The sequence below is a fragment of the Pseudonaja textilis genome, chromosome 8 (assembly GCF_049901715.1).
Source record: "Pseudonaja textilis isolate UNSWEBS1 chromosome 8, rPseTex1.2, whole genome shotgun sequence".
In the NCBI taxonomy this organism is placed as follows: domain Eukaryota; kingdom Metazoa; phylum Chordata; class Lepidosauria; order Squamata; family Elapidae; genus Pseudonaja; species Pseudonaja textilis.
Window position 1 is genome coordinate 46,380,277 of NC_141997.1, and position 144,179 is coordinate 46,524,455.

A 144,179-nucleotide genomic window follows, 5' to 3' on the forward strand; every position below is an offset into this window, starting at 1 on the left:
AGAGAATAGAAATAATAGCAGAAAACTTACAGAAGATATTCTGTCATGCATCTCTTCAAGTATGAAGCCGGCCCAACCTTTAAGTAGATTCTACCTCTCTGTTCAAGTTTCCTCATGCACATAATTATCTATTTCTTTGGACAATCTGCATTTTGGAACCTCTTAGATTTAAGATTTAGATGTTAAATTAAGTTAAGATTTAATTTAGGTCTTAAATTAGATTTAGGTTTTAAAAAAACCAATTGCAATGTTAACTATCTCCATTGTGCAAATGTATAGATTAGTTACACTAATTTTCTTGATCTTGGCAACTTTAAGATACATGGACTTCAACTCCCAGAATTTGGGGAATAGAAGTCCACACATGTCAAATTTGCTAAGGTTAAGAAACACTGGTATAGACGATTGCCTGATTTTTCACTTCAAGTATGTATTGGAATAAAGGACTCTATGAATTTTCTCATATACCAATCCTCCTTCTTAAGGAATCCATGTTCAGTTCCATTCTAATTTTAGAAACATGAAAGATCTTGTTTAGGAAGAAAAGCATTCTTAGTGATATTTAAGAATGGGCTATAAATAAATAAAATATAAATATATATTTATATTATAAATAAAATAAAAATGTTTGGTTTTTATTTTTATTTATTTGATTTGTCAATCCCTTACAAGCAGGGGTGGGTTTCTACTGGTTCTGTCCACCTCTGTAGAACCGATAGCTCTGAAGAGCAGCAGACATAGAACCGGTTCTATGTCTGCTGATGTTTTTGTCCACCCACCCACCCGGGCTCTTACCTGATTTTTATTTCCTGATTTTTCAACTTCAGCTGCCGGAACGATCCACAGCTGCAGTTAAAAAAAAAAACAAGAAAAGAGGGCTCTTTCAAAGGCTGCTTCTCGGCAGGCAGTGTGCTAGTAATGTGCTAATGATGATTTATGACAATTTACAGGCCATGTGGCTCACAGCAGGCAGGGAAGCTTCTAAATCCCAAACCGATAGTTAACCCTTTCGTATCCTACCCCTGCTTACAAGATAATAGGTATAAGTAAAAACATACTTATGAATACATATAAGAAAAATTAAAAAAAAAAAATAGGACAGGGACGGTAGGCATGTTGGTGCACTTATGCACCTGAAAAACAGAAGGAACAAAATGATTGTTTTAAAAAAACCAAAGACTTCCTTGTTAGGGTTAATACCAGAATGTGTTTTAAATTAATATAAAAAAATAAAAAAATGTATTTGTTCAATTATAGTAGCTGGGCCCCAAAATCCAAAGTTTGACCTGGTTATAAGCGAAGCTACTTTTTGTCACAGGAACCTTGCCATAATTTCAAATATAATTTCAGAAAACAATCTTCTGGTAAGCAGCGTAATAACTGGAGTAGCATAGCTGAAATGGATTCTTTCTTTCTGGCTTCTGAAAGCCATCAAAACCTGGCCACAAACTCATCAGTCATTAAAAAAGAAATTATCCAGGTCCATGAGAAATTTAGACTGAAATCTGAAGTCCTGCTAAATGCCAAAGACTTGATTCTAAATAAACAGAATCAGTGCTATGAAACAAAGAAGTAGGTGAAGAATAAAAGTAGATGAGGAATAAAAAAAATAAATTCAGATCACTTGCCATTTAGCTTTTGTTGTGATTTGTTTTATCATGATTTTTCAATGATTTCGTTTTGATTTTTCATGTAATGAATCATTTAGACAGTAGCAAGTCATCTAAAATTCACAGTAAACATGCAGACATATGTAGCTATAAAAAATAATAACTTGTTTGAGTGAGTGAGTGAATGAATAAATGAATGCATGCATTCATGAATTATACTACTTGGACCTCATATTCATTAGATCAAGAGTTTATCTATTTAATCAAGGTATCACTGCAAATTGTGTATACCATACATAGCTAGAGTAACTAGTAATAGAGTAGTAATAGAGATCTGTAGAGATTCTCAGTCATCCAGATCATGGTTATTCCAAAGGTGCTTTTTTCAAGAGGCAATTGGACTTTCTGGTTTTCCTTTGAAGATGTTTTGCTTCTTATCCAAGAAGATTCTTCAGCTCTGACTGCATGGCCCAGAATGGAAGGATTTACACTCATTGCAGACAGCTGGTCATTTGCATTCTTTTAGAGAGTCATTCAGGCCACCTGGAGGTTGATCTGTGTCATCAGGGTCACCTGAGTGGGGCAAATGGGTGTGGAGCCTTCTTGGAACTGTATTGAACTTGAATTAAACAGCCTTCTCTCATCAGAGAGGGAAGGATACAACACCATCTATTTCCAGTTTACAACACAGCCCTTTCAACAGTTCCAAGAAGTTGATGGGATTAAAATTTACATCCCCGACACGAATTCTAAGAACAGGACAGTTGGAAAAAAAACAAGGAAGTCCAGTTGCCTCCTGAAAAAGCACCTTTGGGACTAACATAGAGATATTAAATCGTATAAAACCAGACACATCACTAGAAGCTAGAATCATAAGGCTACATCTGATTTCCTTTGGCCAAATCATGTGTGCAAATTCACTGCAGAAGTCAACGGTGCTAGGGATCGTTTATGGAACAAGAAGAGGCAAGCAAAGAACCTGCAGGCTTGATATCATCAAAATGAACATCCAACAATTGAAAGAAGCTATGCTTGACAGGGTAGCATGGAGACCACTTGGCCTATAAAATCGCCAAGAGTCAGACATGACTGAAACAATGACAATTACTGCACATTAGACCATTTGCCATTTAGTTATGCTAATGAAATAAATTGATGGTTTTTGTTCTGCAATATAATTGAAGCGTTCTGTGTGTGTGTGTGTGTGTGTGTGTGTGTGTGTGTGTGTGCGCGTGCAGGGGTGGGCTGCTAACGATATGGCTGCTTCAGCAAACCACTAAATCCCACCCCACCCCGCCCCTCCTACCTCACCCTCCCCTCCCCCCTTCCAGGAGTTTCTACATTGCCAATTTTGGATGCAAGGTAAGGTGGTTTGGGGAGGAGGGAGAGGAGGCTCCGGAAGTCCAGAAACTGACTCATTTCTGGCCTCCAGGGAGCCTCCAGTGTCCAGGGAGGCCATTTTCACCCTCCCAGAGGCTTGAGGAAAACCTCTGCAGCCTGGGGAGGATGAAAAATGGGCCTCCCGGAAGTTCCATACGTCCCCAAATGGGCCCATTTACGGCCTCCAGAGCCCAGGGGAGGCCGTTTTCGCCCTCCCAGAGGCTCAAGGAAAGGACCCTCTGGAGCCTGGGGAAGGCAAAAATGCCCCCTTCCTGTGGTGTGGGAGGCTGACTAGGCCATGCCCACCATGGGTACGGCCATCCAGCAACTGGGCAGAGAACCCATTGCTGAAACTTTTGAAGCACACGTGTGTGTGTGTGTGTGTGTGTGTGTGTGTGTGTGAGAGAGAGAGAGAGAGAGAGAGAGGTGCAACAGGCAAAGAAGGACCAGGTTTTGATTGCACTGTCACTGTTGCCGCCTTGACTTGTTAATACACCCCTGACAGCATTCCATATATCTGTCTAGGTAAATTGTAATCCACCAAACTAAAATCCATCGCAGAACAGCCAAATTTAATCCATGGCAAGATCAAGTCATCCTCAAAAGCAGGGGGGAGGGAAAAAACAATTTTATTACCCTCTTTGAAGGCCGATAATAGGACTCACTACTATTGTTACTTACTCGAACCTCCAGGTTTTCTTCAAATTGCATTTAAGAAGATCCAACTTCAGCTCCCTTCACCTAGCAAGGTTTCCAGATGCAATCCTAGTTCAGCTAATCAAATGGTTCACCTGATTCATTTTCTGCCTGAAGGAGACTGACTGCCTTGAAGAAATATAGGCAATAAGCTTGCACTTATCTTTTGAAATAGGACTTTTAGAACAGGCAGGATTAAGTGCTTCGGTAGAGAAAACAACTGTATCTTTGTTCAGTCTTTCCATAGCTGCATTCTAAGCTGTTCTCATCTGTCCTATTTTAAAACCACATAGTCTATCAAAAAAAATATATAACATTTTTTAAAAAAATGCAAACATTACAGAATGCAAACAACGCATTCTCGTTTTATTAGCTACACTAAAATGAAGAGTTAGTGAATCAGTGCAAATGGTTTTTGGAAAGTCTCTTGGAAAGTCAGAAGATTATCAGGGGTTGAAAAAGGATGGGATGCTTCAGGACTATACATTTGGGCATATTTTTCTAAGTGCTATTTATACTAAATTTATAAATAGCGTTATAAATAGAAATTTTATCACAGATGATAACACACAAGATTATTCAGAAACTACATGAGTAGAATTTTACTTATGTTGGTGTCTCTTATGAAGGTGTGTGTTGACATTGTGTTCTGCATATTAACATTTTTATGTGGCAATGGCTTTCTCGGGCAATCTGTCCACAATCTCTGCCCAAGCATGAAATACTATTAGATAAATAATTAGATTACTAAGTCCTTATTTCACCAGAGAAAGCTAAGTGTTTTAGTATACTGGTGCAGAATTGTATACTGATACAATTCCTTCAGTGCTATATTACACTAATTCATTAATCTGAACCTTTGATATTGGTAGCAATAGCATTTAGACTTATATACCGCTTCACAGTGCTTTTACAGCCCTCTCTAAGTGGTTTATAGAGTCAGTATATTGCTTCCAATAATCTGGATCCTCATTTTACTGACCTTGGAAGGATGGAAGGCTGAGTCAACCTTGATTCGGTCAGGATCAAACTACTGAATTGGTGGCAGCCGGCAGTCAGCAGAAGTAGCCTGCAGTACTGCATTCTAACCATTGTGCCACCAAGGTAATTGATGGTGGATATTTGATTCTATAACAAAGGTGTGTAATAATAAAGAGATTCTCTGTTTGATGATTAAAATACTGTTTCTGAAAATCTCAGGGGATGACAATTTTCTGGGATAGTAAGAGAGGCAATGGGTGTTGTGTTCATCGTGATCTAATTGTTGGACACAAATAACTTTATAAGGTGGAAATAATGTGTAGGAAGAGAAACACTAAAATTAGGAGTATCACTTTTCTAACAAAAGAATATTGGGCATTGTGCAAAAGAAGGATAAAGTTCAGCTTTATTTAGAAAAAACATGTGATAGGATATCTGATTTACTTGTCTATCTGCAGCTAACAGTATAATGTGCTCTCCTCTATGAGAGAGAGAGAGAGAGAGAGAGAGAGAGAGAGAGAGAGAGAGAGAGTCAAAAAGCTACTTAAATTGTACAAATCGGAGTCAGAAAAGAGAAAAGAAGACAATTGAGAGAGGAAGGAAGTGAGGAAAGGAATAACCAATAGGAGGCATGCTACATAAAGATATACAAAGTCAACTTCATTCATTCATTCATTCATTCATTCATTGTTTCTACAGCCACTCATCTTTCCATTGAAGACTTATTTTATCTGTATGGAGTTAGCTAAGAAAAGCTAGCTAAGAAAAATAATGAGCCCCATACAAATAAAATAACAACAACCTATCAATTAAAGCCATAAAACATCATCAGACATTGACCTCAATCCCCTCCATTTACACACACACACACACACACACACACACACTCAATCGATTGTTCCTTTCAGGAGAAGCTTCCTTTGTGCTGACAGCTGAGCCGTAACATCATAGGCAAGGTAATTTATCTAGATTAAATGGGCACTAACTGCTGCATTAGAAAAACTATTCACCTCTTATGCTGCCAACTAATTTAGACCAAATGCAAATAAACTCAGATTAGCCACGGCCACTGGCACAATCAAGATGCAAAACAGGAATATTAACTGGAACGTGACATGATATACCTCCCAGTGAGAGTGGCTGGTACTCTTTGGTTTCACACATATAAAAAGAAACTGAAATAGAATATCATGATCCAATCATTATCTGAAAACTTGTGAACTCCCATTGGGGGACACAGCTAACAGCTACCAGGAACTCACAGACCTGCTTCATAGGTTGCATTTATATGTTATATATACATACGCCATATGTATATTCTATGTGTGCATTAATATTAGTTGTATGTTTTAGCTGGAGCAGCCAGTCCAGACATCTGCAAAACTAAGCAGGGAACGACTGAATGGCTTGTGAGGTTGTGTGAATGGTCAGATTCCAACTCACCAATCAATCAATCAGAAAGGTCTGGAAGGGAACTTGGAGGTCTTCTAGTCCAACCCCCTGCTCAGGAAAGCCTATACTATCTGCAAGAGACCCTATACTATTTCAGACACGTGTCTGTCCAGTTTCTTCTTAAAAACCTCCAGTGATGAAGCATCCACAAAAGGCAAGCTATTCCACTGGTTAATTGTCCTCACATGTAGAAAGTTTCTCTTTAATTTCAAGGTAGTTCTCTCCTTGATTAGCTTCCATCTATAGTTTCTTGTCCTGCCCTTGGTGCTTTAAAAAATAAGTTGATCCCCTCCTCTTTGTGGCAACCTCTCAAATACTAGAAGACTGCTATCATGTTCCCCCTAGTCCTTCTTTTCTCTAAACTAGACAAACCCAATTCCTACCCAATTTATTAAATATAAACATTAAAAGCTGTGAACGTGGTGTCTCTTCTTTGACATACATTTTTGTCCAATCTCAATTACAATTAGAAAAGAAAAAAAAGAAGATAGTACATTTATACATTTTTGTATATTATTTTTTCCAATTTTCTCTTATTCCTTTTTATCACTTTTCTACAAATTTTTAAATCTATGAACACCCTTTCATATCCCTCCATTTATAAAATTTGTTCCATATTTTATAATATTCTAGTTCATCTCACTCTTTCAATTCAAGTGTTAGCCTGTCCATTTTGGCACAATGTAATATTTTCCCAATCAAGGCATCTGCACTTGAAATCTCTCTTGTTTTCCAGTTTTGGCTGAATGTTATTATTGCTGTAGTAATTATGTGCATAATTAAATAAGTGTAAACTTTGTTTACATTCCCATCCATTATTCCTAATAAAAAGATCTCTGGTGTGTACTGAATTTCAAGCCCTGTCATTTCCTTTAGCCATGACCAAATTTTACGCCAAAAATCCTGCACTTTTTTGCAGGCCCACCATGTGTGATAGTAAGTACTCTGTGCTTTCATACATTTCCAGCAATTGGGAGATTAGTTACCCTACATCCTAGCTAATCCGGCAGCTGGGAAGTGCCACCTGTAAAACATCTTATAGAAGTTTTCTTTGTATGATGCCGCTAATGTGATCTTTTTATTCCATTCCCAAATTTGTTTCCTACAACTGTTTTTCATATGTTTTTGTCTCCAGGCCTTTAACCATCCTAGTTGTTCTTCTTTGCACTTTTTCCAAAGTCTCAACATCTTTAGCATAACAACATATTGCAGCAACTTGCCAATCACCCTTCCTCCCCACATCTAGGAGAATTGACCACGGCCAACTTGCAGCCAATTTACCTTGGCCAACTTACTAAGGGACAACTCAGCATGTGACAGTTCAACCCCGCGTTAATCATTTCATTCAGTTACATTTATTATTGGTGACCGCGTTTTCATCAAAACTGTTATGATTCTTCTGTTTCTGGATTGACTTTATTTTATTGCCATTGGTCATCTCAATTAATTTAATTTTTGTATTTGTTGAATTGCCCTGCGGCAAGTTGACCATGGAGAGTTGGTTGTGGTGAATTGTCCCATTCCACCCTCTACATGAAGATTCCATAGTCAAATCAATAAGAGTTTTCTTTTAAATTGGTGGGGAGAGAAGAAGGATGCATACTGAAACAATATATATGCAACATAGGCAAAACATAAGCATTCTATATTACAGAGAGCAAAAGTAACAGTCTTGAGAAAACAAGCTTGACAGAAAGACAAAGAAGCAGCTATGGACCAGCTACACCAATCTGAACCTTAGGAAGCCAAATGCAAAATAATATTCTCAGCTGTCCCAATTTTGTGCACCTCTCTTTTCCTTGGAATATAGGAAGAAATACTAGTATACTGTCTGCTGTGCTCTACCTCTTCCATTTCAAAGAGGCAGCAAGAAGCAATACTATACCTAAATATAATTTGATCATATTTTATTTATTTATCTATATATTAAATTATTATATTTTATCCCAATTTTATTTTAAATAGTACTTTATTCAATTCCATGTTAAATTGTTTTTATCTGATTTTAGTAATAATTTGTGTCTGGAACTCGGCACTTTGATATGGCCCAAGAGCTAATCAAAAAACTAAACTACAGAGATACTATTCTTACTAATGACACAAAATAAGTTGCTTTTGGACGTTGTCTCAACTTTTGACCGATTGGTGGCAGATGCCTCTTCTCCTTCTCTTTCTCCTTCTCCTTCTCCTTCTCCTTCTCCTTCTCCTCCTCCTCCTCCTCCTCCTCCTTCTTCTTCTTCTTCTTCTTCTTCTGCCCCTCAGATAACCAGATCACATTCATAATCCCTTCTGCCCACACCTCGTCTCTATTCCCCTTAGTAACAAACGATATATTCTCAGAAAAACCACTGACATTCCTTTATAAATGTCAAAGGTGAGAAAAGGTGAGAACTCCTCCTCTGCTTAATTTCCATTTTCTTGTTTTTTTTTTTTAAAAAGAACCGTTTTGCTCTAGGAATTTGATATGCTCTGTTCTATTTTTGAAGTTGTCCAACCTCCGCACCCCCATTTCTACCTGGGTTCCTTATCTATTTATATGCAGAAGGAGAATCTACCTTGAGGCAATTCTTATGCGCTTTCAAACAGATAGAAGACTTCAAAGTAAAAAAAAAAAAAAGCAGTATGAAAATGCAACCGCAGCTTTTATTTCCCAGAGATTCCCATTGGAGGATGATTCTAAGCAGTAGAAAAACAAATATAGCCTGATGAATTAATTAAACGGAAACTGATGTCCACACCTCAATTCATCAACTCAATGGGAGCTGCTCTGTAGCGGACAAAAAAGCTCTACAGAGAATGATTAAAACTGCCCAGAATATCATTGGGCTCCAGCTACCAGCTCTGGATGATATCTTCGCATCTCACTGTTTGAGGAAGTTGCACGACATTCTCAGAGACTTTTCCCATCCCGCTTACAATCTTTAGGAACTGTTGCCTTCTGGCTGAAGATACAGAACAATTAAAACTCGGACCACACATTTTCTGAATAGTTTTTATCCCGGAGCTATAATTGCATTTAGCAATGAATTTAAGTACCACCCTCAGTGAGCTGTTGGACAGTATTACTTGGTCTGTTGTGTGGATGCTTGTGTGTTTTTAGGAGGTGGGGAATTTTTGGCATGTGGGGAGGTGTTTGGGGATTGTCATGTGTGTGTGCAAGTTGAGTCTGGTCTCTGGGTGTTATGTGAAGTTTGTTGTATATATACTGTGTATATGCGTACAATGACAATAAAGAATTCAATTCAATTCAACAATGCATTGAATCAACACCTCCAACATCTGAAGGGCCCAATGAAGCATGGATGCTATCATTCTCCACCCTTGTTCCGTCTCTCAGAAACGGCAGGCACCAAATGGCAGCATGACAGACATATTAAGGGGAAGATGAAACATTCTGCATGGAAGATAAAACCTTATCTGTAAAAGAACTTGAAATCTATTGTCGGTTTAATTGAAGATCATTCCGGAGACCCTCTAATGAATACAAAGTCAAATCATTTCTCTCTGACAAGTGATAGATATTTCGTGCTGCAGACCAATCTGGGCCAGTTTTTTTTTTCCTCCCCCTCACTCTCTTCTTTTTTTCAAGGACATGGAGACATTTGTAAGTCTCCATTTTTTTGTTATAATTTCATGCTACGGAGTGTCTGAGTCAATAAAAAGCCACTCCGGGGAACAGACAAGAACTCTTAATGAGATCATAGAGATGTTTCTGATTTGAAGAGACACATTGGTATGGTTGCAATGTGATAAGCATTTTTGCATATCTTATGAACATGATTTTCCGCATGAAAAAAGGGAAATTGCTTTCCCTAGCTTTTCTCACCAGTCTAGGAAATCCAGATTAATTAATATGGCTACACAACATCCAAATACATTTTTTGGGAAGGGGCAAGAATCTACAAAGGGTGTTGTGGCCTACCAGCGGAGCTGGTGGCAGACTCAGACAGTGAGGAGGTTGGGGAGGAACATGGGCCAGTCCTGGAGTCTGCAGAAGGTTCTGACGAGGGCTCTGTGTCGGAGGCAGAGATGGGGCCAGGGCCATCTGACAATTGTCAGCTGCCTTCGGAGTCGGAGATCAGTGGGGCAGAAGAACAGCTGGAGCTTGTTCCCAGTTTGTGCATTCACAGAGCTGCCAGGAGAAGAGGACAGTTAAGGAACAAGGGTCTACTCGTGAGTAAACGCACAGGTGGATGGTAAATGGCCCCTCCCATAGGAAATAAAGAGAAGCAAAAGGGGAATGGTGTTTGCAGAAGACAATTAGTTCAATTCATTAGAGTGAAGATCTGTTCTTGACTTCTTGCCATGTCAATTCTGCTACATCGTAGTGTTTGGAAGATATTGGTCTGGCAACTCTCCCAGCCTGATAAAGGTCTATAGTTGTGGAATATCTTGAAAGACTGTTTGCCAGGACTTTACTGGAGATAAATTCACTTTAATCTAAATAAAAGGGATTTTATTGGGACGAGGAGTCTGCTTCATGATTTTGGGGAAGCCTAGATCAGAACAAAGGGGAAACTGGAGCTTATGGCTGTGACATCATGCATGGAGACCGCTTCACTGTAACTCAACCTTTGACAAAGAATTCAGAAGGAGCACTTAAAGGATTTATTTAGTGTATGGCAAATACATGGACTTATCAGACATTGGGCCAGCGTAAGCTCTTGATGGACATCCAGACACAATGTATTTTGTCAAGGAGCACCACTCTCACACTGAGGTGTATCTTATGCTGCAGTAAAGTTGATGAACACAGCTGGGATTTTTAAGCCTTGCTGGAAACCAGCCTCGACATGTCCTGTTAGTGTCAGCCCCAGATCCATCTTGATTCAGATTTAGGGCTTCCACAGCGAGGGATAGGAATGCTGTGGCAATGGGAGAGAAGTGAAAAGGGAGAAGAGCCACAACAACATTATTTCACCATAGATCAAGGCCGAGTCGCTGGAGTTTAGAGGGGAATGACTGGACTTGGCAGGAGTCAGAATTGAGGTGGATTGGAAAGTGTGACTTGAGGGTCATCAATAGGGGATGGGTGTGAGTTTTAGTGTAAGGGGGACGTGGGAATTCAGATTCAGGTTTTCACCAGATGTGCCACATGACTGTCAAGCCCGAAATCGATCTATGTGTAGCCATTTTAGTTAGGCTTAGCATATCTTCTTTTCCTTACTTTCTCTTTAACAGTCATAGGGAAAGGGTTTCGGGCTTGCCATATTCCTAAGGGGGGAGGAGTGGCGATAGAGAGAGTTGTTTAGGCTAGGTGATTCTTCTTCCCATGGGAAAATGAGCTGTCTGTGTTCAGGCCCCTTGAGGTGGAGATTTATGACATCAAGCAATGTTGAATTACTTCTATTGGAGAATGTGACTTTGGGGGGTTCTTTCTAACTTTTAATATTGTGGGGTAATTCCTGGTTGTGTCAGATCTGGAATTACCACAAACTTTGCCAATTTGATGCTTTCCTAAATAAAAGAAATTGTCTTAGAAGATTAGATTTGTTTTTTTCTTTTTAAATGGATTTCATTACTTGGAAACCTGACAATGACTCCTCTAATAAATTCTTACTTGATTGGACTTTGTCACTGAATGCTGAATTTGGGATGGGGAGTTTGGTTGGACTGCTGACAGTTAGGCCCAATCTGTCTTGTATCCATTGCCATGTTCCACAAAGATGCCTGGCTGTCAACTCTTCAAAGGAACTTTCAAGCTAAAGAATTGGTTGAGGTCACTGAAAGAATGGAGTACTTCAAATATTTTTGAACTAGGTTTCTCTCTCCCCATCCTATCTCCTTTGGTCTACTAAAAAGGAGATAGTCATTATCATTAGAATTAGAATTCTTAATTGGCCAAGTGTGATTGGACACACAAGGAATTTGTTGTGGTGCAAAGGCTGTCAGTATACACAAAAGAAAAGATACATTCATCAAGAGTCAAGAATCATAAGGTACAAAACTTAACAATAGTCACAGGATACAATAAGCAATCAATTCATACTGGGAAACAGTCAGTATAGATCGTAAGCATACAAGTAACAAAGTTACAGTCATACAGTCACAGGTGGGAGGGGATAAGGAGTGATGAGAAGATTAATAGTAATAGTAGTGCAGATTTTGTAAATAGTTGGACAGTGTTGAGGGAATTAGTTGTTTAGCAGAGTGATGGTGTTTGGGGAAAAAAACTGTCCTTGTGTCTAGTTGTTCTGGCATGCAGTGCTTTATAGCATCGTTTTGAGGGAAGGAGTTGAAACAGTTTATGTCCAGGGTGTGAGGGGTCTGTAAATATTTCCACAGCCCTCTTTTCATTATCATTGATCTAGACATCTATTCTTTTTGTCCAGGATAAGTAAGAAGGAAAGTTCAATTTTCATGTCTTCAGGAAAAAAATATCTTTTCTAAATGATTATTTCTTTGAAGGAGATGATGACGGGAGATTAAATTGTCCCTTTTCTTTGATTTGATAAGGCTTGGTGGACTGGTCAAACAGATGCCCCTGTAATAACAATTGTGTCTTTCTGTGTCTGTCTCTCTCTAAACCATTTCTCTGTAATTGGTTGGGTTCCCACTGTGCCTCAATCTATGTCTTTTTGCAATATCACCTTCTCTTGACAAATAATTTTGTTGACAACATATTGTCCCTCATGTTCTATTTTCAGTCACTGGCTCATTCAGCTTCTGCCTTCTCTCATCTTTACACACCAGATGAATTTTTTTTCAGCCAAGGAAAGAGTGCAAGTTGAGATTAAACACGGTCTTGAAATTTATGGATGAGAGTCTCAAGGGACTTCGACAAATTAAGAGTCCAAAGTTGTTTGTTTTAGTGAATGCTGATGAGATGGTAAAAAGATACATTCCAAATTCTAAAGTGTAGATAGAGGAAGCAAAAACAGGGTGAGGTCTCAAGGGAAGTAAAATGGAGAAAAACTCCCAAAGACTTTGATTTGACTTGGACTTTGGATAAGTTAAAAAAATATCTTAAGGATCGCTTCCTAATTCATGAGACCATAGTGGGCCCTATCAATATTTTGGTTAAAAGTTAAAATTCTTGGAAAAAGCAATTTAATCATTCATATTTGTCTCTTCCATTATTAGGAAACACTGATTCTACCCATGGATGTTTTTAATGGTTTGTCAAACCAGGATACTGTTTTGTTGTTGTTGTTGTTGTTGTTTTTCAGACCTGGCTCTTAAGATTGTTCCAGAATCCAGAGTGAGATAGATAGATAGATAGATAGATAGATAGATAGATAGATAGATAGATAGATAGATAGATAGATAGATAGATATAGACAGACAGACAGATAGATAGATATGTATAAGTCTATGTGTTACCTTTGAAAACAAACTTTCTGAGAGGTTTTTTTAGAGTAAGTTTCAAAACTACACAATGGTTTTCCTCTTCTCTTTATATAGTCAATTGTTCAATAGAGGACATGTAGTTTTCTACTAGTAAGGGATATGTATATGTTTAATTTAAGTTAGAAGTTAATGGATATTTTCTGAATGCAAAGAGCCATACAAATGGAAAACTCCTTCCTTCCCTCCCTCCCTCCCTTCTTCCTTCTTCTTTTCTTTCTTTCTTTCTTTCTCTCTTTCTTTCCTTTCTTACCAAGGTTCCAGACTGCGCAACATAAGAAAATGTGAAAATGTGCTTGAAAGGTAAATGAGGTTATAGGCTATAACAAATCAGGAAAAATGCCATCCTATAGTGAAACCATTTTAAATATCTGTGAAAAAGATATTTTGGAGAGTCATTACCTTGATATATGAAAAGATTAAATGAGCGACTAATGAAGAGAGTGTCAGATGCTACCCAGTCCAAAGGCTCCATTAAAATGAGCTGCCATTTCCTCCTTCAGCTGATCTTTTAGAGACAGAAAAATGATGTTGAGAATATAGGAAATTTACACTCTCCAGATCTTTTGTATAATTCTGCGCATGAAACAAGGCAATTGGAAAATAAAATCCTAATTTGGAAGAGTGATGTGTTCAGACAGGTATTTCTCTTCAGTTTCTGAGAATTCGTACTTTTCCAAGCATTTGACATTTTTCAAGTACAAACCTCTCTTTTTACAGACCAAGTTATGAAATCTCATAAACATCCTGCCTCCGTACCCTGGTTCTTTTTCCACTGCTTTACTCACAGTGGTGGGATTCAAAAAAATTTACTACCGGTTCTCTGCTTGGTGGACATGGCTTGGCTTGGTGGGTGTGGCAGGGGAAGGTTACTGCAAAATCCCCATTCTCTCCCCACCTGCTTTCCAGCTCTGTTGCAGGGCAATTAAAGAAGACCCACCCGATCAGCTGGGACTCAAGAGGCAGAGAATAAATAGCCAGTCAGAGGTGGTATTTACCAGTTCTCCAAACTACTCAGAATTTCTGCTACTGGTTCTCCAGAACTGGTCAGAACCTGATGAATACCGCCTTTGTTTACCCAGTAGTAAAACTCAGTCACTATTTTTATTCTCTTGACCTCCGTAGAGAAGTCCGTGTTGTGTGGTTTGTATTTCTGGCTGATAAAGCTAGATTAGCATATCAATAGTAATGTTAATTATATATTAACCTCCATAAAACAACATCTGTTGTTTTGGTTACCAGACAGTTTTCTACTTACAACTATAAATGGTGAAGGATTAAAGTAAGCCAACATAGTTGACCATATCTTTAGAGAATGGACTTTGGGGGAATAGTATGAAAATAATGTTCGTGAAGCTGCAGAACAGTTACTGGGAATGGCATGAACCTTTAATCTATAGAATGGATGTCAAACTCAATTTCATTGAGGGCCACATCAGGATTGAGTTTGATCTTGGGGGACTGGGGTGGGCATGGCCAGGGTGGGCATGGCTAGCTCAACATCACTTGTGTCAGGGGCACCTGTGGTCACCTGAGTGCTTTTCCAACAAAAATGGGCTCCTGAGCTCCATTTTCAGCCGTGATGGCCTCCTGCAATCCTCTGTCAGTGAAAATGGAGCTTGGGAGTGCTGTCTGTGGCCCTTGTGAGCTCTATTTTCAGCTGTGATGGCCTCCTGCAATCCTCTGTCAGTGAAAATGGAGCTTGGGAGTGCTGCCTGTGGCCCTTGTGAGCTCTGTTTTCAGCTGTGATGGCCTCCTGAAATCCTCTGTCATTGAAAATGGAGCTCAGGAGGGCTGCACATAGCTCCTCCCGAGTCTGTTTTCTCTGGGAGAAGCACTCTGGGCCAGTCCTTTATTATTTCCAGAGTGGCCCCGCAGGCCAGATTTAATTCAATGCCTGTATGATAGCACAACTCTTCCATAATATCCCCCCCCCAAAATGACCACTGTCTTGTAGAGAGAAATTCCTCTATTATCATTACATCACCTGTGTTTTTCTTCATCAAACTGTGGATGAAGAAAAGCAACACTTGAACCTTGAAAAAGTAATTTAAAAACCATAATGTATTCTTTTTGTTCAGTTTGAAAGTCTTAGTTGATTTAATAAGGGAGTATCTTATCCAATCAAACTTTATCCAAATCATGCTTGGTTTTCTTAAAAGATGGACTCATCCATTGAAAGCATCTTAAAAACATATGACACTGTAATGTTCCTTTGTATAAGTCAGGTGATTCTTAGAAACCCTGCTAGCATAGAAGAACTAAGCCAGTGTAATATACCAGAATTTTAGACTTCCTACTTAATTTCTTAAACACTTTAAAACTTTATTAGAGCAACTTTTTTTCCTATCAGAGAGCGATGCATCATTAATTTCATCTTCATTTGGAAGATATGTCGTATCGTATTCTTTCAATGATACTTTAGAGCAGTGAGCTGCTCTTCCCTGCGCAATGTGTTTGTTGCCGTTCATAAATATTATAGGTTGGATTTAGTGCAAATTAAGCATTTCTAGGCTTCATTGATTTCAGTGGAAATAGAAAGCAGATGCTTAAGTTTCCCATGAGGAAATCAATAGGCCGTCAGTAGTTAACTTGGGTTGGGCTGTGTCACAAAGTCCAAAGAAAAAACCAACATTAATATTACCAAACAACTTAACTTGGGCTACATCATACTTAACATATTCAAGCAACCCCGGTTTTTTAATATTTTTTTATTTAAAGTTGTAAAAATAATAAAAGATAATAAAAGCAAAATTCAGAAGAGAGAGACAGAGAACAGAAAGAATAGAAAGCATTAGGAAAGAAAGGAGAGAAAGAGATTAAAGAAAAGAGAAAAAAGAAATAGTTAAAGAAATGACTTCTTATCTTCATCCCAACATCTACTGGCAACATTTAATATTTCTTCCCCCTTATAAAGTTACATATATAGCCCAGGCATTATCCATTTGAAAATCCATAAATTATAAGTTTCAGACTTATAACTTTATTGGCAAAAAATATGTATAGGATATCAAATTGTATTTTTTTTAACTCTGGTCAAACAAATCAGCCTTAAAAACCTTGCCGTTGCTTCTAAAAAAATTTTGATCCATTCAAATGTTACTATAGGTTTTAATCTTCCTGTTTTATTTCCCATCTCTGAAGTTGCTTCAAGATTTAAGAATCTTATTTTCTACATCCGTCATTATCTTGCTTTGTCATTTGCATTTCCAGCATAATTTCCATCGCTTTTTTATAATCCACAATTTCTTCCTATTATAATAAATCTGCATTTCTAGATGAACAATGGTGAATTATCTCTTGATTTAGTGGAGACAGTGATGGTGACAAAGACCAAATGATCCCTGAGTAGACCGGGCCCCATAATATCTCTCAATAAGGAGAGAGTGAGAAATCACCCTCTTGTGTACAAATGGCAGCTCCACCTTAAGTGGCCACAGTACATCAGCTTCCCTAGGGTTTGAGTGCCAGGAGATGTAGTGAATGATCAAACTCTCAGTTATGATGGAGAAGCCTTTTAAATACACTGAATTTACTAACATCACTTTCTAATCCCTTTTGAAAATTACCAATTTAACTACATTAAGAATATTAGAGATGCTCAAAATGACAGGTTTGAAAAGCTACTTGGTAAGTTTACCTTTGTCCTTGAACAAAAGAAAAATCAACTACAAGCTTAATAACTAAGAAATAGAAACAGATGGCAAAAAGCTAAAGAAGAATTTAATTTAACAATTATAAATTGATTAAGGATTTATTTATTTTTTTGCAGAAAAATGCTAAAAGATTTTAGAGGGAGGAATTAAATTAATAAATGATGCCTTCGTGGTAATACCATTTGTTTAGTATTCCAAACTAACAACAGAGCCTTGAGCTTTATAATGTCAGAAATTAGAACTGAGAAGAAAGTAAAGATTCAGGCAGAGGGGAAAATCTGTCTTTGAATTGGATTTTACAAACTGATAAGAATGTGAAATATAAATCATTTTGATACACTTTTTAAGGAATGGATGGAGAGACTTGTAACTACAATGGTAGAAGTAATCTTAACTTCTATGAATGTACTGTATTATTTACAAAGGAAGAAAAGAAAGTTGTCAAGACAATGCCTTTGAAAGACCAATAGGATGAAGAGCTTAAGCAAGCCCATGCAGATTTATGCATAAAATTCAAGTAAAAATTCATGAATTCATAATTGGCTTCAGTTGGCTTCAAGCAAAAAACACATTGTGTCAATGAGCATCAACTTCTTTTAGCACAGCCTTTAGAGACAGCATATAATATGTCACATTTTTGTCACAATTGATCAGCTCTACAGTGCTGTGTTCACTTTTAACAGAGTTTCTGCTTTATAGAATAAAACACTTTCCCAATCATTGAATAGTTTCATGAAAGAAATAAGTTGCAATTGTCTAAAACAGTCTTACTGTTATTTCTTAGTGTGAGTAACAATGGATGTTAGGTTAAAGAAGGGGTATATATAACAATGAGTGAGTGGCACAGTGGCATAGAGATGAATTGCTCTCCTCCCATTCGGAAACTTGAGAGTTCAATCCTAGGCAGCGACAGATGTTTCTCTATGAGGGCACAAAGAGAAAATATTTACTGCAAACTCTGCTTAGGTGTCAGGAAGGGCATCCAGCCAGTAAATACTCAGCTCCACTCAGGTACCTGGACTCCATTAATCTGTTGTGGCAAAGAAGGCCGTAGCTCTAGAACAATTTACAAGATAGACAACAGGGTAAAATTTCTAGTATAGAAACTACTCCTTCAACTTGGAAAGGCCAATCCAAAGCTTCACTAAGAGAACAATCTGACTGGCATCAACAGTTAATTTTACTTAGAAAATTCTGGTTAAACTGTTTGCTCTATTAGGAAGACAAGGTGCTTTCTCAGAATTCAATAAAAATTGGCTTCAAATATGTTTTTTATGCAGTTTACATAATATGGAAGAGGTTTGCTAATGTCTTGCTTCAATGGGTTCTTGGATTAAGCAATTGTAACTGTAATAATTCATGGAAATCTCCAATCCCAATCTAGCTACATCTGGTCCATTCTACTCATAGAATCCACAAAGACAACATGTTAGAAAATAAACAATACCATATTTCAAGAACTAAGTAGGAAGAGACATTTATATAAAATCAATATGTACGCCTAATACCAAAGTGTAAAGATTATATGGTAGCTTATCTACACAGTAAGTTGCCACTTTATAAAGCCCAATTCCATTCATAACCATTTCTTTTTAAAATATCTGAGTGTTGGTTATTTCTTAAAATATCAAAGAAACTTCATGGTACTAATCCAAATTGCATATTTGTCTTTTAATGCAGTTTAACCACAGATCAAAAGAGCTTTTGAGCAATATTTTGCAGGGGCAGGAGGGGGAGTGATAGGTTTTAAAACAATTGAAGGATGCTAAGCTTCTGGCATTTGTAATGAACTCTGATATATCCTATAGGAATATTTTGTTCTGAACAGAATGTAACACATCCTATTTTTAGTAATGCAGAAATCTGAGATTACATTAGTATGACATCTCTGCTATCGTACAATCAGTAAACAACTTCATACAATATTTTAAGATTTATCGAGCTTTAAATTGGCCACCAGAAATGGACATGTTTGTTGCCTGAAGGTGGGAAAATTCCACAAATACATTCTAAAATAATTCAGTAGATTATTGAGGATGAAACTCTAGGCAACCAATTGATAGATGCAGTTCTGACCTTCAAAGTGAATCAATTAATGTCTATCAGATATGCAAAAAACAATCAGAAAATCCATGTTCTAGATAGCAAGACGAAGAAAAAAGCCAAATAAAGAAATACAGACAATTTTAGCACTGTATTTGTTTGTTAAGAGTATTTATAATCTACTCCCATCAATGCAGACACTGGACAGTGAATGATATAGTTCAAATTATGCAAAATATGTACATGTGTATTTTCTATTTATTATTGTTTCTAATTTTTTAAGCCCTGCATGTCTCCCTAGTATTTCCACAGTGTTCTCTCTCTCTCTCTCTGTTTCTCTCTCTCTCACTCTCTATCTGTGTCTCTCTCTGTCTTTCTCTCTGTGTGTCTCTGTCTCTCTGTCTCTCTCTTCTCTCTCTGTCTGTCTCTCTTTGTGTATCTCTGACTTTCTCTGTGTCTTTGTCTGTCTGTCTGTCTCGGTCTCTCTCTGTCTTTCTCTGTTTATGTGTATGTGTCTTTCTCTCTGTGTCTTTCTCTATCTTTCTCTCTGCGTGTCTCTGTCTTTCTCTGTGTGTATGTGTTTCTTTCTGTCTGTCTGTCTTTCTCTCTGTGTCTTTCTCTGTTGTGTGTGTGTGTCTTTCTCTCTCTATTTCTCTGTCTCTGTCTCTCTGTCTCTGTCTCTCTGTCTCTCTCTGTCTCTCTCTCTCTGTCTCTGCCTTTCTCTCTCTCTCTCTCTGTCTTTGTCTGTCCGTCTGTCTCTGTCTTTCTCTCTGTGTGTGTGTCTTTCTTTTTCCGTGTGTCTTTGTTTTTGTGTGTCTCTTTCTCTCTTTCTCGGTCTCTGTGTGTGTGTGTCTGTGTCTGTCTGTCTCTGTTTTTCTGTGTGTGTGTGTATGTGTGTGTGTGTGTGTCTGTCTGTCTGTCTGTCTGTCTCTCTCTCTCTCTCTCTCTCTTTCTCTCTCTCGCACCTACTCCTTCAACTGAGTTTCCTGCTGCAAAACAGCTACTATGTGATTCCCATCCTGATCAATAGACATAAAACCTGCTTTTCTATCCTCAAAAATCCACACTGGTATTTTAACGATTTGGATTTTTTTTTTAATTGCTAACATTTGTTATGATTTGTTTCTGAGTTATTATCTTGTGTAGCTCATTATATTTGGCAGGCATTTATAAAAAAGGAAGAAGAAAAATTCACATTTTCTAACAAAGTAGCACCCTGCTGAATCAATGATACAACAAATAGCGTATTGTGATCCTACCGAAATGGAAATGACAAAAATAAGAATCTGGAAAATCTGAGATGCCATAATTGCTGCACATTAAGGAAATAGCTGTGTTATGGGTCTAAACATGGGCATGGTTTTTTATAAAAAAAATAATGTTGGTGTCCAAGGGAGCTGAATTATAATACTGTATTGAAGGCAAGCTTGTGTCCATATGGTGCTAAATAAAGCAGTTTTCAGGGTATGTTTATCAAAATTTTAGGCATTATTGAGGCTATCATCTGCACCTCTATAACTGTCTGGTTTGGTTCTGCAACCCAAAAGGACAGACCCAGACTTCAGAGGAAAATTAGGACTGCAGAAAAAACAATTACTATCAACCTGCCTTCAATCGAGAACCTGTATACTGCACGAGTCAAAAACAGGGCTGTGAAAATATTTAAAGACCCCTCACATCTTGGGCATAAACTGTTTCAACTCCTTCCCTCAAAGTGATACTACAGAGCACTGCACACTAGAACAACTAGATACAAAGTCAGTTTTCCCCTGAATGCCATCACTCTGCTAAACAAATAATTCCCTCAAAAGTGTCCAACTATTTACAAACTCTGCACTACTATTAGTGTTAATCTTCTCACCACTCCTTATCACCTATCCCCTCCCACTTGTGACTATATGACTATAACTTTGTCACTTGTATCCTTACAATCTATATTGACTGTTTCCTAATATGATTTGATTACTTATTGTACCCTATGACTATCATTAAGTTTTGTACCTTATGATTGTCGACTCTTGGCGTATGTATCTTTTCTTTTATGTATACTGAGAATATTTACACCAAGACAAACTCCTTCTGTGTCCAAACTCCTTGTGTGTCCATTTGGCCAATAAAGTATTCTATTCTATTCTATTCTCCATTCCATTCCATTCCATTCCATTCCATTCTATTCTATTCTATTCGCTTTTTGTAAAAGTTTGTCACACCTTTTGTAAAAGTTCATCACACCCTGATATCTATTAGGTGAATTCAGTGTTGATCTAAAACCCTGTTTAGTACCCAGCAACAGATCTTTATTTCATTGGAGTAGATTGTCGGGATTCCAGCAATTGCCCTAATTAAGTCATGATTCTTGAGCCAAACTTCAAAAAACTTCAAAGGATTTATTAGAGGTGATATACTGGCATTACAACTACTAAAACAGGCATAAGAATGTTTTATGAGTTGACATGGATACCACTGGATTAATCTTTTAGCCATAATCGTTCAACTTTTTTTTTTAATTTAAAACTGAATGGAGAGTTGGAGAGAATGTTCATCAAATACTGATGGCTATTTATTACCTCCTGTATTAGCAGAAGGACACTTTCACTTCTATTTTCCAGAAAGCAATAATGAAAGAACTCGAGGAAGGCAAAACATCCTGAGAATAAAAGTAGCTTAGCGGCAAAACGAACTACCAAGGGATGCAATGAGCTCCCTTTTGCTAGATATGCAGCTAGGCCAAGATGCTTTAAACTGAATTCTTAGTATCATAGTTACTAGAATTAGACTTGGTGGCCTACATCAGAGGCCCTTAACTCCTGGTCAGTGGGATTGGCATTGGGTCGTGGCATGCCAGAAACCAGGCCACGTAAATAAACGAAGCCCCATCCACGGGATGCAGGAAGAATGCGAAACCACACACTCTTCCAGTCTATGGAAAAACCTCTCTCCACAAAATCAATCCCTGGTGCCGAAAAGGTTGGAGGCCTCTGGCCTAAATAACTCCTTTCAACTCTGGAAAGCAATGGTTTGATTATTGTATTTCTGTGATAAGGCAGCCAACTGAATTTGAAAGGTCTAAATATGAGCTCCGATAATCATAATATGTCTCACTGTATAACTTTGGGAAGAAATATCCATTTGGTTCAGTTCCAAGCCAGGAGAAAGACACAGAAAATATGGACGCTGATTGGAAAGATGATGAAGCAGAAACACATGAGTTCTGGGCAGATGACCACATGGAGTTAAGAGTGAGGAGGTGTTATACCTTCTCTTGGGCTTGGCACTTGAGCTTCCTGTTCCTGTGCAAGAGCATGCATTCTATTGGCTGTTGTCAGATTCCCATGGGGCCATGTAGGGGTTATGTAGGGGTCATAGCAGGGTCTATAGGCTGTCTGAACTCTCAGGCTTGGTTGAAGTTTGAACTGCTGTGATGATGCAATGAAAGGGCATTGGGCAATTCCTAGTGTGGCTGAGGGCTAATCCTACCATTGTTGGATCTTAGGTGAAGGTATTTGCTTATGAATAGAACTATCTGCCTCTTTATCTTTTACAAATGCTGACATCTGCTGTGGACTATTAAGGAAGGAGGAGGCTGCTTTCTCCCTCTAAAAAAACATGTTTCCATTTCTTCCTTTTGGGAAATACAATATTCTGCCTTTAAAAAAAAAATTCCTCAAAAATATTTCATTCTTCTAGGACAGGGAGTGTGCTGAATTTCTACATAAGCTTTGTCTGCTAGTGGAAGCAACTAGTTGTATGGGATGATACTTCCACCATCCCAAACTGTGAGCCCTAAAGCAGAAGACCTCAAAATAGAGCTTGAAATAAAGGAACCACTTGTGATAGCTATCCCATCTATACCTTAAGCCTTGCTCTCTCAGAGAGTTTCGGTTCCATCAAGAATGCATAAAAATCAAAGCCTTCTACAGAAAAATATTTGGAAGGTTTATGTCCACACTTTGATCCTTTCCATCTTCTTTATCCATTGTTCTCCCCTTCTTGTCAAATGCTGCAATTCTTCTAAGTCCGCTATCTGCTCACATCCCATGTCCAAAGTACGCAAGTTTCTACTTCTTCATCATTGCTTCAAGCAAACAGCCGACTTTCATTTGGATCAGGACAAACTGATTGGCATGCTTAGAAATTGTTTCCAAATCTGTAGTTTAAATATAGGTATTGTTCTAGAATCTTCCAGGAAGCGTCATGTCTTCACAGCTATGGACACACGCTTGCTTTAACTATTTTGATTTTATTGTCATTGAAATGGCTTGATTTTTAGCTACACTTGCCGATGCCTTTCTCTCCAGTATAAACGTTTATTCATTTCTCTGGCATTCTGTTTGTCTTCATTTATTCTTGGGTCCAAACAGGGAAAAAGATCATCCACTTTTCTCATGTTCACTTACAACCACTGTAAGTTTACTAAGGATCTTGCTGGCATTTCTGGTGTTTTCTCCCTATTTAATTCAAGCTATATTTTCTTTCTTTTTTACTTTCATACTGAGCCTCTTTTTAACCTTCAGCTACCAAGGAGATGTCATCTGCACACCACAAACTGTTGATATTTTTATTCTAAGCTGTTTCTTTACATAATTAAAAACTATGGGATGGGGACCCATTCATCATTGTCTTGCTCCCTTTCCTATTCTGAAGTGCTCTGTTTCTCAGAATTCAATTTTTAATCTTAGCTTTCTGTACAGTGTAAAGTTTCCTCAGAAGATTAACCCAAGTATTCTGCTACACCCATTAACTTTAATGGGTTCCACATACTGACGTGATCCCCATGGTCTTAAACAGAGCTAATCACTATAGCCAATATAAACTTTCTTGTTTCCTCCTGCTCTCTCCATGATCCATTTTATGTCAGATATTTGATCTCCGCTCCATATGCCTGTTCATTTGGCATCACTTCCTTGACTCAAGGTTCATTTGGCACAAAGGACTTTTGTCTTTCTACAATTATCTTTTTTTTTTCTTTTATAGTAAAGACTCAGTAAAAGTTCCAGGAACTTACCTTGTGACTTCTGAAGCTCATCCATACACCATGGCCACCCATACAACATGAGAAAAAGAAAGAAAAAATCCACATTAAACAATAAGGCCACCATATCCCTCAAATTCTATGCTATGCTATGCCATGTCACGCCACGCCACTCCATGCCATTCTTCTATTCCATTCCATTCCAGTGTTCATGACTGAATGAAACAGATTTGTTCTTCCCAGAACTGAATATAAATTGACTTCCAGTACATGAAGTGGGTCATGCTTAAATTTTGCATTGTAGTCTTTTGTAATGCAGTTCACCATATGGGAAAATAATTGCATCTTAGGGGGAAAAAAATATTGCAAATCTGAATTGGCTGATAAATTAAATCTATTGCATGTAGAAAGAAATTCATGCACTAGGAAAAGGATATGGGCAAATATGATCTTTTTAATGCCTCTTTTAAATTGCAAACTAAATAAAAATGAACGATATTTCTCCTTTTATAAACAATACCTGAGGATCAAATCAATGAAGGATTTGTGAAGCTGAAGTAAAGAGGAAGTAAGTATGCTTTGTTCATGAATCCTTAGCTCTTTCTAAAAATATAATACTCTTTACTTCTTTATTTTTAAGAAAAAGCAATTGTGTCTCTCTAAGTGTTATTCTTCCTTTCTGTATATTCTGTTATTTTAATTGCCAGAGATTCCGGGCCTTTTTCCACACAGCTTTCTTATTCAGGTAAATAAGAGCTTTCTCAATTGACGAAGGAATTGAGGTGGTTTTATTCTATACTGAACTCCAAATGTGAAAGCGACAATATTAAATTATTTCTTTACAGTGACTTATTATAAAGTTATTTCCTTCAACAAGCCTGAGGAAAATGGAGTTTATCCTCAAAACCTTTCAAATGAGACCAGGTGAGAAGCAATCTCAAAGCTCCCAGAAGCCTCCAGGAGTGAAGAGAGATTCTGGCTGTTTGGGTCATTATTTATTTCTGTTCTTTGAATGGTCACGAAATGAATTGTTGTAACTTGTATATTTAAAAGAAAAAAGAAACATCAAGTATGTAAAGTTTTTCAATTTTAATATAACTCTCCCCAAATCATCACAAGTCTTTTTATTTTTATATATTGTGCAGGTAGATTAATAGAAATTTCCATTAAAGGAGAAGAATCATAGTTGTTTCATATGCCACCATTTGGAATAGAATAGAATAGAATAGAATAGAATAGAATAGAATAGAATAGAATAGAATAGAATAACAGAGTTGGAAGGGACCTTGGAGGTCTTCTAGTCCCTGCTTAGGCAGGAAACCCTATAGCGTTTCAGACAAATGGTTGTCCAATCACTTCTTTAAAACTTCCAGCATTGGAGCATTTACAACTTCTGAAGGTAAGTTGTTCCACTGATTAATTGTTCTAACTGTCCGGAAATCTCTCCTTAGTTCTGGGTTGCTTCTCTCCTTGTTGAGTTTCCACCCATTGCTTCTTGTTCTACCTTCAGGTGCTTTGGAGAATAGCTTGACTCCCTCTTTTTTGTGGCAGCCCCTGATATATTGGAACATTGCTATCATGTCTCCTCTAGTCCCTCTTTTCATTAAACTAGACATACCCAGTTCCTGCAACCGTTCTTCACATGTTTTAGCCTCCAGTCCCCTAATCATCTTTGTTGCTCTTCTCTTCATTCTTTCTAGAGTATCAACATCTTTTCTTTCCCATGGTGACCAAAACTGGAGGCAAATTTGAACTTAATTTACCACGATCAATTTCACAAGTACAGCTAAAGCATCATCTGTCAACCAGCCTTAAAAAGTAGCTGCGCTCTACACGTATTTATTTAAAAAGACATTTAATTGCCACGGGTATTGAGCTAGATGGTTCTTCTGGCTTGCAGTAAATTATTGTTCAAAGCCATTCTAATGCTGGCTTTGACTTTTATCCATTGAATTATTGTATGACAGTAGTAGATTGTATCTTTAAAGATTTAGAACAGATCTTGCCAGATACATAATGCATGCTTAACCTTTATTTAATTCATTGCATTTTTTTTCCTAACTAAATGAGGAGAGGTTTTGCTGTAAATGTCACTTATGTTGTAGGAAATTTATTTTTTGTTTTATTTATTGTTGTCAATTGCTTACAAGATAGTAGGGATAAGTAAGAACATAGTTATGAATACATGGATACATATAAGAAAAATAAAAAAAAATAAAAGAAACAATAGGAGAGGGACGGTAGGCATGTTGGTGCGCTTATGCATGCCCCCTACATACCTTTTAAGAAAGGGGTGAGGTCAATAGTAGACAGTCTAAGGTTAAAGATTTTGGGGGTTGGGGAAGAAACCACAGAGTCAGGTAGAGTATTCCAGACCTTGACCCTTCTGTTGCTGAAGTCGTATTTCCTGCAATCAACTTTGGTGTGGTTAACCTTGAGATTGTATCTATTGTTTGCTCTTGTGTTGTTATGATTGAAGCTGAAGTATTCATTGACAGGTATGACATTGCAATGTATGATTTTATATACTATACTTAGATCAGACCGAAGGCGGCGTAGTTCTAGGTTTTCTAGTTCTAGAATTTCAAGTCTGGTGGCATAAGGTATTCTGCAACAAGTAGAGGAGTGGAGAACTCTCCTTGTGAAATATTTCTGGACTTTCTCAACTGTGTTAATATCAGATATGTAATGTGGGTTCCAGACTGAAGAGCTGTATTCAAGTATTGGTCTAGCAAATGTTTTGTATGCTCTAGTTATTAGTATAATATTACCAGAGAAAAAGCTACGTAAGATTAGGTTAACAACTCTTAATGCCTTTTTGGCTATGTAGTTACAGTGGGCTCTAGCACTTAGGTCATTAGAGATGATTACTCTTCTTGTTCCTCTTCTTTGTATTTTTTGAATTCAATTTTCAATTCATCCACAAGTGATACCATTGCAGAGAGAAAAACAAAAAAATTTCAAAACAACCACCCAAGTGTTTTTAGTTCTTCAAGGATAATATCCAAAAGTCCCAAAGTCACCAAACAGTCCAAATAAGCTGTTTCTTTTAGCACTTTCTTCTTTCTTCACTTTCTCTTTTGGGGCTTACTGTTTAGTTGCAATATTCCGGTTAAAATGTATCTTTTAGAAGTCTTGTTAGTATTTAATGATTCTTTAAAATTCTAGGCAGTCTCCTCCTTGCTTCCAAATCCTGCTCCAGTTCTTTTCCTCTCCCTTCCCACTTACAACAAAAGAGAATTTTTTTTTCTGTTCGCTGTCAACATTAGGAAGGAGAGTGAAAAAAAAATAGAACTTTCCCTTTTAACTTCCATTCGCCTCTTGTAAATCTCTGGGAACGATGCATTTTTTGCAAGTTTTAAGTTCCAGGGTAGCTTCGTTGTTGCTTTGTCCCGGTCAGCAAAGAAACTTTCACTTCTTCTTAACTCCTCCTGCACTTTCTTTTTCCATCTGAGCGCTTCTTTGTGGCGACCATTTCTGACTGCCACTCTACCACCTTCGGAAAGGGGAGTTTAGCTGGGTAGGGAAGAGAGGTGTGATATCTCTCGACCCTGCCATATCCCCCTTGTCTTCACCACCTTCTACAGAGGTGGCAAGCTCTGAAGCCGGATGGCTCAGGGCACTCCAGTGGCAAGCGCAGGCAGAAACCACGCACGATCGCGGATACCTGCCTGCCCCAAAGCGCTGCAAACCGGAAGCACTTGAATCTTTTAATTTGTTGTTTACAAAATTGTAGAAAGCGTGAGTGTTATTGATGCGTAGAAGGTTTCTTCTTGTTTAATGTGATAATTGGTGCATTCAGTTTTTATCTGGTGGCATAAATTTTTATATCGGCTTTTGAAGTTGGCAATGTGACCAGATTTATTTTTCTGCCAAAGTGATTTATTTTTTTTGGATTGAAGATTCCTTATTGTTAGGGGTAATTTGTTTTTTCTGGTTTTGGGAGTTGTTAATGGTACATATAGTTTGATGATTCTTTTGACTTCAAGTAAAAATATGTTGTAATGGTCTTCTACAGTATTGCATCCCTTGCAAAGGCTGAGCATTTATAGTTTACAAATATTGGATGCACCTCAAATAAACATCAACATAGCACTCCTAAAATGAAGATTAATGCCAGCCCTTTCTTAGGCCAACAATCAGTACTTTGATATTGATTCCATATCAAATAATACTATGCATATACAATTCAAATAAGACACAGGTTGAACTGCAGCCAGAGCACAGGAGCTTAAGAAATGGTAACATGTCTTCCATCTTGTCTGAACTGGATAGAAGCTGACCAGGAATAGAATATAGTGTAGAATAGAATAGAATAGAATAGAATAGAATAGAATAGAATAGAATAGAATAGAATAGAATAACAGAGTTGGAAGGGACTTTGGAGGTCTTCTAATCCAACCCCCTGCCAAGGCAAGAAACCCTACACCACTTCAGACAAATGGTTATCCAACATCTTTTTAAAAACTTCCAGTGTTGGAGCATTCAAAAGTTCTGGAGGCAAGTTGTTCCACTGATTAATTGTTCTCACTGTCAGGAAATTTCTCCTTAGTTCTAAGTTGCTTCTCTCCTTAATTAGTTTCCACCCATTGCTTCTTGTCCTACTCTCAGGTGCTTTGGAGAATGGCATGACTCTTTTTTGTGGCAGCCCCTGAGATATTGGAACATTGCTATCATGTCTCCTCTAGTCCCTCTTTTCATTAAACTAGACATACACAGTTCCAGCAACCATTCTTTATATGTTTTATATGTTTTATAAAGTCCCCCAATCATCTTTGTTGCTCTTCTCTGCATGCTTTCTAGAGTCTCAGCATCTTTTTTATGTCATGGTGACCAAAACTGAATGCAGTATTCCAAGTGTGGCCTTACCAAAGCATACACTTCGGGGGGAATCCAAAAGAAGACAATGACCAACCACTTTGGTGTGAAATCAACTTGAAGACATTTCTCTTCTTTTCTACGTTGATGGAAAGTGCCTTCCCTAGGAAGCTTACTGAATTAGGGACTTAACACTTATATTGGAAGAAATATCCAGCTGGTTCAGTTCCAAGCCATGAGAAAGATACTGGAAACATGGAGTTTGCTTGGAAAGATGGTTTAATGATGAAGCAGACTGTTGTAGGGGTCATAGCTGGCTCTATAGGTTGTCTGAGCTAAGTTTGGTTGAAGTTTGAAGGGTGATGCAATGTACTTAGGAGATTGTGCAATGTCATGAGCTCTTCTTTTAGATGGTGGTATGTTACCGGTTTGGTCCAGTTCAGGTGAATCGATAGTAAAAATCATTACCAGTTCAGCCTCCAATTAGCTGAGAGGAGGAAAAAAAATGCCTCCAACAATCAGCTGAGAGGATAAAAGACCGAAAAGCACATGGGAGGTTGGGAAGGTCGCTCCTAGCTTTTCGTTTCTTCATCCTCTCAGCTGATTGGCTTGTTAGGGGTGTGCGCGCACATGCGCGATCACCCACTGAACCGATAGCGACTAAGGTAGGATCTCACTACTGTTCTAAATGCACACACACACACACACACACACTTGAACTTCAATTTCAAACTTGAAATTGGCCTTTAGCATGCACACCAATCCTTAAGAACAATAGTACATTTTGCAGAAGACTTTAAGGTAACTCTTCATGATAAGTTTACTGATCAAGCTTTCATAGTGGCTAAATTGAAATACAAAACCCCTTCCCTCTTCCAGTTATACAGAATTATTCCCAAATGGATAATTAACTTTGGTTGTTTGACCTCCATCATCAGAAGGTGCCTGCAACTGACTTTGCTTCTTCTAACATGGGTTGATCAGAATTAGTTATCTTTCCCACTAAACAAAATTAAATTCCAGAGATTTTCTTACATATCATGAGATCTATTTTTCAAAGTCTCTTTCCCTGAATGCAGCGATGTGATGTGGGAAGACATTAGCCTGTGATAAAAGAACAGTTTCCAAATACCCAGGTGAGTCACTAAATAAATGCCAAACCTGAGATTGCTCACAGTCCTGTCCTTTCAAACGTTATCCGGATAATTCAATTATTCACAAAGATGTAGCACTGTGCAAAACAGACTCTAGTGTTATTTTCTCTTTTCAAAGTACAGGCAGGGAACACTAACTCAGTTCAATCAATTTTGTCCATGATGGAGTGAATTCCTAGAGAGACCCTGCAAAAAAAGCTAATATCTAGGACCCAGTATTTCTGTGGCTGTTTATTTGTTTATTTAGTTTGTCAAGCATGTATGAGAAAACAAGTATAAGTATGAACATAACATATAAACATATAAGTATAAACAGGTATGAGTATATACATAATAATTGAGTACGAATAAATGGGAACAGTAGAACAGGGACGGTAGGCACGCTGGTACACTTATGTACACCCCCTTATAGACCTCTTAAGGAATGGAGTGAGGTCCACGGTAGACTGTTTAAAATTAAAGTTTTGGGGGTTTGAGGATGTAACAACAGAGTCAGGTAGTGAGTTCCAGGCATTGACCACTCTGTTGCTGAAGTCGTATTTTCTGCAATCGAGTTTGTAGCGGTTTACTTTGAGTTTTGTATCTATTGTTTGCCCGTGTGTTATTGTGATTGAAGCTGAAGTAGTCATTGACAGGTAGGACACTGCAGCAGACAATTTTGTGTACTAAGCTTAGATCAGACAGTAGGCGGTGTAGTTCTAAGTTGTTTACGTCCAAAATTTGAAGCCTAGTGGCATAAGCTTTTCTATTGCGAGCAGAGGAGTGTAATACTCTTCTCGTGAAATACCTCTGGACTCATTAAATTGTATTAATGTCCATCATGCAGTGGGGATTCCAGGCAAATGAGCTATATTTGAGAATTGATCTGGCGAAGGTTTTGTATACCCTGGTTTGTAGTTCAATATTACTGGAGAAGAAGCTTCAGAAAATTAGGTAAACAACTCTTAATTCCTTTTTAGCAATGCTGTTACAGTAAGCTTTGGGGCTTAGATCTTTTGAAATGAGTACTCCTAGGTCCTTGACAGAATGAGGGTCATTTACGAGGTCGTATCTGCCCAGTTTGTATTTAATGTTCTGATTTTTGTTGCCAATGTATAAGTCAGAGCATTTGTTGGTTGAGATTTGAAGTTGCCAATTGTTCGACCATTCTGACACATACTCAGGGTCGCTTTGCAGGGCAGCAGTATTGTCAGTGGTGTAATGTAAATATTTGGTTTCCTGCTTCCCAATTCCAACTGCCATACATGGCGATAGATGAAAAAAGGAGCAGAATTATCTGGGATGAGTTAAATAAAAGTACACTCCTTCAAACTGGATTACTAGTGAAATTATAAGCATATCTATGCCGTTTCACTACATTCCTTATGTAAATACTTTGCCATCATTTTCCTAGAGGTGTAATTTCACATTTTCCAGACTCTCCTACAGCCGACATTTTCCTGATAGCTTTTCATCCAAGTTCTAACCCATCTTCCATCCAATTTGCCTTTTTCAAGATTAGCCAAGATGAATTAGATGCTGTCAGCAGCAAATTAGTACCTTAGTACCTGAGTATCAGTGAATTAGCCAGAGAAAGGAAGCTCCGGGTAGACATATTTTCTGAATATGGCTATTATGGCATCTTAAGATGCACTTATAAAAAAAACTCCAATTGAAAAGAAAATAGTACACATGTTTATCCAAAGCAGGGGTGTTAAACTCGATTTCATTGAGGGCTGCATCAGGGTTATGTTTGACCTTGAGGGGACCAGGGGAGACATGGCCAGTTTGATGTCACTCATGTCAGGTGAGCCTGTGGTGGCCTGAGCACTCTGCCAGCAAAAACAGAGCTCAGGAAGGCCGCGCATAGTCTTCCCAAGCTCCATTTTTGCTGGAGGAGGGTCGCAGGAGGTCGTCAAAGCTGAAAACAGAGCTTGGGGGGGGGGGTGTGCAGTCCTCCCGAGCTCTGTTTTTGCTGGCAGATGCATCCCAGGCTGGTCCTTTGCTATTTTCAGGGTGGCCTCATGACTGAGATCTAAACACTCAGCGGGCCAGATTTGGCCCATGGGCCTTGAGTTTGATACCCCTGATCTAAAGGGTCTCACTGCTGCTTAAAGAAGGACAGAAATTTCTTGCTTCAAAAACTGAGCCTGTACAATTATAATGGGCAGAAGGAATTACTTTGAGGAACAGGAGGAGAAGTAATTATGTTGTGGTTAGCCGGCAGCAGGTGCGGATGGCTAAGGAAAGTGAGGACTTAGATGAAGGGGCCAGGACCATTAAGGAGTGGACTGCTGCCTTCAAAGACTGTGGGGGCTGGCAGCAGTGATGAGGAGGTTCCCAAGGAGCCTGTGCCAAGTGCATGCGTGCACAGGATTGCTTGCAGGAAAGAGCAGCAACAACAGCACAGGCGACTCGGGAGTAAGGCTGCAAGGTAATGGCCTCTCCTTCAATAAGATAAAAGCCAGCTGTGAAGTGAACATTCTTTATAGGAAGCAAAGACGTTTTGAAACTCAGCCTCGTGGACATTACAGTTAGTATTTGAAGACTCTTGTGTTGTAAACTATTTCTTATCTGTTGTTTTTGGCAGCCTTGGCTCGTTCTTGTTGGAGCTAATTAGTTAGAAGCAGCCTTTTATCTGTGAAGAAACAGGATTCATAGATGAAACATTAAAAGGTTGTGCTGCTGCCTTTGTCTTGTGCTTGCTCTCTTGGAACCAGGTTTGGGTCAGAACACATTACCAAGATGGTGTTCAGATAAAAGAAACTCAAGTCTGGGGTTACAGTGTAATGCACATCTACTAAAAAGCTTTACGTGAAAGCCTTAGTTGTCCAAAGTCATGATAGATGGGTTGCAGACTTTACAAAAGATCTACACACTGGATGTGTACTCTTTAAATGCCATATAAATGTGGGAAAGAAAACGCAGTGGATGTTTGGGGATTTAGAGAAAGTACACAATAAAAGTGAACAGGTTTGAATTATGGAAGGTTTTGTGTAAATATGGAATGGAAAGTTGAAAAGCTGAATGCTTTATGTGTGATAATAAATGGAAATAAAGCATGGTGAAAATAAATCAAATGCATAGCGAACAGCAACAGGTCAATGGTCCTTTGGTGGTTTAATGTATTATGAATGCACATACAAAGAATGTGCCAGGGTTCCAAATAATGCATCCATCAAATATAGAACTTCAAGGCAGGTAGATTCCGCAAAGAACATGTATATTGGATGCATCATATTGGCACAGCTAGTGAAAGTTTCTAAAAGTTTCTGTAGGTTTTAGCCTAATTAGAAGAGCAAATGTTTCCCTCCCCAGATGTCACCGGTCACATTGTCCAATGAAAGTAGCTGGAAGGGTGTTTGGTCACTCCTCCTTCAACTGCCACCTATTGGGATGACCTTGGTTCCCACAAGAAAACGTTTTGTTTTGACTGGTAGCCAGTCTACCTACTTTCCCCCTCCCTTCCCCCTTTCAGAGTTTGTAGCAACTATGAGGCAGCAAAAGATGGCTTCAGCCAGGTTCACTTCAGAGTTGGTAGAATGTTTGTGCTGAAATGAAGCTAAGGGTGCTCACATACAAAGTTGATACAAGGTTGTCACTTGCTAAATAATTTGCAACAAAGGATATGATGACATCAAAAACCAAGGGACTTCTGCTGGGCAAAAAAAATAGCCAAGTGGGACAAGCAGCTTCTACAAAATCAATAAATTCTCCTCTGAGACCTATTTCATGGACCATCTCCATGCAATTAGCTTGGAATCAATACAGAATTGCCACCTTCTAGGGAATTTGTCCCCCAACTTTCCTTCTAATTTACAGCTTGCCATTCCCTGGAGTTCTCTATCCAAGTTGTAAGCAGGTCAGAAGTCAAGCTTGATTCTGACTTATTTATCCTCCAGAAATGTTCCTACCATCCTGTAATGATTGCTGCAGCAATTTCTATTGAGACCGAAACAGGCTGAAGAGATTACCCCAGGGATAAACCTGATGAAAATTTTATCTCCCCTCCATGCTTAATATTTTTTTAAAAATTGGGCATGGCATCCCTATGTTTGCGCATACACATGGAGAGTGTCGTATTGCAAGAAATGCACAAAGATATCTTATCCTTCATCTGTCGTTCTTCCTTTGGTTAAAAAGCTCTCTCGGAAAAGACATTATTTGGATTGGTGTTTTTCTTCCTCTCCTCTGCTTGTGGATTTTTAGTCTATATGATTACCAGAATCATTAATCATCATCATAGTTTAATGATCCCATAGTCCCTTGAGGGGTGGAGTCTGGGCGGTGTTTACTGGCTGGATGCCCTTCCTGTTACCAATGTGGAGCTTTGTTCATCAGATATATTCTCAGTGTACCCAGAGTGTGATAATAATCACAAAAAACAGCTGGAGACACATGAACAATATGGAAGAGCTTTATTATTTTGCAAAAGGAAATTCTGCTCATGGCAGAAGATATGGTTCCCAGGAAGGCGGGGGTTTATATACAGGTTCAATTATACAATCTCTGCCCCTTTCCTGGGTTCACAATCTATCCAAGCTATGTATCTCCCTATGCAACACCAATATTATTGTAGCATAACACCTGTTTCCTTGTCCTTGGAAACTACCCTCGTTCTCATGGCTTCTTCTTCCTGTTATGGTCCTGTTATGACCATCTAAGCACAATGGATCATTAACAGATTTCCATTGGATCAGAAGGACCCAGCATCTCTCACATTTATCTATAAACCAAGATTACAAACACCTATCCCAGCCAAGAACTTGAGATTTTACTTTTAAAACATAACAAGTTACAAAACATAATGTGTTTGTTAGATACAGTTATATAACTGTCCAGTAATCATTGCACAGTTCATATATCAGATAAACACAGATTTTTCTTCTGTTCTTCATTTTCTCAGGTGTAACTTACAATATATAATTTCCACATATAACACGGAGAGAGAAATATCTGCCTCTACCTAGGATTGAACTCACAGCCTCCTGATTGTGAGGCGAGAGCTCCACCTCTAGGCCACTGCACCACTTCTTACCAAAGTCATTAATGAAGTGCCATATCTTACAACAGTTTGTTTAAGGGATCATTCAAAGTTACAATGGCACTGGAAAAAGTGACTTATGAACAGTTTTCACCCTTGTAGCATCTCCATGATCACATGATCAAAATTCAGGTGCTTGGCAATTGATTCATATTTATGACGGTGTCAGTGTTCACATGGTCCCCTTTTGAGACTTTCTGATGAGCAAAGTCAATAGGAAAGCCCAATTCATTTAACAACGATTGGACTAATTTGGCTGAAATGGCAAAATGGACTACTTTGATTAAAGAAAAGAAGTACTTTTGTTTCCACATGGAGGCCGCTTATGAACCCTCGTGCTTGAAGTGGAAAAGAATGAAACTTTGAATTTGGGTTTTCCCAAGTAGATTGATAGATCTTTACGGAAATGACTGGTTCATATTATTACAAAAAAGTTACGATTTGATGTTAATCAGTGGTGGGATTAAAAATAATTTTACTACCGGTTCTGTGGGCATGGCTTGGTGGGCATGGCATGCAGAGGTGGTATTCAGCAGGTTCTAACCAGTTCTAGAGAACCGGTAGCAGAAATTTTGAGTAGTTCAGAGAACCGGCAAATACCACCTCTGACTAGAGATTTTGCAGTATCCTTCCCCTGCTACACCCAACAAGCCATGCCCATGGAACCGGTAGTAAAAAAAAAATTGAATCCCACCACTAGTGGCGTGGTTTGGTGGGCATGGCAGGGGAAGGTTACTGCAAAATCCCAATTCCCTCTCCACCCCACTAACCTGCTTTCCAGCTCCATTCTCCTGTGTAGGGCAATGAAAGAAGACCCAGCCAATCAGCTAGGACCCGGGAGGCAGAGAATAGATGGGGGCGGAGCCAGTCAGAGGTGGCATTTGCCAGTTCTCCAAACTGCTCAAAATTTCTGCTACCAGTTCTCCAGAACTGGTCAGAACCGGCTGAATACCACCTCTAATGTTAATCCCTTAATTTTACTGCAGCAGAGAGAGTCGGAAGTCAATGTTTCTTTTTCTTTCTTTCTTTTTTTTATCCTTCCTCACTTCTCTTCCCCCTTTTCCTCCCCACTGCTTTTCTATTTACTTTTGTATCATTTTACGATATTTTATAACTCAATAAAAATGCTTCTTTTTTTTAAAAAAAAGGCAACTATTTGACTAATTTAACAATGGTGGTGATCCATTTAAACAGCTATGGCAAGGGAGGTCATAAAATGGGGCGAACTCACTTAAGAAAAGTTTCACTTAAATGTTGGGTTCAATTGTGGTTGATGATAAATTGATGACTAACCTGTAGGCCTCCGAATTTTAATAGTTAATATTATACCATCAATATTTTAACATTCTGCTTTGAAAACCTTCTGGCTGCAATGCCCTGAAGACAAAAAGGTAATTGAAAGAACTCTAATTAGGTCTTCCACACCCAATTTCTTACCAAATAGTAGCCCAAATATTTATCCTGGGGAAAACTCCAGTCATATATTTTCTTAGGACTGCTGCAAAAATTAAGCTTTTTTTTTTAAAAAAAAAAAAAAGAGGGGAAAGGGAATTGTAAAGATTGTTTTCTCTCTGGCAGATCACCTGGAAGGATTAATGTTGCAGTCATTTGACACAAAGATTAAATAATAAGAAGCCTATTTTTCGTTTCAGCTGTTGCATAACATGCACTCATAAATCAGAAGGTGCGTTTTCTCCCCGCACCCAGAAAATATTCACAGGTGTTTTCAAAGATTATTACAGTTACAATCTGGCATTCCAACAAAAAGGGATTAGAAAACCTTCTCTGTGGATGATTCAGGGCGTGGCACAAAAGCAACAAAGTCACAAAAGTAGGTAAAGTCCTTTTAATTCCTCCAACTTGGCCCCCAAGGTCCAGTTATCATTGGTTGGAGAAAAAACTCTCCCAAGAACAGCTTTTAAAAGGAAGAAATTTAGTCCGAACTAAAAGTATATATAAATTATAAATAAAAACCAACACAAACCACGCTGCGGCAATTAACAAGACAGGGAAGGATAAGGAATTGCAGACTTCCAAAAGATAACGAAACACACACAGTTGGGAGGATGCCAGAATCCAGATAAGTCTTGACAAACAAAGATAATGCACAGTTTGCTTCCAGAAAGGTTCTGTGTGCAAACACCCTCTTTATCCTGTTTTCCCAGCTGCAGCTAATGAAGGGAATCAGGGCCTTTTTCTGCCCCATAACCCACGTTGCTCACTTATCCATTCCTCCCTGCGTGCCCTTAGGATGAAGAAGGAGTGGGCCTGGGTCTTCCTCTGAATGCCCAGCTGGACTGTGCCCTTCCCCAGTTTCCTCCACAGCCCACTGGAGCTGTTATGTCCCTGAAACTTGCCAAAGTCCCCACCCAGGTCCGTCCATGCTGCGGGGGCGTTTGTTGCCCCTCATTGGCTGGCTTCCCTTGACAGCTGGCTATAAAAGCCGGCTGCAGGGTTCGGTCAGCCGCTGTTCGCTGTGAGCCTGCTCCAGGCAGGGCTAACACGTTCAGTCCTTTATTACTTTAATAAAGTCTTGTTGCATCCATGCCCTGGTCTAGCCTCTCATTGCTCAATCTACAACACTGGCGGCGAGGATGGGATGGCTACCAGAGGCAATTCGCAACAGCTGAAATCACTCAATTGCTGAGCCGCAGCGCACGGCCGGAGAGCTCGGTCAGCAAAAAGCGAAAGGAAGAGCGTCTGTAGCCACTCGGTTAGCAAGCTACAGGGAAAGTGAAGCGCTGCGAGCCGCAGCCGCTCAGCTCAAAAAGGGCGCGAAATTCAAACGGCTGTCATTTGAATTCGAGTCGGAGTACAGCGCGGTGCTGTCATTACGGGAGTCTCCGACGCCAGCTCAGGGCGCGAGATTCAAATCACTGTCAGCTGCGGTCAGCCATTACCGCCTGCGCTCTCCAGGAGCGCGAAATTCAAATAACGCTGCCAACGACCGTTGCAGCCTGAGCCATAGTGTAACCCAGAGAGAACAGAGAGATTCTGTGTAACCTCTCAAGAGCTGAAGTCACTAGCCTAACAAGAGCACGAAGGGCCATTTGTCGTCCCAGAGAGATCTCACAGCAGTGTAACCTGCAGAAGTTCACAACATGAACTCCAACCCAGCCTTCCCACCGTTCAAGCCTGATGAAGAAAAGTGGGAATCATACAAAAATCGTTTTAACCACTACATCGATGCCATTGGTCTGGCTGATGCTGGGGAGCACAGAAAGAAGTCATTCTTCCTCAGTTATTGCAGCCATCGTTTTTGATACCGCCACAGCACTCGTTGCTCCACGTGAGTTAAAGAATGTCCCCTGGGCAGAATTGCTGGAGATCCTCACCAATCATTACTCCCCCAGGCCCTCACAGATCACGAGGCGTTTCACCTTCCGGATGAGGAAGCAAGCAGAAAAGGAAACCGTCAACCAGTATATGGCGCCTTGAGGACTGCAGCTCTCCACTGCGGGTTCGGGAACTATTTAGATGACATGCTCCTCGACCAGCTCGTCTGCGGGGTCAAGGACCTTCACCTCCAAAGGCGACTACTTGCCAGGAAGGATCTCAACCTCTCCCAGGCCGTCGAGGAAGCCTTGGCTGCAGAACTGGCAACCCAGTCAGCCACCGAAATTCAAGGTCCCGTTCCCAAACAAAGCTGTGCCACCATTCACTCAGAAGAGGTGGTCAACGAAGATGATCCCAACGATCAAACAGACATCCACCGCCTCGCTCAGGCCAAACAACCACAGGTAGGAACCAGGCAAGAAAGCAACAGTGCGCCCAAACACACCATCCTGTGCCTATCCTGTGGCGGACCTCACTCGAGAGCTTCGTGCAAATTCAAAGGTGCCATCTGCAACAATTGCCACAAAAAAGGCCACATCGCCAGAGTCTGCCAGGCCGCGCACAACTCAGCACAAAAGGTTCCTTCCTTTTCCCATTCTGGACCCCAAAGGCAAGTACTAAATTGTCACACTTGCTACCATGCTAACCACACCTGTCATTCTATTAGTAAGATCACACTCTCCATTTTATTAGAAGGTAAACCTTGTCGTATGGAGGTTGACACGGGTCAGCGCTCTCAATCATCTCTTGGAGCACTCTCAAGAAAATCCAGCCCAGACTATCCAGAAACCAGCTCCAGAAGTGCCAGATCACCTTGAGGGACTATCAGGGAAGGACATTCCAGTACTCGGCAAAGGCAAGTTCCTGTTAATTTTAAAGCTTTCAAAGGCCACCTGCCTCTAGTGGTAGTTAACGGCAACCTCCCTAGTCTCTTGGGGCTTGATTGGTTCCCCTACCTCAGCCTAGGGTTAACAGGAGTCCATGCTGTCTCAGCTTCTGACACTGACTCCTTATTTACTGACTACTCAGACGTATTCAGTGATGAGCTGGGGTGTTATAACGGTACCCCCATCTCATTTGCAGTTGACCCCCAAGCGGTTCCAGTCCGGCTAAAACCTCGTAGAGTCCCATTCGCCATTCGGCCTAAACTGGACGCAGAGCTGGATAAATTATTAAACCAAGGGTCATTGAGCCGACAGACTTCGCCAAATGGGAGGCGCCAATTGTCACACCCCTTAAAAAGGACGGCAGTCTGAGAATTTGTTCAGATTACAAAACAACAATTAACCGCTTTCTACAAGTTAGCGCTTACCCAGTCCCGGTCATTCAACATTTATTGCATACCTTTGAGCCTGGCAACATTTTTGCCAAATTGGACATGTCACAAGCGTATCAACAGTTCCTGTTGACAACCAAACAGCCAATTACAAACGATTGTGACCCACAGGGGTGCCTTCCGGTGCAGGCGTCTCCAGTTTGGCGTGAAGTGTTGCCCCTGGCATCTTCCAATCCCTCATGGAGCGCATACTTCAGGGCCTCCCGGGCGTAGTGCCTTACTTCGACGACATATTGGTCTCGGCCAGGGACAGGCCCTAACTCTTCCAGAGAGTCAGAGCAGTGTTAGACAGGTTCAGACAGCATGGCCTCAAATTAAAAAGGGAGAAATGTGCCATTGCCACTAGACAGGTGGACTTTCTGGGCTATAGAATTGACGCCTCAGACATTCACCCCCTAGAATCCAAGGTCAAGGCAATCCATGAGGCACCCACGCCAACCTCTAAAGCAGAACTACAAACCTTTTTGGGATTATTGAACTTCTATGCGTCATTCCTACCTCACAAAGCATCAGTAGCAGAGCCTTTACACAGGCTCTTAGATAAAAAAATCACCTTGGCACTGGGGACACAAGGAAGACACCACTTTTCGCGCAGTCAAATCACTGCTCACATCAGATGCGATCCTTATTCAATTTGACCCACATCTCCCATTGGTACTAGCAGCGGATGCATCCCCTTTTGGGATTGGAGCCGTATTAAGCCATAGACTACCTAACGGCTCCGAAGCACCAATCGCTTTCTTTTCCAGAACGCTCTCAGCAACAGAGCGTAACTATAGTCAAATCGACAAGGAGGCTTTAGCCGCAGTGGCATGTAAAGAAATTTCATGAATTCCTTTTTGGCCACAACTTCGAACTAATCACGGACCACAAGCCTCTCCTGGGTCTTCTATCTGGAGACAAGCAGACTCCCCAAGTGTTGTCTCCCAGAATGATGAGGTGGACCTTGTTCCTGGCGGCATACTCGTACAAACTCATCCACCGCCCAGGAAAAACGTTAAGCCACGCAGCCGCCCTCAGCCGCTGCCCCCTGCCAGCTCCAGCTGAGGACCCGGACCCGGTCCATGCCATCTTCGATGTCACCGAGCTCGACCTTCCTGTCACCGCTCTCGACATTGCCACCAAATCCAAGACGGACAAAACAATCGCCCAGGTACTGGACTGGGTGAGGAGGGGTGGCCGGGCTCTAACCTCGCAGCCGAATTCACACCTTTTAAGACCCGTCAACAGGAACTATCTAGCTTACAAGGCTGCCTGTTGTGGGGCACCCGAGTTGTCATTCCGGCCCGCCGCACACCAGTCTTGGAGGCACTACACGAGGCCACCGGGCATCATCCGGATGAAGGCGCTGGCTCGGAGTTATGTCTGGTGGCCTGGCTTGGATGACGACATCGTCAAATGGGTAAGCTCTTGCCAACCCTGTCAGGAATCCAGACCATCCCCTCCAGTCACCACCCCCACAAAGTGGGAGAGCGCCAACGCGCCTTGGTCAAGGCTTCACATTGACTTAGCGGGGCCAATACACGGCAAAACCTTCCTAGTGGTCGTAGATTCATACTCTAAATGGATCGATGTGGCCCAACTATCCACGACCACCACGCAAGCGGTTACCAAGGCCTTGACCCGCCTATTCGTAACACACGGGCTACCAGATACCTTAGTTTCGGACAACGGCCCCCAGTTTGCCTCAACAGAATTTAGCCGTTTTGCCACCAATCTTGGCATCCGACACATCTTCACGGCCCCCTTTCATCCTGCCAGCAACGGACTGGCGGAGAGAGCCGTTAGGTCCACGAAAGAAGCGTTAGCCAGATTCAGCAAAGAAGACTGGCATCACAGACTCTCCCGTTTCTTACTGAGCCAACACTCGACCCCTTGCATGGTCACCAACAAGTCCCCAGCTGAACTTCTGATGGGTAGACGCCTAAGAACTGTGTTGGATAGGCTCCACCCTCACTATTGCCCTGACACCCCTCTCGCTTCATTGACGGGGGTCAGAGATTTTGTCTTGCAGGAACATGTCTTTGCAAGGAACTATGCTGGAGACCCACTTTGGATTCCAGGAGAAATAGTAGCCATCACCGGTCCCAGTTCGCACCGAGTCCAGCTGGAAGACGGCCGCATCTGGAGAAGGCACCTGGACCAGCTAAGGAAGCGACAGGGTACCTCGCCAGTGCCGGATCGTGGGCTCAGGTCAGCCCCCAGGTGCCTCACCAAACTCTCATCGAAGACCATTCCAGAGGCTCTTCTCCACCATCACCCGAGCCAAGGAACAGGCAGTAGACCGGGACTGCCCGACGGGTCCTCCGCCTGAACCATCAGATGGGGCCACAACATCGCCGCCAGAAGCACTGCACCGGTACCAGCGCAGACCCCGAGCGAGGTTGCACCCCATCACCAACCCTACCTGTTTCCTCGAACTCTGAGACACTTGGTAACTCACCGGAGTTACGACGCTCGGGCGCCAGCACAGACCACCCGCTTATTTAAATGACTATGCGTGTTCGCATCTGGGGGAAGGGGTGTTATGTCCCTGGAACTTGCCAAAGTCCCCACCCAGGTCCGTCCATGCTGCTGGGCGCTTTGTTGCCCCTCATTGGCTGGCTTCCCTCGACAGCCGGCTATAAAAGCCGGCTGCAGGGTTCGTCAGCCGCTGTTCGCTGTGAGCCTGCTCCAGGCAGGGCTAACACGTTCAGTCCTTTATTACTTTAATAAAGTCTTGTTGCATCCATGCCCTGGTCTAGCCTCTCATTGCTCAATCTACACAGGAGCCACACTCCCACTCCCTGTCATCTGTTTGACCTCCCCCTCAGAATCAGATTCCAACAGGGGCATGACATTCTCTATGTCTGCCCAATTCATCTAAGAAGACATCTAACAAGTGTGATGACACCTCATGCTATGGAAGCATTAAAAAGAAAGAAAGAAAGAAACAAGCATTAATCCTGATTTTAAAACACAAGTGCACGTGCGCACACACACACACACAAAATAACAACAGCTCGGTTTTCTTCTGTCTTTGATTACAGGTATGGTAGTCCTCGGCTTATGACCACAACTGAGCCAAAATTTCTGCTGTAAAGGGAGACATTTGTTAAGCGAGTTTTGCCACATTTTACAGCCTTCTCCCTACACTCATTAAGTGAATCGCTGCCATTGATAAGTTAATTAACCTGGTTGTTAAATGAATCTGGTTTCCCCCTTGACTTTGCTCGTTCGAAGGTCCCATGATGCTACAAAGGTCGTAACTCTGAAAAACGGCCCTAAGTCCCCTTTTTTTCAGTACCGTTGTAACTTTGAACGGTCATTAAATGAATTGTGGTAAATCAAGGACTACCTGTATTTGAGAAACGTCTCTTCAAAATGCAGGGTGAACTTTAGCACATTGTCTAATGGAGATTCTCAGTCCATGGTTGTCCCAAAGGTGCTTTTTCCAAGAGGCAACTGGACTTTCTGGTTTTTCTTTGAAGATGTTTCGCTTCCCATCCAAGAAGCTTCTTTAGCCCATTGTTGTATTTTTATGCTAAAGAGCCCTCCCACTTGGGCCTTGGTGGCTCAGTGGTTAGAGTGCAGTACTGCAGGCTACTTCTGCTAATTGCCGGCTGCCTGCAATTTGGCAGTTCCAATCCCACCAGGCTCAAGGTTGACTCAGCCTTCCATCCTTCTGAGGTGGGTAAAATGAGGACCCAGATTGTTGGGGGCAATAGGCTGACTCTGTACACTGCTTAGAGAGAGCTGTAAAGCACTGTAAAGAAATATATAAGTCTGCTATTGCTATTGCTTACAGTATATATTAATGCAACATGTATTATGCTGTAGCTTTTCTTTTGTACTCTTATTCTGGCTAAGTATGTATATTTGCTTGTTTGTTTTTAAGATTTAGAGGCTGCCCCAATAAGGCTTATTGCAATGAGAAAAACAGACCATTAAATCATCAAAAGAGAAGCACCAGAAGAAATCAACAATCTAGTAAAGGAACACCATTGCTCCCTGTGACCCAGATCTTGAAGATCATTGCTCTCTCTAACCCAGATCCTATGGACCATTGCTCCCTCTAACCCAGATCCTATGGACCATTGCTCCCTTTAACCCAGATCTTGGGGACTATTGCTTCTTCTAACCCAGATCCTAGGAAGAAAACAGATTTTAAAGTCTTGTTTGAACATGGTAAGAATGGATTCTGAATCGTCCATGTGCATCCATGTACATACATATGAGATTGATTCATTACAATAAAGCTAAAACAGAAGCTATTTCTTATATTGAGCATTGAACTCTCCTGATCAGTTGGTAGGCTACAACTTTTGATCAACCTCTAACTTTCGACTTAGATAGCATAAGGCTCCTGATTATCTGGGATAAAGACAATAAAATAACTTCTTGTTTTATCCTTTTCCTAAACAGGCCAAATGGCTTAAAACCCAGTAGAATAAACCACTGTATTCTGTTGTTTGTGCAGTTACAGTAGCTAATTGATCCTCATCTACAATTAACAATTCTTGTTGCTAGTTGCAAAGTCATGTCCAACCCATCGTGACCCCATGGACAATGTTCCTCCAGGCCTTCCTGTCCTCTACCATCCTCCAGAGTCCATTTAAGCTCATAACAGTTTTAAGTAGAGCTAATACTTAAAACAGATTATCCATTCAATACCCATTCATCTCAAAAGAGACTATCAATAAAATGGGGTTAAAGCTATCTTAGATAGTTAATGTCAAGGAGAAGACACTAAGAGCTATAATATTTTTGCGTTGATAAATAAGACCTTGGGCAAGGAAAACTTCATGTTACAAGTTAAATAGGAATGGCTAACTTAACTCTCCAGAAATAAAGGCTGACGCACAAGGAAAAATGTTGACAATTATTAAAGTGGCCCTGATATTTTAATAACGTTAATAGGGTATGAATAGGCTACTTCTTGTGAGTATTAATCTCTTGCAGCTAGAGATTACTGTTCATATTCCTAGTGAATGACTTTTACCTTGAGCCTAGTGGAGCAATTATTTCATGAGTCCCTGGCACTTTGAGAATTAAGTAGCACTTCATTCTTTAATTTCTCAGAACAATCCTTAGACTAATTCCCCGTAGTCTCCAGTCCAATTGCCATTTCATATTTTTACTTCTTGTTCCTCTTCTAACTGCAGCAATTTGTCCCTTCCTTCAGCTGTTGTCCCTTCCATCAGCCAAATACATTTTTTTTTCAAAAATATTCCTCATCCAAGCAACTATAACTGGGAGAGGAAGTTTCAGACCAAATCAGTATGATTTGAAAGTGGCCACAGCAGGTTCTTAAGGGCTGAACATGAAAAATTCAAAATTTTCTCCCCTTTCTAGTGGTTTTAGGGGTAGAACTGTTGTACTCAATATAATGACACTGCCTATTGTCAATGATGGGATCATGACAATCCCAGAGGTCAACCCTTTCTCAAAATAAATGTCATAAATCACTTAAAATCTTGCATGAGGTTTGGAAGGGGAAACACAGACCACAGGAATCGAATGAATCAATTTAAAATTATCAAAATCTATTAAGAACACTTAAGAATATACTTTCAAAGTTCAACTCATCCTAGAGGGATGAAATTCTTGCAATGATAATAATGATGGAATGGAATTATTCAAACCAATAGTGGGACTAATATCGTGTTAATGGAGATTAATAAGGACACAGCAAAAAAAAAAAATCTGCTGTTGAAGTAAAATTCATTTCAAGACGCAGAGACTAAGTAATGCCACTGTTTATGCCCGAGATATTTGGCACAATGAGTAAAAGCTTCTTACCCAAGTGGAACAAATTACCTCTCCCTATTCTAAAGCATTTTCCCGGGCAATTAGCAGCCAATATTTTCTTCCACCACCCCAAAAGATCCATAATGACTTCCAAGTGGCTACAGCAGAGCTGTGAGAATAGCTACCTCACTTGCAAGCTACTTCACAGACAGACCTGCAGCTGACATCAATTAACTCTGATTTTAAAAAAAAATATATACAAACTTTGCATGCTTCCCTTCCCTATCCAACTTTCCATGCCACTCAGAGTCACCCCAGATGAAATTTGTGTCAGATTAATTTATATTAGGAGAACATATTGAATAAACTCTATTGCATGTAGAACAATTAACTGATAATAATGGCCAAATTATGTTTTGCCAGAAAACACAGCAGAGGAGGTGTATGGGGGAGGGGATTGGCTACTCCTCCTCAATCTGTCTGAGAAGATTTTTTATTATAAATGTGGAAGGGATGGGAAGAAATTCAACTCCCACTTGTACAGAGCTGTAATGGCTCATCAGGCAGCTCCTCAAACTTACACCTCCCTTGATTTAACACAGCATATCCCCCAATACTGTAGGAGATACTAAACAGAGAGTTTGGTGTAACTTCCATCAAAATACAAGAGTTTAGTTTGTTAGTTTCTACTTGGGAACACTGCTAAGGTCTAAGAACTGACCTTAGGAATTATAAAGAAAGAAAGAAAAAAATGCTGGAAAAATTGTCCATCCATTTCAGTTACAAGCGGGGAGAAAGACCCTGGAAACATGAATGCTGATTGGAAAGATGGTTTAATGGAGCAGAACCATCAAGCACATGGTCCTGGTGCAGCTGAACACATGGACTTGAGAGTTGGCGGCTTATATACCTTAGAATAGAATAGAATAGAATAGAATAGAATAGAATGGAATGGAATGGAATGGAATGGAATGGAATGGAATGGAATAGAATAGAATAGAATAGAATAGAATAGAATAGAATAGAATAGAATAGAATAGAATAGAATAGAATAGAATTCTTTATTGGCCAAGATTGGACAGATAAGGAATTTGTCTTGGTGCAAATGCTTTCAGTGTACATAAAAGAAAAGATACATTTGTCAAGAGTCAAGAATCATAAGGTACAACACTTAATAATAGTCTTAGGGTACAATAAGCAATCCAACCATACTAGGAAACAGTCAATATAGATCATAAGGATACAAGCGACAAAGTTACAGTCATACAGTCACAAGTGGGAGGGGATGGGTAATAAGGAATGATGAAAAGATTAATAGTAATAGTAATGCAGACTTAGTAAAGTTATCTTGGGCTTTGCACTTGAACTTCCTGTTCTTGTGCAAGAATATGCATTCTATTGGTTGTTGTAGCGATCACAGCTTTCTTTTTTAGGCTGTCTGAGTCCCAGGCTTGGTTGAAGTTTGCTGGGTGATGCAATGTCCCCCAGGTGATTGTATCACATGGTGAGCTCTGCTGCTAGATGGGTTAATCCTATCATGTCCTGAAGGGGTCATATCTTAATAGAATTCTTTATCCCATCACCCTGGAGATGGAGGTCTTTTGTCTTCTAGGTAGCTTGGTCCAATCTTTCTAATGGGCACAAAATATCCGCTCAGGGCAGGGAGATGGGTTTCTGAGTTTCTGTTTCCTTTAATATTTTTATTTCTCTTTTAGGGGAAATATTTTATCCTAATTTTTTTAAAACATTTCCTAAAATATTTCAGTCTTCTAAGAGGGGTGGCTTCCCTTAACAGTGGCTGGGCACCATAAGAGCATAGAGCAACTCAAAGAAGTAGTGCAAGATTGGAAGATGTGGGGAAATCTGGCCCACAGAACCACAAGAAACAGACACAACTAAATGTATAACGTCATCACTGTTATGTCCTGAGGACTCAAGGAGTTCTCACTCAGGTCCACTCACTTTGTGTGGGCGTTATTCCCCCATTCCCATTGGTCAGTTCTCCCCAGCAGCCAGCTATAAAAGCAGGCTGCGGGGTCCAACTGGCTGCTGATTGCTGCGAGCCAGTTCCAGGCTTGGCAAGCACGGTCAGCCCTTTATTTGTAAAATAAAGTACTGTTGCACTCATGCTCTGGTTCAGCCTCTCATTGCTCAAACTTAACACTGGCGACGAGGATGGGATGGCTACCAGAAGCACCTTGCAACCGCTGAGTCACTAGCCACCGATCTACAGCCCAGAGAGAGCGATCGGCTGGCAACAAGGGAAACGCTGATCCGCAGCCAGAGAGAGCGGTCAGCTAGCGAAACGAGCGATCAAAAAGAGCAAACGCAGATCCGCAGCCAGAGAAAGCGGTCTGAGTCAAATAGTTAGAAGCGCTCTGTAGCCGCTTGTTAGCCTCGCTACGGGAAAGTGAAGCGCACAGCCGCAGCCGCTCTGCATTTGGCGCGAAATTCAAACGGGTGTCATTTGAATTTCGAGCCAGTAGGAATCACAGCACAGCGCTGTAGAGAGTCACTAACGCCCACTTTTTTGGCGCGAATCAAGACACCTCCAACGGCTAGCAGCCAACGTGGTAACCCAGAGAGAGAGAAAGAGAGGGTAGCAAAAAAAACCTCTCCAGAGCTGATATCACTAGTAACTCACGAGCGTCGTAGTCCCAGAGAGATTTCTCCGCAGGTAGCCCAGCCGTTCCAGCACCATGAGTTCCAATCCAGTATTCCTGCTTAAACCAGACGAAGAGAAGTGGAATCGATAAGAACCGTTTCAATCATTACATCGATGCGGTCGGCCTGTCGGATGCGGAGAGCATCGGAAAAAATCCTATTTCCTAATCTACTGCGGAGCCACCGCTTACATACCGCTGCAGCACTCGTGGCGCCGAGAGAATTAAAAACGCCCGTGGTCCGAGTTGCTTGAGATCCTCACAAACCACTACGCTCCCAGGCCTTCACAAATCGCCAGGAGGTTCACGCTCCGAATGAGGAAGCAATCAAGTAAGGAGACCATCAACCAATATATGGCCGCCTCAGAACAGCAGCCCTGCACTGCGGGTTTGGAACATACCTGGAGGACATGCTCCTCGATCAATTGGTTTGTGGGGTCAAGGATCTCAACCTACAGAGGCGACTGCTAGCTAAAAAGACCTCAACCTCGCGCAAGCGGTAGAGGAGGCCCTAGCAGCCGAGCTAGCAACGAACTCAGCCACCGAAATTCAGGGCCCAAGCGCCAAGCTAGCAGCGTTCCCAGTCCATTCCGAAGAGGTGGAAGCGGAGGAAGGCCACAACGATGAGAACGATGTCCATCGCCCTCACCAATGACAGACGGTCACAGGTAGGGGCCAAACAAGAATACACCGGTCCACCCAAGCACATCACCCTGTGCCTAGCCTGTGGGGATCACATCAAAGGGCCACCTGCAAGTTTAAAGGAGCCGTTTGCAACAACTGCCATAAGAGGGGCACATTGCGAGAGTCTGCCAAGCCCCCAAAGCGCTGCACAAAGACCCCGTCCTCGCACTCGGGACCACAGAGGCAAGTATTAAACTGTCGCACGCACCGCCTTGCCAGGCGTACTTGCCACTCTGTTAGTAAAATTTCTCTCCGTTTCCCTAGAAGGTAAACCGTGCCACATGGAGGTTGACACAGGGTCAGCGCTCTCAATAATCTCGTGGAACACCCTCAAGAGACTCCACCCCAGCCTATCTACTACCCGGCTTCAGAGATGCCAGTTCGGTCTGAAGGACTACCAGGGGAAGGCCATTCCGTGATCGGCAGAGGCAAGTTCTTTGTCAGTTTTAGAGCTTTTAAAGGCCACCTACCTCTAGTGGTAGTTAACGGCAATCTACCCACCTTATTGGGGCTCGATTGGTTTCCCCACCTCGCCTAGGGTTAACAGGAGTCCATGCTGTCTCAACCTCAGACACTGACTCCTTATTCGCTGACTACGCAGATGTGTTCAGCGAGGAGCTGGGGTGTTATAATGGAACCCCCATCTCGCTCACCGTTGACCCCAGGCAGTCCCAATCAGATTAAAACCACGTAGAGTTCCATTTGCTATTCGACCAAAACTAGACGCTGAATTGGATAAACTACTAAAACAAGGGGTCATTGAGCCAACAGATTTCGCCGAGTGGGAGACGCCATTGTCACACCCTCAAAAAGATGGTAGCCTGAGAATTTGCTCGGACTACAAGACAACAATCAATAAATATTTACAAGTTAGCGCCTACCCGTGCCCGTCATTCAGCACTTATTGCACACATTCGAACCGGGCAGTATTTTTGCTAAATTGGACATGTCTCAAGCATATCAACAGTTCCCTGTTGATAACCAAACAGCGGAACTTCAGACCATCGTCACTCACAGGGGTGCCTTCCGATGCAAGCGTCTCCAATTTGGCGTAAGTGTTGCCCGGGTATTTTTCAATCCCTCATGGAGCGGATTTTTACAGGGCCTCCCTGGTGTAGTACCCTACTTCGACGACATCTTGGTCTCGGCCAGGGACAGACCCCAACTCTTCCAGAGAGTGCGAGCAGTGTTAGAGAGGTTCAGACAGCATGGCCTCAAGTTAAAAAAAGAAAATGCGCCATTGCCACTAGACAGGTGGACTTTCTGGGTTATAAAATTGACGCCTCTGGCATTCACCCCTGGAGTCCAAGGTCAGGGCGATCCAAAGCTCCCACACCGACCTCCAAAACGGAGCTACAAGCTTTCTTGGGACTCCTAAACTTTTATGCATCCTTTTTGCCCCATAAAGCCTCAGTAGCCGAACCCTACACAGATTACTAGACAAAAAGTCACCGTGGCACTGGGGCACAAAGAAGACCAGGCGTTTAATGCCGTCAAATCACTACTTACGCCAGAGGCAGTGCTCATCCAACCGACCCCAACCTTCCTTTAGTACTAGCAGCAGACGCATCCCCTTTTGGAATTGGGGCGGTCCTTAGTCACCGATCGCCAATGGCGCCGAGGCCCCCATCGCCTTTTTCTCCAGGACGCTCTCGCCACGGAGCGAAATTACAGCCAAATAGACAAGGAAGCCCTAGCAGCTGTTGCAGCCGTGAAAAAGTTTCACTAATTCCTTTTTGGCCACTTCTTGAACTGGTCACCGACCATAAGCCCCTCCTGGGCCTACTGGCCGGTGACAAACAGACACCTCAAGTCCTCTCCCCTCGGATGACAAGGTGGACGCTTTTCCTAGCGGCCTACTCATACAAACTTATCCACCGCCCGGGCAAAACTCTATCCCACGCTGACGCACTCAGTCGCTGCCCTTACCCGCTCCGGCTGAAGACCCAGCTCCTGTCAATGCCATTTTTGAAATCACCCAGTTGGACCTGCCCATCACCGCCTTGACATCGCCGCCAAAACCAAGGCAGACCAAACGCCGCCCAGGTGCTCGACTGGGTGAGGAGGGGTGGCCGGGAGGCAATGTTGATAACAAATTCGCACCCTTTAAGACTCGCATGCAGGAGCTGTCCAGTTTGCAGGGTTGTCTACTGTGGGGCACTCGAGTGGTCATCCCGACCTCGCTGCGCACCCGAGTCCTGGAAGCGTTGCACGAGGACACCCCGGCATTGTGAGAATGAAGGCGTTAGCACGCAGCTACGATATGGTGGCCGGGTCTAGACGAGGACATTGTCAATTGGGTAAGTTCCTGCAGCATTTGCCAGGAATCCCGTCCTGCTCCCCCATCGCCACCCCTACCAGATGGGAGCGCCAGCGCCCTTGGTCTAGAATCCATATCGATCTGGCCGCCCGTGCATGGAAAGATGTTCCTAGTGGTCGTGGACGCTTATTCCAAGTGGATAGACGTGGGCGCAGCTATCCACAACCACCACACTAGCAATCACCAACGTGTTAACGCGCCTGTTCGCTACCCATGGACTACCCGACTCCTTGGTCTCCGATAATGGCCCACAGTTCGCATCAGTAGAATTCAGCCTTTGCAGCCAACCTAGGCATTCGCCACATTTTCACAGCCCCATTTCACCCTGCGAGTAATGGGTTGGCTGAAAGGGCCGTCAGGACCACCAAAGAGGCCTCGCTAGGTTTGGCAGAGATGACTGGCACCACAAACTCTCACGGTTCCTGATGAGCCAGCACTCAACCCCCTGTGCAGTCACCAATAAGTCCCCAGCGGAACTTCTGATGGGCCGGCGCCTGAGGACTGTATTAGATAGACTGCACCCACAATACTGCTCCTGACTCTCCCCTCGCTTCCACTTCGGGGTTAGACATTTTATGTTACAGGAGCCGATATTCGCAAGGAATTTCGCTGGGGACCCACTTTGGATTCCGGGCGAGGTCATTGCCGTCACCGGCCGAGATCATATAGAGTCAGGCTGGAGGATGGTCGCGCCTGGAGGAGACACATAGACCAACTCAGAAGGCGCCTCAGCAACCTCGCAAACAAGAATCCAAGTCTCCAGTCGAAGGGGAACCGTCCCATCCGCCACCCAGCCACACCGCACCCAGTGACCAGTCTGCGCCAGCGGTCGCTCCGGGTCAGCCCAAACTCGGACAACAGCGCCCAGAGAGTTGATCAACCGGATCCAACCCACGAGAGTTTGACTCCAGAAACCAACCCGGTGGTTTCCGAGGATGCCCAGTCCAGAGAGAGTGTTGGCGACACTATGCCAGCTCAACCGTCACAGACTGATACCGAACAGTCAGACAATGTTCCCGAGGTTGCGCTCAGCCCGGGCGCCAACACAAACCCCCATCTACCTCAAGGACTATGCGTGTTCGCATCTGGGGGAAGGGGTGTTATGTCCTGAGGACTCAAGGAGTTCTCACTCTGTTGTCCACTCACTTTGTGTGGGCGTTATTCCCTATTCATTGGTCGTTCTCCCAGCAGCCAGCTATAAAAGCAGGCTGCGGGGTCCAACTGGCTGCTGATTGCTGCGAGCCAGTTCCAGGCTTGGCAAGCACGGTCAGCCCTTTATTTGTAAAATAAAGTACTGTTGCACTCATGCTCTGGTTCAGCCTCTCATTGCTCAAACTTAACAATCACGATCATCATGAAAGCAGGGTCATGGATCATACGCTGAGCACATGTGGATATGCTGTGGGTTCAGGTTTCTCAACATGGCAGTCGGAAAACTAATTAAAGCCTTTGTGGGCTCCAGTGAATATCTGAACAAGGCTTGCATTTCATACCAGAAGTATAAGAGAAAATCACTCAGCTGTCTAAATGTGCATGTTCATAACTACAGCTGGACTTAACTGATCTTAGCTAATCTCCAAAAGCTAAGATGGTTTACTACTTGGGTGAGAATCCATTAGTAAATCCTAAGGCTGTAAGTCTTCCCCCTGAAAAAAGCACCTTTGGGACAACCTAAGGCTGTAAATTAGATTTCAAAGTTCCCAACAGAGGTGGGCTAAAAAGAGTTCACAGGGGTTTGAGAGAGCCCCTAGCTAAGATTCTGTGCAATTCATAAAACCCCCAAATCCCACTCCTGGCTGGTTCATCCCATCTCTCCCAGGAGTCCCCACATGGCCCGTTTTAGATGCAGGTAAGAGCAAGGTGCTCATGGAGGCTTGGGGAAGGCAAAAAAAAAATGGGCTTCTTGGAAGTTCAGGAAGGCTGGAAATGGGTCCATTTCCAGCTTCCAGAGACCCTCTGGAGCCTGGGGAGGCTGTTTTCACCCTCCTGGAGGCTCGAGGAAAATTTCCACAGCTCGAGGAGGGCAAAAATGCCCCCCCCCTCTGCCATGGTGCAGGAGGCTGGCTAGGCCACACCCACCATGGCCAAGCCTACCCAGCAACCGGACAAAGAACCCTCTGCTAAAACTTTTGAAGCCCACCCCTGGTTTCTAACCTCAAATTTTACAGAAAATTACTTCTATGATGTTGCTATGAAAGCTACCTGGGCAGGTCTACAAAGATACCACTGTGTCAAAACTTTGAATCTTTGTTTTGGTATTCAAAGCTTCTCTTCTCAATGGATAGCAATCTGGCTTGGATCGAATTTTCAAAAATGAAAATAAAAAACATCCAGCTAAAACTCCATAAATTAAACCGCTTGATGGGATCTTGTGTCCTGTGGCTTAGTAAATCAACTGGATTTCTTTATAGATTTAAAATGGTGAGGCAGAATGTCATGTGAGAAGATAGACAAGGAATATGATTATGCTCCTTATGAAATTCAAGCTTTGAACACTAAACAAGCAAAATGACCTGTCACATTTAATTACAATTTGCATGGGAGTCTGTCTATTTGCATATCCTATAAACACATCAGTAATTGTTTACCTCAATAGACATATTGTTGGGTTGCTAATCATCTGAGTATTTAAAATGGGCATTTAAGTTCTTTCTTTCTTTTCTTAAGGAGGGCCCTGCTTTGAAGAAAATGTAGAACAGTGAGATATTCAGGAACCCAATGAAAGATTGAAGGGAAATTGTGCAGAATTTAGAAGGAAGCATTCTACTGCTGGCCTGAGCTGCATGCAAGTTGAATTTTACATTTCATTTTAATCATACTTCTTTCCAACCCTTGAATAGCTGCAAAATAGCTTTGGAAAAGAATGACCAAAACTGTGTGCTATCTTCAAATCCATAGTGATTGCTAACTGGCATCTCCAAAGGTAAATAAATCATGGAGTGTTTCGAAGGGACTTTCTTGGAAAAAGTGCAAATCCTGTTTACCCACCTGTTAAACAAAGGCCATATAGAGAGCAAAAAAGAGGGGAGGTGTATATGTGTGGGTGAGTGTGTGAGAGTGAGAAGGGAGGGATGGGGGAGGAAAGAAAGAAAGAAAGAGAGAGAGGGGGGAAGGAAGGAAGGAAGGAAGGAAGGAAGGAAGGAAGGAAGGAAGGAAGGAAGGAAGGAAGGAAGGAAAGAAAGAAAAAAAAGAAAGAAAGAAAGAAAGAAAGAAAGAAAGAAAGAAAGAAAGAAAGAAAGAAAGAAAGAAAGAAAGAAAAAAGAAAGAAAGAAAGAAAGAAAGAAAGAGGGTGGGTGGGTGGGTAGGGAAGGAGGGAGGAAGGGAGGGAGAGTAAGGGAGGAAGGAAGGAAGGCTAAACCTAGACATGATTCTTGATTTTGAAAATAAACTCCAGAATTTCACTTATCTAGGTGACGGATGCGAAATAGTTTTCAAGCACAAAATGCATCATTATTCCACATGGACAATATTCCATTTGGCTGCATAATAGTCAACGGAAAGCAAAATTTAGGAAGTGTGTGGGTTTCTTTCCCCCTTTAGGCAATTTTCATATCAACCATAATTGAGACAAGACTGAAAGATTGTATCTATTCATACACGCTAAACAAATATTCAGCAGGCAAAACCATCACATTAATTCTAATATTTTCTCCTCCTCTTGGTCATTAGTGATTAGTGAAGTTATGGCAACCAGAATTTTAATGGAAAGTGGAAAGAAAATCATTTAGATGTCCAACAACTATATGAGAAAAGGGAGGGAAGGATGACGGATGGAAGGGAGGGAGGGAAGGAAGGAAGTAGAGGTAGCATTCAGCAGGCCAGTTTTGGAGAACCAGCAGCAGAAATTTTGAGTAGTTCAGAGAACTGGCAAATACCACCTCTGACAGGCCCCACCTCATCTATTCTCTGGCTCCCAGGTCCCAGCGGATCGGCTGGGTCTTCTTTTGTTGCCCTGCACAGGAGAACGGAGCTGGAAAGCAAGTTAGTAGGGTGGGGAAGGAATGGGATTTTACAATATCCTTCCCCCTGGAGTGGGGAGGGAATGGAGATTTTGTAGTATCCTTCCCCTGCCACACCCACCAAGCTACGGCCACAGAACCGGTAGTAAAAATATTTGAACCCCACCTCAGGGAAGGATTGGATTGGAAACAGAGACAGAGAAGGAAAAAAAGGGAAGGAGGGAGATGTGCAAAATCATTTAGGTTTAAAACCACATCATGTCTGGTATAATAGGCGGAGGCCACACTTCGGTTATGGTTTCAGCATGTCAGTGGTGGGATTCAATTTTTTTTACTACCGGTTCTGCGGGCACGGCAGGGGAAGGATACTGTAAAATCTCCAGTCAGAGGTGGTATTTGCCGGTTCTCCAAACTACTCAAAATTTCTGCTATCAGTTCTCCAGAACCGGTCAGAACCTGCTAAATACCACCTCTGCAGCATGTTTTAAAGTATGTTATGAGAGTTGAAAGGGTTACCTTAAGCATTCGTAAGGTTAAAAGCATCCTTATTGCAGATCTCTAAAAGACAAAAAGAGTTCCAGATTTGGCAGGTGTGTATATATCCATAAACCACAAATGAAATGTTGGTGAGCCACTTCCCAGAAGCCATAATTTTGGTACCCTTGGCGTAGAATTTTCAGGTACTTGCCCTGGTCTCTTTGAGAGATAAAAGCAAACTTAATGATGAACAGGATACATTCAGTACTTCCTAAGCCACAAAAGGCACTCCAAAAAGTCCAAAATGTCATATAACCTTTCAAAATTTCAGAGGAAGTCATGATGGCTGGTATCACCTTACCTACCAGAGTAAGCCATCGTCCTAACTTTGAATTGTAGTTTGTTCATTTGGAAAATGTCTTCTTCTTGTGCCCTATCCATCATCGGATGTTGGCGATCCTATTTTTATCAACAGCCGCACGAAAAAGGGCCGTTGAGTTTTGTCCAAACCGGTCCCTTAGATTGTTTTTTTAATTTCCAACATTATTTTATTCAATTTATCTCTTTTTTATAATATTTAGTCATTAGAATTCATATCTGAATTATTTTTAGTATTTAGAATTAAGATTTCTAGAGTGTTGTACACATTTACCTATCTAGAATGTGAAATTATAAAAAAGAAGCAAAAAAGAGATTTTCAGCAGAGAGAAAAACTCTAATAAGACAAGGGTGCAATCCCTTCTAGGCAACCAAAGATAAAGGATAAGCTTAAGGATATTGCATATATGTCTCCCTCTCCTTCTAAACTCCATTAATACTTTTTATTTTCCATTAGATTGGGCAACAGATGATGGTTTTCCCCTGAAGGTGAGGTTTTAATTGGAGACAGAGTAAAGATGTTGTCTATGCTAGGAATAACTTAATGGAAATTGGTATTTGGTTGTTAAGAATTGCCTTTTAACAGCTCAAACAGTCATTGTTATATTTGATCAGCTTCTTTTTTAAAAAAAAATACTTTTAAATTTTAATTATGAGAATACAACACAATACGTCCAACTTAACTTTGTTATACATATGCACATTTTACTTCATCATTTGTAATCTTACTTAATATATTAATTACTAATTAATCTAACTATTAATATTTCTATCTTCTACCTCCCTTAGATTTTGAAGCCAGGATATTCTTCTGCCTGGACCTCATTTGCCTTCAATCTTTCCTTGGAGGAAAGGAGGCCGTATTTTTCCAAATGTCGCATCACAGGTCTGAAATATTCTACCTTTCGCTTTTTTATGGTTTGATGATTTCCCTTGGCTTTTCCAGGAGGCTTATCACCTCCTCATTCCTGATTTTGCCAACCCAGCAGCCACCTATAAATCCACATTTCAAACACTTCTAATCTCTTCAAGTGGCATTCTGTCAGAGACCAACTCTCCACTCCGTAGAGCAGGATAGAAAAGATGTAGCATCCGATAAGCCTGGTTTTCAATCTTAGGCAATCTTATGTCATGACTGCAGAAGACCTTTCTGTTCAAGCTTTCTCTATCTTGCTTTTACTTCAGTAGTCATGGAAAATATGGTAAAATGCAATGAGGGTTCTTGAATCTTGAGAATACCACGGACAATGAAGAAAACAAAGACATGCGCCGACAAATCAATCAATCCTGTGTTCTTGCTTGAAGCACCAATGACTAGCCTTATCCTATTTTGGACACATTGTGCAAAGGTCATCCCTCTGCAGAAGGCTCTAATGTTGAGAAAGATGAAAGGAAAGAGAAGAAGAAGATACTCAGACAGAAGGTGGATAGACTCCATAACAGAAGTGATGGGGGCACCATTGGAATATTTGAAGGACCAAGTTAGAGGCAGATTGCTATGGAGAAAATCTATGTCATCACTAAGAATAGACAATGTTTTGATGGCATGAAATCAAGATCAGGAAATTAAGAAACAAAAGGCATTATTTTGATTTAAAAACAGGGGATAACCAGGTTTTTCTTGGAAGGGAGGGAAGCATGTCCTTTGAACAAGTAGTTCTTAATGGGTCTAAGTCTACATGGAGGGAAGTAAGCAGTGGGGTACCACAAGGTTCCATCTTAGGCCCAGTACACTTCAATATCTTCATTAACAACTTAGATGAGGGAATAGAAAGGGAACTTACCAAATTTGCAGATGATACTAAGCTGGCAAGAATAGCTAACACCCAAGAAGATAGGCTCAAGATCCAGATGGATATTTGACAGACTAGCACACTGGGCCATATCTAACAAAATGAAATTCAATGTAGAATAAAGTAAAGTCCTACACTTAGGCAAGAAAAACCAAAAGGATACATATAGACTGGGTGAAACCAGGCTCAATAGCAGTAACTGTGAGAGGGATCTTGGAGTCTTAGTGGACAACCAGCTAAATATGAGCCAGCAGTGTGCAGCAGCAGCCAAAAAAGCTAATGCAATCCTAAATTAGCTTAGAGACACAATTAGAGACAAAATCGAGATCAAGTGAGGTACTAATATCACTCTATAAACCTTAGTAAGACCACACCTAGAGTACTGCATCCAGTTTTGGTCACCATATTATAAAAAAGATGTTGAGACTCTAGAAAAAGTGTAGAGAAGAGCAACCAAGATGATTAGGGGTCTGGAGGCTAAAATAAATGAAGAACGGTTACAGGAATTGGGCTTGGCTAGTCTAGTAAAGAGAAGGACCAGGGGAAACATGATAGCAGTGTTCCAATATTTGAGGGGCTGCCACAGAGAGGAAGGGGTGAAGCTATTTTCTAAAGCACCCAAAGACCGGACAAGGATTAATGGATAGAAACTGAACAAGGAGAAATTTAACCTGGAAATAAGAATAAACTTTCTGACAGTGAGAACAATCAACCAATGGAACAGCTTGCCCTTGGAAGTTGTGGGAGCGCCATCAGTTGAGACTTTCAAGAAGAGATTAGACTCCCATCTGTCGGAAATTGTATAGGGTCTCCTGCTTTGGCAGGGGGTTGGACTAGATGATCTGCAAAGTCCCTTCCAACTCTGATTATCTGTTATCAATTGTTTGAAATATTCTTGGCTATCAGGCAGCCATTTATGTGGGAATTTTCAGATACTATTTTCCACTATTATTTATTTTCAACAATTATTCTCTTTCATTTTTTTAAAAAACCCTTCCACCTGAAAAAAACCTATAACAAAAAAGACATGATTAGTTCTAATCCTTCAATAGCATTTTAAACATACAATATAGGTTTCCAAGGGCATAAAAAAAAGAACATAATCTTCATCTTATGATGCACACATAGACAGTTTTTATTTTGCTTTACCGCTGAAAAATATATCAAATGCTACTGACCTTTCACCATGATTCATCAGAAGGCTAAGTTTTCATCTGATGTATCTAATCATTTTCGGTAAGATGACATCTGCTGAAAGTTGTCAACAAATAAACAGGTTATTAGATTGTCTGAATCTATCAGTTTTCTCCTTTAAATTATACAGCTTCAAATAAATGCATTCCAGTATTCGCTGGAGGGCCAGACTAGGAATAAACCCCATTTCTAAAAAAAAATCTCAGGCAAAAAATGCCAGGGTAGGTAAATCAAAAGTAGCTACTTTTAGTTGCAATAAAAGTAGCCAGCTAATTTGGAGCCATGGGATACCTATGCTGTATGAAGAGGGATATTTTCATCAAGAAAAACAGAAAACACTCCCAGTGCTAAAATGCAAGCAGATATAGAATATATAAAGAGATGCTGAAGTTGATCGTTGATTTTTAAGGACAAGGTAGTTTAAAGTGCTGGTTTTATAATTTGTATATCTTGGCATCCAGAAACCTGCAGCCAACTCCATCTGGAATCACAACCTACTATACTATCTAGGGAGTTACACTTCATTGTTGCACATTTCCAGGAAAAAAGGGAGTCAAAGTCAGGAGATATCAGTGTGCTAAAATAGTTTCCCAGTAGAAATCCAGCTAACCCCTATTTGTTGCCGTTCAGAAAGACATTACAAATGAAATGATTTCCAACAATGTTATGCATAACCAAGTTGGTGCCCTGTACCATCTTTTACTTTTTGTTTTTGTGGTACTTTTTATATTCCTTTTTTTTTTAGTTTGGGATTTGATGATGGTTATTTTTAATCAAGTTGTAGATGTTTCTTTTCTGGGTGATGCAACATGTGAGCTGAGAGTCACTGCATAAGTAAAAGATGTTTTCTTAACATTGGTCCATCTGTGTTGTAGAGTTTCTGCACTACACTAGGTTTTGACAGCAAAACTGCTGGTATGCAATGCGACAAATGGTTTTGTTCATTAGCCCTTTCACTGCTGAGCTGGAGGTTGATTTGAGCTGAGAGAAAATGATTGGCTTAAGGTCAACCAGCTGACTTCCCCACCTAAATGAACCTGGATCTCTCCACTTCTAATTCAGCACTTCCACACTGGTGGATGAATGGATGGATGGATTAATCGATCAATTGATGGATTGATGGATTGTTGGACCGTTGGACCAATGGAGGAATCAATGGATGGGCAGACGCCAGGAACACAGATAAGCCACAACGATACAAGATAAATTCACATTTGTTTCCAACAACTTGCTGTGCACAGCTTCCTCTTTTATACACTGTGTTCCCAGCTGCAGCTAATGAAGGGAATCAGGGCCCTTTCCTGCCCTGCAAGCCACGCAACTCACATTGCTCCCTTCTCCGTTCCTCCCTGCATGCCCTAGGATGAAAACCCAAGCCCACCCCTTCTTCATCCTAGGGCAGCCAGACTTTGCCCTTCCCCAGCCTCTTTCACAGCCAACAGAGCCACACTCCCACTTCCTATCAGCTGTTCAGCTTCCTCCTTGGATTCAGACTCTGACAGGGGCATGACGGACAGACAGAAATGAAGTAAAACTTGTTATATAGATTTTTTTTAAAAAGAAAATTCAGTAACACCTTAACACAGGAAGGTCAAACTCAGTTTCATTGAGGGCCACATCAGGGTTGTGTTTGACCTTGGGGGAGCATGGGGGCATGGCCAGGGGGACCTCAACATCACTTGTGTCAGGGGAATTAGCCTGGGCACTCTTAGCCTGTTCTGTTTCCAGCTGTGATGGCCTCCGGCAACCTTCTGCCAGTGAAAACAGAGCTCACAAAGACCCTCGCATGGCCCTCGCAAACTGTGTATTCAGTTGCGATGACCTCCTGCAACCCTCTGCCAGTGAAAACGGAGCTCGGGAGCCAGTCCTTCACTGTTTCCATGGTGGCCCCTCAGGCCAGATCTAAGCATCCCAAGCGCTGGATCCAGCCCACCGACCTTGGGTTTGACACCCTTGCCTTAACACAATTATGTATTTTTCAATAACTTCTCTCATACAACATACTAAATTCTTCTTAGTTATGGTTCTGCCTGAATATCATCCATTTAATTTAGGTGGCACTCCTTCTAAAAATAATGGCTGACTTAAGAAGATGTAAACCAGCCATCTTCAGTAATTTGTTTATTTGCCTCAGTAGCAATCAGTGAGCTTTAGGGATTCCTCACTGATGATCAGGACCTGAGAGATCCTCATTTTCTGTCGGAGAAGATTACCCTCTTTCTATTAGCTTCTTCTCAGTCCCATATCCTGACAATAGCGAGTTTCATACAGGACACTGAACCACAAACAAACCATCCATATTTTTTTTTTACTGTTCAAGTAAAAACAGAGCTTAAATGGACTCTGGGAGATGGTAGAGGACAGGAAGGTCTGGAGGAGCATTGTCCATGGGGGTCACGATGCATCAGACATGACTTCACCAACAACAACAAAGATCAGAGTTGCCCTATGGGGAGATGGGAGGCACATAAACTTAATAAATAAATAAATGTGTTGTTAGTTCACTTAATCACTTAATCACATAGTCAGCATTGCCACATAAAGATTGTGTGTGCATAGACATGTTTTGTGCATTCAAATCAGTCTTGATATTTTTGTAGCTGTTGGATTGATAGCTGCAGTTTTCTTAGCATTATTTTCAGGCATATCCTTGCCTTCTTCCTAGACGAACTCAAGATCACATACCTGACTTCATCTCTATGGTAATTCTACCGAAAAACTCACCGTGTTCTGGTTTCTAGCCTTAACCACTACACCCCATCAGTTCTCACATATTTATTTCCTTTTGTTTTATTTATTTTTCACATTTTAAACCTCCCATCCACCTCAGAGAAGGACTCCCGGTGGCGTACGTTCAGTTATTAAAATACATTTTTAAAAACTGTATATAAAGGTTTCAAAAAGTAGAAAGAGGCAAGGATACTATACACTCTTATAATTAATTGTAAGGCAAAAGGAGGGTTCTCATATAAAAAGTGTTTCTTCAAAAAAAAAAGAAAAGAAACCTGAACACCCTGGAATAGATGTCACCTTCATTTCAAACTATTTTATCCAAAATAGTTGAGCAGGTTCTATTCTTAGCACAGATTTTTATTGGGACCGTCTTCAAAGTGAGGTAGAACAATGGAGCATTCCTTTTTCATAATAATGACATTTCTCCTCTTTGTCTATTTCATTTGGTTCATTTTTTTTTTTTAGTTTTTGTCCTCTGCTGCTCCCTGAACACCGCCCCCCCCTCTCCCTCCATCTATCTATCTATCTATCTATCTATCTATCTATCTATCTATCTATCTATCTATCTATCTATCTATAAACAGGCCTTAAGGTTAGTTACTAGTCAGATACAAATGTGTTTGGAAAAGGCTGCCCCTTATTAAAAGTTGGAGGCAGCTTGCAGCCTTAAATGTATAGTAAAAAAAATAATTCTCTAATAACAGGGTGTTATGTTCTTTTTTTGCTTTTTTAACTACGTTGCAAAAAAAAAAAAAATAGTAGTGCAAGCCAGTTGTTCAGCAACCATACCAATGATCTGGCAGGTAAAAATAATAATGGTTTTATTAAAGAGCTGAAATATAGAAGAGATAGTTGTGTATTTATAGGAATCATTACAATTCAGGTTTGTTTGGTTTTTCTTTTTACAAAATAATGAGCTAAGCCTGGAACAGAGGGAAGCAAATTGTCTAGTCTTCCCTCTCTGTCAAAACTCAGTGGATTCAAAGGCTGAGAGTTGGCATTACAACATCCTGGACAGACCATCAGTTACAATGGTTCCTTTTCTCCTTTATAAAATATAGGAGAAGAAAGGATCTGGTACTGCAACACCCCAATCTATTACCCCCAAAATCTTTGAAATTGATATTAAATGAGCTGTGCTCCCTGAGCCTGAGCAATTCCTGTTGAATTATCTTGGAGAAAATAAGCTCTAAAAATAAAGATCTCTCTCTCTCTCTCTCTCTCTCTCTCTCTCCACCCCGCCTCTCTCTCTGCCTTGGAATTCTGCCAGCTATGCTAATATCCTCCTTATCTTTCCCACAGATTATTAAAAGGACCATAATAGCCGATACATTCGATAGCTCTTTAAAAGATGGTTAGACAACCAACGTTCTTTGGTAGGTATTAAATGTTTCTTAAGAATAAAATTTAAAAGCATAGTATTAGACCAACCAGGGAGATCCAAATTCACAAGGTTAAAAAACTAGTTTCCAATCTGATAACGATTCTGGGATTGGTTATGCAAACCCTCAATTGCAAGTGTGTCTATTATTACACACAGAGAGAGAGACACACACAAGTCTCTTCCATAATATACTCAGGGTTTTAAGTGGGAAAGAGTTCAGTTGTTAGAAACCTTGTGTGTTAGAATAGAGCTGGAAGGCACCTCAACTCCCCTGCTCAAGCAGGATAATAACCTTATATCATTTCAGACAAGGAAGAGTCCAGTCTCTTCTTAAAAAACCTCCAGTGATGGAACAGACACAACTTCTGAAGGCAACTTCTGTTCCACTGGTGAATTGGATCCACTGGTTAACTGGATAATCTTGTAACCCCAACGCTTTCTTCATAATAAATCTTGCTAAAATGATTCTGAGATTCATGCTTAGAAAAGAATCCCTTTTGGGTTTAGAGAGATGTGAAGGACTTGGAAGGAGGTTAGACTAGTCATTTGCTCAATTTTCTTGTTGCTGAGAGCAGCTGCAGAAAGGACTACCGTGGACTAGTTGGACTAGATGACCTTCAAGGTCCCTTCCAACTCTGTTCACCTGTATCTGAACTACTACTAAGTTCTGGGAAGAAAGAGAGAATATAAATATAAATCAAGTAAAATGAAAACTTGACTGTTCTTCATGATTTACACGCAAGCATATGAGCTAATACCATTGGACAACATCATTCTTGAGGTGTCATGCTATGTTAAAGGGCACTCATACCTTTTACTGGTCATAGCTTGGCTCCACCCACGTAGAAATCAAGCCGAATCAATTCCAGCAGCTCAGTCCCTGGTTCATTATTTCCTTTGCAATTGCAGTAAGACACAAATATCTTTGACCTACTTTCTCTTTCTACTAAGATATTTCTACAAATGGCAGCATCTAGTTGATTTTGTCTGAAAAGGGATGCTAAATAGGGCTGGTATAATCCTGAGTCCTTCAAACAGTTGGATGGGAAATTATCTGTGATATAAATGGATTGGAAAATCTATCACCTATCTATCTATCTATCTATCTATCTATCTATCTATCTATCTATCTATCTATCTATCTATCTATCCATCCATCCATCCATCCATCCATCCATCCATCTATCTATCTATCTATCAATCATCTGTCTATCTGTCATTCATCTCTCGTATATTTATCTGGCTATCTATCAATCTTTCTGTATCTATCTGTCTGTCTATCTACTATCTATCTATCTATCTATCTATCTATCTATCTATCTATCTATCTATCTATCTATCTATCTATCTATCTTCTCCTGAAAGAAGTGAATGGCAAAATGCTTCAAAATTGCTTCAATAAGATTGATTAAGATGTCCTATAGGTTCCAGAAATTGAGTTTATCTCATTTATGCAGATTTATGCAGATTAGATTGCAGTACTGTAACCCATCCAGAATTGCTTATTTCTCTGTAGCCTTGTAGACATAACATCATGGTTTACACCAGGGGTGGGATTCTACCAGTTTGCACCTATTCGCTAGAACCAGTTTTTAACATTCTAAGCAGTTCGGAGAACCGGTTGTTTGAAGAAATTACTGGCCTAATCCTGTAAGGAAGGCAGGAAGGAAACATTCTGGTGTTGCTTATAGAAAGTGCCTTTCCATTAACCCTTATTACGTTCTTGGCAGGACTGGATTTCCTGTCTCAGGAACATCTCTGGAGTTTTTTTTCCCCTCCTTTGCTGGTACTTGTGTGGAGTGACCATTCAAAGTTACAAAGGCACTAAAAAAGTGACTTATGATCATTTTTCACGCCTACAACTGTTGCACCATCCCCACAGTCATGAGAGGCCAGGTGAGGAGATGCGTGCCTCTATGTGAGTGATATTGAGTTGGCCACTCCCAACCAATAACATGACCATCAAGCCATGTCCAACCAAGACACACCCACCACCCAAGCCACGCCCACAGGACCAGTTGTTAAAAAATTTGAATCCCACTCCTGGCTTACACTATTGATTTTCATAATTCTCTCCGTTTTAGTCTCTTTTAGCATGGTGTAGAAGGAGGCACATAGGCTTTTGCATATTTTCACACCAGTTTAACCTTCTTCTCACACCTGTCATCTCCCAAGGAAGGGTGGGGGAAGAAATCACAGCTGGTACATGGAGAAGGTTTATCTTTACTTTGGGAACTCAAAAATTCTTCTGGCAGTTTTATGGCAGCCCTGTTTTTATATGTCAATTGTTTTGTTTGCCAACTTAGATTTGATAGATTTCACCTCTCTCCCACCCCAGCCCCTTCTGACAGCTAACATGACATGAAAAGTAAGTACTTGGCTGCTCTGGAAAGATAAAAAATATTCTGACAATTCAACTTTCCTTAAAAATAAAAACTTGCAAGAAATCAGGTGTTCCTTTGGCAAAGCATTTCAAGGAAACTGAAGAAAATATATATGTATAAAGCTTTCTGTTTGAGGATCAAAGGCACCAGTAGTATTTATCATTTGATAATCTTAAGTCATAACAGCTTCATTAAAAGCGTTTCTCCTGCTAAACAGCTCTTTTCATGTTTGCTCGTTCCTTCGAACGCAGCCTAGACCTTCACAATTTCAAAAAGCGGCTTAAAAAGATTCGGATCCTTTGAGAATGTACCTCAAAGCTGGAATGCATTATTTAAAAATCTAGAATGACTGGAGAATTATTTATTTAAATAGCCATCACAGACAACCTTGTTTACAAACAACCCCATTCCTAAGAGGTCTGTAAGGGGCGTGCATAAGTGCACCAACATGCCTACCATCCCTGTCTTAATGTTCCCTTTTATTTGTATCCATTTCATGTATTAATAATCACATTTATACTTATATATATTATCAAATGCATGCTTGACAAAATAAATAAATAAAATAAAAAAAAAACTCGTGAAACCCATCTTGAGTTTTGACTTTCAACCGATGACTGCGTAGACATGACCATTTTACTTTGCTCGACAACAATATGAAATCGGTTTACCATTTTCTTCTTCTGTCTTTCCATTTTCCCAGTTTAGTTTACAGCCTGAATTTCCTCATGGCTTCGAAAATATTATTTCCTGAGTTCTGGATGGTCCCCAACTCTGCTGATGTTTAGAAGAGCATTGAAGAGTTTTACTCAGTCCTTTGATGAGGGAGAATTAAACTCTTCCTTTCCTCTCCCTGGTCACCTTTTATCACGTGCTTTTGTGTTTTATTGAATTGATTGTTGTCAACTCATAAAACATTCTTGGCCTGGTCTTGAGTTGCCATAGGCAGGAGTGGGGAGAACGGATGCACAAGCTTGGTTGCTATGACCTGAAGCACATTCCATGCATACTTTTCTCCAGATTGTATCCCAGGTTGCCAGATCCAGCCGGAGAGGCGTGTTTTCTACAGCTCGTGAAAATGCTCCATTGGAGAATGTGATTTACGACACACCCGAGGAGGAGGGGGAAACAGGGTTATAGGTGGGCAGTAAAATATGAGGGGCAGAGCTGAATGCACTTGGGAAAGTGCTGACATGTTGCTCCTAATAAATAATTGGATTTCTTTTGAAACTTGGCTTGAGGCTTATGAATTAATTACGGCATCCATTGGAACCCTGACAATTGTACTTTTTTTCACCTAACTTGGACATCTACACATTGCCATTGAGCATCCTTAATAAATTCCACCTTGCTGTCATTTCCCAAGTTCATGTATAAGAACCACAAGGAGTCACTTTGTATTGCTCTCAGAAATACAGATTTCCTAATCGAGTGCTACCTAAGGATCCCAAATAAAAGAATAACAGAGTTGGAAGTGACCTTGGAGGCGTTCTAATCCAACCCCCTGTTCAAACAGGGACCCTATACCGGGGGTGTCAAACTCAAGGCTCCCAGGCTGGATCTGGCACACAGGGTGCTTAGATCTGGCTCGCAGGGTCACCCTGGAAACAGCGAAGGACTAGCTTGTGGTGCTTCTGCCAGTGAAATTGGAGCTTGCAAAGGCCACATGCGGCCCTTCTGTGCTCCACTTTCACTGGCAGAGGGTTGCAGAAAGACTGTTACAGCTGGAAATGGAGTTCATAAGGGCTGCAGGAGGCCCTGCCGAGCTCTGTTTTCACTGGCAGAGGGTTGCAGGAAGCTGTCACAGCCAAAAACGGAGCTTGGGAGCCCGTTTTCACTGCAGAGTGCTCATGCCACCACAGGTGCCCCCAACATGAGTGTCATTGAGCTGGCCAGGCTCCCCCAGCCCACCCTGAGGGCAAACACAACCCTGATGCATTCCTCAGTGAAACTGAGTTTGACACCCCTGCTCTATACCATTTCAGACAAATGGTTGTGATGTCAATGCCAAGGAGTCCCAACAATCTTTAGTTCTGAGTCTTGACAAGATCCAGAAAAGGTTGTCCCCACTAGAATTAGGAGGATTGTTATTTTATTGCTCATTTGGGTCCTTAATGTATAATTTTGAGAAATTGTTACGGTGAAATTCTTCCTTCTGTATTTGGTTTCATGGAGAGTATCTTGATATTTACTACCAGGTGAATGACTGTTGAATTTGCTATGGCCTCAGAATGTCAGATATATAATCAAGCCCTCTTCTTTGTTATTGATCAGCCTCCCTTTGAAACAACTCTGCATGGAGATACTTCAGAAAGTTGTTCATTAAGAAAACGCAATTTGAAAGCTCTATAATACTTACCACTGGCAGCTCTTGAAATATGAAACCTATTAGCTTCCTCTGCTGCTTTGCTGTATCCCTCGCATTTAAAAATATGTCTGGTTGTTTAAAAAGTTTTGCATCGTGTACACTACTAGGTTTATGCACAGTAACATATAAATTCCTAAGCAGGAACAAAGCTGTAATGTATAACCCCAGGCCAAACTCAGACCAAACTTGGTCCCATCCTACAGATAATGGAGTGATTCCCTAGAACGTCAGCTCATAGAGACATCCATTTCTACAACACTTAAAAGGCAAAGAAGACTGATACAGTTTTTTTTTTCCCATTAGGTGCCACCAGAGTAGCAATTTTGCTCCAAAGCATGAGACTTTGGTTCTATAAAAGGCTAATAGGATCAAAGCTAACTTAATCCCAATGGGGGAAGAATCTCTGTCTTCTCAGTTTTGCAGTAGAGTATAATCATAGTGGTAGAGTGGTTAGAATGCAATATTGCAGGCTGACTCTGCCTTCTGCCAGGAGATTGATCTTGACTGGCTCAAGTTTGACTCAGCCTTTCACCAGTGGTGGGATTCAAATATTTTTACTAGCGGTTCTGGTGGGCATGGTGTGGCTTGGTGGGCATGGAATGGTGGGCGTGGCAGGGAAAGGATACTGCAAAATCTCCATTCCCACCCCACCCCACTAACCTGCTTTCCAGCTCCGTTCTCCTGTGCAGAGCAACAAAAGAAGACCCAGCCGATCAGCTGGGACTCGAGAGGCAGAGAATAGATGGGGGTGGGGCCAGTCAGAGACGGTATTTGCCAGTTCTCTGAACTACTCAAAATTTCCACTACTGGTTCTCCAGAACTGGTCAGAACCTGCTGAATACCACCTCTGCCTTCCACACTTTTAAGATCGATAAAATGAGGAGCCAGACTGAAAACGCAAATGAGTATTCAAAGCAAGGACAGTCAAGTAGCTAAATGCATTCTTCAAATGACTTTGAGAAGAACTGAGGGAGGCCACTGACTCAATCACAAATTGAGGTACGCTAGAATGGAACCATAGACAGTTAGCACTTATCCTTCTCCTAGAAGAATGAGGTGTTTGGTGAAATATTAAACAGGAAGAATATTATGTTTCCCTGGATGAGAAATGGAGAAACATGCTCTTGGAAAGCAGCCCCCACATTCCTTAATAGCCCACAGCAGAGATAAGAGATAAAGAGATAGAAAGCTCTATTCATAAGCAAATACCCTCATCCAAGATCCAATAAAGGTAGGATTAGCCCTCAGCCACAATAGGGATTGCCCACCATCCCTTCATTGAAGCACCCTCAGAAACTTCAACCAAACTTAGCTCAGACAAACAACTAAGATTTGTACTTTGCCTATAGAACCTACTATGACCTCTACATAACCCCCACATGGCCCCATGGGAATCTGACAACAGCCAATAGAATACATGTTCTTGCACAGGAATAGGAAGCTCAAGTGCAAAGCCCAAGAGAAGGTATAAAAAAACCCATTCTCAACTCCATGTGGTCAGCTACACCAGAACCATAAACATGTGGTCCCTCTTTCCTCCATTTTGTCTCCAGTGCCTTTCTCCCAGCTTGGAACTGAACCAGACGGATATTTCTTCCAACAGAACAAAAATCAACTCACTATTCAAGGAAATCTTAATTGTTCTGGGGCAGGTAACTTTCTGGCAGCCCCAGACAGCCATTTTGAGCAAAACAGAACTTTTTTCTTATTATTCAAGTTCTCAGAGACTCTCCATTCAGTCTTAACAATCACAGTATTCCTGGAGGATAGCTATAAAAAAAAAAAAAAAACTAGAGTTAAATTCTTTAGAAATATCCTCCAAGACTCAATTCGGTCCCAAAATTAATTCTACAGAGATCTAGCAAAAGTTTTATTTATTGAATTTCTTTGCCACTAAAGCCAGGTAGAGCCACTCTCTGGATTACAGAAAGTACAAATCTAATGCCCCTAGCAAACTAAATAAAACATCAACAATAAATAACATAATAATGCAAAATCTGAACTCTCTGAGAACATGAGACCTGGAAAAGAATTTCATAACAAAATATCCCCAATAAATATATCTACCAAAACAGAAAGAAAAAGAAAAGAAACATTAACTTCCTATATTAAATACCCATCCTAATTAAGTAAAGATTTCCATATTAACCTGAATTATATGAAATTATTATTAATAATCTCATCCATTATTAAAATCCCTAACAACACAATTAGCATCTGGCACCAAAAGTCCTTGAAATCATCTCCATCTTCACTTCTTCCTAGAGGGCATTGTCTAATATTTAAGCAAGACGGTCCCATAAAGTTGGCACCAGTTTGGAGAGGCATTGAATCCTTATTTCAGCCAACTTAATCTCACAAATGTGGAGAACAACCAGGAATGTATTCCTTATTACCACATTAAGCTAGTCTAAGCAAGATTCAACCTGAGCATCTGAGAAAAGCCAAAATAAATCCATCTGAGTGAGTAGATTCCACTCACATATTAAATAAATTGTTATTTCATAGTTATGTTCAGTATCTATCAGTAAGGGAAATATTATTATGGAAAAAATCTATAGTTAGGTGGTAAGCATTGATCGATCTATATTCAAGTATCTACCTCAGGGGTACCTCAGAAAGATTGAGGGCAATAGAAGAAAGGGGACATCAGAGAATGAGGTGGCTGGATGGAGTCATTGAAGCAGCCGGCATGAGCTTAAATGGACCCCAGAAGATGGTAGAGGACAGCAAGGCCTGGAGGAACATTGTCCACGGGGTTGCAATGGATTGGACACAACTTCGCAACTAACAACAACAACCTCAGGGGTGTCAAACTCAAGGCCCGAGGGCCAGATTTGGCTCACGGGGTACTTAGATCTGGCCCACAGTTCACCCTGGAAACAGTGAAAGACTAGCCCATGGTGTCTCTGCCAGTGAAAATGGACCTTGGGCGGGCCACACAAAACCCACCCAGGCACCATTTTCACTGACAGAAGAGATAGATGGGTGAAGAGATAGATGGATGGATGGATAGATAGATAGATAGATAGATAGATAGATAGATAGATAGATAGATAGATAGATAGATAGATAGATAGATAGATAGATAGAGGTATGTGCATCTGCATGTATATGTATATGTATGTATATAGCATGTGTATATGTGTGTTATGTATGTGTACATGTTTGAGAACAGGCAATGAAATTTCATTTCTAATGTGTGCCACTATACCCACAATGACAATAAAGGTTATCTGTCTGTCTGTCTGTCTATTTATCTTCTATCTATCCATCTATCCATCTCATCTATCTCTCATCTATCTATCTGTCTGTCTGTCTGTCTATCTGTCTATCTTTAATGAAATGTTTAGCCAGAATAGTTAATACATAGTAATACAAGCACTCAGTATGCAACAAAGACTTTTTTTTTACACTTGCTCCAATACAGGTTTTTCTCAACTTACGAGCACAATTGAGCCCAACATTTCTGTTGCTAAGAAAAACATTTGTTAAGTGATTTTTGCCTCCTTTTATGATCTTTCTTGCTGCAGTGATTAAGTGAATCTTTGCAGTTATTAATAGCACAACTGTTCAGTGAAGGTTGTTTCTCCATTGTCTTTGTGTACAAGGAGGCAACACAAGTTGATCACATGACCCTGAGACACTGCAACTGTCAGAAATATGTGCCAGTTGCCAAGCGTCTGAATTTTTATCACGTAATAACCATGGGGATGCTGAAATGGTCGTAACTCTGACAAAGGGTCATTAGTCACTTTATCAGTGCCATTGTAACTTTGAATGGTCACTAAATGGACCTTTGTAAAAAGAGAACTTTGCACAGTCCACTTACACCAAAGATACAAAGCTTTATTCACTCTTACAAAGAAGCTCCAGTCTTGTTAATTTATAATTTTGGTTCCAAATACTTTCCCATTCTGTCAAATTTATATTCTATCCAATATTTTGCGCCCAGGCTATCATGCATCCCTTAACAATCTCTTCCTCCAATTCTGCCTCCAGCAAATACTTATAAATTTTTGTAATCTGTTTTTTGTCTGGGCCTGTTAGAATTTTATCCAATTGTTGTGGTTTCAGATGTATTCCAAAATCTTTTATATCTTTTTTATACCTATTTTGTAACTGAAGAAATGTCCACCAGTCAAAATGTATCCCTTTGCTTTTGGAAGTCCTGGCATCAATTTTAAGTTTCCTTGTGCATCTAAGATGTCTTTATATTTTGTCATCTTGCTTAACTCTAAATTGTTTGGAGGAATCATGGCCTCCATCGTGGATAGCCAGATTGGAATCTTCATATAGTGTCTTTTTTTAAAATTTTAGTCCAATTTTGTAGAAGGGAGTCCCCCACACCTATTAAAATATTGTTGCTTTCTAGTTCCTGTTTCCCACAAAAAAGTGTGCCATCCTCTTTGCAGGTTGTGAAGAAGCTCCAGCTGTCATAACACAGTTATGACAGCACGAACAAATTGTTATGAACATCAGTTGAAAAATTTACAAGATTCCCAATTTACAGCGAAAAATCATTTGGATCAATCCTCGCTTGTGCTTACAGGCTCTCATTTCACTGCAGTAACAACATGCTAAAGATCCTGGTTGGTTGTTTTCTTTGTTTGTTTATTTTGGGATGGGCAGGTTGTCTAAGGAAACATTTCATAGCTACTGCTGATTCCCGAAAACGCCTCCTGGTTGGCAACGGGGGTCAAAAAATGTAATTGTTTGTTTAGCATTTGTTGCTGCCTTCTGATACAGCCAGGCAAATTCTGAAACTCTTAAATGATGGAATTTTAATTGTTGATTGCTGATTAATGCCTCAAACCAATCAGTTATTCTAGGCAGGTGGCTTAGTGTTTATTGCTTTCAAAATGACAACCTGTTTAATTTCTCCTTGGAGTCCTAGTGGCCATCTAAGCTTATGTTAATAGCTGCACGTTAAAAGAGTGCAAATTTTTTGTTAGAGCAAGGAAACAGGTACAAAGAAAATTGGAAGAATGACCTTATTTGGTTTTCCCCCTTTGTGTTTTCTTCTGCATGCAGCTCTTTATATTAAAATGAGCGTTTCAGCAATCATATGTTGACTTGCTTATGGAATAATGAAAAGAAACGTAAACTTTCTCTTTCCCAATTCATATTAATTATCTGGTAATGCCGACAGCTTTCATGGATTCCCATTGTCCATACATCCCTTTTTTAAATTAACTCCAGACATATTATTCATAGTTAAATAGAACAGATATGAAATGTTCACGTCTTCCTTTAGAAATTCTATTTCTACCATACTTAGAATAACAGAGTTGGAAGGGACCTTGGAGGTCTTCTAGTCCAACCCCCTGCTTAGGCAGGAAGCCCTACACCAATTCAGACAAATGGTTATCCAATCTCTACTTTAAAACTTTCAGTGTTGGAGCATTCACAACTTCTGGAGGCAAGTTGTTCCACTGATTAATTTTTCTAACTGTCAGGAAATTTCTCCATAGTTCTAGGTTGCTTCTCTCCTTGATTAGTTTCCACCCATTGCTTCCTGTCCTGCCCTCAGGTGCTTTGGAGAATAGCTTGACTCCCTCTTCTCTGGGGCAACCCCTGAGATATTGGAAGACTGCTATCACGACACCCCTAGTCCTTCTTTTCGTCAAACTAGACATATCCAGTTCCAGCAATCATTTATATGTTTTAGCCTCCAGTCCCCTGATCATCTTCATTGCTCTTTTCTGCACTCTTTCTAGAATCTCAACATCTTTTTTATTTGGTGGCAACCAAAACTGGCATATGCAAACTCTGTTTCATTTCAAAAGCTAAGCAGGGTCAGGTCTGGTTAAGCTTTTGGATGGGAGACCTCAGCTTGAATATAGGGAATATGGAGTTTCTTCTAGGTTTTAGATCATCTTCACCTACATCAAACATGTGTGCATTTATAAATAAAAGTAAAGAATGCCACAGTTAAGTCTTCTGTAAACTCTTCATAAATAATGAAACAAATATAATTCATTTCCCTTCTGGCACCCACAATCCTGTTAACTGAAAGTACTTTAACTGAGTTGAATTTCTTTTAACCTCAGATGAAAATCCTTTCTGGGGATGGTAGCCATCATTAATCAAAAGTTGATCTTTATAGCATTGGCTCTTACTCCTGGGCACAAGCTCATTCCAGGAATAAGAGACCCATATTAGAGTCCAACTCACAAATCCTCTCATACAGTTTTACAGGTCGTGCTATACAACACCTACGCTGGTTTTCTCCCACCTATTTCCTTCCTTGAACCTTCTCAGCAAGCAGCCCACTTCAAAGCATGCTTTTTCTCCTTGAATGGATCTGCTTCACATGTCGGAGCTCTGAAAATATACAAATATGTGAAGGAAAATGATACCTGCAGAATTAAATATATATATATAAAATAATATTATAAATGATATAAAAGAACTCATATTCCTCAGAGATCCTGGTCTCCAATTTTCATAATAAAATGAAACCCATTAGTTTAGAATATGTTACAACCAGTGGCTCAATGGCTAAGATGTTGAGCTTGTCGATCAGAGAGGTCGGAAGTTTGGCGGTTCAAATCCCTAGTGCTGCGTAACAGAGTGAGCTTCCGTTACTTGTCCCAGCTTCTGCCAACCTAGCAGTTCGAATAACAGTGATCCGTGTGCCTTTGGCCTTTAGTTACGCCAGACACATGACCATGGAGATGTCTTCGGACAGCGCTGGCTCTTTAGCTTTGTAACGGAGATGAGCACCATCCCCTAGAGCCGGAAATGACTAGCACATATGTGCGAGGAGAACTTTTACCTTTATCCACCCCTTCTTGTTCTGCATTCCCTGAGGGACCTTGAGGTCTGAGTGTTTTATCTATCCACTTAATGGAAGAATACAGTTTCTAATAGTTTAATTTGGTTTGCATGATCACATAAATAGGAAAAAAATATCACATGGAAACAGAGCATGCAGTAAAGGTTATGCTATCCTCCTGCTTTGTAAAGACAAGAATCACATCTTCCTATTCCAGGTATCTTTTTGCTGATACCCCTGTCATCCTCAGTGAAAAGACAGAGACTGTCTCTTACTCAGAATGATTTTCCTGAAAATTATCAAATTCCTTTGACTATCGGCACAACTTCAGAATCTAGAAGTAATATCAGATCTAGTGGCAATGAATGAACGCTCTCGGAACTCCTAGTGTCCAGTGACTTCCAAATTTAGAACAACATTATGCTAGCTTAGTGTGATGTGGTTGCCTAGAAGCAGAGCTCTCACCTCACAATCAGGAGGCTGTGAATTCAATCCTAGATAGAGGCAGGTATTTCTCTCTCCGGGCACAATGAGAATATATCTTCTGGACAAAACTCCGCATTGGCAACAGAAAGGGCATCTGGCCCATAAACACCCTACTAGCTCCATTCAGTTGTCCAGATTCCACCCCACAAGGGATTATGGGGTAGTTAAAAGAAGATGATGATGAGTATGCTAGCATAGAACTTAGATAGCCAGTTATTTCAGGAATTTAAAAAATGCAGTACTAGCAACAGCAGCAAAGTTAATAATAACTATTGTTTGTATAATCCTACATATACAGTAGTCATATACTGTTATAAAAATAAGAACAGCTATGTTTGTACTTTGGACATCATCTTTTTGGATCACTTTGAGTAGGGAAAGGCCTGGCAGAACTGGGAGCAGAGTTAAAAGAGGTATCAGCCTAGAATCTCTACGTAGTCACAAGTGAACTAAGTCCAACCTTCTTTTGAATGCCATGGACCCTTGTCTAACCCCTAGCAGGTATTACCCATTAGTTGAGAAGATTCCTATGTATAGGCAATACATCATTTTAACTGGATCTTTATGTATAGACCTGATCTTTTTGTGCCTGACACTTTAGTAACTTTAAAAAAGCTTGACTGGAATACAGGGTAGCAGTATCCATTCAGAACTGCCATTAAAAGAAGAGAGAACTCCATAATGCAAAAAAACCCCACCAAAAAACAGAGCGATATTGTGAGAATAAGAATCACCTGTGAATCAATACTATGACTTACCTCATATCCACTCTGGTTGAGGATGGGAGTATGTAAGCTGCATTAAGCCATTGAAGAAGAAATATGGAACCATTTTCATCAGACCACTTCTAGCAATTCTTCCTCCTGTTGTACTCAAAATAAGTCAAGTATGTCGTGATATACTTTACCTTTTTTAAATGCTTGAGTAGAGATCAATACACTGACCCTTAAAGCAGGAACGATGTTCTCATAATGAAATTACTTTCTAACAAGTCAAGGAAATTCAAAGTTTCTTTAGGCTTTTTCCTCTTGACAATAAGCTTGGCCCATAAATCTTAAGGGTAAGAGTTGAAATATACAATATATTCACACACTTTGCTTGATGCATTGACGCCAATTGGAGACAACCTAATCATCAGACGGTATGATTAATTGATTATTCCAGAAAATTTTATTCTAGGTGGTTAAACCCACTAATATTGTGAACCACAAAATTGTAAAGTATTTGCCATCTGCAGTCTTTATAAACAACTCTATTGAAAGATGTTTGAGTAACTCTAAAATTTGCTGCTCAGTGATGGACACCATTTTAGCTAATTTCAAGGTTTGTTAATCAATTACTTAAAGTCATTATATCTGAGCTAACTTACAAGAGAATAAATATGTGGGTAATGTATCAACTGGAGAGTCGGGATTTTTCCCAACCTGCACTTTTGAAATGCTAATTATCAAGAGGTAAGAGAGCAAGGAACCCATGGTCCAATCTCAACAGTCACAAGAACTTCAGATATGTTAATATTTATTGCCTTGAACTGGGTCGTTGGAGACCTATGCTGTTTGGGGGAGATCTAACTGATTCACACATAGGTATATCTTGAGCAGGTAGAGAATCACAATATTAACACTTCACCTGCCCTTGAAAGAAAGATTTATGAACAGAAGCTGAAGGGACCTTGGTGGTCTTCTAGTCTAGTCCCCTGCTCAAACAGCAGAACCTATACCAGTGATGGCAAACCTTTTGGGCCCCGGGTGCCCAAAGTGTGCATGTACCCAAAGTGCAAGGTGCCCCTCCCCACATGCATGCCTCCTACACATGCCTGCAGGCCCCCCCTACATGTGCCCCGCTCCTCTGCACATGAGCCCTCACCCTCATGCATGCACCCCACCTCCACGCATGTGTGGCAGAGACCCGAAGGCAAGCTGGTCAGTGGGAGGTGTACGTGCCTGGGCAGTAGAACTGATCTGGGGTGATGGCATGTGTACCCAGAGAAAGCTCTGCATACCACCTGTGGCATGTGTGCCATAGGTTTGCCACCATGGACCTAAACCATTGCAGACAAGTGGCTGTGTTTAATCTCTTCTTAAAAACCTCCAGTGACGGAGCACCCACAATTTCTGAAGGCAAGCTGTTCCACTGGTTAATTGTCCTCACTGTTAGGAAGTTTCTCCTAAATCCCAGGTTGCTTCTCTCTTTAATTAGTTTCCAACCATTATTTCTATCCTGCCCTCTGGTACTTTGGAAAATAATTTGACGTCTTTTGGGGGCAACCTCTCAAATACTGGAATACTGCTATCATGTCATTCCTAATTCTTCTTTAGATGACGATGATGATTATGATGATGATGATGATTATTATTATTTAGATTATTATTTAGATTATTTAGATTATCCAGACCCAAAACCTGCAGCCATTCTTCATATGGTTTAGTCTCCAGGCCTTTGATCATCTTAGTTGCTCTTCTCTGAACTTTTTCCAATGTCTCAACATCTTTTTTGTAATATGGTGACCAAAATTGGCTGCAGTATTCCAGGTGTGGTCTCACTGGGGTTTTATAAAGCAGTACTAATACTTCATGTGATTTTGATTCTATGCCTCTGTTTATACAATCCAGGATTGTATTAGTTTTTTTGGCTGTTGCTGCACACTGCTGGCTCATATTCCAGTGATCATCCACCAGGATTCTAAAGTCCCTCTCATGGTTACTGTTTTTGAGCCAGATCTCGCGTAATCTGTACTCATGCTTTTGATTTTTCCTACCTAAATGTAAAACTTTGCTTTTCTCCACATTATATAGGATTCATTTTGTTGGGTAGGGCCCATTGTTCAAGTTTGTCAAGATCATTTTGAATCCTGAGTATGTTGGCTATTCCTGTCAGTTTAGTGTCATCTGCAAAAATTATCAGGTTTCTGTTTTTAACCTCTTCGGGATATTTCCTGAGCACTAATCCCGTTCTTTGTTTTCTCATATCTATTATTCTACAGAAATTAGCGTGGGCTGCTTGTTCTTCACACTTGGATGATCTCATCTCTAAAGTCACCGAAGTCAGCCATTCACAAAATGGCAACGGGCATGAGTGCAACCACACTATCGATGAATGAAAGGTTAGTTGATTTTATGAGATAGTCAAAACACGAGCTATTTTTATTTCATTTGTTGATGTTGCTGTTATTAAAAACACCAACTTTTTTTTCCCCCATTTGAACCATGTGCTTGTCATCTTTGCCTTTACTTTCCCTTATCGATTTCCTAGAGAGATCAGCTTTGAATATTTGAGACAGGTGCAAAATCAGAAGTAACTTTCCAGCTGAGAGATGGACGCATAGCTGTGCCTGAGTATTTAGCTGGAAGGTTAGTTGCAGGCAACAATCAATGGGACTGTAGTGGTGGCATATGGCCTCAGGAGCTTCTCTCAAGCAGAGCCAGTACAAACAGCTAAAATTATACCCGTAATTTTGCCCTAAATCTGAAAAGGAAGCTGACTGACCAAACCAGAGTCAGAATGTGGTGAACTGCACGACAAAGCAAGTGATTCCCCTTTTCAGTTTTTTTTTTTTTCCCTGTTAAAAGTTTTATCATGTGGTGATGATTTTGAGTGAGGCAGCCTGAAAATAATGTGATTGCCCTTATCACGAATGCTGAGAGCATCTGGAAGACTTTTTTTTTTTTTGCCCTTTCAATATTTTTGGCAGAATTCAGGTCACTGCCTCCACTGTTTTAAACTCAATCTGTAGGCTGCTTGGGGTGATAAAAAGCTGCAGTTTTTTTTTCCCACAGATCTGCCCTCAACAGCAGTCAATTAGACATTTTTTTCTGAGCGCTAAGGAAAAGTTTAAGAAAGAATCAGGCCACCCAAGTACATTAATTTGTCTCAGATATTTGCTACTCCACCTCCAGCACATTTATGAAATATTAGACAAGTTAGACCAGTTGCCGCATAATTTTAACAAGCATTACTAGATCATTTAAGGACTTTTTTTCAGTGCGTTTCTGATTTACAGAATATTACAAAAAGAAATAATCTTTCAGGGGAAAGATCTTTTAGGGGAAGCCTGTTAAACCTTCCCACCATTTCTTTCTCTCTCTCTCTCTCTCTCTATCTATCTATCTATCTATCTATCTATCTATCATGGTTGACCTCAGGGGGGCAGGTGGGTGTGACTGACTGGTTGGGTGTGGCCAACTGGGTAGGTGTGGCCAGCTTGATGCCACTCCCCAAACTGCTGGCATGTTTCCTCTTCACATTGGGTAGACTGGGCCAAAGTGACACATGTAGATCAGGCCAAAGCAATGCAGGTCAGCCCCTTACATTCTCCAGGATGGCCCTGTGGGTGAGATCCAACCACATCGCAGGCTGGATCTGGCCCACAGGCCTTGTGTTTGATACCCCCTAGTTTAAGGTATCATGAACCTTAAATGAAACCAGGAGATTGTGGGTTCTAGTCCCACCTTGGGCCCAAAGCAAGCTGGGTGGCTTTGGGCAAGTCCTCTGTCTTTGCCCGAGGAAGGAGGCAATGGTAAACCATTTCTGAAAAACCTTGTCAAGAAAACTGCAGGGATTTGTCCAGGGCCCAGGTGGTCTCCAGGAATTGTATATGATTGAACAGATGAAATGCTGCAAGAATGGATAGAGTAAGCTATAAAGGGAACAGAATCTGATTCACTGCTGCTTTTGGTTTCTGAAGTTCTCTCCATGTGATGAAGACTCTTACAGGCCAGTGGTGTTTACAAGTTTGGGTCTGTGGTATATACTCTATGTTCTTTCATTCTAAGTAGAGTTTCCTGTTTCCTGTTACAGTTGAGCAGTTGAGCAGTAAATCACATGGTGTCTATACTATTTGTTTATTGTGTGATGCTTTATATAAACATAATTTCTAACAAAAGTCCTGCTTACTCAAAAAAGCAGAAATTAGACATTGGTCAGTAGGACTGTTTGGCTATATTTCCATAGAAGGTTTAATATTCTCTTTCTCCTAATTTGTTTTTTTTAATAACAGTTAGAGGAAAAGCAGTATTCCACCACTAACACTTAGAAGATCCCATAGTTAGTGTCAAAAGTTTCATGAATTTAGAGGAGAAGACATCACTGGAGAATTATATTCAAGATTTAAACAAATCATCCAAGGAGCCTAGATTCCCTTTAAATATAAAAAGGCCACCATGATTTATTTGTTAATATTTTAGCAATGAAGGCAAACATCTAGAAATCCAGTCTTCATCCTTCCTTGGTGTCCATTCATCACTCTAATTTCTCAGGCCTTTGGATTTGCTGTTACATAGAGGAGCTCAACATCTATCTAACAGGGTGTCCAACATCCACCCAACCATTTTTAAAACACACACACACTAACGCTCTGGTCTTGTCTTCTTGTCAATCTTTCTTGAAAAACAGGAATTCCTACCACATCTCTGTAAGTGATTGAATAGGATTATTCATTCCCATGGGATATAGACTTGTGGCAGATTAAGTTTATTGAATATTTGCTCTGCTTTTTCTGCCTCTGCTAATAAAATTTAGTACCTAAGGCAGAAACATGTGCAATACAGTATATACTTATGCACCATCTGCCATCAGCAGGCTTCTATATTGTGTTCATCTGTGAGTCAGACTTTCACAGCCATTTCAGTTTTAAATTCGGGGCTGGCCTACTGCTGTGCCAGAATGGTTTTTCTTCATCCTGGTTGGTTGGGAGTCTTGATCTGTGTTTATTGGTCTTGAGGTTTGCTGTGTTCTCCTTGATTGGTGTTTCTAATATCTTCTGTCTGTTTTGTGGCTTTTTTTGTCTTGATTGGCTGGCAACATTGTGTTCCTGTATTGGAGGCTTTTAGTGCAGCTTGGCTCCAAGTAAATGGGTGGATATCATTCATTAGGAAGCTAGGTTTCATCTGGGTGCCTGGTTGGGGTGTGTTTGAGCTGGAGGTATCAGTGGGGATCTGTTTGTGCTCAGGTGTTTGCCTGGCTTGTGGTGTGGAGATTTATTTATTTATTTATTTTTTTGTGAATGCAGGCTTCCAAATAATTGACGGTCTGGTGGAATCATCTCTTCTATTCGTGCTTTCAGTTTTTTTTTTTTTTCAATCTCTATGGCTTCTCTGATAATTCTGTAGCTGGGGTTTTCTATAGTGGCTAGGGTTTTGGTGCCATCGAAGTCAATGCTATGACCTGTTGCTTTCATGTGTTGGACTAGTGAGGAAGTGTGCTGCAGCTTTTTTACTGCATTTTTGTGTTCATCCAGGTGGGTACTTATTCTTCTATTGGTCTGTCCAATGTATGTGGTAGGGCATGATGCACAGGAGACTTCATATATGCCTTTGTTTTCCAGGTCAATTTTATCTTTGGGGTTTCTTAGGATGGCTACTATTTTTCTATCTGTTTTGAAGGCAGTCTTGATGTGATGCCTGTGTAGTATCCTGCTGATTTGTCTGTAGTATCTCTTATGTAGGGCAGGACAGCTGTTCCATAGGTCTGTTCATCTTCTTGGTCTCCATTATGTCTCAGTGTGTTTTTGTGGATCAAGCCGGTGATTTTGCTTTTGTGGAAGCCGTTAGCTGTCAGTACTTTAGTCAGGGTGCATAGTTAAGTCTTTATGTGTGTCTTGTCTGCCAGGCATTTGGTTCTGCCGATTAGTGTTTTGGCCACAGAGTTTATCTGTGCTGGGTGGTGGTGGGATTGGGCATTGAGGTAGCAGTTTGTGTGTGTTTTCTTCTGGTATATGTGTGTCCTAGTGTGCCATCTGTTTTTTTTTTTTTTTGTAGATTAGTACATCTAGGAATGGTAGTTGTTTGTTTCTGTTTCCATGGTGAACTTGATTTTGGGGTGTGTGCTGTTTAGGTGTGTTAGGAAATGGTTTAGGTTTTCTTTTTCATGAGGCCAAATCACAAATGTGTCATCGATGTATCTTAACCATAGTTTGGGTTTGTGGGTGGCATTAGCTAGGGCTCCGGATTCGAATTCTTCCATGAACAGGTTTGCAATGACGGGTGACAGTGGTGATCCCTTAGGGGCTCCTTCAATTTGCTTGTATCTTTGTCCTTTGTATATGAAATATGCATTGGTTAAGCAGTGTTCTGCTAGTTCCATGAGGTGTTTAGCTGGTTGGTATTTATTTTTGATGATTTCAAGGGTCTCTTTTATCGGGACTTGAGTGAATAGTGAAACTATGTTGAAACATACAAGCAGATCTTCTTGTTCCACCTGTAGATCTTTGATCATTTTCAAGAAGTGGTATGAGTTTTGTACATGTGAAGCTGCTGCTCCAGCATGGGGCTGTAGCTGCTTTGCTAAGTGTTTAGCTAGGTTTTGTAATGATGCTCCTCTGGAGCTGACTCAGCTGTGAAAGTCTGACTCACAGATGAACACAATACAGAAGCCTGATGATGGCAGATGAGATTCTGCTGAAATGTTGCTACAACTTTAAAAGCACAACTATAATGACGTGGAAAAATACCCGAAAGCTGAATACCATACATGTAAGTACCCGCGAAAACTTAAGAATAACTTAAGAATACATACACACACACACACACACACACACACACACACACACACATATATGTGTGTGTGTGTGTGTGTGTGTGTGTGTTGTGGCCCTGAGGTTTGAGCCTGGTTTGTTAGACTCGGACAATGGGGAAGAGGAGGTTTGGGAAATGTCTTCCTCCCCAGGACCTTCCTCTTCGGCAATGCCTTCCTCCCTGATTGTGCCTCAGGTGTCAGCAGATAACCAGGAGGGAAGACCTGAGGCTAATCAGGAAAAGGAGGAGGGCATATCAGAGTCTCTGATTGAGAACAAGCAGAGGAATGCTGGCTTGATGTGAGGCAGCGTCGTAGGCAAAAGTGCGAGCTGCAACGCAGAAAGAAGGGACGAATCAGAGACTGGGCTGAGGGACTGACATGCCCCACAGGGAATAAAAGTGGGTGTGTTCGCTCTGGGTTCTTCGTTCGGGACAACGTGTTACTTATTCAGAGGAGCTCCAGAATATCCTGTGTGATTTATATTCCTGCTTTCTTGTCGGACTTGGCAGACAGCGTGTGGGAGACTGCCAAGAGCTTTATCGGCTCAAGGAATTTAACTCTATAATTTCTGGATTTGCTTGCTTGTTTGTATTCAGTTGGAAATTTGGACTTCTCACCTCTTTTGTACAGGTGAGACATATGTTGGCATATCTGTAATATTCCATACTGTAATTGGTACTCATGTCTCTAGTCTGCGACACAAGGAGAAAATTATGATCTTACAATCTTCTCATAGACTGCATGTTTTCACAGAAAAATATCCAAATCATCTAACAGGATTGGTAAATCAGAAAACACAGGTCTTTATTTTTTATGGCATTGCCACATAACAAAAACAAAAATGTGCAGTGAAATAATTTCACAATTTGATTTGTACTTTAAAATAAAAGCTTGACATTCATATCTGTGCTCTCATCCAGTCATGCTCCTTTTCTATTTTAAATGAAATCTTTACCTCAAAATACAAGATTTAACCATTCAGGCAAGGCTAGAAATTACATTTATATTTCACCAGAACCAAAAGGAACTTCAGTTAATGCAATCCTGGTGGAAGGAAAAGCAATATATTGATTCAGCTAAGCAACAAAACCATCTTCTTTGAGTCTCGATTCAACATATTGCAAATTTCATCAGCTTGTAAATATGCACATTCCTAAGCAGATTTGTATCTCTCATTGATATGAGATTGGGCCATACCAGATGGCTCAAAATAGATAGATAGATAGATAGATAGATAGATAGATAGATAGATAGATAGATAGATAGACAGACAGACAGATAAATATAGATATTAACAGTGCTTTACGGCTCTCTCCATGTAGTTTACAGAGTCAGCATGTTGCCCCTAACAATCTGGACCCTCATTTTACTGACCTCAGATGGATTAAAGGCTGAGTAAAACTTGAACTGGTGAGACTCAAACTGCCAAAATGCGGCAGCTGGCAGTTAGCAAAGTAGCCTGCAGTACTGCATTCTAACCACTGTACCACCATGGCTCAGTGATAGACAGATAGATAGAAAGATAGATAGGCAGGCAGGCAGGCTGGCAGGCAGGCAGACAGACAGATGCACTAGGTAAGTAGATAGGTAGGAAAGTAGGTAGGCAAGCAGGTGTGTAGCTAGGTAGGTAGGTAGAGATGTTAATAGAGAGAGAGTGAGATGATAGATGATGGATGGATGGAGAGATGATTGATAGATAAAGGATTGATAGATATCCATCACCTATCTATTGAGGAGGGGGAGAGAGAGGGAGAGAGGGGAGAGAGAGAGAGATCTATTGTCTATCATCTATCTAGCCTAGTTTCCATCTTATCCCACTACTTCTTTGGCCTCTCTGTGCTTCATTTTTTAGACTCTAACCACAACAAGAAAAACTCCAGTGAAATAAATATTCTCCTGAAGCATTTGATGCCACCTCCTCTTTTAAGTTACTAAATACATGCCATATAATAAGAAAAGTAAATAAAAGTTGACTACTTTAAAAGCTCTACACCTGTATTATAAGGCTGTGAGGAAAGATGGCGGTCAGGGTTCCTGTTTGCACCCTCTTCCTCCAGCTGCCTCAGCTTCACCTATTAAGAGATCAGCTTTGCAGCTGAGATGGATGAAATTATACAGGCTCTCCCAATGCAATTTTCAAACTCTTATCACACACGGGAAACTTTTCTGAGCAGAAATTGGCCTTCCAGAAAATGAAATGGGATTTGATGACTACGACGCAAGTGAGGAGGCTGACCTAGCAAGCATCTCCTAGTGGTCTTGAAGTTGTCAAGCATCACATAGCCCGAAAAACTAAGAAGCAAGAACCACAGATATTCAGTGCAGTCAAGGTTGGAAACATACCCTTGAAAACTGTAAATTTCCATTTATAGCAAGGCAATAAAAGCAATAGCAATAGCACTTAAGAGTTATATACCACTTCATAGTGCTTTACAGCCCCCTCTAAGCAGTTTACAGAGTCAGCCTCTTGCCCCCAACAATCCGGGTCCTCATTTTATCCACCTCAGAAGAAAATGGAAGGCTGAATAAACCTTAAGATAGTTAGGATCAAACTGCTGGCATTGAGTAGAGTTAGCCTGGGAGGAAGGGAGGGAGGGAGGGAGGGAGGGAGGGAGGGAGGGAGGAAGGAAGGAAGGAAGGAAGGAAGGAAGGAAGGAAGGAAGGAAGGAAGGAAGGAAGGAAGGAAGGAAGGAAGGACGAGCAATAGCACTTAAACTTATATAACACTTCACAGTGCTTTACAGCCCTCTCTAAGCAGTTTAGAGTCAGCCTCTTGCCCCCAACAATCTGGATCCTCATTTTACTGACTTCCGAAGGATGGAAGGCTGAGTTAACTTTGAGCCAGGGTGAGATTTGAACTGCCAAACTGCTAGCAATCAGCAGTCAGCAGAAGTAGCTTGCAATACTGCATTTTATTATGATTGTGATTATTATAGATTTTCTCTTTACATACAATATGTGCTTAAAGAACAATGTGTTGTCTGAGTCAATTTGTTCACATAGTAATACTTCTTAAGCTCCTAATTCCTACCCCTGTTGTCCAACCATTGATAAAACAAGTCCCAAGTTCAAAAATACTCTGTGTGTTCTTTTTCTTTTATCTTTGGTGTTAATCTGTCCATTTCTGCACTGTCCAATATTTTTTTAATTATATCTTCTTCCGTAGGTGTCTCTGCACTTTCCCCACATTGTGCAAATACAATTCCCCTGCAATACTGCATTCTAACCACCGCGTCACCACGGCTCTTGGAGAAATAAATGTTTCTCTCCAAAACTTTTATTTTTCCATGATTTGGACTTCCATGACTTGGACATCACGGCTATGTTGCCTCTTCTCCCATCAAACTAACCATTCTCTAATCCAGGGATGGGATTCTATTGGTTCAGACCGGTTCGGGCAAACCAATAGTTCTAGTGAGCATTTTATTTTCTGGGATTTTGCACAGCTGATTCACGCGGCAGAGCAGTGTGCCACACTTCAGCTGTTGTACTCACCAGGGCTTCAATAGAAGATAAGTAATTGAGTTGAAAATTGATTTTTATCAAGGTAGAGCAGGTGTGCGCAAAGCACAAATGCACACACAAAGTGCATGCTCATCGAACTGGTTGTTACACTGGTAGAATTGCACCACTGCTCCAATCCTTCCTGGAGTTCAATATCACTTAAATAACATTCAAGCAAATCCTGCTCCTCTTAATCACATTTTGCTACTCGTTATAGAACAGCAAAGCGTCCAACTCTAAACCTTCAACAGACTTTCCTAACTCACAAGTGAACTCTGGAGAGTTTCATTGATCACCTAGAAAACAATGAAATGATGAAAAGGCAATGCCTTCTTGGGGCCAGCCATGTCAAAATGCTACCTTTAGATGTTTTCCAGTATTTTAACCAGGTTAAGAACAAAGCCAATCTTGTATAAGTCCTTGTAACCTTGCGAACTATCTGTTATAAGTGGAAAGCAATAGCAGGCATGGATGCAGGCAGCTGGGAATCACAAGAGGCAAGATTATATAACTACAGCAGATCAAGGAGAAAGAAACAAATTTCTCCAGGATCTGAGCTCACAGCAAAAGATGTTGCTGTCCAGCAACAAGACTTTGTCTAAAACTTTAAAAAGCAAAGAAAAAGAAAGGGGTTGCTTCTCTGTCTGGGACAGAATTTATTTCCTCTAGACCAGGGGTGTCAAATTCAAGGTAGATTTGGTCCTGGAAACAGCAAAGGACTGGTCCACAGCGCCTCTGCCAGCAAAAACGGAACTCAGGAGGCCCATGAAATATATATATATATATATATTTCATTACAGGAATTACAGATAATTAAACAGATGATTATCACAGATAACTATGATTCTAAACCAGAGTTGGATGTTTGGTAGTAAGTAACATTCTTACAAAATAGGATCTGAAAGTTACAAAAGTTACAAAATAGGATCTGAAAGAGTAAAAAGCAAGAAGTGGGCTTTATTTATTTATTTATTTAAACTTATTTATAGTTTTATAAGGTTTCCCCCCAACTCAAAGTCATATTATTTATGTTCAGAATTTTTTAAAAACAGATTTGTATACTATCCTTCATTATATAAGACCTCAGAGCAGTGTGCAGCACAAAGCAATGCAGACACACACACACACACATATTCAACGATTCATTGTAAAGCAAACAAACAAACAAAGGCAAAAGTAAAACTTCCCTTGGGACAAGCTCAACTCCTGGTGATTTAATAGATACTACAGAAGGAGTTTGCAATTGCTCTTCTCTGCAATATATCTTTTTAAGTTCCTGATCTAGCTTACAGCCCCGGGATGAATCTAGGGAGCATAGCAATATGGCGTTGCTGTCTTCTATAACATTGAGCATAGCAACAACAACGTTACTGAAATTTCACTCTTAAGGTCCACATGTCTTTGGTTCGGCTTGCTACGTCATCTTTCTCTCCTTGGGTATTCAAGCCCGTGTTGATTTTTCTCTACAGATCTCACGCCTCTTTCTACTTGTGGAATAGTTCGAGTTCATACATATAACATAGAATAACAGATTTGGAAAGGACCTTGGAGGTCTTCTAGTCCAACTCCCTGCTCAAGCAGGAGAGCCTATACCATTTCAGACAAATGGCTGTCCAATCTCTTCTTAAAAACCTCCAGTGATTGAGCATCCACAGCTTCCGCAGGCAAGCTGTTCCACTGGCTAATTGTTCTAACTGTCAGGGAATTTTTCCTTAGTTAGTTCTAGTTTGGTTCTCTTCTTGATTAACAGATTAACAGAGTTGGAAAGGACCTTGTCGATCATCTAGTCCAACCCCTGCCCAAGCAGGAGACCTTACACCAGTCCAATCTTCTTGAAAGATTGAAAGCTTCCAGTGATGAAGCTCCCACAGCTTCCAAAAGCAAGCTCGTCTGTTGGTTGATTATTCTCATTGTCAGAAAATTTCTCATTTCCAGATTGAATCTCTCCTTGCTTAGTTTCTCCATCTATTATTCCTTGTCTGGCTTTCAGATGCTTGGAAAATAGCTTGATCCCTTCCTCTCTGTGGCAGCCCCTCAAATATTGCAACACTGCTATCATGTCTCCCTTGGTCCTTCTCTCTCTCTGCAACAGTTCATCATGTGTTTTAGCTTCCAGTCCCATAATCATCTTGGTTGCTGTTCTCTGCACTCTTTCTAGAGTCTCAACATCTTTTTATAGTGTGGTGACCAAAACTGGATGCAGGATTCTAGGTGTGGTCTTACTAAGGCCTTATAGAATGGTATTTGGTATCTCCCTTGATTTGATTGTATCCTTCTGTTAATACAAATTAGGATTGCATTGACTTTTTTGGCTGCCGCTGGACACTGTTGGCTCATATTTAATTGGTTGTCCTCTAAGACTCCAAGGTCACTCTCATTAGTTTCCAGCCATTGCTTCTTGTCCTGCCATATGTTGCATCTCATGCTGCAGAAGACTGGTCTAGTTCTATGAGGAACTGTATGAAATCTCATTGAGTTAGATAAAAGTTATTATTTTTTCCTAGCTGGAAGTTTAGTCAAGTGGTGTTATATTTCTATGAAGGAAATGGGGACAACCCCTCCTGATTACGGAATTGCAATGTTGTGAATTCTGTAAGTCGAAGAAGGATGTTTAAAGTTTCCACCTTCTACCTTGCTACAATGAGCATTTTATTCAACTTCAGACTTATAATGCTACGTTCTGCTTTCAAAGAAGAAGAAGAAGGAACATTCTTAGTATTAAAGAGAATGAAATGTACAGCCTCTACTCTAATGGAAATTGCACAGCTAATAGCTTTTGGAAGAGTACTTTGAAAACACGGTAATAAATTGAAGTGAAGGCAATTTGCATCCATGGATTCCCTTCATCAGGTTTTGTTACCTCTCTATTAAAAAAAAAGGGAAAGATCACAATTATTTCCATTTTTAATTAGCCTTTATTACACTGGAAAAAATAAGTTTCTGGGTGTCTCCGCCAATATTTATGTGTCCTCTAAAACCAAATAGATACATCCAAGATAAATTTGATAAATGTTCTTGGCCATTGCACCCATTGGAAGGAATTAAGGAAACACCAGATTGTTTCTTTCATCAAAGGCATTTCCGGTTGAAGAGTTAGAGATATAAAGCAGTTGAGATTCTTCTAAGCTTCAGAGTTTTGATAGAGTTCAAAAGCACTACAAGTTTAATCCATGCTACCTAAACACATGAACTCCTACCATCTTTCCTTTCACCCATTTCCTCCCACTTATGACTGTATGAATGTAACCTTGTTGCTTGTATCCTAATGATTTTTATTGACTGTTTCCTACTATGATTTGATTGCTTATTGTACCCTATGACTATTATTAAATGTTCTACCTTATGATTCTTGATGAATGTATCTTTTCTTTTATGTATACTTGTGTACACTTGCGTGTCCAATCACACTTAGCCAATACATAATTCTCTTTTCTTCTCTTCTGATCTAGTCAAAGTGATTTGGTGCCAACTGAGAGTCAATGGACTTCAAGGAGGGCTGGTCTTAGGTCTCTTATGGGAGCGCAGTGATTTCAAACTGTTGATACATTTGATCCCACCCTCAGACTCAGCCTAGTCATCTCCTACAACCACTGCTGCAGGCTGCCAAGAAAATGGCCTGAATTTCATTACTGGGAATCAAGCTCAAGTCTAAGATAATCTTACAATTAGTCCTCAGTTTACCACCATTATTGAGTCAATATTTATGCTGCTAAGTGAGGCATTTGTTGAGTGAATTTTGCCCCATTTGATGAGCTTTCTTGCCATGGTTGTTAAGTGAACCATTGCAATTGTTAAGTTAGTCACCCAGTTGTTTACTCAATCTGGGTTCTTCGTTGACTTTGCTTGTCATTGTGTTGCACAATATGATCACATGACCCCAGGACATTGCAACTGTCCTAAATGTGAGCCAAGACTCTGAATTTTGATCATGTGACCATGCTGCATCCCTCGGGTGAAAAATTGTCATAAGCAGGGGTGGGATTTTACCGATTCGGCCCGGTTCTATAGAACTGGTAGCTCCAAAGAGTAGCTGACACTGAACTGGTTCTCTCTGAAGATCTTCTTTTCTTCAGTTGGGCCCACCCAGGCTCTAGGCTGTCCTTTAGTCTTACCTTAGTTGCTTTGTGCAGCACTCAAGCAGGAGATGGCAATTACTTGCAGGAGAAGCTGTTTTGTAAGTATTGTGCATACCCGCGCAGCGCGCATTTGGTGCACACTTACCAATCTTATTGTTATGCTGGTAAGATCCCACTCCTGGTCATAAATCACTTTTTCCAGTTCCATGGTAACCCTGAATTGACACTAAATGAACTAAATGTACCTTACTTTTTTACCAAATTTGTTAGGCATGCATTGCAGAGCATGGAGAATTTTGACCTGTGCAAAAAAAAAAAAAAAACCAACACCATCAGTTCAAATCATGAGTCCAACTAGCCAATGTTTCTCAGTTAAGAACCCCTCGAACAGCTATGGAAGCCATAATTGCCTTAGCCATATATTTTCTTAGAAGCTTTGAGGCTGCCATAGTTATGCCTGGGAATTTGGGAAGGGGGAAATTCTTAAGTGAGTAGTAGATTAGATTCAACAACATTCTTTTCAAAAGTCAAGGACATGTCATCCTGCACCTGGATGGGAGTAGGGTGATGGTTTGGCTTCAGACAGAATGACATTTGATTGGGCCACGTGATGGACTGATGGGTGCAGGGGATGGATCTTTGATTTTCACTTGGGGAAGGGAAAACCCAGAAGTTTCAGATTCAGGTTTTCCCAGTTGTGCTATCATGACTTCCTTAATAAATTCTTATTTGGATGGACTTTGTTTCTGAGTGCTGAATGGACATGGGGAGTTTCTTTGGAATGTTGACATGCTCTGTGAATGAAGGGGCAATTTTTATTGTTAGATTCCTGTGCTGTCTTTCTATCATGATGGCTGGCTCAGTTACCATTGCACAAAGCAAGTCACATGCCATCACTTAGCAAATTATAAGATGGTATAAGAATGTGAAGAGGAGACAGAAAATTGGCAACCAGGATTTAATGGTTCCCTTGGCAAGAATAAAATAGCAATTCAATGAGACGGCGAGATTTTGTTTTGGGTAGTTTATGGAAGTGGGAGAGAGAGAGAGAGAGAGAGATGTAAAGGCTAGAAGAGGAAAATGTAAAAGGCCTCCAGGAAATTTGGCTAATGCTTTGTTCAAACAGACTTCAGGGAGAAGGAAAAAAGTGAAGGGGGAAAAGTGGGGGGTCTTTGTTATCCTCTGTGAGATATGCATACATTCAATCGTGCTGTGTGTGATTATCTGCCTCCTTTTTATAAGATGAAATAATTGCTTGCATCAAATATTTATATAAGAGGGCAAACACACGAGGCAGACTGGTAAGGCATGGAATGTCTTTGCTCTCCATCAGACAAATCCTGGGGAATATTTCCAAACTGGATTATCATTTCAGGAGGCAATGCTAAGAATGGGGAAAAAAAGAAGCATACAGACAGATCGTCCTTGACTTAGGGCTGTAACGGAGCTTGCACATTACGATGATAAATCAGGACAGTCGTAAAGTGAGATAGAAGTACTTTTGGGAAGATCCACTGTAACTTTGAGCCAGGTGTAAATTGAGGGTTCCCTGTTGAACATTTAATGCATGTTGGTCACAGGCTGATCATCCCAACACGACATTCAAGAACACGTGGAATAGGGCAGATCATTTTCAGGAATGGTAGGCTGGCAATAATAGCAATAGCACTTAGACTTATATACCTCTTCACAGTGTTTTACAACCTTCTCTAAGTGGTTTACAGAGTCAGCATATTGTCCCCAACCATCTGGGTCCTCATTTAACCAACCTTAGAAGGATGGAAGGCTGAATCAGTCTTGAGCCAGTAAGGATCGAACTGTTTGGTGACTAAGAAACAGCATCTGTTGTGATCCAGGCCAGATGGCTTGGAGACTTGGCGTGGGTTAGGGTAACTGATCTGTATAAATATAAAGCTTCTGTGACTCTGGTAAATCTGGTAGTTCTGATTGCTTCTGCTTCTTGTCCTTGTACTTGCTACCACATTGCAAGAGCTGCATGGATATTGTATACATGCATCATATTTTATATTATTATATATAAACAAGTTTCTTCTATAAATGAATCCTGCTGAATTATTTACTTGTGTGCTAGTTGGATTGCTGCAAACTCTGACAATTTGTTAGCTCCAACATCATCTGCCCCAGAAAGAATCTGCCCATCTTTTTCAAATAGGGAGGGAGGAGTTGATTGATTGATTGATTGATTGATTGGATGGATGGATGGATGGATGGATGGATGGATGGATGGATTTCAAAACCACCCATCTCACCTAAGTGAATAACTGGATGACTATTCCATGGGCGATTATTGGCCTGAAATCTAGAAAACAACCTTAGATACAGATTAACAAAGTTGGAAGACCTTGTTGGTTATCTAGTCCAACTCCCTACCCCACCCAAGCAGACACTGCACCATTTTTGACAGGTGGCAGCCTAGTTTCTTCTTGAAAGCTTCTAGTGATGAAGCTCCCACAACTTCTGAAGGCAACTTCTGTTCCATTGGTTGACTGTTCTCACTGTCAGAAAAAATTTCTCCTTCTTTCCAGGTTGAATCTCACCTTGTTTGGTTTCCATCCATTATTCCTTGTGTGGCCTTCAGGTGCTTTGGAAAATAGCTTGACCCCTTCCTCTCTGTGGCAGCCCCTCAAATATTGGAATACTGCTATCATGTCTTCTCTTCCCTAGACTAGCCATGCCCAGTTCCTGAAACCGTTCGTTGTATGTTTTAGCCTCCAGTCCCCTAATCATCCTGGTTGCTCTTCTCTGTACTATTTCTAGAGTCTCAACATCTTTTGTAGTGTGGTAACCAAAACTGGATGCAGTATTCTAGGTGTGGTCTTACTAAGGCCTTCTCAATAGCAGCCCCCCCCTCCCCGAAATAGCCTGACCCAAGGTCTACTTACCCCCCTCCCCAGAAACAACTGATGAATACTGCTCTCTCCCACAGATGGCCAGGAAGCTTTCAGATAGATTTCTGTGCTGATAATCACCTTGTTTAATTATGTATTTTGCAATTATGCATTATTTAATGGTCATTTCTAGACTGCATATTGTAGGGTCCTAGAGTTGCTTCCACAGGCGGCATATAAATGTTGGTAATCAATCATTACACTGATGAAATTTCCCCAGAGGGCAAATCCAATCTCCTACTAAGATATTATGACCACTCATGATAAAACATTAAAGTGAGCCAACATAAACACAGCATGTTGCACAGCAGTTTGATATCCAGCTGGCTGGAAAAGGTTCAAACAATCTTCAGAGAAAATCTGGTAATCTAGCCAAATCCTTTTGAAGCTTACAGTTTAGAGTTCTTTATCTAATATCTCACTTTTTTTTCAAATCCGGTGAGTAATAAGGCATTAAAAGAGAATCCAATTAGAAGTCTCAATTTTTGTGCCGATTAGACTGAAAATGGTCCACCCAAATAAGAAGTGCTAAGCCCATCGAATAAAACTAATTCAGAACTAAAATCTCAACCTAGTTGACAAGCAGAAGATCTATACAGCGGGAAGAAACAGAGTAACAAATATAACTAGGATTGTGCTCCAGTAATGAACCTTCGTAGCGGTAGTGGGATTCAAATTTTTTTACTACCAGTTCTGTTGACATGACTTGGTGGGTGTGGCTTGGTTGGTGTGGCAGGGTAAGGATACTGTAAAATCTCCATTCCCACTCCACTCCAGGGGGATGGTTACTGCAAAATCCCATTCCCTCAATCACTAACCTGATTTCCAGCTCCATTCTCCTGTGCAAGGCAACAAAAGAAGACCAAGCCAATCACCTGGGACTCAGGAGGCAGAGAATAGATGGGGGCAGGGCTAGTCAGAGGTGGTATTTGCCATTTCTCTGGACTACTCAAAATTTCTGCTATTAGTTCTCCAGAACTTTTTAGAACCTGCTAAATACCACCTCTACTTCATGGTAATGTTGCCAGTGTATGAGGTCATTGACCACAAGCCCATGAACTTTTACTATTTGGTCTGCCAGCCAAAAGAAGCAACAGAAAACATTTTCTTTTTACACATCCTCACATTTTACTCAAAAATACTTCAAGTGGGAACAGAGGAAATGCACACAAGCAAAATTAAAAAGAACAAGAAGCAATGACTTTTAACAGGAGAGCCAAAGTCAGAGAAGAAGGAACTGAGAGCCGTGAAGGAAAAGAGAAATAGAGGCATGGAGGTATCTAACAGCACTGAAGAAGACATTAAGCTGGAAACAGAAGCATATTCAAAGCAGGGTCCCAGACCTATACTAGTTTAATGATGATAGGGTAAATGAGATTCATAAGTAGAGGCCAAAACTGAAGTAAGCAAGCAAACCAAGTCATGTTCATCAGAAAATGGATTTATAAATCAAGCTTCCAGGACCAGGGTTTTTCAAATATGTTTTGGTTTAATGTCAGCAGAGCCAAGGACAAAATCAATGAATGAATAAAATGCCACACGTGGACCACAAAACTGCAAAATTTACACTCTTCAGTAGATGTGAGAAAATCTAGGGAACCTGGCAGTATTGACATCAAATACCTCTCACTAGGATCAGCATTGTCCCTACAGGATTTTCACAGCTGGTTTCTAGAGCTTGAAGCCAACCCAAAGCTAAGTCTAAAGTGCTGGTTTTGGACATCTACAGGGATTATTCAGTTAAGAGATGGATAGAGAAAGATCTATCTGTCTAAAGATCTATCTGTCTGTCTATCATCTATCTATCATCTACACATTCACTCTGCACATCACTCTGTTACATTTAATTTTCATTTTAATCTCACTATTTCTTTGGTGTCTCTGTGCCTTACAGGAAAAAAAAAACCCTCTAAATTATAACCTGGCACTTATATATGCTGAATGACTAACAGTAGGCAGCTTTTGGAAGCTGTGAAGAGCTATAGTGTACAGATGATTGTTTTTTTTTTACTTTTTCCATGAATTGAGGGAAACATTTGCCTTTTTTTAACACATGTATTTGAGAATGGCCTAGTGTATAATTACACCCTCCATCATAGGGAAGTCCCTGGCCGTGCAGATTTAAAGATCTCACTGGCTTTGCCATCTTCACTGTGCTCTCTGGGCACAAATTTACTTTTCTAGCTCTAAGTTTGAAGCCAGCTAAAGTAAATATTTCGCATGCAGCTTCGTCTCTGAAGGAGGATTGCTTTAAAGCCATTTCATCATTGAAGTCTGAGGGGAGGCCTCTGAAGGCAGAGAAACGAAACTCTACTGATAAAGATTGCACTCAGCAAGAGCAATTACAGCATCAAGCAAAACTTGAAGTGGAAGGTTATTATGAAAGCAGGCAGACGGGACTTATGCCTTTGTTTCTGCTCTCCAAACAGACACACATACAGGCACACTGGATGCAACAAGAAATAAGGCCTCAAGAATCCACAGTGGATTTATTTCTAGGACATCTAGAAAGGAAAATGATGTCCTGCATTTCTCTGCATCAGTGAAGCTTCGACACAGTACATTGAACATAAAGTCTTTCTGTCGATGTGGATTTGAATTTGAAATCACATTATGATTACAAGCCCCAAGAAAGGAGGACCAGGATTCACAAAGAAATGTTGTGGCCTATCAGCTGCCGGTCCTTGCAGCACCCAAATCAGATGAGGAGGAGGCACAAGAGCCAGGGTCATCATCAAGGCAACCTGAGAGCTCTGAGGAGGAAGAGGGAATGGAGCTGTCAGAGAGGGAGAGGGAGGGAGAGAGGGAGATAGGGGGAGAGAGAGAGAGAGAGGCAGAGCCTGGGCCATTTGTCAGCCTTCAGATGGAGAGTCAACAGCCTTAAGGTCTGGAGGTGGCTGATGAGAAAGAGGAGGAACAGCTGGGTCCAGTGCCTGACTCACGGGTGTGCAGAAGCCAGAGGAGAGGAGAGCAGTGGAAATCCATGGGCCGGTCCTTGGGACAGAAGAGCCACTGCTGCTAGTGAAGCCCCACCCTAGCTGTGGGGATAAAAGGCAGGGAGTGGAGATGAATAAATGTGGGAGACAACTATTCATCCCCCAGCTGAACAGACTTGTTAGCCTGCTCTGCATGTGTGTGTGTGTGAGAGAGATGGGGTGGAGGGAGACAGACAGAGAGAGAGAGAGAGAGAGAGAGACTGAGACTTTTTGCCAGGGCTGCTGGCACTCCTAATAAAGGAATCATTGATTTAACTACAGAGGGTTTGCCGTGTTTGGTGAGCTGGGTCAGAACAAAAACATTCAATTTGTATTTAATTCAATTTTGTGAAAGCTGAAGCTCAGTGGGTATTAGTAAATGAGCACAGGTAACAGGAAGCACTATCCACATTGAGCCACTGAATATTTTTAGGCTTACAGAATATTTCATATGAACGAAGTAGCTGTTCCTTATTTGGTGGTTGGCTTCCTCAGTGTTCTAAAGATGACCAAAGCACAAGACACCAATAACTTTCATAAACTTCCTGCAAGTAAGGGATAAATTATCACCAAGCACAAGCCAATTCTTAATATTTCTTCATTCTTCTTTAAGAATTATTAATTATAATCATTATTAATTCTTCATAGTGATCTGAAGAATTACTCAGTCACATCACTTCCATGTCTCATTTCCATAAGAGCCAGAGTGGTCTAGTGGTTAAGGCAGCAGGTTATAAAGCGGGAAACCATGAGTTCTAGTCCTGCCTTAGCCATGAAAGTGATCTGGCTGATTTTAGTCCAGCCACTCTCTCTCAACCCGATCTACCTCACAGGTTTGTTGTTGTTTTTGTTGAAAATAGAAGGAGGAAAGTGTGCTGGGTATGTTCATTGCTTTGAGTTATTTATAAAAAATAAATAAAGGCAGGATAGCAATAGTACTTAGACTTATGTACCACTTCATAGTGCTTTTAACAGCCCTCTCCAGGCAGTTTACAGAGTCAACATATTGCCCCCAACAGTCTGGGTCCTCATTTTATCCACCTTGGAAGGAGGGAAGCCTGGTGAGATTTGAACTGCCAAATTGCAGGCAGCTGGCAGTCAGCAGAAGTAGCCTGCAGTACTGCATTATAACCATTGCGCCAGCACAGCTCTACAAATAAATAAATAAATAAATATGTGATCTGATTTGAAATTACTGCATCAACAGTGCCTATTATAGGCCACTTTCATCTTTCTCAGATAAGAAGATTGGGGGGACTTAAAAAATAAGGTTGACAAATCATACCAGCTTTTTAAAGCTTAAACTCCGCTTTTATCAAGTGCATGAGATGTTAGTTTTGCTGGTGCACCTTAGATCCTTGTGATAGTTGTTTATCTTTATTGTCCAATATAACATGTGAAGCTAGGACATATGTACTATACACATACATTTAGCAATAGATCTATACATTTAGCAATAGACCTATATGCCGTGTGGTACAGAAGGGCTGAAGAGGTAAAACCGAAGAAAAATTGACTGTTGGGGTAAAGGAATAAGGTATCTGCTATTCTGTTAAACTTTCCAAATTTTAAACATCTGTCTTCTCTGTTTTGTAGGGTAAAAAAAAATAACATAGGGGAAAAACGGGAGCTGTGAATCACATCATTGATTCCTCTAGCATCTGTTAGTTGCTTCTAAAGGCTTCAGGCAAGAAATTTTCTAATCCACCTCGGAGAAGCCACAGGTTCCACCAAAGGCTTCAGGCAGCTAACTTTCAGCCAGCCTTGGAGAAGTTGAATATTTTGACATCTTCTACATATAAAAGCACTGTACATTTACCAATCTTGTAGCATATACCGTAATTTCCAAAAGAACTGAAGATAGAAACAAGGAAGGTGGTGACCAAGGAGAGATTCAACCTGAAAATAAGGAGAAACTTTCTGACAGTGAGAACAATCAACCAAAGGAACAGAAGTTGCCCTCGGAAGTTGTGGGAGCGCCACTAAAAGACATCTTAATGTCACTTTCAGTGGTCTATCCAAAACAAGCCATTCTAAAGATAAAGGCAGTGTTTGTTTGGAGATTATATTCCCAGAAACTACGCCAGCTCAGAATAGACTCAAATGAGAAATAAGGGTGCACACAGAGACATATAGGAGCAAAACCATCTATATTTAAAAAATCTTGCTATTAACTACTTATCGCTTTTTTTAAATTCTGTCCTACATTTAAACACAACTGTGTCTTGTGTTGAGTCCAGAATGGTTGTGTTGGTATCACCCCAAAAGTAACCAGTAAGGAATACATTCCCAGCTTCCTGATGGAGAACAGAACTCCTTTGTAGATGTTTTATTCCACCATTATTATTTTTATAAATAACTCAAGGCAGAGAACATATCTAATATTGTTTCCCCACACACACACACTATTTTCCCCACAATAACTTTGTGGGGTAGGCTAAGCTGAGAGAGAATGACCAGCCCAAAGTCACCCAGCAGGCTTTCGTGCCTAAATTGGGACTAGAACTCATAGTATCTTGTTATTTAGGTTAGCATCTTAACCATGATGCCAAAATGCTGCTAAGCTTCTCTGAGAAACCACTGTGTTTTGGTTTGGCATGCTATTCCAGATACAGAACAACATACCCCAAGAGCAAAGGCAATTGACATAGGAATAACAGAATAACAGAGTTGGAAGGGACCTTGGAGGTCTTCTAGTCCAACCCCCTGCTCAGGCAGGAAAGCCTATATCATTTCAGACAAATGGGTGTCCAATCTCTTCTTAAAAACTTCCCGTGTTGGAGCAAGAGCCACAGTGGTGCAGTAGTTTGAATGCAACACTGCATTCTATGCAACAGGCTACTTCTGCAGTTCAGCAGTTCAACTCTCTCCAGGCTCAAGGTTGACTCGGTGGGTAAAAGGGGGACCCAGATTGTTGGGGGCAAGAGGCTGACTCTGTAAACCACTTAGAAAAGGCTGTAAAGTACTGTGAAGTGGTATATAAGTCTAAGTGCTATTCACAACTTCTGGAAGCAAGTTGTTCCACTGATTAATTGTCCTAACTGTTTAGGGAACAGTTTAGAATAGGGAAGCTATTCTAAATATAAGCATTCTTTCAAATGTCAATGGGGGGCATTATAATTTCTCTAGTGCTTTACATATGCCGAAGATCCACTTCTGGAAGCAATCACAGAGAACATCTTCTGAACATAGAATTCTAATGTCGTGAGATCCAGAGGTCAAAGTTTCCGACGTCCTTTCTATGATGAGCATATTGGATAGCCTCAGCAACATAATAATGAATTCTGTTTTTTGTAAGGGAAAAAACTCTTCCTCCTTTTCCATTACTTTCTCAAATTCTAATGGGAATAGCACGGCTAATAGCTTCCAGAAGAATACTCTGAGAACAGAGTAGCAAATTGAAGTGGAGGTAATTTGTGACCGTATTTTTCCTTCACCAGGTTCTTTTTCCAGGAAAAAAGGGGAGGGAAGAATCACAATTCATACCATTGCTTGATAAAATCTTTATTAAGCTACAGCATAAGACAAATATATTCCTTCAATATTTGTGTATCCTCTGTGTTGTATTATCGTATTAATTAAATGTCATTGATAATTGATCAGGCAGTTGGCCACTTAAATCAGGAGTTAAAATCAGTAATGGGATCCTACCTTAGTCGCTACTGGTTAGGTGGGGGATCACATGTGTGCATACGTGTGCCCCCAACGCACACTCCCCTAACAAACCAATCAGTTGAGAGGATGTTTTCCTTCTCTCAGATGATTGGAGGCTTTCTTTTTCACTACCGGTTCGGCTGAACTGGTCCAAACCGGTAACCTACCGCCAGTGGTTTAAATACCGATTTACAAGAACCCCATGTTTACATAAATTATCATTGTTGTTAATGTTAGTTTACCATGGATGTTTTACTTATATATGCGAACCCCTGAGAATCTTTCTGATTTTGGTTGATCAAATGAACAGACAACAAAATAAATAAAACTATGTGCTGGAAAAAAAAAACAGCCACATTTTTATATCTTGCAATAAACATTTTAAAAGCACACATAGAGACCATTCTGTGTTATTGAATCTTCTGCTAGGAGTAATTGGGAAATGTGATTGGTTCATTCTTTTAATAGAAATAGATCCAATTCTAAGTTTGTGTTTCAATCAGAACCCTTATGCACTAAAATCTGCACTTTCCAAATTTTTTCTAGTGTAGTTACCAATAAAAACATCAAAAAATTGCACACTACCAAAGAAGAACAAGGAGTAGGAGAGGAGGAAGAAAAGGAAGAAGATGAGGAAGAAGAAGAAGAGAAGGAGGAGGAGGAGGAGGAGGGAGGAGGAGGAGGAGGAGGAGGAAGAAGAAGAAGAAGAAGAAGAAGAAGAAGAAGAAGAAGAAGAAGAAGAAGAAGAAGAAGAAGAAGAAGAAGAAGAAGAAGAAGAAGAAGAAGAAGAAGAGGAGGGAGGAGGAGGAGGAGGAGGAGGAGAGGAGGAGGAGGAGGAGGAGGAGGAGGAGGAGGAGGAGGAGAAGAAGAAGAAGAAGAAGAAGAAGAAGAAGAAGAAGAAGAAGAAGAAGAAGAAGAAGAAGAAGAAGAAGAAGAAGAAGAAGAAGAAGAAGAAGAAACAACAACAACATCATTGAGGTAGTCTTGACTGACAACCATTTAATGAGTGTTTGAAGTTACAACAGCACTGAAAAAAAATGACTTATGACCATTTTCTGTGGTAGTATCCCCATGGTCATGTGATCAAAATTCAGACTCTTGGCAACTGGCTCATATTTATGATGGTTGTGCCATATCATTTGTGAAAGATGAACAAAAACATTCCAAATGGAAATGAGCATATTAAAGAAATAAGCCTGAAAAAAATCCCATTTATTTTTATTGTATTTATTATGTTTGTATCACCATATTTTGATCATTCACCCTTTGAAGCATTTAGGAAATTGTGCTGCTTCGGTTTTCTATAGGCTACATAGCAACAAATTGAGATTATGACAGATGGTTACCCTGTGAACCAGGCATGCATTCCACTTCCATTGTTACTAAGTGCTTCTTTGCTCCGGAGATACTTCAAGACTCAGAGAAAAACTTACACACTTAGATTCATGTGTAGCCCTACAAATGCTTACACTCAACAACTGCCAAAGGTTGCAACTTTGTGGCTCTGTTTTTAAGCAAGCTTTGAAATGGTTCAAGGATTGGGTCATGAGAATCTGAGAGAACATCACTCGTGTTTCTATTTATACCATGAATGGAAAGACAAAATTTACAAGAAGTGTTAATACCACTTTAAAATGCCTTGGTAAGGCCCCACTCAGAATATTTGCATCCACTTTTGATCTTCACAGTGTAAAAAAAGATGTTGTGACTCTAGAAAGAGTGCAGAGAAGAGCAACAAAGGTGATTAAGGGATTGGAGGCTAAAACATATAAAGAACGGTTCCTGGAATTGTTCCTGGAATAGTCTGATGAAAAGAAGGGCGGGGGGTGATATGATATCAGTATTCCAATAATATCTGAGGGGCTGCCGCAAAGAAGAGGGAGTCAAGCTATTCTCCAAAGCACATGAGGGTAGGACAATTAGCAATGGGTGGAAACTAGTAAGGAAAGAAGCAATCTAGAACTAAGAAAAACATTCCTGACAGAACAATTAATCAGTGGAACAATTTGCCTCAAGAAGTTTTCGATGCTCCAACACTGGAAGTTTTTAAGAAGAGATTGGACAGCCATTTGTTTGGAATGGTATAGGGTTAGGGTTACCTAAGCAGGGGATTGGACTAGAAGACCTCCAAGGTCCCTTCCAATTCTTCTATTCTATTCTATTCTATTCTATTCCATTCTATTCTATTTTATTCGATTCAATTCTGCAAAGCAAAATCCTGGAAAGGATTAACAATTGAGCATATAGAAGGGAAGAGAAAAGAAAATGTAAAGTTTATATTAACACCATTCAGTATTTCTCTATAGATCTTTGGAACCTTGCAATGCCTTCTTCCATTCATCCACCCATTTTTGTAAATAAATATACTTGGGATCTGATTCACAGAAACTTGTTTTTTCTTTTATATGTACTGGAATATTCTGAGTTTATAATCGACCAGCTAGGGAGTCCCTTCCAAACACAACCCAAGCAATTAGTTGCCTCCCATCAACATTTGCCAGCAAATATAATGACTGTAGGTTGTGTTACCTTCACTGCTTTGTCAAATCCACTTTGAAAGCCTTCTAAAATAAATTTCATGCTGAGAGCAACAGACTGAGAATGCTGCAGGGATCAAAAGCTTGCTTTGATCTGGGTGACATCTTAGTTATTTCTAATATATGAAGGCAAATACAGGTTGTAATATAAATAAGGGTTCTAATACAGACAATGTCTGAAGATATTAGGAAAAAAGGCATTAAGAGTTGTTAACTTAATCCTGCATAGCTTTTTCTCTGGTAATATTGTATTACTAACTAGACCATACAAAACATTTGCTAGCCCAATTCTCGAACACAGCTCCTCTGTCTGGAACACACATTGCATATCGGACATTAACACAATCGAGAGTCTAGGGATATTTCACGAGAAGAGTCCTCCACTCCTCTTCTCATAACAGAATATCTTATGCCACCAGGCTTGAAATTTTAGACTTAGACAACTTAGAACTACGCCGCCTTCAGTCCAACCTAAGCATAGTACATAAAATTATCTATTGCAATGTCCTACCAGTCAATGACTACTTCAGCTTCAACCACAACAATGCACGAGCACACAATAGATACAAACTCAAGGTAAACTGCACCAAACTCACTTGCCGGAAATATGACTTCAGCACAGAGTGGTCAATGTCTGGAATACACCACCTGACTCTGTGGTTTCTTCCCCAAATCCCCAAAACGTCAACCTTAGACTGTTTACTGTTGACCTCACCCCATTCCTAAGAAGTCTGTAAGGGGCGTGCATAAGTATACCAATGTGCCTACCATCCCTATCCTATTGTCCCCATTTATTCATAACCATTTCATGTATTCATAATCATGTTTATACATGTTTATCTGTTATATAATCCTTGACAATGCTTGACAAACAAATAAATTGAATTGAATACTTTCATTACCTAATCATCATCATCATCATCTTTGCCATTGTCTATCCAGTGCAGAATGAAGGCCTTTTTTGCATGTTTCATCCAATATGGTCCTGAGCTTTCTTTTGCTAATTGGGTCCACAATAGTCACTGATGTCCTCAATCCATCTCATTTTAGGTTTCTTTTATAGACACTTTTGATCAAGTGGGATCCATTCTATGACTGCCTTGGTCCACCTATCATCAGTTCTTCTTGCTATGTGACCAGCCCCATTTCCATTTCAATTCTTTTATTCTCTTGATGATATTGTATATTTTCATTTATTTTCCAATCCCTGTGTAGGTCTTTCTATCTTGTCTTGTAATGCCAAACACGTAGTTTTGTGCCACTTGTAGCTTTTGTAACAGCTGTGAGGTTAGTGGCATATATAATACTATTATGTAAAAAGATACTCTATGAGAATCAGGAAACAAAAGATGAATTCCATCTATTTACTTAGTATTTAAAAACCAATCGTTTGTTGCACACATACTCTAGCTAACTAATAAATTCTGACTTCTGATCCAGTAGAACTCTTCACAATTCATACCCAATAACCAGTGGTGGGAATTCAAAATAAATTAATACTGGTTCTGTGGGCATGGCTTGGTGGGTGTAGCAGGGGAAGGATACTGCAAAATCTCCATTCCCACCCCAATCCAGGGAAAGAATACTGCAAAATCCCCATTCCCTTCCCACTCCTGGGGGAAGGATACTGTAAAATCCCCATTCCCTCCCCATCCCACTAACCTGCTTTCCAGCTTTGTTCTCCTGTGCAGGGCAACAAAAGGAGACTCAGCCAATCAGTTGGGACTTGGGACACAGAGAATAGATGGGGGTGGGGCAGTCAGAGGTGGTATTCCAAACTATTGGTGGTTCTCCAAACTATTCAAAATTTCCACGACCGGTTTTCCAGTACTGATCAGAACCTGCTGAATACCACCTCTGCCAATAGCTATATTCAGTATTCATAATTTCTAGCTTAATCTTTGAATATTCTGCAATTCCATCTTACTATCCTGTTGCCATTTTCCCCTCAAACTATAACCATGGATTTCCTTAATTTTGCTTTTAAAAATGTAAATAATTTCAATTCGGATCTGGTTCATGTTTTAAAGTGTTCACTTTGATTTAGCTTCATGTATGTATGCAGTGAGAAAGCCAACCAGGCAGGCTGTGAATCAGCATTTAGAAATAAATTCTAAACAGTTTTGAATATAAAATTAGCATTCGCTGTATGATAACATTTGAAAAAGGGCCCATTAACATTAACGCTTTTTTTCCAATCAGACTGTTACTCTACTTAAGGCTCTTAAGTAAAAGGAACTTAATCAGTGAAATTATTTCCCCTTATGTCTTTACTCTCTGGAGATGCATTAATTTCATTTTACCTGTTGAGAAATGTTGAAGAGAAATTAATAGTAATAGCTGGTAATTGTTTCTTGTCTGAAAGCATTTTCTGTTTCCTCAGATTCAGATGTCTCATTTGCAAATGCCAACAATTCCTGTTCTTTTGTCTCGTAACAGAAAATAAAAACAACCTGCATCTTAAAAATGAACACAAACAAAGAGAAACAGTGAAAAGAGAATCACTATAAAACATTTTCATTGTCCCCTATCCCTTGCAACTACTTCTTAATAGAATGGAATGGAGTGGAGTGGAGTGAAAGGGAAGGGAAGGGAATAAACAGTTGGAAAGTACCTTGTAGGGCTGCTAATCCTACCCCCTATTTAGGCAGGAAACGCTACACCATTTCAGACAAATAGTTATTCAATCTTTTCTTTAAAACTTCCAGTGGAGTATTTACAACTTCTGGAGACAAATTGTTCCACTGATTAATTGTTCTAACTGTCAGGAAATTTCTCCTTAGTTCTAAGTTGCGTCTCTCCTTAATTAGTTTCCACCCATTGCTTCTTGTCCTGCCCTCAGGTGCTTTGAAGAGTAGCTTGACTCTCTCTTCTTTGCGGCAGCCCCCTGAGATATTGGAACCTTACTATCATGTCTCCCCTAGTCCTTCTTTTCATCAGACTAGACATACCCAGTTCCAGCAACCGTTCTTTATACGTTTTAGCCTCCAGTCCGCTAATCATTTTTGTTGTTCTTCTCTGCACTTGAGTCTCAACATCTTTTTTTACATCGTGGCAACCAAAACTGGATGCAGAATTCCTAGTGTGTCCTTATCAAGGCCTTATAAAGTGATATTAACACTCCATGTGGGCTTGATTCTATCCCTCTGTTAATGTAAAAGAAGTGATGTGTGTATGTATGTTTATAGCTGTTGCAAGCGTGCATATAATATTCATTTTACTTGTTCAAAGAGTGCCAAAGTAAGATCTCTTCAGCTCTGCTGCTGGGAAATCTACAAGGGGGAGGCAGCATAAGTAAGACTTCTGAAATAATTTTGAAGGGAAAAGAAGTAACTGCACGTATCTGTGGTGTGCCTTATTTGTGCCCTTAGTCTGCTTCTCATCTAGGATTGCAAGCTAATTAAGACATAAGAAACTCACCGTCTGTGTTCAAGCCACAGGTGATCCGACAGATCTTTTTAACAAATGTCTGTTCAGGACTTTCATGCTGAAATTTCCTTTTGAAATGGTCTTGTTTGAAAACAGCTATTCGGCAGACAGTGGCAGAGTGTCGGGGAGACTAATAATTTTCCCCACTGGATTCTGAATTGCACTGTTGTCTGGATTTTATTCATTTCAGTGTGTGTGTTTGTTTGTGTGTGTGTGTGTGTGTGTGTGTGTGTGTGTGTGTGTGTGTGCAGAATAAGTAGCCTGCTTTACCACACAGTGTAAAGAAAGATACTGGATATAGTGAAATAGAACACTGTTGCTATTATTACATTTGACTAATAGTATAGATAAGCAATCCGGTTGACATGAGTTTGTAGAGCAGGGGTGGGCAAACTACGGCCTGCGGGCCACATCCGCCCCATTGGTCTTTTTAATCCGGCCCTCCAAAGATTGGTACAGAATTAAGGTTTGATGTGAATGATTGAATGATTGCATTCATTTGATTTTGATTTGTAATGACAGGCATTTCAACACCAGGTGGTGGCCCGTCTGTCAAATTTTAAAAGTCAATGAGGCCCCCGAGCCAAAAAGTTTGCCCACCCCTGTTGTAGAGGGAGGTTCCCATGTTTAGACTCTTGGTTACATCCCAATATATTTAGAGTTGGCCACTTTTAAAGGTAGTTCAAAAGCTTTAGACCAGGGGTGTCAAACTCAAGTTCATTGAGGGTCGCATCAGGGCTGTGGTTGACCTTGGGGTGGGTGTGTGTTTGTGTGGCCAACTGGGTGGGTGTGGCCAACTGGGTGGGTGTGACCAGCTTGATGCCACTCCCCAAACTGCTGGCATGCTTTCTCTTTGCATTGGGTAGACTGGGCTGAAGCCACACTGGCCTGATCTTTCTTCTTCGAACTGGATAGACCAGGCTGAAGCTACATTGGCTTGATCTTTCCTCTTTGCACTGGGTAGACTGGGCTGAAGCCACACTGGGCTGATCTTTCCTCTTCACAATGAGTAGACCAGGACAGCCCTATGGGCCAGATCTGATCACGTCATAGACCAGATTCAACCCCTGGGCCTTGAGTTTGACACCTCTGCTTTAGACGCTGTGGTATTAAATGAATACTTGCATTCTCTACATAATTTACATCATAATATTCTCATAGAACATCGTGGTATGACTAATCTATCTTTCTATTCTATTCTGGCCAGAAAAGGTAAGCAAAGGGAGAACAAAATAGGAGTGGAAGAATACAGGTTTAACCAACCAATGGTCCCATTTAGAACTAATGTACAGAAGCTAAACAAACATTGATTGGGATCACCTGCCTAAACAAGCTTTATTTCCTTGAGAAAAGAACTGAAGATGTCAAATAAAAAGCAAGTGTACAGGCTAAGAATAAAGTGGGAATCAATACTAATTTTGAGAACCAGCCCAGATGCTGTGAACCATAGATTATAAAATGTGGAAGCGTGGAAGTGAGGTTCTCCTACAAAGAATTTTTTAGAAATGCCCAACATTCTTTTCTCCACTGGCCAAATAAGAACTTCCTTCCTTCCTTTCTTCCTCCCTTTCTCACCTTCCTTTCCTCTCCTTCCTATCTCTTTCCTTTCTTCTTTCCTTCCTTCCTTTCTTCCTCCCTTTCTCACCTTCCTTTTCTCTCCTTCCTATCTCTTTCCTTTTTTCCTTTCTTCTTTCCTTCCTTCCTTCCTTTTTTCCTTCTCTCTCCTTCCTATCTCTTTCCTTTTTTCTTTCTTCTTTCTTTCTTCCTTTCCTTCCTTCCTTTCTCCCTCCTTCTGCCTATTATTGCAGCTTCAATAAGTGTTTGCTGTATTACACATAGGATACTATATATATTATAAGGAGGATGCAGCTACTGGGCTGACGTTAGGGTCAAAACAATTAATAACGTACAGTTTAAATTATATTCCAGTTTCATTGCTTGCCTGATGAGCTGTTGTGACACAGTGATTAGAATGCAGTATTACAAGCAAACTCTGCCCACAGCCTGGAGTTCAATCCTCGTGGGAGCTCAAGGTTAACTCAGCCTTCCATCTTTTGGAGGTCACTAAAATGAAGACCCAGATTATTGGGAGCAATATGCTGGAATTGTAAACCATCCAGAAAGTTCTGTAAAGCACTATGGGGTGGTATATAAGCCTAAATGCCATTGCTAGATGCTGGGAAAGTAGATCATTGGGATAATCTTCTATATTTGCTTGAGAATTTGGCTGATTTCTACAATCTTAAACTTGAACTCAAAATCATTAGACCAAGAGTCAGGTCCTTTTTTGGACTCTGGACTCCTATCCCAAGATAGTAAGATAGGTCTCTTCTTCAGAACCTTCTCTGACAGCTGAAAAGACATAGAGAGAGAAAGAGAGACAGAGAAGGGTTTGATGTTGAAGAGGTAGCTCCCTGGGGAGGAAGTTGTGTTTTTGTCCAGGGTGAAGAATAAATCTTTGAACCAGCAAAAACATGTTAAGCATTTCGTTTTCTCTTTCAGTCTGCTCTTTTTGCAAATATCACTCACATTTCCTTGTACAAAAGAAGAAAAATTGGCTGTTGGAAGGAAGGAAAAAAGGAAGGAATAGATCTAACTTCAGAAGAAATAAGGAACTGATGTCAAAAGGTTAAGAAAAGGACTAATTCTCCCTTCTTCTAGAATGATTTTTCACTGACTAGTTGGTTTCTAAGAAGTACCTTTTCAAGGTCAATCAGTCAAATTCTGTGCCCAAGATGAGGAATTAAGACAACAATCCTTGTGACATTATCTCTTATTCAGGAATCATAATGAAGCCAATTTTTGGGTTCTCTTGGAGACAAAAACCTTCATTTAGGCCTTTGGATCAAGGGGAAAAAATCTAAGAAAGTATTCTTTGAAGGTTTTTAATAAAAATAGTGCAGTAATATAGCTCAATTCCCTTGCTTCGCTATGAAACTATGTGGTCGGAGCCTGGCCATGGCTCAGCTCAACTGTTCTGTACTAAAGCTGGTTGCTGCTGTGAAACTAAAACTGAAACCAAAACTCCTCTACTCTGCTTGTGTTTTGCATTTGGAACAGATTTTTTTTCAGTTGGGGAGTGGGAGTAGAACTCCTTAGCATCAGAGCATGTTAATAATAATATAGGAAATACTAATGCTCTGATGGTCATTTAAAAAAAATCCTTTCTTAGTGAGCACCTAGAAACCAAGAGGAACATACGTGCCAAATTTCAAGTTTGTAGGCTTTACGGTTCTGGAGATTTTGTGATGATGCATGAGTGGTATTTTGCTTTAATATATATATATAGATATCACCATTCTACAGACTAAGAACACAGAATTAAACCTGTTAACTTAGAGATAATACTTTCCAATTTCAGTAGAAGCTTTAAAATACAAGTTCAGTTCCTGATGTATACATACGTATTAGTTCTATTTTATACAATAGTTTCAATATCAAAATATTTTCCAAGGCCTCAACTTCAACCTCATGAATATATCTTTACAGGGGGTTTCTTTGGCAGCTCCAGGATTTCTAGTCTCTCCTGAAATTTCCTGATAGTTTCCATCCCAAATTAAAAGCTATTCAGTTTTTATGGTCACCTACAGGGGTAGATTCTACTGGTTCTGCATGGTTCCGGCAAACGGGTAGTTAACGGCAATCATTTGGCCCCGCCGACTTGCCCCTGCTCTAATCTATCCTTTATTTCCATGTTTTGCAGCTCCACTGATTTGCGCAGCACTGGGGCCACAGCAGAAGGTAAGTATTAGAACTGAAAATGGGTGGTTTTGCAACGCTGCATGCAAGCACTCACTGGATTGGTTGTTACACCAGTTGAATCTCCCTACTGGTCACCTACCACATAGAGTAGGCTTGAAGGAATGTACAAAGTCTATGATAATATTTGACTGAAGAATGTGCAGATTAAGAATAGCAGAATAATACAATTGGGCCTAGTCACGTAACATCCCTAACTGTTCACTTCTTTGTGATTGTAGTATACTACAATTCATTTGCTTACAGATTCCGATCAAGATGCCTTCATAGCCCTGGTTTGAACTGTCTATTCTGAACCTAAAACTCTGATAGCAGCATCCTGAATTTTTCAGAATTAACTTGAACTTGGAATCTTCAAGGGCGATAGTCTTCTCTGCATAAGAATGATGAAGATTCGTTGAATTTAGACATGTTGCTTTATTAAAATGCATTTGTATTCAGCAGTGTTTTCTTATTGGAAAAGTTGGTCTCTGGTTTATAGGTGTTGTTAATTAAATACGAGGGTATTAGCTGCATTTCTAAGTGTTCTATGTCCTTAAAAATTCTGCTAAATCATGCAAACAACTACATCAGTTGTCATGTTTTAAGAATTTGCATTTTCTGGGTCCTGGCCAGTTTTTCTGAACAGGGGCAAAATTCCATCATGTTCGCTCAATGTTGAGGTTTGCGGTTGTCTGATTTTTTAATAGATTTAGAAAAGTCATTAAAGTCATTAATGTACCCAATCTATACTAATCAACAGGTTGCTGTATTTTCATATAACTGTCAGTCCACTAGGGATGAGCCTGATCATAAATCAGCACTATTCAATATTTGCTTCAAGCTGTTCTTCATGTAATTAATGTTATGAGTAGTAGCATTCATTGCATAACATTAACTTTCATGATAGCTCACTAAAGCAAAAGTTATAGTATGAAATGTTGAATGTCAGGGAAATCAGGAGATTCAGGCAGTTAAAATGAATATAAAGATTTATTGCAAGCTTAACCTATATACAAGAATCTGACCAACTAAGGGTCAAGGGAAATGGGTGGGAGATAAGAAAAGCATTCAAGGTGGGCTGGACATAGATCTCTTGTGGCATGCAAGGACTCTTGACTTATGACACATTTGACCCCTCCCTCAAGCTCAGCTCCCTCAACCTCTATTTAATTAGGAATTGATGTCATGAACTCCGTCCTGAAATAAACAGAACTGAAAAATTTGAAGCAAAGCTAGAATTTATTTTCAATACAAGACATTTTTTTTTCACTTTTGAAAGTATTAACTGGGGGAGGGCAGAAACTAATGCCCTTTTCCCAAGAATCTCTTATTGAGAATACCCACTGAGTCATAATCTGTTAGAAGTTCTACCGGCTGTTAATTTTCAAAGCACCTCAATACTGAAAAGTTAGCAATAATCACCTAAAATATATGGGCTGTGAAATTGGAACAAAGAAATAAAATACATTAATTTGGCAGTGGGACTAAACTCCATGAAGCACATCTTCATAACGTAATTTTGAAACACAAGTGAGAACATAAGGAGCGCCCTGTAAAAGAGAAATGTTGTGTCAGTAAACAATATTCCAGCTACTTTCAGCGTGAGATATTTTTTTGAAAAGATGAGAACCAACAACTTTTTTAAAAAATGTGTAATCCCTTAGTATTACAAGAAGGCCATCCTGAGCCTCTTTTGCAAAGCAATGTTTATACTCAAGTCTGGTTTTTAACCAGCTACTCTTTAATGGTCATCGTTTAAACTCTAATACTTCATACCTGAATAAATTGTCAGTGCATCTATGGGAAGGTACTGAAAAGATGTTAGTCTATCGGTTTCAGGTGGACTTCTATAAAATGATTATTTGGTTCCCTTCCGGTCAGATTTCTGAACTGATGGATAGAGGATACATTTAACAGCCGCAACCATATCTGAAGAAAGTAGGTCCAGTTTCATCTACCGCAGCTTGTTGGGACAAACTTTCCCATGTTGCATCCACTGAAATTCCAAGCCATATCCAGTGGAGGACAAAGGCAGCTGGCATTCTGTAGGATTGTTAGTTTTCATGCAATGAAGTCACATCTCGCTGAGGCCACCAGTCATTTCCAATTAGAGAAAATTCTGCACACTTTTGGTTTTGGCTGCTTGAGATGAGCAATTAATTCCCATGGCCTTGTGGAATCACTGGGTTATGTTCTGTGAGAGAGAGATAGCAATAACATTTAGACTTACATATGGCTTCACAGTGCTTTACAGCCCTCTCTAAGCAGTTTACAGAGTCAGCTTCTTGCCCCCAGTAATCTGGGTCCTCATTTTACTGACCTCAGAAGAATGGAAGGCTGAGTCAGCCTTGAGTCTGGTGAGATTTGAACTGCCAAATTGCAGGCAGTAAGCAGAAGTAGCCTGCAGTACTGTATTCTAACCACTGCGTCACCACAGCTCTTATTGTTTTTCTTTGAGGTCAGCCTCCATGTGTCCATCTGGACGCAGACTTGGTAAAGACATTCCTCCTAAACTGGGTGTTGGAAGCCCCTCCATGAGTAAAGTTTCTTCCTTGTGTAACCAAATCCAGAACCTCAGCATAGAGGAGCCTTTAAAAAGCCTTTATAAAATGGGCTTTAAGAAGTTACAAAACCCTACAATGGATTATACAGTGCATACTGCATTTCCATGCTCAGTTGAGGTATTTGTATTTACTTTTAAGCCTCCAAAAATGTAACATAAAGGTCTACCTATAAATGTCTCAAAGGTTCTGTCGTGCCCCTGGTGGAGACTGATTCTGAGGAAGAGGAGGAACAGCCAACAGGGAGTGGAAGTGTGGCTCCGGAGGTGGTGGAGGAGGCTGGGGAAGGTCAGAGGCTGGCTGAGCAGTCAGAGGAGGACCCAGGCCCATCCCTCTCCATCCTACGGCACACAGGGAGGAGAGGATAAATAAGAGAGATGTGGTCTACTCAGGAGGAGAGGGGCTTGATCCTCTTCAAGGGCTGCAGCTGTGACAGGGATGCTGGAAACAAAGTGTGGAAATATCTCTAGTTTATGGTTCCTGTCTGAGTTTGACGTCCTTCCCAGTGTGTGTTATCTGTAGATGTCCTCCAGCCCTTATCTTGCCTGGTTTGTGTTGCTTTTTTCCTTCTTCTTGTAACCATTTTTGTGGGAGTTTTTTGTCTTCCGTCAAGAATATCCGGAGCTTGGAAGCAAAGTGAAGGAATAAAAGGGGCTTCACCTGTTTTCTGTTTTCTTTTTGTTTTGTATCCCATCCTGGGTCATCACAGGTGCTTTTTCAGAAGTGAAGAAGCTTTTCGGATGAGAAGCAAAATGTCTTCAAAGAAAAAAGTCAAGTTGTCCTTTGAAAAAGCACCTTTGGGACATCCATGACCTGGATGACTGAGAATCTCCACAGACATCATCCTATGTATCCAACATTTTTCTAATAAATTTTTTTCTCTTGGTGAATATGACCAAAGTATGAGCAGCTTGCGAAGACTAGCTCTGACCTAGTGTGACACTTGATTACAACTTCTCTTATCCCTGCTCTCTCCTAAACCAAATGTCTGATGTATCTCTTTAAAGTTTGACTAACAATAAATCACACTAAATCAACTTGTAGGCTTTCTACTCAATGATCAACTTGGTTGATAATATATCTTTCAGGGATTCTTGCAGTTTGCCAGTAGTAATGAATGCATTAGCATGCTGTTACTGAATTGCACTGATATAAATGAAATGAACCCTGTTGTAACAACCTCCTGAAGCAATTGTTATAAATCAGTGGGGGAAACTTTGCTCATGTGCCTGGAACCAATAATATACTACCCAGGCAAGAGAAAAACATCAAAACTAGGATAATCCTAATATTATTCAGGTTTGCAGAAGAAAAACAAAATTTAGGAAGTGAAAAGGTTAAACTTGTGGTTCATGTGTGTGTGTGTGTGTGTGTGTGTGAGTGAGTGTGTGTGTGAAGGTAAGGGTTCCCCTCACACATACGTGCTAGTCATATCTGGTTCTAGGGGACAGTGCTCATCGACTTTACAAAGCCGAAGAGCCAGCGCGGTCTGAAAACATCTCCGTGGTCATGTGGCCGGCATGACTAAATGCTGAAGGCACACAGAACGTTGTTACCTTCCCACCAAAGTGGTCCCTATTTTTCTACTTGCATTTTTACATGCTTTCGAACTGCTAGGTTGGCAGAAGTTGGGACAAGTAACCGGAGCTCACTCAGTGCTAGGGATTCGAACCGCTGAATTGTCAACCTTTCTGATTGACAAACTCAACGTCTTAGCCACTGAGCCACCACATCCCTATGTGTGTGTGTGTGTGTGTGTGTGTGTGTGTGTGTGTGTGTAAAACCACAGTATTTAAGTGAACAAATAAAAGGTTGAGAAGAGGAATGAAGAGGCCGTTATTTAGAAATGGATAATGAAACGCATTGATATAGAATGAACAAAGAGAACTAAGCGTTCAGAAGGTCATGTATTGAAAATGAAAACTTTTTTTTAAAAAAGATTGCAGAATAGAAGGAGGAAGAGAAATCCAGGTTTTGGTGCTGGGAAAATTAAATAAGATTACATCCACCCAATACCCCTCAATGGAAGAGTAAGAAGAAAACAAAAGGAATATAAATATAATTTTTGTATTTAAATTGTTTGCCACCTAAGAATTGCTTGAAGAATAGCTCTTTAAGGTCTCAGTGGCACAGACAGAATAGTAGTGTTAGAAGGGACCTTGGAGGTCATCTAGTCCAACTTCTGCTGAAGCAAGAGACCCTATATGAAACAGATGTCTGATCTTTTCTTTAAAATCTCCAGAAATGGAGCATCCACAACTTCTGAAAGCCAAATGATTAATTGGTCTCACTGTAAAGAAATGTGTCCTTGCTTCCTGTCTTACATTCTGGTACTTTGGGAAATCAGTTGACCCCTTCTACCTTTTTGGCAACTCCTCTAATATTAGAACGCTGCTATCATATCATCCCTAGTTTGAAAAGAGTTTGAATTTGAGCGCTGGAAGCTCTAAGTTAGAATCCCTCCATCCTGTAACAATTAGTTGGAGAGTCCATTTGTGTCCTATCCAGAACCAAAGCAGAATATGGGTTGGAAACTACTGTTTCCTGCGCAAAGCTGACACCTGATTTTTCAGTCACATTTGCAGCAATGGGAATAACAACTTCACCATAAATAACTTCATTTTGATGAAGACTGCCATTTGCTATTCATTTAACAAAGCCACACTTTACAAAACCTAATTGCTACCTCAAAGATTGCTCCATTAGAACATACTTAAATTGAAAGCAAATTATTACAGCCTTTTTTTCATATTTGACATTCTGGTATAAGAGGATTTGGTCAGTCCCACACTTGAAGAGTTATTTAAATTCACTTGAATCACACAGTATGGGATCTGTGGAAAACAACAGAATTTCTGCCAAACGGGAGAACAGAATAGTAGGCAAAGCCATTAAAAGAGAGAACAAAAATTAAATATCTTTGTTTCAAAAGGTAAAGTAGCAGCCTTCATCGTATCTAGGAGTACATAACGCTACGGTAATGCCAAAAATCAAAGCTTAAAAATAAAATCTAGCAAAAGAAAGAAGCCAGATGAATAGCAAAGGAAGAGGATGTGATTAGGGTGGCCTTAAACTACTGAAGGTTTAAAGTATTAACATTTTTTAAAAGGACATCATAGTATCTCTCTGGCCTGCCTCAGTTAGAAACCAGGCAGCCATGTATCCTACTTGTTATAATTTTGGAGAAGCCTTCAGAGACAATCTTTAAGAAACTTGAGGAAAAATACAATAATTGAGTCGGGTTGTGATTAAAGCATGAATTACCTCAACTGGCTCATTAATGTTCAGATAAAAGGGTGTATTAGATAAACAGATCTTACTCACAATCTGTATCCTAACGATGGTTGGAAACACCTTTCATAAGAGAAATGGGGGGATACGATCGCCTTTGCATTTTCTTTTTCTTAAAGAAAAAGGATATAATGCAATTGTTTGATGTCCTGTCCTTGGGAGCTTTTCTTTAGAGAAACATGTCGCCAGAGATAAAAATAAAATAAAAATAAAAACGATGCCAGAGATAACAAAATTTACACCAGATTCTTTGAAACTGTTGAAATGTTTGGTTGTAATTTTACTGCTTTCTGAACTATTTTGTGACACAAAATTTAAATTGCAAGGCCCCAGGTAATAGATAATCAGAGTTGGAAGGGACCTTGTAGGTCATCTAGTCCAACCCCCTGCCCAAGCAGGAGACCCTACATCATTTCTGTCCAATCTCTTTTTGAAAGTTTTAAGTGATGATGCTCCCACAACTTCCGAGGGCATGCTAATCCATTGATTGATTGTTCTCATTGTCAGAAAGTTTATCCTTATTTCCAGGTTAAATATCTCCTTGTTCAGTTTCCATCCATTATTCCTTGTCTGGCCTACAGGTGCTTTAGAAAATAGCCTGATCCCTTCCTCTCTGTGGCAGCCCCTCAAATATTGGAAGACTGCTATCATGTCTCCCCTGGTCCTTCTCTTCACCAGACTAGCCATGCCCAGTTCCTACAACTGTTCTTCATATGTTTTAGTCTCCAGTCCCCTAATCATCCTGGTTGCTCTTCTCTGTACTTTTTCTAGAGTCTCAACATCTTTTTTGTAATGTGGTGAACAAAACTGGATGCAGTACTCTAGGTGTGGTCTTACTAAGGCTTTATAGAGTGGTATTAGTACTTTCCTTGATCTTGACTGTATCCCTCTGTTAATGCAATTTAGGATTGCATTGACTTTTTTGGGTGCTGCTGCACATTGCTGGTTCCTATTTAGTTGGTTGTCCACTAAGACTCCAAGCTCCCTCTCATAGTTACTGCTATTGAGCCTGGTTTTACCCAGTCTATATGTTTACTTTTGTTTTTTCTTGCCTAAGTGTAGGACTTTACTTTTCTCTACATTGAATTTCATTTTGTTAGATATGGCCTAGTGTACTAGTCTGTCAAGATCCATCTGGATCTTGAGCCTATCTTCTTGGGTGTTAGCTATTCCTGCCAACTTAGTATCATCTGCAAATTTGGTACACTCCCCTTCTATTCCCTCATCTAAGTTGTTAATGAAGATATTGAAGAGTACTGGGCCTAAGATCATTGAGGTCCCAAAGTATAGGTGCACCTCAACTTACAACAGATGATTTCAAAGTGACAATGGCATTAAAAAAAGGACTTATGACCATTTTTCACAGTTGCCACCTTTGTGGCATCTCCATCATCATGTTATCAAAATTCTGACGCTTAGTAACTGACTCATATTTATGACTGTTGTTTTGTCCCAAAGTCATGGGATCACTTTTTGCAACCTTTTGACCAGCAAACTCAATGGGGAATCCAGATTCATTTAACAACTGGGTCACTTCAATTTATCAACTTCAGTGATTCACTTAGCAACTGTGGCAAGAAAGGTCGTAAAAGGAGGCACAACTCACTTAAGAAATTTCTCCCTTAACGACAGACATATTTGGTGGTTGCAAGTTGACGACTACCTTTTCTACAGGGGAAAAAAGAGAGAAATATGGTTATAGCCTCAGAAATAATTTATTTTAAGCCTGGTTCTGGGGCAAAGAATTCCCCAAGCATTTAGACAATTCTTATCAGGAATTTATGGGATAGATGGTGAAACCCTACATTGCACTGAAAATAGGTGTTATACTACCGGCAACTAGCAGAGCTGGCAGCAGAGTTGGACAGTGATGAGGTTGGGGAGCAACATGGGCCAGTCCCGGAAGCAGAGAAAGGCTCGGACTAGGGCTCTGCGTCAGAGGCAGAGATGGGGCCAGGGCAGTCTGGTAATCATCAGTTGTCAGGATTCTGGCAGTTACTCCAATTAAATCATGAGCCTCGAGCCACACTCCCAAAACTAAAAAAGATTTATTTGAAGCTACTATTCTACGTCAGGCATTTACCTGGGCGTAGCCAACTCTGACATACATAATTCACTGTCACCCTTGATCCTGCTTTCCCCCCACCCCTCTGGGTGTATCATCCAATAAAATGCATCCATAGCCAAGAGTCATCAATCCTGCTCTCCAATTAGATTTTTGCACGGCAGAAGATTCAGTCATCTTGTTGCAGCAATCTCGTTTTCAACACAGAACAAGAGACCACGAGAGGTGGAAGAATTCAGGTTTATTTGCGCAAAGCGTTCAGAGCATTAACATGACAAATTCTGAACCCCCATTACATGCTGGGGTCAGTTCTTTTATACCTTATGATGATTTCAGCCCAAGCCTGGGCGTTCATCTATGACCTATTTACCAAATATGGATTTTATGCTTACAAAATACATAAAAACATATTTTTCCTGGGAACAAAACATAATAAAGAGGATGTGGTAGAGAAGACAGGATGTCTGTAAGTATATGCTATTTTTACCATTATCTTACACTTACAAAAATGCTTCTTACAGACCTTCCCTTGATTGCAGCTTCCTTGTTCTCAACTTTAAATACATTGTTACTTCCTCTAAATAGATTTCCTAATTCTTCAGCGTAACACAGACAGAGTTGCTTTCTGTCCCTATGACCTATATATTAGATAGTTATAGTATACTCAGGAGCTAGCTAACTTATATAAAATATATTCCTTTTCTGGTCCTTCTTCAATCTAATCAATGGTTGAAGAAAATATGAATGGAATGTACTTTCGATTCCACACTGCCGCCAGCTCTTTGAAACTCCCCCCCTTCTTTCTGTTGTCAACTTTAAAATGTGTATTTGAAATGTTTTATGAGTTGACATCAGCTGCCTTCAGAGTCAGACAGCAGTGGGCAGGGAGCAGCTGGAGCCAGTTGCCAGCCTGCGAATGCACAGAGCTACAAAAAGGAAAAAAAAGTTACAAACTAAGGGTTGATGTGGGAGTAAAACCACAGGTGGATGATGACTGGCCCCTCCCATAGGGATTAAAGGAGGCGCAAAAGGGGAGGGGGCTTTTGCAGGAAACAATTTGTTCATTGCAGCAGTGTGAAGATCTGTCTGTGCATCTCAGGGACTCTGTGCTGAGTCCTTCCTTGTCAACACTGCATTTGGAAATATTTACTTGGCAGCTCTCCAGGCTAGATAAGGTCTGTGCTCCTAATTACACCCTTGAAAGACTATTTGCCAGGCCTTTGGCTGAATGTGAATGCGAGAAATTCACATTTATTTCATAAAAGGGGTTTTGACAGGGCAAAGAGTCTGCTTGGTGCTTTTGGGGGAAGCCTAGGTCAGAACAATAGTATAAACAGATGGCTATTGGACTGCATAGGTCATTACAGAAACAAAAACTGTTGGTAGATTTGATCAGAAATTCTCCAGCTTGTTTACTCCACGGCATTTGCCAAATTGTTAATGTCACGCCCTCAGTGGCTTACGTCAGTCCCATCACTTCTATGAAAGGATTTAAGCTCCTCCCTGATTATCATTTATAAAGCTGAAGTTTAAAAATGCAATAAACATCCCAAAATCCCAGATTTCCCAGAGTGATGGATCCATTTCCAGTTAGAGAAATACAGTTTGAATACAGCTCATCAGTCTGGAATCCGCACTGTATATCGGACATTAATACAATTGAGCGAGTCCAGAAGTATTTCATGAGAAGAGTACTATATTCCTTTGCTCGCAACAGAATAACCTATGTCACCAGGCTTGAGATTTTGGGCTTGCACAACCTTGAACTATGCCACCTATAGTTAGACTTAAGCATAGTACGCAAAATTATCTGCTATAATGTCCTACCAGTCAATGACTACTTCAGCATCAACCACAACAATACAAGAGCACACAACAGATACAAACTGAATGTAAAACACTTCAAACTCAATTGCAGAAGGTACGACTTCAGCAACAGTGTGATCAATGCCTGGAATACACTACCTGACTCTGTAGTTACATCCTCAAACCCCCCACTCCTTTAACCTCAAACTATCCACTATTGACCTCCCCCCATTCCTAAGAGGTCTGTAAGGGGCGTGCATAAGTGCACCATCGTGCCTCCCGTCCCTGTCCTATTGTCCCCATTTATTCGTACCTATTTCCTGTATTCTCACACATGTTTATATTTATACCTATTTTCTTGTAAGTGATTGACAAATAAATAAATATATATATAAATATAAATAAATAAACAAACAAACAAACAAACAAGACAGAATTTAGGGGGAAAATTTTTTTTCAACCAAGGGAAAAAATAGGCTTCTTTGTGGCAGCCCCTCAAATACTAGCATACTGTTATCATGCCACCCCTAATTCTTATTTTCTTTGGACTAACCAGACCCAAAATCTGTAGCATAAATGAATTATGTTCTCTTAGCAAAAAGCTCCAGTCGAAATCCCTGGGTTAATTCTGTCTCTGCAATATTTTCTAGGGTGGGACACGCTGCAAAATTCATTGCAATATGATAACTGAAAACAGAGTTTTTCTAACCTTTGGCCTTATTAAGAATAATCAATTTACTGATACCTTAACAGGAACAAGAGGCAAGCAAGACCCTACAGAGGCAGGCAAGATAACTGCACCAAAATGATTTTTCCTGAAGCAAAAGGAGAATGCCCGTGAAACTGCTAAATAATGTTTTTTGCTCACCGTCTCTCAAGAGTTCCACATTAAGTTTTCTTCAGTAAGAATGATGAGTTTAGAAACCTCTGTGTGTTTTTCTCCATTTTGGTAGAGGGAAGTCCAGAAAATGACATTATCTCTTCTGCTTCAAAACTGGGAATGTGACAATGTTCTCTGGTATGCATTTAAGAAAGCAGGCCATAAGAGAGAAAGTGCCAGAAAGCTTTTCACTGCTTCGATACATATTCCTCCTCTTATGTAAGGCAGGCATTGTTGAATACAAAAAGACAGACCATCACAATACAATGCACTATTGTCATTTTGGCATCATCTTTCCATTTGGAATGGAAAGAGCCGTGGTAGCACAGTGGTTAGAATGCAGAACTGCAGGCTACTTCTGCTGACTCCCGGCTGCCTGCAATTTGGCAGTTCAAATCTCACTTCAAGGGTCAAGGCTGACTCAGCTTTCCGCCCTTTTGAGGTTGGTAAAATGAGGACTCAGCTTAATGGGGGCAAGTGGCTGACTCTGTAAACCGCTTAGAGAAGGCTGTGAAGTGGTATATAAGTCTAAGTGCTATTGCTATCTAGGTTAAGATAGCAAGCCAATTTAGGAAGTGCAGTGTAGTTCCCTGATTTAACATCTTGCAATTTCCTCCCACCTGTGCCTCATCCAGCCCAATGCTAGGACAGACACTACAGTGAAGTCAGGATGACAAAAACTTTACCTAAAGCATTAACAACAAAAACGTCACTTAAAGAGAAACAAATAAATGGTGCTTTCTCTTCTAAAACTGCCATTCTTCCATATAAAACAAGATAGTCTTCATTCTAAATATGCTTAAATATGATCCATTTCACAAGAATAGCAATAAGAACAATTGCAATACATTGAGACAGCAGTATGGAAGAGAAAGAACTGAAGAAAATAAATGAATATATATATATAAGGACCTGCGAATATAATAAAAGTAAAGGTAATAGAAATAGTAATCAGTGCTTTGGGTACAATCTCAAAACATCTGAAGATCCCTGGAACACAGAGGTAATATTCTGCAGTTCTAGCGAAAATTTTGAGTAGTTCGGAAAACCAGCAAATACAGCCCCGCCCCCATCTATTCTCTGCCTCCCGAGTCCCAGTTAATCGGCTGGGTCTTCCTTTGTTGCCCTGCATAGGAGAACGAAACTGGAAAGCAGGTTAGTAGGGTGGGGAGGGAATGGAGATCTTACAGTATCCTTCCCCCGCCATGCCCACCAAGCCACACCCACCAAGCCATGCCCACAGATCCAGTAGTAAAATTTTTTGAATCCCACCACTGCTGGAACACTGTCGGTATTGACAAAATCACCATCAGTCAATTGCAAAAGGCAGCTTTACTTGAAATCATTTACAACTTTTGACAATACCTTTAACACATCGAACAACAACATCTGTCTGCCTGAGGTCCTTGGGAAGGACTCAAGGTGTAGACAAAAATATGAAATCCAATCTAAACATCTGGTTGTCCAACCAGATTATCTTGCTCTGAGAATTAATATGTAGAGTTTTTGTTCAAAGTGCAATGAAGTCAACCTAAGGTTTTGCTATTAAAAAGATTCATGTTATGAAATGATTTGTTTATATTAGTTTTCATAGTGGAGTTGTTGTTGATGTAACAACATCTATGCAACCTTTTCAGACACGCCTCCTTCTTGGAACAAATAGTTAATTCAGACAGAGATCATCCAAGACCCTTTACAAATTACCAAAAAGAACAGAAAAGAAAGAAGGAAGAAAATTGAATAACCGAATGAGGAATTATTGATACGTTTTTCTCAAGTGTTTCAAAATAAAATTCAGACTGAACTAGTTTTTTAAAATGTAAATTCCGCCCCCCCCCAAAAAAAATAACCTCTGCACACATAACTCCAGAGATGCACAGAAAAAGAATATCCAAAATAAAAAAGATATTTTTACTGTTTGATTAAGAATGCCATGTGCATACCATTAAAAATAACTTAAAAATAAAACTGGCATACATTTTTTTTTGAGAGAGAGAACATGGGGATCTTTAGACTTATTTGGGTCAGAACACAGATAACTTAGTTGCGCAAAGAAACTATGATAATTGGAAAAGCTGTACAAGGATTAGTTTATAAAAGATAAAATAGGGGAGAAATAGTCCTAGGAAGATGAATTGAACAATCGCAGCATGCATGAGTGAGCCATACCTCCAAGTTCAGATATAAAATTATGATGTAAATTTGCTATCTGTAAGATTCCCTACGGGCAACTGGAACAGTATCAGAGCAGAACTAAAGAAATTCAGACTAATGAGTAGCTGGCTCAGCTTTAGCTAAAACAAGCCATGTGATATTTGCATCTCCAAAGTCAGATATACAATTAGAAATACGTTTTTTTCTTTCTCTGTATGATTTCCTTATTCAACACACAAGTTCCTACAAGGAGAGAAGGACAACTGTTTGAAGACATTGTCTTATTACTAAAGGAAATGTTTTCCAATACAGTGGTACCTCGGTACTCATTGTTAATTGGTTCGGGGAGATGCAATGAGTACTGAAAACAATAAGTACCGAAAACAGTAAGTACCAAACAATTTTGTCCCATGAGGAATAATATAGTGAGTCATAAGGCAGCTGACAATGACAAATTCTAGCTTGTGTGTTAAGTACCAAACCAACAATGAGTACCGGGACAAAAATTTTGCATCACAATGCATTCAGTTACCAAAATTGATTAGCTTCAAAGCAACATGGTATATGCAGTACAATGCAGTGAGCCATGTGCAGATCTGTACGCTGGGGAAAACAAAACAACCACTTCATAAATGCATGGCACAATATAGGAGAACAAAACCATCAGGACTAGATTCAGCAGTCCATTTTAATTTAAAAGACAAAGACCACTCTTTTGAAGATAGCAAAGTCCACATTTTGGACAGAAAGGACCACTAGTTTGAAAGAGGGATCCAAGAGGCCATCTATGTCAAAATTGAACAGCCCTCTCTCTTCAGAGAGGGAGGGATGCAACATCATGTATCTCCAGTCTACAACACAGTCCTTTCAGCAGTTAAGATTAGGTTCCACACCCATTTGCACTACTCAAGTGACCCTGATGACACAGATTAACCTCCAGGTGGCTTTGACGACTAGCTAAAAAAATGCAAATGACCAGCTGTCTGCAAGAAGTATAAATCCTTCCATTCTGGATCATCCAGTCAGAACTGAAGAAGCTTCTTGGATGAGAAGTGAAATGTCTTCAAAGAAAAACCAGAAAGTCCAGTTGCCTCTTGAAAAAGCACCTTTGAGACAACCAGGATCTGGATGACTGAGAATCAAGGTACAACTGTACAAATAAGAAAAAAATTCAAAAATTCTAGAGCAGAGAGTAAAATCATCAGTTTATAAGGACATTGAAAACAAGAGAGTAAAAAATAGGTTTCCAAAGACATACCTTTCTAGAATAAACATATTTTATCTTTTAAGTTGTAGGTATGCCATGGACATAATAATTTCATCTGACAGATTGCCCTGTGACATTCTGATTAACAAGCTAGTTAATTTGAATGGCAAGTTTATTTGGCTTAAACCCATACAGAGCGTGTTCATCATTTATTCATCAAACTGAAATAAGATAGTGAGGCATCAAGGATTATATATTTTTAAAAAACTCTCTATCTTAAATGCAATACGTTTAATATCTTCATCAATGATTTGGACAAAGAAATGGAGAGGATCTGCAAATTGCACAAAACTGGGAAATCTAATACTGTTGTCATGCCCCCGCATATAACTTTTATATACTGTTGTTGCTCTCTAGCCTCATCTAGTGTCTGGAGCGACAATATTCCCTAACATATAATCTTTATATACTGTTGTTGCTTTCTAGCCCCATCTAGTGGCTGGAGGGAAAAATACCAAGTGTGTTGTTGGAAGCTGACCCAACCCATTCACCCATTAGCCCCCACTCTGAAACCAAGTGCACGCTGGGAAGCTAGACCCCATTTCGTTTAGCATTTGGAGAAGGCAGAAGCACAAAGAAGAATCTATCTTAATCTGTGGCACATGGTCATCCAAGGACAAACCCACATCCTACACACAGGGCATTGCTGGTGTGATTTAAATTGCTTATATTTATTAATTGTTACGTTCGGCAGCAACTCAATACTGTCTATCTTGTACTTGGTTCTCATTGTATGTATCCCTATTATCCCCAGTTTCACCATGTCCTGTTCTTTCAATAGAACATTCAGATCTATGCACATGGTCCGTTTTATTGGAGGATAGGTGGGTTTAGCTGCATGCCGTATTGCACACAGACTAACATGTAGTGGGGACAGAACATAGAAAATAGAAACACAATTGAAAATGATTTTGAAGGGTTTGAGAAATGAGCAGAAGCTAACAGAATGAAATATAATAGACAACATGCGCTATTGTTTACCAGGGGGAAAAATAAATGGAATAGGATGGGAAATAGTTGACTTGGTAACAAGATGCAGTGGAAAGATTTGGGAATTGTAACTGATCACACAGGGAGCTTAATATGAGTTCCCTATATGTTGTGGTGGCTAAAAAAAAAAAGCAAATTAAATTTTGGATTGGATGAGCAAAAGTTCTTTTTCCTAAGTCACAGGGAATGATAGCTCCATTTTATTTTGCACCAGTCCAAGTTTAGCCACCACTTAATAAAAAAAAGGATTTCAAGAAACTGGGTCAGTTTCAAAGAATTACAAAAAAGCATGATTGGGGAAACAGAAACAAGTTCTATGGAAAGGGATTGAAGAAATATTTAAGCTCGAGATAAGAAGAGGAAGAGGAGGCGTGACAGCTTTCTTCAAATCCCTCAAAAGGTATCAGAGACCTTCTTAGTCTCCTTCGAGAAAGCAGGACATAAAGCAACCAATTTAAATTACAAATGGGCAAATTTGTAACAGTAAAAGTAGGAATCCCTTGCTCATAAATATGGAGGCCTTCTTTTCAGTAATGCAGGCAGAAGGTTAACAGAAGGTTATCTCTGCTGGAGATGCTTTAATCAGGATGTCAGCCTTAGAAGGCATATTTTACTTGGAAACTTCGAGGCTGCCACAATCAGTGCCTGGGAATTTGGGAGAGGGGATTTCATAGAGAGGTAGAAGATTAGACTCAACAACATCCTTTCTCAAAGAGTCAAGGACATGTTGCCCTGCACCTGGAGAGGAGTGACTGGAGGGATGTCTCCAGTTGGGAGGACATTTGATTGGACCATGTGATGGGTGCAGGGGATGGATCTCTGATTTTTTGGGGGGAAGGGAAAACCCAGAACTTTCAGATTTGAGTTTTTCCCAGATGTGCCAATATTACAATTCTAATAAAATGTAAATTTGAAGAAATTCTGTCTTGGAGTTTCACTTGGTTTAGGGCTGGTTAGTTGGAACACTGACATAGGAGTCCTGCAATGAGCACAGAATTTGACCTGCTAATACTTTTTAATTATTTGGGGGGAAAGGCAATGTATTAAGGTATCAAAGATCCTGAATGTAAGTGAATGTAAAGTGAATCAAAGCACCTGAGACAAAGTGGAAGAAACTTAGGAAGGGTGCCTCCTAATGGATCAAGCAATTAAAAGTGGTAGTTTGTGCTTTCAGACTTGCAAAATTCTGTTAATGTAGACCCAGAATGCTTTTCTGAAATGGCCTGGCTGTCACCAGCAATGACTACGTTCTTTCTCCATGTTCTCAGTGATTTGTTAGATATTCCATCAAAATTACATATAAGAGATATATATGAATTTTTTTTTTAGTTTTTTAGGGACAGCAACAACAAGGAAAATATTCTTCCTGATGCTCTAAATTCACAGCCTTAGTGAAGTTTGCATGTCTACTAAGATACAATGCAGTAAAAACAAAAAACCTAAATCCTCTTTTTTCTCAATGCTATTAAACACAGTAAGAAATACGACATAATATAACATTATCTCACGGGTTATCTTTCTGATATCCTATAGGTAGTACTGAGTCTTGGTTTGTTTGTTTTTTCCAAAATGTGTTGTGATTTCTTCTGCCCAGATGACATTCTTTCTGATTCAGGAGCTTTGTTCACTAAAGACCAACAATAGCACAACTGAAACTATAATTTCTCTGTACATAAAAGCACGTGGAGCGATTTGCTTCATTACTAGTGCTTCATTGCCCACAACAGTTTCCATTATATACTCTTAGTCTACCATGTGTATGTAAGTTGATAGAACTATTGTTCCTTAATCATAATTTACAAACTCTCTTCTCTTTTCCCTTGTTTGTTTCACTGTAAAAGCTCCATGCCGCTAGCGATAAAAGTGATAAAAGAAATTTCGATTAAAAAGCAATTCTGGAAAAAAAAAAACTTCTCAAAGGGCAGATCAATAATTTAATAGTCCTAAACAACCACCTGTAGTCTGGCTTTTTGCAATGTGTGTTTGATCATTTTTACACGATTGTTTCCCAGTTGACTGCACTGGAGCTATCTGTGTTAGAACACATGTTTGCATTCAAAAGAAGGAAGCCAAACCTTTGAATTTTTGGCAATTATATCATGGTCCATTAACTGTCCTAACACTTTGTGAGACGGTGTGTCTTTCGAAAATAGCCTCTTTTCTAAAGGTATATCCTGGATTCGTGTTATTACATTGTTTGAACCTTCATAATAATGACACAAAGCAATTGAATACTGAGGTTCTTCATACTCAAACCAATCTATTCTCACTGTAGGTCAAGGGTTCAACAAATGTCCATTTAGTGTCAGCAATTGCTTGATTTGACATTTTGTCCTTTCTGAGTGCAGCACAACCCCTTTCAAAAACTCTGCTCTTTTGATGAATATTTGCCTAATAGATGACAAGTCACGTTCAACATCTGCATTTTTCTACACCTAGATGATGCGCCCCGTGAATATCCTGAGAATCTCTTGTATCGATGCTTCTGAATTACTACTCTGTGTTTTCATAAGTACCCCTTGTATAACAAACAGACTCAGCTTGACATATTCTTTTTTTCATTAAGGGAACAGAGGCGACAAAGTTTCATCTGGTTCTATGATTTCCCCCAGCTGGAGACAAGAACTAATTTCACTAAAACATTGGTATGAATTTGATGTCAGTCTTCACTAAAATTCACTTTGCCACATGCAAATGACAATGATAATGCATCTGCCATCGCTAATCTGTTTTCCGATTGATAACGTAATTGATTTGTTTGCAAATGGAAAGAATATCTTCTCTACCATCATGGAAGTATGTCTCCTAATTCTTTTTAACAATGACCAAAAGCTGACAATTGGAAATCTGTCCATATGTATGAAGCCTCATATAAGTACTTAGTAATGCTAAGGCTTCCATTTCTATCTGAAATGTTTACTTTCTGTCTTGGTTTTATTTCCTATTGGAGTATATTAGCATATTATAAGAACCATTGCCCTTCAGGAATACCTTATCGGTATCCAACATCTCAGAATCGGTTTTTTACATTGTTTGTGATAGTGAGATGCAACTGGAGTTATTTTAAGTGGGCCTCTTTTTTTAAAAAAGGCATACAACAATCAACTAAGGGTTTCAAAATTGCTATACTGAAAATTTGAACTTGTTCTCATTCTCTCTCTGTGTGTGTCTCTATCTGTGTCTGTGTCTCTGTCTCTGTGTGTGTGTGTGTCACTCTCTGTCTGTCTCTCTGTCTGTCTCTCTATGTGAGTGTGTGTGTCTGTGTGTGTGTGTCTGTCTGTCTCTGTCTCTCGCTCTGTGTGTGTAACTCTCTGTCTCTCTCTCTGTCTCTCTGTGTGTGTGTGTGTGTCTCTGTCACTCTCTGTCTGTCTCTCTGTCTGTCTCTGTATGTGTGTCTCTCTCTCTGTGTGTATGTATATATGTGTGTGTGTGTGTGTGTGTGCATACACACACAAACACACACACACACACCCCTACATCAATTTTGGAATATATTTTGTTCAATACCTTTACCATTCTCATTGAGGTTTATCATCCTCAAACATTTCTATACTATTCTTGCAACCTGAACATATACCATCAATAGTTTTACTATCTGGTTCAATTTCCAAGCTTTGTTTTAAGAACCTTTCACCTCAATAGTTTTTCCTAATCTATTTCTATATTTGCATCCCTTGATCCAATCCCATTTTCGTATCTCTAGGACTGCCATGCGCAATCACTTTAAAAAAAACAATACAACCCCAAATTATAACATCATTACTATCCCCCTCAAATATTACCTGCACTTGTTTATGAAAATATTTAGGTGAAGAACTCAGTACAAATGGCTCATGATTTAAGTCATTAGGAGCATCTACAGATGAAAAATAATATTTTGTTCAAACCGCTTTTCCACATCTTTCCTTTCAAAGTGAGATTTTGAATTGCTTTCAGTTCTCTAATGATGCATTTGAAAGAAATAAGGAGGCTTGACATATCCCAAACCCCAACTTTAGTTCTTAGCATCTCTAAAAAGGATTGGATAAATTTTTGGAGAACCACATCTGGTCAATGTCATTAATATTGGCTGGACAGGATTGAGATATAATTTCCCATAAATTTATAGTCAGAATTTATTGTAGTGGAAATTCCATCCATTGCTGAGAATTTCCATCTGAAGTCTTCTCCTATCTCCAGTAAATCTTCCAGGTTCCTCATCTAATTTACCTGCTTCACTGAAAATCCCACTTCCTGATGTTTTGTGAAACATCTCACAGAAGGTTCTTCAGCCCCACATAAATTTCTTAGGAGTAACTGGTTTGCATCAAATCTGAAAGCATCCCTTGCTATTATTCTTCACTAAATTAGTTTATTTTATTTTATTGTCATTGCACCTTGCACAACAAAATTAAATGCCATCTTCAGTGTACCTTATAACTACAAAAAATCAAACCCAAACACACATCCTTCGCATTCTATACAATTGAATTGAAAAGCCCAGATATTGCATTGATATTGCGCTATACAGTAGAATTCAACAGAGTTACTGCCCTACGATAGAAGCTGTTTTTCAGCCAATTTGTCCTTGTTTTTATTATTCTGTGCGGTCTGCCAGATGGTAATAGTTCCCCCCCAAAATGGGGGTTCCCAGGATGAGATGGATCTTTAAGGATGTTTTGAACTTTCCTAAGGCAGTGGGAGCTATAAAGCTCTTCCAAAGAGGAGAGAGAGCAACCAATGATCCTCTGAGCAATGACATTAACCCTCTGGAGTGCTTTCCTATCTGCCACTGTGCAATTGGCAAACCTTACACAGGTGCAGTAAGTTAAAATACTCTCTATGGTGCATCAGTAGAAAGTTACCAGCAGTTTTTCATTCAGTTCTTGTTTCCTGAGAAGTCTCAGGTAGCATAATCTGTTGGGCCCTTTTGACCAGGGCTGCAATGTAGGCATCCGAGGTCAGGTCCTCTTTTATGATAACACCCAGAAACTTAAAACTGGCCACTTGCTCCACTCGGTCTCCATTAATAAGCAAGGGCTGGACATCTGAAAGTGGATGTCCTTCTATAGTCCACTATAAACTCCTTGGTCTTATTGGTGTTAAGGATCAAATTATTATCTCCACACCATGAAATGAGAAATGTACACATAGCCATCACTCAAAATGCAAACAGAAATCAATTTAAAAGTTGGCTAAAATTAGAGAAAAGAAAGAATGAACTTTCCTAAAGCTAAAGTCCTTGATGTTTAAGGGGAGGGAGAATGCAGAAAAGGCCCACAGTTGCTAACAGAGTATCCAGATAAACACATGAGAGAATAAAGGACATAAACTTTAGCAGAAACTATAAATAATCCCAATATCAAGAATGTAGAACAGTTGCATTGCACTGTGTTTTGAAATACAATTTATTAAAACACTTTCCTTGTCCTTCCCCGATTGCAGTTATCTTCTTTTAAGTTATTCTGCAACTCTAAATGCTTTACTGTTGTTGTTTTTCTTACACTTTATTTTCTAACACTTACATATATTTAAATTTCTCCAAGCTGTAGAACAAACAGATGCTGGTTTGCACCTTTCTAAGATAAAACAGATAAAAACGGAGCCCGGCCAGGCCATCACAGCTAAAAATGGAGCCTTAACCTTGGCCAAGGCCCCCCCTGGCCACATGCACTGAGCCCCCCGAGATCAAACACAACCCTGATGCAGCCCTCAGTGACATAAAGTTTGATACCCTGAGTTAAATTTTTAGATTCCTTAGATCAGGGGTGTCCAACCTTGGCAACTTTAAGACTTGTGGACTTCAACTCCCAGAATTCCTCAGCCAGCTTTGCTGAGTTTGCTGGCTGAGGATTTCTGGGAGTTGAAGTCCACAAGTCTTAAAGTTGTCAAGGTTGGACACCCCTGCCTTAGATGTTGAATTATAACATCTGTCCAGAGGTGGTATTCAGCAGGTTCTGAGCAGTTGTGGAGAACTGGTAGAGAAAATTTTGAGTAGTTCAGAGAACTGTCAAATACCACTTCTGACTAGCCCTGCCCCCATCTATTCTCCGCCTCCCAAATCCCAGCTGATTGGCTGGCTCTTCTTTTGTTGTCCTGCACAGGAGAATGGAGCTGGAAAGCAGGTTAGTGGGATGGGGAGGGAATGGGGATTTTACAGTATCCTTCCCCTGCCATGCCCACCAAGCCATACCCACAGAACCAGTAGTAAAAAAATTTGAATCTCACCACTGCATCTATCCCATTGCAATTTTACGGCTCCATATTATGGTGATTTTATTGTGGTGTTATCTTAATTTAATATATTATCTTCTATATTGTACTGTCCATGTATTTGCTGGTGTTTTATTTAAATTAAATGTATATGTCAGTAATTGCATAACTGTAGATGCCATATAATCAATCAACCATCAATCAATCAACGTACCCTCACTAGATACAGGCCAAGAGACTGAGAAAGAAAGCAACCATACATGACCAACATCATCCAAATAATAGACGTTTGCCTGTGCCCATTCTAGAGGATCTCTTCCATATTTTTCATAGTTTGAGTAGAGTCTTATTGTATTAATAGATGGGCTGTGGAAAAATGGCCTACAGAGAATAGTAGCAAGCTACAAATTAAACGCCCCAGGTTTGATATTTCAATGCAATCGGTATTTCGCAACCTTAGCAAATTTAAGATGTGTGGCTTCAACTTCCAGAATTCCCCAGTCAACGTTGTCTGGAGGTTTCTGAGAGTTGAAGTCTACACGTGTTTAAAGTTGCTAAGGTGAAAAAATCCCTGAACTAAACGATCAAGAAATTATCACTCTCGGTGGCCAAAGCACCAAACTGCTTAACCCGCTTTTAAAACATTTAATAAGTGTCAGTATATAAAAACCATTCATGAGTAAATGGATTCTTCTATCTAGAGGGCTTTCTGGAAAGCACTTCTGTTTTTATTTGGAAGATTAATTGCCCTTTTACTGATACATTGCAACTGATAGTATTTATGATCTGTATTTCACAGTGAGAAACCCCAGGAGTTGCTGAGTGGGGAAGGGAGAGAAGAAGATGGATGTTGCATTATTAAAACAGAACCGAAAGCCTGACTGGGGCATGCTTTTTTCACTGTCTTTCAAAATATATGCAACGTTCTTGCATTCTACCATTCTTTTTTGACATCGTTTATTGCTGTCTGATCTGTGAAGCATTTGTGGTGGCCCAAACCTTTTTCCAATTTAGACACCCCTGTCAAGGGAATAGCCTAAGCCTTCAGCATATACCCATTAAAATTAAAAGCTGTTCAAATATACATTAGATGACAATCTTGTTCTCAGAGCCCGTTTTTATCTTAAGGTTTCATGGTTGTGATCCCCAAAGAGGAGTACAAATAGTCTACAGATGGCTATATGATCTATATCTTATCTATTACCTTGTGTCATCGAATGCACTTCAATAATTTAAAGGAAATCTTGTGAAAGCTAATAAGCATTGCTTCTTTCTGGCAGATTTATTTGTTTACACTATTTTAAATTACTTTGGATCATAAAAGATAACCCTCCATCCTATGTACAGTGACCTCCCTGAGTGAGTCTTGACATAAAGAACGCCCCACTGTAACATATAACATTTTTTATGACAACATCTGCCTGTTCCTTCCATAGCTTACTGATTTTCTAATGATCTCTTTTAGCTTCATTTCTTTGGTTTCATTTATTTTCTTGTTATGCAGTGTCTGCCAATGCCATCTGTTTAGAGGGGAAAACGTTATTTTAAAAACTCCTAAAGACTTCAAACAGACAGTAAAGGAAAAAATATGATTTCTCGGGGTGGGGGGGGGATGACTGTACAGTGATAATACCAAGAACAACAACAATAACAACAACAACAACAACAACAATTGTAAGTTTGAATGTACACTAAACTAATGGCTGTAAATTGAGGACAATCTGCACTAACAAAACATGGAGATAATGCTATAAATAATTTGAACCATGCTGCAATGTCACAAGGATATATAAGGTTTGAACTCTTGAGTTTCTTTCTCCATTTCTTCTATCTCACTCCAAGTCTAGAGATTCTTATTTATTTATTTATTTATTTATTTTATTTGACAATCGCTTACAAGATATAGGTATAAGTATAAACATAAGTAAGAATACAGGTAATACGTATGAATAAATGGGGACAAAAAGACAGGGATGGTAGGCACAATTGTGCACATATGTACACCCCTTGCAGACCTCTTAGGAATGGGGTGAGGTCAATAGTGGATAGTTTGAGGTTAAAGGAGTGAGGGGCTTAGGGGATGTAACAACAGAGTCAGGTAGGCATTCCAGGCACTGACCACTCTGTTGCTGAAGTTGTACGTTCTGCAATCAAGTTTGAAGCGGTTTACATTCAGTTTGTATCTGTTGTGTGCTCTTGTATTGTTGTGGTTGAAGCTGAAGTAGTCATTGACTGGTAGGATATTGTAGCAGATAATTTTGTATGCTACGCTTAAGTCTAACCGTAGGTGACGTAGTTCAAGGTTTTCCAAGCTCAAAATTTCAAGCCTGTCCAAGCCTGGTGATATAGGGTATTCTGTTGCGAGCAGAGAAGTGTAGTACTCTTCTCGTGAAATACTTCTAGACTCGCTCAATTGCATTAATGTCCGATATGTAGTGCGGATTCCAGACTGATAACCTGTATTCGAGTATTGGTCTGGCAAAAGTTTGTATGCTCTAGTTAGCAATTTGATATTTCCGGAGGAGAAGCTTCATAAGATTAAATTTACAACTCTTAATGCCTTTTTGGCAATGCTGTTACAGTGAGCTCTGGCATTTAGGTCATTTGATATGAGTACTTCAAGGTCCTTGACAAGAGTGAGGATCATCAACGAGGTCATTTCCACCTAGTTTGTATTTGGTGTACTGATTCTTTTTTTACCAACGTGTAGGACAGAACATTTGTTGGTCGAGATTTGGAGCTGCCAATGGTTTGACCATTCTCAGTCATCCAGGTCATGGTTAACCCAAAAGTGCTTTTTCAGGAGGCAACTGGACTTCCTTGCTTTTTCTCTGAAAACAAATATGATCTGGATGACTGAGAATCTCTAGACTTTTAACTATACAATTTGGGATGAATATCCTTTGAATGGTGTGGGAGTAGGAATGGATTTCCAGAGGAAAAAAACTGCAGACTACAGGAACCAGGAGTGCTACTCGGGTGACCCTGAGGACACAGATAAACCTCCAAGTGGCCTCAACAACCCTCTAAAAGGATGCCAATGACCAGCTGTCTGCAAGGAGTATAAATCCTTCCATTTCCCACCATCCTGTGAGAGCTGAACTTGTTATTGTTATTGTTGCTATATTATTATTATTATTATTATTATTATTATTATTATTATTATTATTATTATCATCATCATCATCATTATCTTTATCTTTATTGTCAGAGTACAACATGTGTACAATGAGATTGGCTGAGCCTTCAATTGTGCACGTCCTCCCCCAGCACAACTCACAGGGAGGACAGAAGTCCCTAACCCAGTCCCAATCTTATGACACTACGTGATCTTGTTGCACAACATGCTGGCCCTGCAAGTCTATCATACTATGCTTCTTGGATGAGAAGCGAAATGTCTTCAAAAGAAAAAACAAGAAAGTCCAGTTTCCTCCTGAAAAAGCACCTTTGGGACAACCATTAACCTGGACGACTGAGAATCTCTACAGACTTTTAACTACACAATTTGGGGTGGACATCCTGTGAATGGTGTGGAAGTGGGAATGGATTTCCTACTCCATTCCAGAAAAAAACTGCAGATTACAGGAAACAAAAGTACTACTCAGGTGACCCTGAGGACACAGATAAACCTCCAAGGGCTTCAACTACCCTCTAAAAGGATGCAAACGCCCCAGCTGTCTGCAAAGAATATTCCCCACTATCCTATCAGAGATGAAGAAGCTTCTTGGATGAGAAGTGAAACATCTTCAAAAGAAAAAAAAAAGCAAGAAAGTCCAGTTGCCTCCTGAAAAAAGCACCTTGGGGATCTCATTCAAAGGTTTAGAGTTAGTGGAGATGTTCATGATAGCTTGGTAATTCTGTTGACAGACACACATCCCCAGCAGGCATGTCTCCACGTAGGTAATTGCTGTCAATAGGGCTGCCCTTTGAAAGGAGAGATCTGTTTATTGTTTCTATTATTACATCTCGAGAGCCAGGCCATTTATTAATCACTAGCTTCAGAAGGCCCTGGGTCACAGAAGGGCGAAGCCCCATTAATCCCTGTCAAGAGTCTATTATGGCTTGCAGCTAAAAAAAATATAGGTAAGGGCTATTCTTCAGCATGCTGCTCGAGTTTGACCCACCAATATTCAAGAGGTGAACTTGGACCTCCCACGGACAAAGTTCCTGCTTTTAGCTGAACTGGTCAATCTTTAAAAAATAGATGTAAAGGAGGAGATGAAAGGATCTTAAGTGTGAGCTTCTTGTAAGATCATCCCCTACTGTTAATTATACATGCTCCTTTGTCACTCATGAAGGATTTTTACAGAATCTATGCTCTTTGACTTTGCTGCAAGCTTTCTGGAGGGCTGCATTTTTAAAGAGGCTCTTCCCAATAGATGTTTGTTGTATTTTGCTTCTCTACCCAAATAAATAAATAAATAAATAAAAGGCACGTAGGTACCATAGAAGGGATGTGGCTAAGATGCTGATCTTGTCGATCAGAAAGGTCGGCAGTTCGGCAGTTCGAATCCCTAGGGCCCCATAACAGAGTGAACTCCCATTACTTGCCCCAGCTTCTGCCAACCTAGCAGTTTGAAAGCATGTAAAAATATGCAAGTAGAAAAATAGGGACCACTTTGGTGGGAAGGGAACAGCATTCCGTGTGCCTTTAGCATTTAGTCATGCCAGCCACATGACCATGGAGACGTCTTCAGACAGCGCTGTCTCTTCGGCTTTGTAACAGAGATGAGCACTGCCCCCTAGAGCCGGAAATGACTAGCACGTATGTGCGAGGGGAACCTTTACGTTTACCACAACTGAAACTGGATCTTATAGTATTTGCAACTCATTCACTAAGCATACAAAAATGTCCTTGAATGTGTGTCTGATATACTTTCTCTTATACCTTCTCTGTGTTGTGTTTATTTATAACAAAACAAATAAGACTTTTTTTTTTAAGAATCTATTGATTTGGTTAGGTGCCACTGAATCCAGTTCAACCACACAGATAAATCTTTAGCATCCCATCCTGTCTTTCTATGACAGGGGTATCAAACTGGATTTCTTCAAGGGTCCGATCAGCACTGTAGTTCTCCTGTGTCAGCTGGCCGGGGGGGGAGGGGAGTGAGTGGGGGGGAGATGGAATAAATGCCTCCTGTAGCACCAGCAAAAATGTGCCCCTCAAGGCCCCTGCATGGCCTATTTTTGGCCTCCGTGGTCCCTAGCAGCACTCTGCCAGTCAAAAAGGGCCCATGTGGGGGCCTTATACCGCCTCAACATGGTCCATTCTTGGCCAGCAGGGCAGTGGTTGGATTCAAAAAAATTTACTACTCGTTCTGTGGGCATGGCTTGATGGGCATGGTGTGGCTTGGTGGGAGTGGCAAGGGAAGGATACTGTAAAATCCCCATTCTCTCCCCACCGCACTAACCTGCTTTCCAGCTCCATTCTCCTGTGCAGGGCAACAAAAGGAGACCCGGACAATCAACTGGGACTCAGGAGGCAGAGAATAGATGGAGGGCAGAGCCAGTCAGAGGTGGTATTTGCCACTTCTCCAACCTACACAAAATTTCCACTGCCAGTTCTCCAGAACTGGTCAGAACCTGCTGAACCTCTGCCAGACCTCTGCAGCAGAGGCACCACGGGCCAGTCCTTTGATATTTCCAGGGCGGTCCTGTGGACCAGATTTAAGCAGCCAGCAGGCCAGATCTGGCCCATGGGCCTTGAGTTTGACACCCCTGTTCTAGGAAAATCGTTCTATTTAAGAATGTCATCAGCTTCATCCGAATAAAACTTTACTGCACTTCTGTCTTTTTGTCAGTCCGTTCGTTCTTCTTCCTTATCTTTGTTTTAGAATTCAATCCTCATTCACTCTTTCCACAGCAGCAAAAAAGGCAGAATGTCCTGTTGTGTGCGTTTGGGTGTGTATGGTCACTAACTTTTTCGTTTTGAAATTTTCCCCACTATAGTTTTTGCTCCGATTTTTTTATGATTATCTCTTCCCCGGCTCCTCAAGTTCACTTTTAAACAATTCAACCCTGCTAAATCCGCCCGTTGCATTGATCATGCTTTTTGAATGTCTGCATATTCTTTATGTTCTCCAGGTCAAATCTCACTGGCACACCTACTCTCTTTAATTTTCAAAGATTAACCTATATATTGGACATAAATAATTCATGGTCCATTGCACCACTGGCATTGGAATGTTCTTGGATGCTTGGACAATCAAACAACCTTTCTGTTGTCAAGCCTATGCACTCTGATACGCTCTACCCAATAACAACCATTTGCAGAATCTCTGATTTATATTGTGCTGGAAATAAACAAGTAAACAAACAAACAAACCAAAAACCCCAAGAAATTATTTTTGGAAAACTCTATTAACCCATCTCCAGCATGATTGACTTTTCCAGTCAAAAACTTCGCATAAAATAGATGTTCCTCTATATTTTTTAAAAAATAAAATAAAATAGAATAAGACAAATGAAACATATTTATTGGTCAAAGTTACTGAGCCAACTTACTGGCCAAAGTTACCCAGTCAGCTATCATACCTTAGATGGGACTATAATTTACAGGATACTGGTGATTGGTCTAAAGTCACCAAGCCAGTTTTCCTGCCTAAGGTCGGACTAGAATTCACCATTTCCTGTTTTTTAGGCCAGCACTTTCACCACTATGCCAAACATATATTTTACATGCAAAATTTTAACTTTTCTGCCAAAGAAGGAGAACTGTTAAATCCCAATGAGTACGCAAAGAGTAAATATGTAGACTTTTTTCTAGTTATATTTTGATCCAGTTTGGTCCAGTTGTCCAACATGTTGCTTTATCTTCAAGAATTCCAAGGGGAGATCACAAACGCAACAGTAAGTAAGTGATGACTTCCATCGGTCCGATAAGCACAGAGCAAGGGACACAGACAAGCTTAACTTCAAGAACATCTTCACAATCTCACTAGATCTTAGTTGCAAAGTTCTACTCCTGGACCAAGTTGGACTTTTTTCTTCTTCTCTAAATGTTTAAAATGGGAAGGAAGTTTCATCCTTTTCTCCTCCTCATTGATGTTGCAGTCCACCTCAATCACACCTCTATTGTATATGAAAAAAATAATATATCCTTCACTTTATAGCAGAGGTTTCCGAACTCCAGTCCAAGGACCAGCACTGGGCTGCAGCATGCCAGCAACAGGATGTCATAGTCCAATTAAAGCCTTAGTCTGCAAAGGAAGATGAGTCAGACCTGGGGCCGATGGAGTCAAGGGGGAGGCCTCATTGGCTCTGCAGGAATGTGGGGAGGAGAAGGATAAGGAGCCCCAGGTCCCTTGGGCCTGGGACAGCTTGCCAGCAGAGAAGAATGGGGGCAGGAAGACCAAAAGAGGAGGAGAAGAGAGGGCAGGCAGTGCAGATGAGGAACGATGGAACTCAGATGATGAGCAAGGACCGCCCCTCCTGATTTCCTGAGCACAGAGCGTGGAGAGGAGGTGAGAGTAGTTCAGGCTGACCCGATGACTCAAGAGGAGAGCATCTCATCTGTCTTCACAAGGCATACCTGGGGACTGAGACTTAAGGAGATGCTGTAGGGAGGGGAACATGTCGGGAACAAATCCTGAATTCAGGAGAGTTTTGCGTGTCATTGCTAACGTCTGGATTTCACTGGACTTCTTGCTGATTTGTTTCTTTGCCTCACTGGACTCATTGCCTTGAAGCCATCATCCTAACAGTATTTTTGCTGGACTACTTGCAGCCAGAGACTACTGGAGAAGTGTGTGGATACTTTGCTCCAGGATTTGCCATAAACATGGGAGTGTTTGGGGGAAAGTTGGAGCAATAAAGGGGAGTTCGAACTATCAGCTGGCTGTTTTGCTCCGTGACTTGCCCCAGGTCATTGCACTTGGCCACAGGAACAAGCAAACCCCCATCCATGGGATGGCAGGCAGCATGAAAAACCACGCCCGCTCCAGTCCACGGAAAAACCTTTCTCCGTGGAAACAGTCCCTGGTGCCCCAAAGGTTGCGGGGCACTACTCTACAGAAAAGGTTTTAATTAGATTGAATTTGCCCCCTTCCCAGAGAAGCTAATTGTCTCAATGCACTGACTTGATTGAGGATACAGTACTTATTATGAATCCTTTTGAAAATGCCAGTAGCTTCAACCTACTTTATACTAATTCACATTTGGGTCTTATGTAAAGATCGTGCCCAATACAATGGAAGAACCAAACTATGATCCAGGAAGTTAGAAACCAACTAACTGACAGGCCACATTTCCAGCCATCAAATTTTAAGCCTTTATAGATCCAATACTGAACTGTCAAGTAAGAACTCGTGAGTCATAAAGAGCAATCCAATATATGAAGGATATTTAGATATTGAAGGTGGAAAGAAGGACTTTTCCTCTGATATCCAAAGATATTGAGCATTCTATCCCTTATCTTTATTTACATATTGTTGTGGCCTGTCGGACGCCAGCCCCTCCAGCAGCTGAATCAGATGAGGAGGAGGCATGGGAGTCGGGATCAGCATCAAGGCAACCTGAGAGCTCTGAGGAGGAAGAGTGAATGGAGCTGGCAGAGAGAGAGGGGGGCAGAGCCTGGGCCATCCATCGGCCCTCAGATGGAAAGTCAACAGCTAGCTCCCAGGTCTGGAGATGGCTGATGAGGAAGAGGAGGAAAAACTAGGTCCAGTGTGGATGCGCAAAGGCAGAGGGAGAGGAGAACAGCAGAAATCTATGGCCTGGTCCTTGGGACAGAAGAGCCACCACTGCTAGCAAAGCCCTACTCTAGCTTGGGGATAAAAGGCAGGGGGCAGAGATGAATAGAAGTGGCAGATAATTATTCATCTCCCTGCCAGACAGACTTGTTAGCCTGCGGTGAGAGGAAAACTTTTCGCCAGGGCTGCTGGTCTTCCTAATAAAGGAATCTTTGGATTAACTTCAGAGGGTTTGTCATGTTTGGGAAGCTGGCTCAAAACATATACACTGTGTGTATGTACAGAAGGAGAGAGAGGGGGGATTTATTAGATATCAAAACAACATGGCTTGTAGATACTGCTTTGGAAATTGTTTATCTGTTCTTTGTTAAAAACAAAATCCAGCGTCTCTAAATCCAAACGGGCAGCAATCCAAACACCAAGGCTTAGATTGCAATTAAGGAACCACACATGATTAGAGTATGGGGTCTGCACTCAAAAGCAGGACTTTTAGGCTTAACGTGCTATGCAAATACAGCTGTTCCAAACACTGTGGAAAAAGCTGAGCACTTTGGGTTTTATTTGATTTTATTTGACGACGATGATTTGGCTTGGGATAAAACAGCAATCAGTTTCGATCCTAAGGGGAAATTTCAGAGGAGGCTCAAAAAAAAAAAAAAAAATGACAGCTCAGATCCTCAGTTATGAAAGAGCTAGTTATTCTCTCCTCGACCGTTGCTACAGAATCTGAGAATAAAGGCGCACGTCGACTCCCTGCGCCATGTGAGCGATTGTGGAAAGGCCGAAAAAGGAAAGGATGAAAACAAGAGATAAACCATCAAGAGGCAGAGGTCATGTGAGGTGACAGCTTAGGTCATCGACAGCTATTTAACTGTTCTGACCCAGTTCCCCAAACATGACAAACCCTCTGACGTGAACTCAAAAGAGTCCTTTATTGGAAATGCCAGCAGCCCTGGCAAAAAGTTTCTCTCGCAGGCTAACAACTCCAGCCAGCTGGAAGATGAATAGCCATCTGCAATGCCTATTCATCTATGCCTCCTGCCTTTTATCCCCAGAGCTAGGTTGGGGTCTCGCCTAGCAGCAATGGCTCTTCCTTCCCCAGGATCGGCCCATAGATTTCCACTGCTCTCCTCTCCTCTGCCTTCTGTGCATCTGTGCATCAGGCACTGGAGCCAGCTGTTCCTCCCCTTCTTCATCAACCACCTCCAGACCTGGGGGCTGTTGACGCTCCAGCTGAGGGTTGATGGTTGTCCAAGGCTCCTCCTCTCTCTCTCTCTGCCAGCTCCATTCCTTCTTCCCTCTTGGAGCTCTCAGGTTGTCCTGATGCTGACCCTGACTCCCACACCTCCTCCTCTGATTTGGCTGCTGGAGGGGCTGGCAGATGATAGGCCACAATATTAGCCTAACATTAGCCCAAGCAAAGAGAAATCTTGGAAGAAGCTTTTCAGATCATTCAAAGAGATCCTGCCTTCATGAGCTCGCTATACATAAGAGTTGATAATTCCTCTTGGAGTTCTTTTTTTTATGTACTCACCTAGATTTAAAGATCTTTCCTGGAATCTAAATAAGAGATTGTCACTTCCATGATCTTGCCCAGCCTTGTGGGATAGTGGAAGCTATCCTGAATAATTTCCAGCAGTTTCTATCTGCAGCCTTGGTCACTTCAAAGGAATTCGCCTGGCATTCTTTTCCACATATTGTCATGTTTTGATATTGTCATGCCCTTGGTGGAGACTGGCTCTGCAGGAGAGGAGGAACAGCTGACAGGGAGTGGAAGTGTGGCTCCAGAGGTTGTGGAGGAGGCTGGGGAAGGGCAGAGGCCGACTGAGCAGTCAGAAGAGAACCCAGGTCCATCCCCGCTCCATTCTAGTGCAGACAGGGAGGAGAGGATCAGGGAGAGATGTGGTCTACTTGGGAGGAGAGGGCCTTGATCCTCTTCAAGGGCTGCAGCTGTGACAATTGAATAAGAGGACGGACATGCGTAAGGGCAAATGCTAGAAACAAAGCATGGAAATATCTCTTATTTATGGTTCCTCTTTGAGTTTGGTGTCCTTCCCAGTATGTGTTTTCTTATCTGCGGACGTCCTCCAGCCCTTATCTTGCCTGGTTTGTGTTGTTTTTTTCCTCCTTCTTGTAACTGTTTGTGTGGGAGTTTTTTGTCTTCCATCAAGGATATTTGAAGCTTAGAAGCAAAGTGAAGGAACAAAAGGGACTTCACCGGGTTTTTGTGACTGTGTTTGTTTGAATCCCACTCCGGGTCATCACAGATGTTTTTCTATCAAAGGGGGATGGATTTAAATCCAGAAGATTATTAGGAGCAACATGACCGGCATTAACCTGCATGAAGCCAACTCTGGCATACATAATTTACAGTCACCTGTGACTCTGTTTCCCCCCTGCCCCAGGTGTATCATAAATCAGATGCTCCAATGAAGGACATTCATGGGCTGGGTGTCATCAATCACGTCCTCCAATTAAGGGATTTCACGGGCAGAAGATCAAGTAGCTTAGTTACAATCGTTTTAAGATAATGATGGAATGTACTCCTGGTTTTAAACTGCTGCCCTGCTCCTTCAGATATCCTTCTCCCCGCCCCTTTTTTTTTAATGGCAACTCTAAAACAGGCATAGGAATGCTTTACAAGTTGACAGATGCTGTTTCGTGTATAGCAGTTATCTGTTACATGTACAAATAAGGATGATGTATTTTAAACCATTCCGTAAACCAAGTTTTTTTTCTCTATATGTGATGTAATTCCTTGATAACAAAACTGGGTGGACTTCCAAGGTATGGTATGGTCAAATGAAAATGTCTATGCGAAAGCAGAGCATGACCTAATAACTGGTGATTAGATTGATTCCTTGGAACCCTTCAAAGAAGAGGGCAAGTGTTCATACACATGTTCTTATGGCTGCTCCTCTCAAGAACAAGGGGACTCAGTTAACACTGATGTTACATTATCCACGGGTCCCATTTTAACCCTTAACATTCTCTTAAGTTTAAAGGTACGCTTTGTATACATTCAAAGACCAATAATTTTCTTTTCTGCAGATACATTCCCCTTGGAAGATTATACATGAAAAGTACAAATCGAGAAGTCTTTGGAGATTCTCAGTCATCCAGGTCATGGTTGTCCTAAAGGTGAATTTTTTCAAGAGGCAACTGGATTTTCTGTTGTTGTTTGTTTTTTTTCTTTGAAGATATTATGCTTCTCATCCAGAGCTGAAGTTGGATGAGAAGCGAAACATCTTAAAAGAAAAACCAGAAAGTTCAGTTGCCCCTTGAAAAAGCACCTTTGGGACTACAAATCAAGAACTTTCCAATGATGACAGCAAAAATCTTCCAGGTTCTCATTGATACCTTCCAGGTTCTTGCAACTAGGGAACATGTGGCATATGACAAGCCACTACTGATTGAGAAATAGTAGCTGCCATCCTTGATTCTACAGATTTATAAACTTCTTGCCTATCATGATGTAAGACATCGTTTAGGCCTGTTCAACAGGCAACTTGCAACATCTTTGAAGTTCATAAGCCACAAAGAACCATCTTTTAGCAGTATTTAACCTAAATTCTTCCTGTTATCCATTCCATGGACTTTTAAATGTGCCTATTATTTCCCTGGAGCTAATAAGCAGATGAAATCCACAGAGATCCAGTTTAATTAATTAACTACTTATTGTAAGCATTTAGCCTGATTCTCAGAGAAGGTCTCATTTTGTTTATCTTTAATACTCAGCTACAGGGACCAACTGTTTCCCTACTGCTAAGCTTAGCAATTTGAAGGAAAGTAACTGAAAATAAGTGAGAAAAGAAAAAACCTCATCAGGAAAAAACAAAAGGCAAACTTTTGTTTTACTTCTCCTTGGGTTTGCAAAACTGAAATGCTTGGCTTCTGGGTAAATGTGTCAGGACATTTGTATATGAACAAAAAAATTAAGATGCCTTCAGAGAAAAGATTCCAACTCAATTAAGTGCTCAAAGATGGGTTGAAAACCCTGCTGTACAAAATGGCTTCTTGAAAGAATCAGTTGCTGGAAAAATGTCTTCTCTTTTCCCTCTGCTGCCCCATAATTAGATTGCAGGGAGATAGATTGGAAAGAGAAGAAAAAGATCATAATAAAATATATAACTACAGAACAACAAATAAGCAATAACTCATAAAACTGTCAATGTGTCCTTACTCATTCTGATTCTAAAGCAGCAGCTAGAAGAATGCTTTGACTTACCTTCTGTTGAGCCAACACAGTTCCAATTTATTCTTATTTCATAGCAAAATTCATTTCCAAAGGAAGGAAACTTGGGCTAGTCTGATTTAATTTATAACGCCTCTTTTGATGAAGTCAAAAAGCCAATGGTCTATAGCAGGGGTGTCAAAATCAAGGGGGCTGGATCCAGTTCACGGGGTGCTTAGATCTGGCCCATGGGGCTTCTCTGGAAACAGTGAAGGACCAGACTGCGGTACCTCCGCCAGTGAAAATGAAGCTCAGGAGGGCCACAGGCAGCCCTCTAGAGCTACATTTTTATTGGCAGAGAGTTTCAGGAGGCCATCGCAGCCGAAAACAGAGCATGTGAGGACTGCGGGTGGCCCTCCTGAGCTCCGTTTTCACTGGCAGAGAGTCGTAGGATGCCATCACAGCCAAAAATGGAGTTCAGGAGCCCATTCTCGCTGGCAGAACACTCGGGCCACCACATGTGCTCCCAAAATGAGTGACATCGAGATGGCCATCCCCTCCCTGGCCATGCCCATGCTAGCCCCCTGAGGTCAAACACAACCCTGATACAGTTCTCAATGAAATCGAGTTTGAC